The sequence below is a fragment of the Podarcis tiliguerta genome, assembly GCF_965153285.1.
Source record: "Podarcis tiliguerta genome assembly, chromosome: 3".
Classification (NCBI taxonomy): Eukaryota; Metazoa; Chordata; class Lepidosauria; order Squamata; family Lacertidae; genus Podarcis; species Podarcis tiliguerta.
The window spans coordinates 92,867,229-92,989,124 of record NC_139536.1 but is presented as its reverse complement, the minus strand read 5'-3'; the positions used below and the strand labels follow the sequence as shown (position 1 = coordinate 92,989,124).

The following is a 121,896-nucleotide window of genomic DNA, read 5'->3' as shown; positions in this document are numbered from 1 at the left end:
CCTCACCCTGAGATTTCTAGCAACTGGTATTCAGAAGCATTACTGCCTTCCAACTGTGGAGGCAGAGCAAAGCCATCGTGGTTAGTAGCCACTTGATAGCCTTAACGTCAGGAATTGGTCTAGTCCTCTTTTTTATATATATATAAAATATTTATTAAGATTTTCAGAACATTACAAAGAGGGGAAAAAAGAAAAAAAAATAAAAATACAAAAATAAAAGACAATTAAAAACAATTCAATCACTCATAACTTATCTTGCATTTGCTTGTTTCCCGAACCTCCTCTCACATTATGAAGGAATATGTAAAAACGGATTGTTAACAGGAGAAAATTTAAAGTTACAATATATTAAGATCAAAGATAAGGATAAAAGTAAAGAGGGAAAGGATTTGCTGAATAAATAAATTGAACTGGAATACAAAAAAGGGAGGTCTAGTCCTCTTTTAAAGCCGTTTTGAGTTTGTGGCCGCCGCTGCCTCCTGTGGGAATGAGTTTCACAATTTTGACTGTGCAGTGGTACCTCAGGTTACAGACGCTACAGGTTACAGACTGCTAACCCAGAAGTAGTATCTCAGGCTAAGAACTTTACCTCAGGATGAGAACAGAAATCGTGCGGCGGCGGCAATGGGAGGCCCCATTAGCTAAAGTGGTGCTTCAGGTTAAGAACAGTTTCAGGTTAAGAACAGACCTCCAGAACGAATTAAGTTCTTAACCTGAGGTACCACTGTACTTCCTTTTATCTGTCCTGAGCATTCCAAAATTCAGGCAGACAAGACACATTCATGGCACCATATTGGTTCCAGGGCCTGTACCCAATACATAAGGCTTGTAACCTCATGTCAGTACTCTTCTCCACTGTGTTGGAGGAAGGGACTGATTAGGACAGTGGCTTTCATCTCGGGAGGTGAAAAGGCTTTGACTGGCCTTGGAAAACGCAGCTACAAGTGGTGTGTTTGCATGTGGCACAGAACTAACAGCTATTCCCACAGGAAGTGCCTTCTCTTAGCAGCCAAGACAAGCTTCAGTGGTGATATGATTATTGCACTTGATTAGGTTTTATCCTTGCTACTGCCTTGTCTTAGCTGTTGTTGGGAGAAGGCAGTCTGAATACAGTTCCAATGTGCTGCAAGCAACATGGGAAACAGCAACTGCCAAGTTTCTGTGGCCAGGTAGAAGTGGTGCTGGTCAAGAGTTGCAGATGAAATACAGCCTTCCCTACAATTCCGTTATCTCCAGTTTCTACACTATAGGGCCTTTTGAACACCCCTACCTATGGTCTGAAGTGGTACAGTCCATAATTCCACTACCTCGCTGTGTTTAATGTGCAGAATGTCTCTAAGCCACGTGCCAGGATTTGATGAGAACCATGGCCGCCATGCATTTCTAAATAGCCCGTCCGAAAACTAAAGAGAGACAGCAGAAGCTTTGCTCTAGCTGGATCCTGTTTACATTCCTGCAACTGGCCAGACCTAAATGGTTAACCAAGGATTTCTCTTCATGGGAAGGAGAGTTGTGAACGGCGAGGCATTCCGCATTCCCCAAAAAAAGCGCATTGCCAAAAGAAGCAGCTTACATCATGGGTCGCTGTAGCGTTCCCACACATTTTGCTCCTAATTACTGTCCTGCTGGACAGCTGAGCTGTTTCAAACAGGAAGCTGTTTATAGATAACGCTTGCAACTGTTGGGTCTGATTTGCTGGATGTCGAAGAGCAGGAGACGAGTTCGCTTCAAATTAAAAACTATCAGGCTTTTGTAAATAGTAGCAATGAGGTTCATCTGCGCAGTGTCCCTCCAGGCAGAGGTTGTGCGACGGTGCCTGTTTTCTCAGCAACTGTAAGGTAGGTGATGCTTTGAAAGCCTGAGATAAGAAGATAGACTGCGGGGCCACATACACTTGCTCAGTGGAGTGGGTGGTAAACTTAAGGCTGGATTAACAGTGGTGTAGCATTTATTTTTTTATTTTTTAATGGAAGCTAAGCTAAAGAGAGAGCATATTATGTTCAGTAGAGGAGTATAGTTTCTGGCTTTAGTTTTTAACAGTTTTTGAAAAGCACGCATGCTGCAGTGTCTTTTTTTACAGATGGCGTAGTAGTCACTTGAATATTTACTGCAGTCTGTAGAGAGTGTAAAGTAAGCTCATAGGGTGGAGTTTGTGTTGAGGGGTAGCAGACTAAAAATGAGCTGTCTTCACAGCAGCTAACTAATAAATCTAAGGGGAAAATAGCACAGATAAATGCTAAGCAAAACCTTTCCCAACTCGTAATATGTCCTTCTAGCGTTGCAAAAGGATGGCAGCAATGTTCTCCACATTGCTGAGCCCCAAAAATAATACTGTTTGATTTTCTTTTTTTCTCTAAAAAAAGAGTAAGGCATATTGAAAATGCTCGGCTTAATTTTTTGCCTGCCACGCTGCTGTTAAAGACAGCTAAGTCTTGCCAGGAAAAAAAGGTGGCAGTAATTAAACGGTATTGGCCAACATCTTAGAGGAAGGCGTGGTGTGATCTGCATGGGTGCAAAAAACATTGGAAACTTTTGGAACCGGTGAGGTTTTCTAAGAGTTAGATTGGAGGGAGAGCGAGAGATGGAAACGGAGAGGGAAAATGCTCTTTCCCATTGGTGAGTTCTGGTGGGTTCCCTTCCTGACCTGGCCTCTACACACCATCTTCCAGGCAGTACTTAATTAAAAAGTGACAGGCTTCAAAATTATAGCTTCTGACTGGGAAATAATTCCAAGAGTGGTTGCTGGCTGTGAAGAACTATCTAGGAGTGAGGGAGAAACTCTCACAGTCATCCTGCTCATTTTCCAGAATGGAGTCCAATGCTTGAAAGGAGCTCTGGAGGTGGTTCTAGGAAGCCCTGACTTGAATTAAGCTCTGCTTCTGAGAAATACCTATGGAAACAAAAAAGGGGGGATGAAAGGCCTAATAGAAACCACCACCCCAAAACAAGATTTAAAAAAGAGTTAAAGAGGAAGGATGCTGGGTGAGTAGGGTTGGTGGTGGTGTCAAGTCAAAGAAGAATAGAAAATAATAATGGCCACGGCAGCGGGGTGGTTAGTTGTGGAGAACTGAAAAGTGGAAGGAGAGGAGGGCAAATGTATGTGGGAAGAGGAAAAAAGACAAACAAAGATCCCTTAAATGGTCTCTGAGGTGTGTGAGAGATGCTGCGATGGCACTGCAAGTATTTCTGAGGCACCCAAGTCACCTCAGAATAATCTCTCAGTTCTGGGCGCCGTCTAGTAGCCATTGCTGATGGGAGTGACCTGGACTAGGAAGACTATAAAGGAAAGGAGGTAGGATCCAGGGCTCTGAGGCTCCTAGCAATCTTCTCCTCATCTCATGTTTGCAGAAAGCAAGCATGATATGTTAAGCTGCTCTGGAATCATAGAATAGAATCATAGAATCATAGAGTTGGAAGAGACCACAAGGGCCATCGAGTCCAACCCCCTGCCAAGCAGGAAGTGCAGTGGGGCCGAGGGAACTAACAGACCCGGGGGAAGAAATGAAGTTGGGATTAATCCATCTTCCCGCCAGCCTGGTGCTCTGCAGATGTTTGGCTTGCATTTCTCTTCAGCCCCAGGCAGTGCATCAATACTTGCTGGAGTTGGTTGGAGTTGTAGTCCAAAACATCTGGAAGGCACCAGGTTGGGAAAGGATGTGTTTAAAGAAGGCAGTGGTCAGCTCCTACAAAAGCAAGGAGGAGAAGTAAGTTGCTTCTTGCTCTTCCCAGCCATCTCATGGCCAGGCCTAATATTAGGTACCAGTGGTTATTGGACACTTTGAGCCCTGCAGCCATGATGCTGAGTCAGTAGCCCCATTATTCAACCACCTGCGCCATCTATATTTTTGTGGACAATCTTAACCATCCTGGATGGGCAGCAGTGCGGTTCCCCATATGTACTCCTCACATAATATTTCAGCTGCGTGCAAACAATATTTTAAGCCACTATTCTTCAACCTTGGGTCTCCAAATGTTGTTTTTCAACTCCCATCACCCCCAGCCAATGCTAAAGGATGACAGGAGTTGTAGTTCAATAACATCTGTTGACAGGCTGAAGAACAATGGTTAAAGCAATGTAGGAGGTTTAGGAGGAGGCAGAGTTTAGTCATGAAGCCTGTTTCAGTGTCAGGGTTCAGACCTTAAAGAAACTGTCACAGTAGTGAGTAACGGCACTGAGCCCTCTGCAGATCTCGGATTAGCGAGCTGGGCCTCTCTAGAAGAGATAGCAGTCCTCAGGAATATACACTACCTAAATGCACACCAGGTTTGACAGGTGGAGGCAGAACAGAGAGTTCCAGTCCTTTCCCCCAAACCCTACTCCATCTTCATTCCCTGCCATTAGTGATGCCAGTGCCTCTTTTATCTCATAGAATTCAGTGGAGGCCACCTAGAACCAAGACAGCCCCAATCCATTTTCCCATGCTAATTCAGGAAGAAACTGACGTTTGTTCTTCCTCTTGAGCTTGCAAACAAGAAAAGCAGTGGAAAACAAAACAATTTAAGGCAGTTTTTCATTAGGTTCATCTCGCCCAATGTATTTGTACTTGGGATCTGTTCCTAAGCAGCTTTCATTTCCCTCAGTTGAACTCTCATAGCGGTTTTGAAAATGCAGTTCAGGCCTCCCTAAGGGAACCGTGAGCTGACCTCTCCCACCGTATGCATTGATTGGACTTGGAGACTGGTTGACAGCCTTTTCCTCCCAATCAGTGCAGTATAGGACTCTGTGACTGCCTGCTGTGTTGTCTGTAGTGTGCGAGTCCCCCTCTCTCTTCGCCCTCCTTCCCTGGGGAACCTTAAAACCTCTTCAGCCTTGCGTTTCCATTTCTTTTGATCTGTTAGTCTGAACTTTTTTCCTGGGCTGAGGACAAGAGTGAGCTTTGGCTTGGCAAAGGCCCCTTTTCTCAGTTGCACTTGGGAGGTTTCGAATATTTCTTTGCTTTGCAAAGACTCTCTGACCAAGTCTGAGAACCCCCGATATAGCTTTCCTGCACAGTTAAGCAAATGACGTCCGGTGGAACTTTACTCTATATACCGCATAACACAAGGTACATGATAAGCTGCTTATATGCTGCAAAGGTAGGAGGCACTGGACTGTAGAACACTGCAAACACAGCCTGGAACTACTGGAAGTTTTTGGAATTCCTTTTAACTGTTTATTCATTCTTTCCTTTTAGGAGTAAGGGACAAGCTCATTATGAAGAGTGATCTGGTTTTCTTTGTCTCTGTAATTAGCCTTGCCTTCCTGTCTCTGCCAACATCTGGATATGCTCAGCATATTGCAGAAGAATCCTGCTCTGTTCAGATTCTGGTTCCAGGCCTAAAAGGTAACGGGTGTATCTATTTTCATGACCAATGAAGTTCCCCCGATCCCACCCAGTCATATTTTTGTTTGCTGAGGCTGCTTTCGGGATTGTTAGGTGTTTTCCATTGGCTAAATAGGAAATGGGTTGTACCTCACAGCGGTTGGCTAGAATGCGTTTACCAGGAGTTTCACAAACTTGATCAGAGAGTGTTAAACTGAATCCTGAAAGTGGGAGATAATATTTTAGAGAACACATCAAGTACTAGGGACAATAACTTCATTGGTGTACAGGAAACTGGGTCAGTATTACAGGAACTTGCTAATGGGCAGGAAAAACCGATAAGGAAGCAGCTGGAGGAAATGATTTATGGTTTTAGTTGTCTTTATACTAATGCACAGAACATGGGGAATAAAAAAGTTGAACTTGAGCTCAGAAGGTGGTAGACTCTCCTTCACTGGAGGTTTATTATTATTATTATTAAAAAAAACTAGATCGTCATCTGTCAGGGATTCTTTAAGCTGTTATTCCTTCATTGTATGGCGTTGGATTAGATGACCCTGGGGGTCATTTCTGACTCAACAATTCTGTGATTCTATGAAATTACATGTGCATATTTGTTTTTCTAAGGCTTCGCCTCTGTAGGGGAAGGAGCTTTTAGTCTTATGGTAGGGAGGTAAAGAAATCAACCACTGGAATTTTAGGCAAGACCTGGGAGAGTTTTTAATGGTGGTGGTGATTAAACATCACTGCACACCCACACCCTTAGTTCTCTGTCAAACCAGGGCTGAGAAAGCTGTAGGTCTCAAGATGTTGCTGGACTCCAACTCCCATCAGCACCAACCAGCATGACCACTGGTCAGGAACGATGGGAACTGTAGTCCAGTGGCATCTGGCTTCAGGCATCCCATGCTTGCTGTAACCTGCCTGATACTGGTACCGTCATACTTTTTATTCATCCCACAATCCTAGTACCTATCAAAATTCAAATCCCCCCCCCCCCACCAAGGATTGTAATGTGAAAAGTGTTGTGAAATTTGGAAGATTTCCTGATGGCAGAATTTCAAGGGGACCTGCACAAAGGTGTGCCTCCCTATTTCCATATAGGCTGGCATGTAGCCTGTTCTGGAATTCTGCATACTGGTGCTAAATCCAATTTGTTGTTGCATTTCCAGATCACTTGTTAAGAATGCTGTAGAATTTTCTTTTAGGCCTGCATTATATATTTGAAAAAGGGATGCGGGTGGCTCTGTGGGTTAAACCATAGAGCCTTGGGCTTGCTGATCAGAAGGTTGGCGGTTCAAATCCCCACAACAGGGTGAGCTCCTGTTGCTCGGTCCCTGCTCCTGCCAACCGAGCAGTTCGAAAGCACATAAAAGTGCAAGTAGATAAATAGGTACCACTCCGGCGGGAAGGTAAATGGCATTTCCCTGCGCTGCTCTGGTTCGCTGGCCACATGACCCGGAAGCTGTATGCTGGCTCTCTCGGCCAATAAAGTGAGATGAGCACCGCAACTCCAGAGTCATCCGCGACTGGACCTATTGGTCAGGGGTCCCTTTACCTTTATATATTTGAAGTGAATTTGTCACTTAGATCACTGCTGATCAGCTGATGCATTCTTTAATTCCACCGGATCCTGGACTGCATCTCTGGGGATTTAGATTTGCCCACCGACTAGGAAAAAATAGATGCCTCCTACATGGCTGTTTCAGTGCATTTAACAATGGCCTGATATGCATAGATCAGTAGATGAAGCTACATGGAAACAAGCACCATCCTCTAAAGTTTGTGCGCTGAGCTGCTGTTAAAGACACAGCTGCAGTCACCTGTAGAAAAAAATGACAACCTATTATGATGGTGCAACGCAAGGAATTCGAGTCTCTCTGAAGCATCCTTTTGGATCAACAGTTGTAGTGCTTGCGGAACATGTTTTTCAGAGAAACTACTTGGCATGTCTCTTGACTTCATTCTCCCTAGGGTTAGTTAGTATGGCCTACCAACCCTCCTTCTGCCCTCCTTTTAACATTTCCAAAACATTTTCTGGGAACTGTCGTGCCTGAACATTCTGCCTCTGACCTTAAGGCCGCTACACTTAAAAAAGAGGGAAAGTAAATAAAGGGCCAGTTGGAATAAACTGGAATTATTTAAGAAATGTGATGCCAGATCCCATGCTTTAAGCATTATGGCTGAGTGCTTTTTTTTTACCCAGCCAGATGGGTGGGGTATAAATAATAAAAAATATTATTATTTATTATTACTACTACTACAAGAAGTAAACACACCTAGCTAGCGTTGCAGCAGTTGTTAAATATTCATGCTTTGGTATTTTAGCAAATGAAGGAAATTTACATTTTGGTTGCTTAATGTCTTCAACATTTCATTCTCAAAGTATAAGGACGTCATTTTTTTGCATTGCTATTCTCGCCAATTGCCACCTAGTTTAATTTGTTGTCCCAGTGTACTTAAGCACTAATGCCTTCTCATGCAAATGATAAAACAAATTCAAGCCAATAAAAAGGCAGCACACAAAAAGGCAGCTTACATCTACGGTGTGTACCCCTTGGGCATATATGTGCCGTAAGCTTATATCGCTGTTATGCCATCGTTATGGATTTGCCACAAGGGATCTTTGGAATGCAGTTTGAGGCAGAGTTTTGCTCGAGTTACCGTACTCCTTACAGATCTACAGTTCAAGAGGGAAGGATTATTCAACTAAATCTAAGCCAGTAGTATACAGTTATGCCACGTGTACAGTACGCCTGCAGAAATAGACCCTAGTTAATGCGTAGCATTACAAGGGACACGGGTGGTGCTGTGGGTTAAACCACAGAGCCTAGGACTTCTGATCAGAAGGTCGGCGGTTCGAATCCCAGCGACAGGGTGAGCTCCCGTTGCTCGGTTCCAGCTCCTGCCAACCTAGCAGTTTGAAAGCATGTCAAAGTGCAAGTAGATAAATAGATGCCGCTCCAGCGGGAAGGTAAATGGTGTTTCTGTGCGCTGCTCTGGTTTGCCAGAAGCGGCTTAGTCATGCTGGCCACATGACCCGGAAGCTGTACGCCGGCTCCCTCGGCCAATAAAGCGAGATGAGCACCGCAACCCCAGAGTCGGCCACGGCTGGACCTAATGGTCAGGGGTCCCTTTACCTTTACCTAATGTGTAGCATGTGGTTGTTGGCATAATGGCACATGCATTATATAGGTATGAGAAAGGCCCGTAAAACACTATGCAGTGGAAGACAAATGTCTTTTGCAGTGAAGACAGGGAAAGGTAGAGCTGAGTATAATGTGGCTGCTCCTTCTGCAGGAGGAAAAGGTGGCAATGCTCTGTCCCTGCCTACTGTGCATAAACTGGGCTGGGGTATGAGTCACTCTTGTGAAGGAAGAATGGTATATACTGAAATTGTGTGTGTGCGGGGGGGGGGGTGGTGGTGACAAAGAGACAGAGACCTTGCCCATTCTGCCTTTATATTTCAGAATGCCATTGCCCAAGCCAAAATCCTGATTTCAACACCTTGGGGATGAAACTATCTAAATGCAATGTCTGAATTTAGTAGGATGCTTTTATTCAAACAGGTAGCACAGCACCCTAGAGAAAATGAAGAGCAGTGTTAAATTGGGACTGGTGGTCTCTTAACTAGATTTAATACAGTGCATATTTATAGAAAGGAATAGTCTATTCTGCAGAGCACAGACTAGGTAGATGGGGGCATTAATCTTGATCTACTGATGCCTTCTTTGACCTTGGAAGAGCATCTTAACTACTCTATCTTAGTTTCCCTGTTTGTAAAGTCAAAGCATTACCACTAGATAAAACTACAAAATCACACAGAGTATGAACAGTTAGCTTATGTTTCAGGGGAAAACCCTTCTATATATTGTTGCACAAATGCTAAAAATGATGGTTGTTAGCATGCACAGGTCTGACTGTTTAATGAGTTCCAACAATCTCATCTTCATCGAATGATCAGAAAACACTGAACTATCTGTCTATCTCTGCCTGAGAAAGAAAGGGAGATGGGTCCCAAATCTGCTCATGGTTCCACATATCCTACCTAATTAGAAGCTATAATCATAATAGTGAAGGAGATTGATGAAGAAATTCAGTGAAGCACAAAATGGCCTGCGAAGGCCACAGCTAATATAAAATCTCTAAAAAGCCATCAGTGCCTGATCTAAACTGTCAGGGGGGTAGCTGGCTAGCTTAGAGGAGTGCTAATGAGATGTGGAGCCTTTCATCTGTTGGCTGAAATCCAGCTCATGCCCTCAGCTTCTCTGCAGCCTTCAGTCTTAGTACTTTGGAGCAATCATATTTCTTTTTCTGGAGGATGTCGGTGAGGTGCCTTTGATGCTACAGCAAAGTTCAAAAAAGTACCCACTTCACATCTGGAATGGCCCTGTGGCAGAGGCTGCATTCAGACAAAGGCAAAAGGTGTCAGGTAACCTTGTTGGAGCCGTGGCTAAGGGCATGGCTAGTTTTTCGAAGGGCATGTACTGTATACACAGCAGTACATTATCCACATTTTCCTTCACAAGAAGGGCTATTGATCAATGAAGACATTTGAGAACATCCCAGAGTTTCCACTGCTACATTTTCTAGTGACCCTATGGTGCCATTTAAATGTTGCATTTGTCTAATGGCTAGTGCTTTATATTAGTTTGTTTGTGTGTGTCCGAATGTCTTATCATGTATTGTTGCTGTTGTTTTTAAGTTGATAATGGAATGGAAACCATGACTAAATGCAGAGGCTCTGTCCGAAGTTTACTAACTGCATTCCCATTGCATGGGTAACATGAATGTTCTGTGACCATGCTGTTCTTGTTTTCTGAAACTGAACTTTCTGCATCTTTTTTTCTATTCTCTTTTGCCATTCTCAAGACCTCACTAGGTTCTGAGAAGCCAGTTCTTTTCCTCTTGCATTTGTACTCTCTCTTTTACCTTTGGCCTTTTCCCATTGACCAGGCTTGAAAGTAATTACCTTAGGGAAGAGACCTATGCTTCATTATATCTTTTTAACTTTTATCTGGAAAATCCCTCTGAAAACTTAAAAAATGGTGGAGTTCAAAAGCCGAGGTTGCTGAGCAAACACAACCAACCAGACCCTTAACACCAGGTTCTTCTTCCTATATCTAGACATACATGCACACACTGACACCCAAATGACGTTGAGTGATCTCATACTCAGTTATGCTCAGAGTGGGTCCTTTGGTATCAATTGCAAAATTATTTCAGTGGATCTGCACTGAGTTTGAATGCCGTCCACTCCTATTATTTATTGTAATTTTCACTACAAATCAAGAGGCTTGTTCATATTGAGAATTCAATCATGTTGTTGTTGTTATTGTATCTCCTTTTTAACTACAAAACAGGGGATGCTGGAGAAAAGGGGGAGAAAGGTGCCCCAGGCCGCCCAGGAAGAGTTGGACCTCCAGGAGAAAAAGGTCAGTATTTTTTAAAGAGGGAGGTGATGGAGGTTACTCTTCACAAAACTGTTTATTTCCTAGAGCTGAGTAGAGGGTAATCATGTATATCAGGCTTTCTGGCAGTATTGTTGGGTCTGGTGTTCTCAGAAGAGAAGAAAAGGCTTATAGCATCAGGAAATGGAAGAACTGAGAGCCAGGAACCTAACATTTCTTTTGCCTTAAGTTTTCCTGGCATCATAATTCCATCTTCTGTGATGCAATCAAGACCAAGGGAATTCCTGCCCTGTCCTCCATCACTAGAGGGAGCACTGCTAGATAAAGCCGCTTATACCTGTAGAAGCTATAAAATATGTGGAAATGATGCTGCTTTCCCTTGGAGCAAATATTTCTTTGTTTGAATACGGTTTCTACCTACATTTTTCCTGGAGCATATGGGAATTATGGATGTTCATCATGAATCCTGAACATCTGTGATGAGAGCTTGTTCAGAGATGGTGGTCTGAATACCAGTCGTGGAGAACAAACCACCTGCTCAGTGGCGTAGCTTGGCGGGGAGCCACAGGGGAGGTTGCCCCAGGCGCAAAATTGATAGAGGCACAAAATTTCAACACCCAGTGCTGCCTCAATACAGCTGTCGCTAGGCTCCATTGCAAACTGCTTCTCCATGCGAACCAGGAAGTGATCTCTCCAGAATGACTCTTTTCTTATTTCTGCGGCTGCAATCTCCTGGGCGACACGGATGCCATTAGGTAGTTGAACGCACATGCATACTCCATCTTGTTTCCCTGCCTCCGCATGGCCCTGCGTGCTGGCAACCCCTGCTATGCCACTGCCCTGCTTGTTAGCTTCCTGGATGCACCTGGCTTGCCACTGTTGGAATCAGGATACTGGGCTAAGTCAAAAGTGGGAAACCTCTGGTCCAACGACCAATTTGGCATGGCAGGCTGTTGCTTAAAAAACACACCCCACTGGATGTCAGCTGAGTGACATGAGTGGTCCCACCCACTTATCAAAGTTGACCTATAGGTGTGGTGGGAGATAGTGATCAAGCAGAATTGAACTTCCAGTGGATCTGTGTGCATCAACTGATTGAGCAGGTACAGTGGTACCTCAGGTTAAGTACTTAATTCGTTCCGGAGGTCCGTACTTAACCTGAAACTGTTCTTAACCTGAACCACCACTTTAGCTAATGGGGCCTCCTGCTGCTGCCGCGCCGCCGGAGCCCGATTTCTGTTCTTATCCTGAAGCAAAGTTCTTAACCTGAAGCACTATTTCTGGGTTAGTGGAGTCTGTAACCTGAAGTGTATGTAACCTGAAGCGTATGTAACCTGAGGTACCACTGTACTTCAGTTCTGCTTTTTGCAGAGTTCTGGCATGAGAGAGGGTTCTCAAAACCAAAATCCAGCAGGACCCTGCTTTCTTGTAATACCAGACTTAGCTAAGGAAAGGTATTTTTCACATTCAGGAAGCAGCCAGAGTGAACAGACTGTATTGCGGGGGGCCAGTAATGCCTGGAGCAAGGGGAGGGGTGTGTGAAAGTAATTCCTTGGCCGATCTGGCAATGGTTTATGTTTATAATGATGCTTTGGGACTTGCACAAGCATTTCTGTAATTCCATTTGTGCCAGGCCTGTAACTTCTAAAATACTTAGGCTCTTTGTGAGTATTATTAAAAAGACATAAGAGGCTATTTTCATTGCAAAGAAATCTTATGAGAGAACAATTGCACACCAGAAACCAATTTATCTGACCCCTTTTATTTGACCTTTCTTCTGGACTTAGAGCGCTGGGAGCTCTTTGAGAGAGACCTGGAAGGAGTAGTTAGAAAATAAATACAAAAACTAAATGTGGCATTTGGCTTTAGAGAAGGTATAAAGTTTCTGCCCCCACAAACACACACACACACACAAGCTCACCATAACAACGGTAAATAGCTTTGCAAGAAACGAAAGAAATAGTTAAGAACCTCTGAATACCAGTTAATGTTATACTTGCCAATTTTGTTGCATTATGATTTTTTTTTTTAAGAATACACATACAATAATTGTTCCATTTTTAAAAAGAAATTGGATAAAACAGTAAACAGCAATCTTAAAACACAGGGCATCTGATTTCATCACCATCAATAATAATGATATTGATTATTATTCTTATTTATTTTTAATTGCAAATTTAACACCTACTGTTGGGTACTACTCCTAAGAAGAGTGAAGGCTGCTTCTGCATAGAGTTCCAATGTAGAGAATGTTAGGTGACCCTCTGACAGGTCTAAGAATGGGGGAATCTTCCTGCCTTCCTTCTTTTGAATTTCCATTGCACATTTCAGCTTGACAGAAGAGCTGCCTAGGCTTAAATCAATAAGTGATATGAGTTTTAAGTGCTTTATGTTGAGACCCAAAGACGTGAGTGAACCACAAGGATCAGAAAACACAGGACTACTGAAAAACAAGTCCTTTATTAAGATCAATCACAGTTCAGAATGCATGATGCAAACTCTCAGGTTGGACAAACAAGGCAAGATATTTTTGTTTGTTTAAAGAGGGGGATGTTTCTAAGCCAGAGATCCATGAAGGATCATGTTAATATATTGTTCTATTGTCTAATGCAGAGGTTTTCAACCTTTTTGAGCCCACAGCTCCCTTGACCAACTACAGTGGTACCTCGGGTTAAGTACTTAATTTGTTCTGGAGGTCCGTTCTTAACCTGAAACTGTTCTTAACCTGAAGCACCACTTTAGCTAATGGGGCCTCCTGCTGCTGCTGCGCCGCTGCTGCACGATTTCTGTTCTCATCCTGAAGCAAAGTTCTTAACCCAAGGTACTATTTCTTGGTTAGCGGAGTCTGTAACCTGAAGTGTATGTAACCCAAGGTACCACTGTACATTTTTTCTGCAGCACCCCTGTGGGGCTCAGGAGCCGAGTTATTTCATCTCTTGTCTGCAGAGATGGCAGCTTCTCAACCTTTTTCAAACATCCTCCCTTGTGGAGTGTTCTCTCAGCCTCCCCTCCCCTCTCCTTGGGAGTCCTCTGGGCAGCCGCTGCTGCCGCCCCTGGTCTCTGAGCTGCCCCATGCCTGCCCCAACGAGAGGTGCTTCCTCATACTGCCCCACAGGGGCCTGGGACTTGTCTGTCTAATCTAATCTCAACAGCAAGGGCTGGCAGACTGGCTGGCTAGGCTCTCTCGCCCGCTTGCTTGCTCACTCTGAGGCAACCTCAGCTCTTGGCAACGAGCACTCCCTGACCAGCCCCAGAAGCAGCAGTTGCCTGGGGAACTTGTAGCCAAGGCTGCTGCAACAAACAGCTGTGCGAGGCAGAGATGCGAGAAGGCATCCGAGGAGAGAGGGAAGGAAAGAGAGACAGAGGCCAGTGTTGCCAGTGGCACCCCTCAACATCATTCAAGGCACCCCAAGGTGCTATGGCGCACTGGTTGGAAACCACTGGTCTAAGGCACTGAACCCTTTCACACAACTCAATTTTGTATTGAATATAGGGATTATTTGGTTGTATCCATCATAAGGGGACACGGGTGGCGCTGTGGGTTAAAGCCTCAGCACCTAGGGCTTGCCAATCGAAAGGTTGGCGGTTCAAATCCCCGTGGCGGGGTGCGCTCCCGTTGTTCGGTCCCAGCGCCTGCCAACCTAGCAGTTCGAAAGCACTCTCGGGTGCAAGTAGATAAATAGGGACCGCTTACTAGCGGGAAGGTAAACGGCATTTCCGTGTGCGGCTCTGGCTCGCCAGAGCAGCGATGTCACGCTGGCCACGTGACCCGGAAGTGTCTTTGGACAGCGCTGGCCCCCGGCCTCTTTGAGTGAGATGGGCGCACAACCCTAGAGTCTGTCAAGACTGGCCCGTACGGGCAGGGGTACCTTTACCTTTACCTTTATCTGTCATAAGAGCTTCCATTTTCCTACATACAACTCACCCTGTCATAAGTACACAAGCGTCCTATATAATCACTCTAATTTTTCCACGCATGGATGAGAGCCTCAAGCTGGGTTCCAAAATGTTGGCTGACGAGACTGCTGCTTCTGTTATCTAGTCACAGAAGACTGTTGTGAATTTTTCCTGCGTTCATGATGAGCATTATAGCAGCCTCAAATATGCCCACCAGAAGATGCCACAAAATTAGTATTGGTATCTCACAGCAGGAACCGAGATGGTTTTTCAGTTTTAATGGCAATGCTGTACAGCATTTTTACAGCAGAGTTGTGACAAAACAAGCCTCTTAAAAAATTGGCTGTCTCAGCTATTTGTCATGAATAAGGGACATACGCACAATAAGGCACAAACTGGATACAAATATTGCTAGCAATGCTTAAGTATTTGTTTTGTGTCCTTTTCACCATTTTTTCCAGGTTGACTCGGGGCCTGAGGTTGCACCCTATACATGCTTACTTGGCAATGAACCCCATACTTCTGAGTAGACGTGTGCAGGATTGTATTATAAAATAATTCGAGACTGAGGAGGGAAGCATCCGTGCACCCAGAAGCCTCCAGATTACTGTAGTAGCTACTGGTCAAGTGGAAAAAAACCATTCAGGCTCTCTGTTTGCACGTTCCGCTTGTTCACTTACAATCTGCCACTACAGGTCTTCTCCCTGCAGCACCAAATAAGAAACAAGATGGTTGTAATGGGTGCGTTCTTGGAATAAAGCTCACCAGAATCCATGGTTGCTATAGCCTGCTGGGAGCTTCTGAGCAGGCGGAGGTTATTCTTAGGCAACTTGTGTAAACTGGCTACCTCTATACTAGTGTGTGCTCTTCTTGGAATGAGATCTACACAAAACAATCCATGTTTTTTCATTCTTCCACTCACTTTTTGGGTGCTATTGAACAATGTTGTTGTTTAGTTGTTTAGTCGTGTTCGACTCTTCGTGACCCCATGGACCAGAGCATGCCAGGCACTCCTGTCTTCCACTGCCTCCCGCAGTTTGGTCAAACTCATGCTGGTAGCTTCGAGAACACTGTCCAACCATCTCGTCCTCTGTCATCCCCTTCTCCTTGTGCCCTCCATCTTTCCCAACATCAGGGTCTTTTCCCGGGAGTCTTCTCTTCTCGTGAGGTAGCAAAAGTATTAGAGCCTCAGCTTCAGGATCTGTCCTTCCAGTGAGCACTCGGGGCTGATTTCCTTAAGAATGGAGAGGTTTGATCTTCTTGCAGTCCATGGGACTCTCAAGAGTCTCCTCCAGCACCATAAAAATCAATTTTTTGGTGATCAGCCTTCTATATGGTCCAATAACATACATTAAAGGTGCACACACACACACACAAAGTGAATCTAAGCTCCTGCAACCATTTCTGTGGCATGCATAATAGAAAACCTGGGCAAATAATGAAAAAGATGGCCAGATACTGAAGTGTTGTTGACAATATTTATATCTGATTTGTGCTGCAATGTGCATATTTATCTCTTATTCATTAGAATTTGCTGAGGCAGCCAATTTTTTAAGAGGCTCGTTTTGCCACAGCTCCATTGTAAAATCCTGTATAATGCTGCCATTAAAACTGCAAAACCTTCTTGTTTCCCGCTGTGAGGCTCCAGATAGTTATTTTGTGGTATCTTCCTGAGGCTGCTGTGTACTCGTCCTTAATAAAGACTTTGAATGCATACAGGGAAAAGATCAGCCGTGTAGTCTGCTTAGCATAGATGAAATGAAAGGGCTGTAATCTCAGACCTGTGGTTGTGAGGGCACGATCTATTCATTCCAGTGCGGCTTCAACTAATTTTAGTCTCTGGCAACTCTGACTGAGGACTACATGATGCTTTCGGGTATTTTTTGATACATCAGTGAGGCCAAGAGGGGGGTATTGTTTTCTGGGTAGACCCCATACATACTGCCCAGGCTTGTGCCTCAGGGAGATCACTTTTGTGTTGCTAACACAGCAGTTTGATTTCACCCCTCGAGGCACACTCCATTGTCTCTTAAGACTCTCTGACTACTGAGGGTATATGTAAAAATTTACATTTAACTTGTCTTTTGTTTTGTTTTCCCCCCTCTAGGAGAAACAGGGGACAAAGGACAGAAGGGGAGCATAGGGAGACATGGAAAAATTGGCCCCATTGGCTCAAAAGGTATGTTTCCTTTCAATATTTGTTAGGTGGTTATTTCCGAAAAGTTGTTTAAATTATTTTGAGGTTTTTTTCTGCAAGGAACAAGAGATGATTGACCATGATTACGACAAAGCCATATGCAATGATCATGGCAAATAAATGAGGTTGAGTTTCCTTCACATAGGTCAGCATTGGGAAGGCTTAAAAAACCCCATACAACTAGTGTTGTGGTGTCAGTGTATAAGATAAAGGCTATTGTTTCTACTTGAAGCTAACTGCTGAGAAGCTTAACTTTATTTCCCCTTTCTTAGGAGAAAAAGGAGATAATGGGGATGCTGGCCCACCTGGTCCTAATGGAGATCCAGGTAAACCAACCAGATCAGCACTGGTTTTAATGTATTAACATCCAATTTAAGGTCCTAATTAATAAATGTGAAATTATGTATAGTTTGTATAAGCTTGTATAATACGGTTTTTTTAAGATAGAATATTTCAGCAGCCATAATATTAGATTAACCACTGAACTCGAGTGATGTGCATACAGATGTGAATTAGCTCTTAGCAGTCCAATTCATCTTTTTTGTACCGATGTGTACTAAACTCTCCCAAATTCAGTTCATGTCTATGAACCAGTCACTCCCCCACCCCAGCATAATTCCTACTTTGTATGGGATGAAGAAGAGAAGAGTTTGGATTTGATACCCCGCCTTTCACTCCCTTTAAGGAGTCTCGAAGCGGCTCACATTCTCCTTTCCCTTCCTCCCCCACAACAAACACTCTGTGAGGTGAGTGGGGCTGAGAGACTTCAAAGAAGTGTGACTGGCCCAAGGTCACCCAGCAGCTGCATGTGGAGGAGTGGAGACGCGAACCCGGTTCACCAGATTATGAGACTACCGCTCTTAACCACTACACCACACTGGATGACATGACAGAATCTTAGTTTGAACGCAATTGTGAATGGATTTGAATTTCAACAGCCATTTCTATGATTATCTTAAATAGTTGCAGGAAACTGTGGGCTCTGTTTGAGCGCAGCCAAGATTTTATTGGCTTACTACACGTGGTTGCTCAGGATAAAAAAATGATGGTTTGCATATAATGCTAAGAGCAGGCCTTGTGGTTTATATTGCTTGGCTGCAAAGTGGGAGCAACTGAGCAACATCTACCAGTAAGGTGTTCGTTCATAGTCTGCCATGGTTTATTCCATACTATGCTTTACTGTGACGTACAGACCATCTGATCCCTTTGTGTTGGGATGGACCATGCTGAACACAAACAACCGCCTTGTATGTATGTACCAGCAGCCAGTCTGGGGGGTTCAATACCTGCAATGCAGCGTTACTGGTATTCTCCAGAGCAGGGGTCGGCAAGGCTTACCAGGCATGGGCCGGATCACTCCCACAGAGATCCTCCGTGGGCCGCACCAACGCAGCACAGCGCTGGAAATCACATCTGAGCATGCCCGAAACTTGCGCCTGCGCAGAAGCGATTTTCGGCGACTGGGCATGCGCAGAAGCAATTTCTGGAGCAGCAGAAGAGAGTTCCCGCGCCATGCTGCACCACTTTAGAGCAGCGCCTCCCTGTGTGGGTGGCTCGGTTCAGGAGTGGCTCGTGGGTTGGCTAAACGGCCTCCGTAGGCTGATTCCGGCTCATGGGCCTATCCCTACTCCAGAGGGTTGGAGTAAGAGGATAGTAAGTTAATGGATAAAAGCTGTGAAATATGCACTATTTTGGGACTTGGGTGGTGCTGTGGGTTAAACCACATAGCCTAGGACTTCTGATCAGAAGGTCGGCGGTTCGAATCCCTGCGACGGGATGAGCTCCCGTTTCTCGGTTCCTGCTCCTGCCTACCTAGCAGTTCGAAAGCCCGTCAAAGTGCAAGTAGATAAATAGATACCACTCTGTCGGGAAGGTAAATGGCGTTTCCGTGCGCTGCTCTGGTTCACCAGAAGCGGCTTAGTCATGCTGGCCACATGACCCGGAAGCTGTACGCCGGCTCCCTTGGCCAATAAAGCGAGATGAGCGCTGCAACCCCAGAGTCGGTCATGACTGGACCCAATGGTCAGGGGTCCCTTTACCTTTATGCACCATTTTGGGTGGCCAGCAAACAGTGCGAGACGTTTTGAGCAAATGCCCGTATGTAACTTGCTCACGGATTTTTCTGCAGGCATTCCTTGTGAATGTGGCCAGCTACGAACAGCAATTGGTAAAATGGATAATCAAGTGACCTTGCTGACAACCGAGTTGAAGTTCATTAAAAAAGGTAAGTGTCCAGATGAACATTTTCCCCTTCCTTGCATGTGGGGCAATCTTGCTTGCTTAATCACTGGTTGATTGTGCTATGCATTAAGTTGGTTTATAGAAATGCGAGTGCTCACTTTTCAGCACTGCCCTCCCCCGCAGCTGTTGCTGGTGTGCGTGAGACAGATAATAAGACTTACTTGCTGGTGAAAGAAGAGAAGAGGTACATGGACGCCCAGCTCTACTGCCAAGGAAGGGGAGGAACGCTGAGCATGCCCAAGGATGAAAATACCAATAGCCTAATTGCTGCTTACATCAATCAAGCTGGCCTCAGCCGAGTTTTCATTGGCATTAACGACCTAGAGAAAGAGGGCCATTTTGTTTACTCCGACCGGTCCCCAATGCAGACCTTCAACAAATGGAGCAACGGAGAGCCAAATAATGCTTATGATGAGGAGGACTGTGTAGAAATGATAGCCTCTGGGGGATGGAATGATGTCGCCTGTCATATTACAATGAATTTTGTTTGTGAATTCGACAAAGAAAATGTGTAGAAATATGATTCCTGCCCCCCCACTCCCAGCTCAATTTTTGAATCAAGCTTTATGTGCAGGTTAGGCTGTGTGTCCGCACTATCGTTTTTTTTATAAGCTGGTGCAGTCCACAAATCCTGAACTGCTATCTGTTTATGGGTGTGTTTTGTGTGTGTGTGTTTGCACATAACACTAAGCTATGGTTGGTTTTAACCATGATTTATTTAATAAGCCATGGGTTGTCTCAGTTTCTTTTGTTTCTCCAAAGCTTGGCTTGTTTCCCAGCCATTCCTGCCTTGTGATTGAGCATTTGGGGTGGGGTGCCCAAGCAAGCCATGCTTAAGCAAGGCTTTCACATAAAGCAAACCATAGTTAAAATGAGTCATGGGTTCACAAGCATATCATGTTTGCTGGCAGAAAATAAACCAGGGTTTGTTTGCTGGGTTGGGTTCACCCGTTCAAACAAATTTATATAGGCTAAACAAATCATGGTTTAGCAGTATGTTCAAATCAGCCTTTTATTTGAAAGTTAGTACCTTGTTGATGAGGTGCTAATCTTTCAACAAGCTTCATATTAGTCTGGACAAATATCCCAGAACACCTCACCTCTGCCAGTGTTACAAAGTTCTTCTATCACCAAAAAAAAAAAAAAAAAAAGCAACACGACATTTTTATGTGTTTAGTTCAGGTTATGTGGATCTCCATCCTGCAAAAAATCCTCATATCTGATCTGTGTGTGTGTGTGTGAGCGCGAGAGAGTGAGTGAGTGAGAGATCAGATATGAGGATTTTTTTGCAGGATGGATATCCACATAACCTGAACTAAACACATAAAAATCTCTCTGTGTGTGTGAGAGAGAGAGAGAGTGAGAGAGTGAGTGAGAGAGAAAGAGATGCATACACATTCCAATACATATTAAGCTATGGCATATGTCAAGCTTCCCATTCCATTTGTGTGTGTGTGTGTGTGTGTGTGTGTGTATTCTTAGCAAGGGTTTTCTTCACTCATATTCAGCACATCTTTTTCATTCTTTCTTTTTCTTTTAAGCCCTGTTTCATGTATTATATTTGCAGTGCTCCCTCCCTTCTGTCATGCAGGTGACCTCATGTATGAAGTGGAAATTCACAGCACATGCTTCCTTTTCTTCCACAAAAAAAGAATTCCAATACAGTTTGCTTGTTTTAGCCATAAGGATAGCTACCTTGTGGAAGGAATAGGGACATGCCCACTGCTATTCCATGCAACGAAGAATGCCTCCAAGCACAACCTTTCACTGAAATGATGAGACTCATTCATTTTAACAGGACTGGCACAGGAAATCTTCCTAACAGATTAAAGAACAGCACATCATCCTGGAGAGTAGTAGGCACATGTGAACATGTTAAGAATAGGACACAGGAATTAATGAAGGACAAACTTCAACATTAAGATGTATAACACAGGGTGCTGGTGTCAATCAACTCCAAGACCTATCCTAGTTACTTTTGTTGATAAAGTATTATAGTGGTATTTTTTAGAAGTATATTATATTAGTATTGTACAGCTGTAAATATAATCTAGGTATTTCAAATATCAATATTCACCCTTCAGAAGGGAAGAGCAGAGTTAACAGAGACATGGTTTAAAGAACTATGGCTGTAATCCAACACAGAATTAAGTATAGGTAAACCGCTTGAAATCGTTGGGCTTAAACTCAGTTCTGCGCAAGATCTCTAGGCAGAAAATATCCATCAAATCGCTTGCTGAGATTAATGGAGATCTACAACGAAAGTGGAAGGTATAAATGCAGATTTTAGGAAGCTATTTTTGAAGACCTATAGCCACCATTTCTATCTTTTAAAAAGCCTACCCTTCTATTGCTCCTGCGCTGGTTCATAATGATAAAATGTAAACGTTATCTTTTATCACTTTCTGAATCCTAATGAACTAGTTCCTTAGCTCTTCCATTACACAGTTGCTAAAGTGGGAATACAACACTGATGTAAGCCAGTTCAACTCTTTAGGCAGTATTTTAATAGATTATAAATTGAGTATTGCAAATTTTTTTACAGAAAACACGAATATTACATTTTCCTTATGTACCCTTTGGCACAGCTGAGCATTGTGGCTTGATGGCCAGCACAATTTAGCAAAGTTAATCAAGTCCCAGCCTGTTGCAGTTTAAAGCAATCTCAGTAGCCACAATCCTACTCTGAATTACACATGAATCAGGTTGTTCCATTAAATCAGGAGTACATTTTGCACAGAACTGCAACCTAGATAGCTGCCATGATTGTGTTTAGATATTTGCATGCTATTACTGTTTTCTTAAAAATAATAATAATTATCCAAGCAGGTCTTTGTAAGTTGTCACGCAACTCACGAGAACTTTTAAGTTATTCATATTCTGAAAGATGCTTTAAAATTCATTTGCCCATCCTTCCGTTTGTCACTGTAGGCACACAGCTAAATGAATGCTAAGATTTTGTGGGAGTAAGTTGACTCTACAGACTTAATGAATGTTATCCATTTACAACAGAGGATGCAGCTGGTTGCACCTGACGTTTGGCCCTTCATGAAGTTCTATAGTTTTAATTATTATTACTGAGGCCTTAATCCCATGATAGAGTCAATCCAATTGAATTTCTTCTAGCCTGGTTGCAAATCAAGGGAGGTAGCACATGAAACAGTTGAAGTTAAAATTAAATTTGCATTTTATTTCCCAGTTCATCTGCACAAACAAATCCACCTGAAGCCAGATACAAATCCCAGCACTCAAGCAGTGGGTATTAATTCAGCTGGCTTCTCAAGATTGCTGGCGTTGGAATTAAACTGAGAAGTTCATTAATAATGGGTGAACTACAAGACTGAGTCCAGCACATGAACAAGAGTTAAAATTGGTTCACCATCTCTTTTTAACTTTAGGAACAAGATTTATGCTGTTGTTCCCCACAGAGATAGTCATTGGTTTAAAACAGGCACCACCAACCTTTGGCACTCCAGATGTTTTGGACTACAATTCCTATCACCCCCGACCACTGGTCCTGTTGGCTAGGGATCATGGGAATTGTAGGCCAAAACATCTGGAGGGCCACAGGTTGGGGATGACTGGTTTAAAACTTTACAGAAGCATAGGACAGCAGTTCACTTAACAAATCTATATTTCCAATCCTGCCTATGCATAAACTGCATTCACTTATTTAATAGATATAAAAACATGGCTATTTGTTATGACTAGTTCACTTCTGCATTAGGCTTGCATTGCTATGTTGGTAGAGTGCTTTCTAAATCTGTTCCTCCTTGTTGGGATGTTGTAACTTCTGTGCAGCACAGAGCTATTCCAGAATTCGCTAGCAGACCATCCATCACTAAGTCACTTATGATTCAAGCCCTTTCCCCTTTCTCATTGAGGTTTGTAGAATTTCAGGTAGGGGTAAATACCGTATTTTTTGCTCTATAAGACTCACTTTTTCCCTCCTAAAAAGTAAGGGGAAATGTGTGGGCGTCTCATGGAGCGAATGCAGGCTGCGCAGCTATCCCAGAAGCCAGAAGATCAAGAGGGATTGTTGCTTTCACTTCGCAGCGATCCCTCTTGCTGTTCTGGCTTCTGAGATTCAGAATATTTTTTTTCTTGTTTTCCTCCTCCAAAAACTAGGTGCGTCTTGTGGTCTGGTGCGTCTTATAGAGCGAAAAATACGGTAACCTTTCCCCATCCAGACACTGTTGGATTCCACTCCCATCACTCCCAGCCAGCAGGAATGATGGGACTTGCAGCCCAACACCATTTTGGAGGGCGACAAGTTCCCCATCCCTGGTTTAAAGCTCTCTGCTGCTTTGCTCATTAGAAAGAACTTGGATACAAAAATGAATGTGGGGGCATGCATAAAATAGTGAATACTGGCCCATGTGATAACTTGGAATAACTGCAGTCTTATGCATAGTCGGTAGTGTATTCTGCTGAAGAAAGCAGGGGTTCCTTCTAAGGCAATACACAGGGGATCAAACTGCAAATCTAATCTTGCCAATGTTGATTCAATGGGATTTCTATGTAAGCAAAAACAACAGGGTTGGCTGTATAATAGGTTTCCTGATGCTGTAACATCCCAGAGACTATGACAAAAACAAGAGTGGATTATCTGTAACTTGATACTGACCCACTGATTTACGGTAGTTCCCAACATTTAAAGCTTTGAGGGTATACGTTTCCTGTTGTGTTCTTCAATATTTATGTTTAATCTAACGATAAGCTTCCTGGTAGCACACAAATGCAAGTACGTAACTAATTTATAGCTACTGGATTGATAAAGGATTTTTTTGTTTGTAGCAATTTTGCTCTCAAAAATAAAAGTATGGCAAGCATTTGAAATCATTGTGTATCGTTTTGCGTTTAAGGGAAATAAATAAATAAATTTTATCCCAACTTTTGTTTCCTCTGAGCTTAATTTCTTTTCCCTTGTTTCTACCAGCTTCCCCAAAGAGGTGGAATCCCTACAGTTTAATTACAACTCTAGAATTTTAAAAGACTTTAAGGGGGGGGGGACGTAATATGTTTGACTCTACGTAGGGTATTTTTCTCCGTTAGGATGTAAATTGGCTGCAGATATACAGGTACCATGCCTTGGAACCTCAGATAAAGTTAAGCTGAATAAATTAATGGGAGGAAGTTCTCCCTGCTTCCAGGAAGTTATCTGTGGACTCCCCCACCCTGCCAATTTTGGGTGTTTCTTTACTCCCCCAGAAACACCCCTGTGTTGCACCCCCACCCTCTAGAGAGGTGCAGTTTTCACCACTGTGCATAGGTTGCCATGTCTGAAATGTGTTTGTTTAGTAGACCAGCGGTTCTCAAACCTTTTTTCTGTGGGCCACACTTTCAGAATAAACATTTGCTCGTGCCACACCAAGTTTTTAATTGCTAAGAAGCACATTGGAAAACAAAAAGGAACAACTCCTAGCATTCATATTAGGTCTCAGGTCTTCATAAACACAATGAAGCCTTTCTTTTTCTGATCTGTCAGGAAAGATATTTTGAAAAGATATCTATCCATTTTCCTGCAAATAAATAAAAAATATTTTGATACTACACTACACTAAAATGTTTACCGTATTTTTCGCTCTATAAGATGCACTTCCCCCCTCCTATCCTAAAAAGTAAATGGAAATTTGTGTGCGTCTTATGAAGTGAATGCAGGCTTTGCGGGCTATCCCAGAAGCCAGAACAGCGAGAGGGAGCACTGTGCAGCGCTCCCTCTTGCTGGTCTAGCTTCTGGCTTAGCTGCATGAAGCCTCCGCGGCTCTCTCACTTCCCCCACCTCCCGTAAAAGCCCCCAAGAGCCACGCTCCCTTTAAAGAGCCGCATGGAGTGTGTGTGTGGCTCCTCGGGGAAAAGCCTGCAAGTGCCGCACATACACTCCACGCGGCTTGTGAAAGGGAGCGCTGAGCAGAGCCTGGAATGCATACAGGCTCTGCTCTGCGCTCCCTTTAAATATATTTTTTTCCTTGCATTCCCCCTCTAAAAATTAGGTGCGCCTTATGGTCAGGTACGTCTTATGGAGCGAAAAATACGGGTAAATGTTTATTTGATTGCCCCATAACGTTTGCCACCCTCTCCTGCCACACCAGTGGTCTAGAAAAGCTTTGATAACATTCCAAGAGATAATGCACTACTGAAAAAAAGTCCCTTTAGAAGTTATATGGCAGAGGGTTTTCTAGCAATGCCTGTGCAATGCACACCACCGTGTTTCAAAGTGAGATGTGGATACATGGTGGTGGACACGCACCACGTCTCAGTAGCCAATTGCGTCTTCCCAGCACACTAGTACTATGTGTCCCTGTGTGTTGGCAGGTAACTGCTCCCGCCCCCATAGAGACTATAATGTTGTCACGACACATCTGTCTTATATGCTACAAACATGTCAGCAGTGCCAGCCCTGACTTAATCATCTTTGTCCAGCATGCAGTTTAATCATCTCTGCGCTACCATGCTGCCCTCTAGTGCCGTATTGGAAGCAGTTTTTTGAGTTTGCTATATTGCAGGCAAGGCAGCCAGAACACTGATTTGAAATGTGGTGTTAGCCTTGTGTCACTGTTTTTCCTCGTTGCAAGTGCCACTTGGACTGGCTACTAATGCATTATGCTGTCTCTCTGGCCAGTATATGTTTGTGTGTGTGTGTGTTGGGGAGGAAAACACTAGTCTGTTTCAAATGCAGAAACGCACACATTATTTGGAAAGCTAAATTATTCGTTCTAAGCAAATGGCAAGATTTCGACTGCCTGGGTTAATAAGTGTCCTAACTGTTCTCTGCTCTCCTGCAAATGTGTACACACATATACCCCTACCCTTTCGAACCTGCTACAGTCGCAGGTATGTGGTGCAACTAAGCAGCAACTTTCAAAAGGAAAGTAAGTAAGATGGTATACTTAAATAACTAACACAACAACAATAACGGCACAGGCAGACACATTTATGTCTGAATCCAGAAACAGACATGGTACTATTATAATCCAAGCTCTAAATGGCAGAAGAAACCTTCAAGTTACGAGTTAGGGCCAGTTAATGCCTACTGTTGTCAAGCAAGCATTTCTAGCGGCAATATAAGTATGCTTTGAAACTCTTAACTCAGCAGTAGTTTCTGGTCCTCAGGAACCTGCAAGGCAATGGATCATCTAGAACAGGGGTTCCCCACTGATAGTCATCGTAACCCACCCAGGGGGTCCGTGGCACCATTCACATAGCAAAGACTACCAAAGAGATCATTTTTTAAAAAAACTAGGGGGTCCATGGCTCGGCTTTTGAAAAACAGGGGGTTTGCAGCACTTAGCTAATTGGGAACCACTGGTCTAGAGGTCTGCATACCAGTCCCTCTCCTCAAAACAATATTTCTCTCTTCAGCCCCAACTGATTTTGGACCTGAAACAGGCCTTTCTTCACATCCTAGCCTCTGCATTGTTTTGTAGGGGCCATCTTTACCAGGAGTGAAGAATTGGATGAGGCAGGCAGACTGCATCCTTATTTCTCCCAGCCACCGTAGGCCAGGTTTGACCGGTGAGGGAGGCCCACCCCTCCTGACGTCACAGCGATGTCACGTGATCTGTTTGCATGGTGCTTTGCAAGCTCCAAAGATTACTAGATTTAAATGAGTGAGGGAGCCTCTAAAATGCAGGCTGAGGCACATAATGTTCAGGAGGGGAAGCAGCAAAAATTCTGATTTCCTTCCCAATGTTACTGTAAGGGTGAAGAGCTCTTTTAAAATTAATTATGCAACAACATTTCTTAAACACTGTTTTTTTTATATATATGTAAAATGGGTGCCCAATAAAAATCAGCTGTCATTCACATCAATCCAAAGAAACCAATGAATTACTCAAGCTGCCAGAGTAAATAAAAAATGTCTGCTGTTTGCTCCAGGAGACACAGCACAAAATTGATGGCAGAGACAGAACTGGTGGTAGGTAGAAGAAACCAAATTCAGGTAACGGGCTTGGATCCTGAGATATCCTGTGTCGGCATAAAAACACTTCCACTTGCGCAAGCCTGGTCTCTCTGAATTCGTTCAGCATAGGGCCCTGCTCCACCTCATTCCACACCATTCAAGTGGCAGTGGATATAATGGGCAAAGGGAGTCAGGAAAGCCCTTTTTCGTGAGAACTTATTCGTCTCTGGATTCGCCACACTGACTCCTTTGCAAGATATCGCCCTAAAACAGTTCTGGAAGACCTTTGGCAGGTTTAAAGAACTGAAGTAAAGCCAAGAGTCACCTCCAAAAAAACCATAGTTAACACTAAACTAATATTTGGAAATTAGTTTTAATATAATATAAAATAGATTTAGGAGCCCATTTGTACCCGTTACAGCAGTTCAGGAGATCTGTTGGCGCACGATAGAGAGTACCTATGCATGGCTTATTACAGAGGAGGATGCCATAAAAATAAGGATGAATTAAAGGCAAACACTCAGCAGGAAGGAGCAGAATTAAATAAGCCCATTATTATGCATAGGTGTTGCCTTGAAAAGAGGAATGAAAAAGAAATGCAATACGATAAGCTGTTTAGTTTAGCCATTTTTCATTTAAAACAGGCAGTGGAGGATATAATTGACTTAATATTTCGTATTTCATCAAGTGGTTGGATTTTGCCTTTAATGGCTCTTAGCTAGCTTCTGATGGAATTTTGTTTGTGTTAAATTTTTCATTTTATTTATTTCTGGATTTTTTTAAACATGCAATTAAATTTTATAGGCACATGTGAATAGAGAAAAGAAAATAGAAGCATGAAGGCTTCTCTTTTCATAGCTCCTGGACAATTTTTGGTTTTATGTCAGTAAAACATACCGTATTTTTCGCTCTATAAGACGCACCAGACCACAAGACACACCTAGTTTTTAGAGGAGGAAAACAAGAAAAAAAATATTTTGAATCTCAGAAGCCAAAACAGCAAGAGGGATCGCTGCACAGTGAAAGCAGCAATCCCTCTTGCTGTTCTGGCTTCTGGGATAGCTGCGCAGCCTGCATTCGCTGCATAAGACGAACACACATTTCCCCTTACTTTTTAGGAGGGAAAAAGTGAGTCTTATAGGGCAAAAAATACGGTAAGTCTCTCCCTGCCTGCCCCAGCCTTTTTTTAAAAAAAGCTGTCTGCTTTAGAGGCAAACTCTAAAAAATATATAATATAACATTAATAAATTCAAAGAACCTTGGACAAATCTTGGAAATCAAGAGGGATTGCTCGTTGCAAACAGAATGGGAGCATGCAGGGAACCATTTGCCGTGCTGAGGGTCTTAGGGCCCTGGCAACTGACCAGCTTCTGATGCTGTCAATTTGCTATTAGGAGAAAAACTACCCATGCCTCCTGTTTCAGAAGATGGGATATGTTGTGCATATATACACTCACACATTATTACTACAGGCTTTCTGCCAAGGTAAGTCCACGCTACATGAGAATGATCATCCTCTGGCTGTTGTGCTGCTAATACTGCAAAGGAGACTTTCTATTCGAGGCATGGTCCCAGGAGCAAAGTTTGTGAAGGCCAGGATCGTGGTAGAAAATATGAGTTTAAAATGTGTCACAAACACCATGCTTCGTGCAATTTGCGAGGTTAATTTAAAATACGCCGCTTAAGAAAAATATATATTTTAGATTCATAAAGAGACTGCACATTCTTTTTGTATGTTTGTTTGAGGAAGGGGGTGGGCGTTTACATTAGATCCCTTACAGAATCAATAAAGTCTAATGATTGTCTACCGGTTGTGTAACCTGCTTATCGGGGATTGTCCACCAATCCTTTTGAAACACTAGTAGTCTCTTCACAGTGCAGATTATTTACGGCTGTCGTGGACCAAAACTACTAATAGAGTAAGACTAATTGATTTCTATTCATTTCTCTTGAGATGTTATGGCAAAGATATTTTAGACTGAATTATTTAAAATTATCCACAGGAATATCCATATTTCATGTTTTCCAGTGAACTGTGAAAAGTTTCAATTCAGTATAATTTAACTATTTTGTTCCCATTTTTGCTGGTGTGCCAAGACGACACAACTTGGCTATTTTGCCTGTAATTGATTAGCATATAGTTATTAGAATATATAGCACTAGCTTTTACAACTGAAATGCCATTGCTCTGCTTTGAAGTAATTATGGTAGCGCAATTAATCACATCTTATTTGCAACCTTGTAATTAAAAACAAAAATCAGCATGGTTTTATATTAATAACTGAAGAAAAGTAATCTTTTAACGGTTTTTACAAAAAAGAAATTGCAACCTTTCAGCAGTTCCACTTGGTCAGGAGGACGTCCAAGTATATAAACATAATATGCTTGGACCTCGAAAAAAGATACTGACAAAAGACTCGTGAGTAACTCTGCAGCAGTAATAATATCTTCTCAGAAGTAAGTCCTATTGGATTCTGAGGCGCTTACTCCCAGGTAAGTGGGGTTGGGTTGCAGGCTAAACCTAGCAAACGTGGTAAATAGAGCTGGATCTTTTTAGTTCAGTAACTGGCTAAACATAAAGCAGATGGAAGGAATAAACTTGTTTCAAAATGGAGGCAAGTAGGCAATGAACTGTACAAGGATCTGTGTTGTGGATGTGGACCAGTGTTTTTATTTAACACCTATAAATGAGCTGGGGTTAAAGAGTGAACAGTGAGGTAGCCAATTTGCAAATGACACTTGATTATTCAGGTGAATACTCAAGGAAAGAGCTCCAACATAATTTCTCCAAACTGAATAACTGGGCAACAAAATGGCAAACAAGATTCAGTGCAAGTAAGTATGTAACCCTCATTAGGGGGAACGATTACCAACTTCATATATACACTGATGGGATGTAAGAAAGCTGTGAAAAAGGGAAATTCCATACTTGGGATCATTAGGAAAGGGATTAGAAATATAACTGCCAGGATCGGAAGACATTTATATATATAATCTATTGAGTTGCCAAATTGTGGAATGCTGGGCACGCATAAATTAAATATAATTGAGCTGGAAGCAGAAAAGGGCAAACCCAATGAGCAAATGTTAGAATTTCTTTCATAGGAGGAAAGCCTAAGGTGCTTGGGGCACCTTAAAAGGCAACAAATAGATGATCGTGAATAAAGTCTTAGAACATTAGGCACGGTTTTGATGAGGTAGGTAGAAAAAATACTGTTCTCCCTCTCTTCTAAACCTAGAAAGTGGGGGGGGGGGGGCACTCTGTTAAACCAGTTCACCATAAATTCAGAACTGCTGTTAAATTACAATAAATGTACAGAATTTGCTGCCACAAGATATGGCGACACAGCCCACTGGCTGAAATGGGTTTCAAAGAGGATTTAAATCCATGAGGTGAAATGATACTTCGGTTCTAATGGCCACAGCTAAAAGGGAACTGCAGAAGGCCAGCCACATGGGGCCATTCTGCATTTACCATTTATAGTGGTGTAGTTGCTGTTTGATCCAGCGTTTGTCTGCTCCTTTTGGTCACATATCGCTGTTATTAGTGAGTGAGTATGCTGCTTTCCTTTCCCCACAAATTGTGGGTTGTGCCTGTACTGAGAAAATATCCATACCTGTAGTAGCCTTGTGTTCCTCCAACCATTAAATTCTGGAGTTATTTATTTGATCACTATTATTTATTTAATCAAATTACAAGTTTGCTTTTAAGAAAGGGGGAGCTTAATGTGATAAGATGGGGATTTTTGATTTACTTTATTTCTCTTTCCTTTTAGAAGAGTAATATCTTTTAAACAAAATTCAGTGTGATCTTTTGAAGAAAGATGACCGTTCATCTCTCAGAAAAGAAGGGCAATGTTTTACCTGACTTTCTGCATCTGAATGACTTGGGATGTGAATCTGTGGGAGGGAAGGTAAATTCAAAGAAATTCACCGAAACAACAGAGGTTCATAAAAGTAGATGATGTTTAGCTTTTGTGCAGGGATTTTGAATTTATTTATTTTATAAAATCTAACTTCTAGAGATATAAAGTCATTATCCTAATTATTTATGATACCAAGACATGTTTGTCTGTTTGAAAATATTTTGGTAATAGAAACAATAGATTTCCATAATTTATTTTGATAGCATTTTAAAATAAAAGTGCTGCATAAAATATTAATTCAAAAGCAGCTCCTTCCTGCAGGGCTACAGACACAACTGCACACTTTCAAGTGTAATGTTGATGTTCTTGTGCAAATGATATCACAGGTGCACAAGTTTAAGTGTTATTGAGTGCAATAATAATAGCAGTTGAACTAGGATTTGTGTAGCCTGTTTCTCACATGCAAGGCACCCTTTGGATTTTCCTTTTGTGTTATGTGGCGTGAGCAAGCTGGTGCAATTGGATATCATCCTACAGCACCTTAAGCAATTTAAAACCATATCAAATATAGAACACGATAAGTATAATAGCAATAATAATAATAATGATAATAATAATTCGTCTGTAGCATTTGATTCATTTCAAGATATCCAATGTATCCAGCAAGCCAGTCTGGTAAAGATTAAAAAACGGAATTCACTACTCATTGAACCCCCCCCCCCGCACTAAAAGTCATTTTGAACAAATGCAGTTTTAGAGCTCACGTAAAAAACCAAGGTGAGGGCTGATAGTATGTCTCAGGGGAAGGAATTCCATAACTTGGAGGGCCATCACTGAGAAGGCCCTGTCCCTCATACCAGCCTGCCTAAACTCGAAGAGAGATTTCCAATGTCGCATGTAAAATAAAATTAGTAGTTACATGTAAATTGTAGCTGTAATTCATGCTTCTTTTTTATTTTGTAAAGGTTTTATTTGCAACGGATGACTTTTTTGCTCCTGCAGAAAATCTCTTAAAGGTAGGTATGTAGTATCTATATTGCTCTTCTTTGGATTGCGGATGTATTCTGGTGATAAAGGCCACTGCGATCCTCTGATGAAGGGTGGTGTATAAATTTAATAGATAAATAAAGGCCAATTAACTGTCTAATGCTTAAGGTAAAGGTAAAGGGACCCCTGACCATTAGGTGCAGTCGTGACCGACTCTGGGGTTGCGGCGCTCATCTCACTTTATTGGCCGAGGGAGCCGGCGTACAGTTTCCGGGTCATGTGGCCAGCATGACTAAGCCACTTCTGGCAAACCAGAGCAGCACACGGAAATGCCGTTTACCTTCCTGCCGGAGCGGTACCTATTTATCTACTTGCGCTTTGATGTGCTTTCGAACTGCTAGGTTGGCAGGAGCAGGGACCAAGCAATGGGTGCTCACCCCATCGCCGGGATTCGAACCGCCGACCTTCTGATCGGCAAAGTCCTAGGCTCTGTGGTTTAACCCACAGCGCCACCCACGTCCCTCAATGCTTAAGGTATTGCTGCACAACTGCCTTTTCCAAGCTGTGAAAAGTCTGGAGGGGGCATACACTACAGAGTTTTGTTTCCTTTGTATAAGAATAAGAATTTGGCCAATTGTGGTAGTGATAATATACAGTAGTTAGGTATTTTCAGACTCTGGCCTTGATGGCTGTACATGGAAGAGTGTCTCTTTAGGTGGTAATGGTGTGCAATGTCACCTATTTCAAATGGCCTTACATTACATGGGCTCCCCTTATAAACTAGCTCTGCTTCATTTGGGGTTGTAGCCCACTGGATTTCTGAACTGAATTCCATCCTCAATGGCACCACTATATGGTAGATGCTGTTCAAGTGCTAGGCCTTTTTCAGACTGACACCAATCTCAAGGGAATGGCCATAGGCGGCTAGCCAGCCCACTAGCCCTCCCCTTGCCCAGTTCACTTTTAATTGGGTTCATTTCACATAACAAACACAAAACCCCGAATCAAGGCATTCTGAAGCACCTACAGTGGTACCTCGGGTTACATACGCTTCAGGTTACATACGCTTCAGGTTACAGACTCCACTAACCCAGAAATATTACCTCAGGTTAATAACTTTGCTTCAGGATGAGAACAGAAATCGCGCAGCAGCAGTGCAGGAGGCCCCATTAGCTAAAGTTAAGAACAGACCTTCAGAACGAATTAAGTTCTTAACACGAGGTACTACTGTACTATAAACATATAGGTTTGTACTTCTGTCAGCTTTAAACCTTATTATAATGAAGGGCATAACGCAAGCACTACCTTGATCTTTTTTATATTTGTTTGCTTAGAAACAAAGACCAGCATATCATGCAGACCTATTCACCGAGTTTGGAAAGTGGAGGGATGGATGGGAAACCAGGAGGAAGCGCATTCCAGGTAAAACAGCTGAACCAACATTTACCGTATTTTTTGCTCTATAAGACTCACTTTTTCCCTCCTAAAAAGTAAGGGGAAATGTGTGTGCTATCCCAGAAGCCAGAACAGCAAGAGGGATCACTGCTTTCACTGCGTAGCAATCCCTCTTGCTGTTCTGGCTTCTGAGATTCAGAATATATTTTTTCTGGCTTTCCTCCTCCAAAAACTGGTGCGTCTTGTGGTCTGGTGCGTCTTATAGAGCAAAAAATACGGTATTTATTTTTAGAAGACTTTTCTTTTCTGAGAGAATTTCTGAGATTATGGCGAAAGGTGGGTAAGGAATCTTATAAATAAATAGGATGGAAAAATTCCTAAATCTACATATATTAACTTTGGTTGGGTGTTGCATTTTAAAGGTTCTTCCTTTGCCTCTTAGGTCATGATTGGTGCCTCATTCAACTGGGGGTGCCAGGTACGATTTATGGGTTTGAGGCAGACACATCTTACTTTGCTGGAAACTGCGCTCCTCAGATATCAATCCAAGCTGCTTGCTTGAAGCCAGGTAACTTAAGATCTCAAGAACTTTGTAGAGGTTCTGATGATGCTGTATTAAAACATGGAAAGGTGACAGGAAAGGGATCCTAGCGGGAGCAACACCAGGAGAACAGTCACGTTGCCTGAAACCCAGTGGGAGATGAGCATCATTGAGAGATACCATACTTTTCTTCAAGGCCTAGGGCCATAGTTGTCAACTTTCAGATTTGAAAATAAGGGATCAGCAGCCTCACCTGTCCCGGGGACAGTATACAGGAAATCTAACAATCCAGGATAGCAGCGGGAAGCAGTGGAAAACGGCGCTGGAATAAGGGAATTTCCCGCAAAAAAGGGGAAGGTTGATAGCTATGCCTAGGGCTAGAGCAGGCATAGGTAAACTCGGCCCTCCAGATGTTTTGGGACTACAACTCCCATGATCCCTAGCTGACAGGACCAGTGGTCAGGGATGATGGGAATTGTAGTCCCAAAACATCTGGAGGGCCGAGTTTGCCTATGCTTGGGCTAGAGGTTACGAAAAGTCATGGAGGGGGCAAGGAAAGCCAAACATGGACCCTCAGCAGGAGGGATTGGCTATTGGGAAAGTGTGAAGGAGACTTTTTCAGGTTTAGCTGCCAGGCACAGGATATCTAGGGGCTAATACAGGCACTGGAGATCAAAAAGCCATAGTAATGTTTCACCATTCATGACTGCTTGTTTCTAATCTTCTATGTGGATGGTTACTGGCACAGAGCTATGCAGACTATAAATGAACAGCAAGGGTACCCAGATACCTCAGTTGGTAGAGCATGAGATTCTTAATCTCAGAGTTGTGGGTTCGAGCACCACGTTGGTCAAAAAGATTTCTGCATTGCAGGGGGTTGGACTGGATGGTCTCTTCCCACCGTACAATTCTACGATTCAATGTCTGAAATGGCACATATGTGATTAGGATTGTGTGTACTGATTATGACGCATTCATCCCACATGCTGCTACACTGTGCTAATCCCAACCTCATCTGTATCACAGGGACATCCTGACAGAAGCTTTCTTTATCCCAACAGTATCAATGTAGTAAACGGCAGTGGTCGTGTTGGCAATGATGGAAGCGGGTCTTGTCTCTCACAATATCAGCAGCTTTTCATTTTTTATGTTTCTGCACGTGGTTTCAAAGTCATGTTTAGTCTGCTCTTTAGACTTCCCAAAGGACCCCCTCCCCCTTAGCCCTACTGTAGATATCCTTTTGCTAATATAATATTTTACGAGAAAAATAGTGAATCTAAACAATTAGCTTTTCGGAAGTGGATGTGGAAGAGGTTTTGATTATGCCCATATTATCTACTTAAATTTCTGTTGGGCATATTGTCTTTGCAGAGGAGGTACCAGCGCTGCCAGCAAGAGGGAACAGAATAGGCACAGCTGCTTCGGATGAAGAGCTGAGGATTGTCAAGGAGGTAACTGGGATGCCTGTGTAGGAAAAGCACCAGATAACACTGAGTTATTGCGCTGAAATTGCTGTGTTTTATCAAAATGTTAAGGCACATTGTTTTAGACTACCTTCACCACCTATTAGTGTAGAGCGGTACCTATTTATCTACTTGCACTGGCGTGCTTTCGAACAGCTAGGTTGGCAGGAGCAGGGACCGAGCAACGGGAGCTTACCCTGTCACAGGAATTCGAACCGCTGACCTTCTGATCGGCAAGCCCTATGCTCAGTGGTTTAGACCACAGCGCCACCTGCGTCCCAATGAAATTGCCTCTTGACATCTGCAAAATATGAAGGTGGGGAAAGGGGATAGGCTGCACGATGTAGGTGCCACATATAGGGAGTGACTAGCAGCAACCAATGGGGATAAAGGCCTATTATGCTTCTGAACTCTATACTATCTTCTGCTTCTCTGAACCATCTCGCAAATATCCCCTCTTTCTCAATTTATTTACCCACAGCTGTCTCTGCAGCCCCAATCTCTAAAGCCTACTTTACAAATAATGATAAGGAATGAGTTGTTAAACCACAAGTTAACTATGAGTTATCCCAGACCACCAAACAAGCCATGGCTTGTTTCTCCAAAGAGAGCCAGCGTGGTGTAGTGGTTAAGAGTGGTAGACTCATAATCCGGTGAACTGGGTTCGCGTCTCTGCTCCTCCACATGCAGCTGCTGGGTGACCTTGGGCAAGTCACACTTTTCTGAAGTCTCTCAGCCCCACTCACCTCACAGAGTGTTTGTTGTGGGGGAGGAAGAGAAATGAGAATGTTAGCCGCTTTGAGACTCCTTCGGGTAGTGATAAAGCAGGATATCAAATCCAAAATCCTCCTCCTCCTCCTCCTCTTCTTCTTCATGGCTTGTTTCTCCAAAGTTTGGGTTGTTTTCTAGCTGCTCTTGCCTCATGCCTCATGGCTTTTATAATTCAGTGAGCGCCTGGGGTGCCAAACAAGCCAAGGTTAAGGAAGGGTGATGGGTTCATACATATCACCAAACCATAGTTAAAACAAACCAAAGTTAGTAAGCTACCAACAAACCATAGATTCAGAATGTGCTTTGTTGGCAGTAAACAAACCATTGTTAAAGTTGCTGGCCTGGGTTCATACATAACACTATGCCATTTTTTAAATTAATGCAACATTTGTAAAGAAGAATATACAAGAGTTTGTGATAGGGTATAAGCCTATGTGCATACAATTGTTGTATGTGCAAAGGCTCTTCTTCAGTCTGTGGATATCAGGGGTGGGGCTAACAGAGAGAGCAATGCAGGGGAGTCCAGGAACATTTCTCACTATGCACAGAATAAATACATAAAACAGAGCATGTAAATTGTGATGAAAACATTCTCCTATTACCACTCCTGCTTTTGATGCACTTAGGTAGACCTTAGATATTTCTATACTTGAGAAAGGGCTATAAACAACGGGTATTTGGAATTTCCCTGGAGTAAACAAGTAAACAGGATGGGGAGAAGTGGCCTACGAGGCTGTGCTATGAATGGCTGGTTTACCAGATCACACCTATCTACAAGTTTGTTACATTAGTCACTCACTAAGCTTGCTCGAAAGCACATCAAAGTGCAAGTAGATAAATAGGTACTGCTCCAGCGGGAAGGTAAACGGTGTTTCCGTGCGCTGCTCTGGTTCGCCAGAAGTGGCTTAGTCATGCTGGCCACATGACCCAGAAGCTGTATGCCGGCTCCCTCGGCCAGTAAAGTGAGATGAGCACCGCAACCCCAGAGTCAGCCACGACTGGACCTAATGGTCAGGGGTCCCTTTACCTTTAAGCTTGCATTAAAGACGCCAATTTTAGTGGCACTGTACATTTCAAAAGTTTTACATCTGAGTTACGTAAGCACCCTAAATATTTTAAAGGTAGTCTTGTTATGGGCGTGGGGCCACCTCTATACCAGCTCAGGTGTATTAAAAAGAAATCTAAGTAAAGTTATCATTTCCTTGAAAGTTAACCAGCTAATGAATATTTATTTTTAGATGAGGTCAGATGAATGGACTTCCTTAGTTCCCATCTCAAAGATAAAATCAGGAAACCTTGAGGCTGCCCGCAACTATTTTGTGGCAACTTCGAAGCAAAAATGGACACACTTAAGACTCAACATATATCCAGGTAAGATCCCTATCAGAGCAAATGAACCTGTAATAATAATAATAATAATAATAATTTATTATTTATACCCCGCCCATCTGGCTGGGTTTCCCCAGCCACTCTGGGCGGCTTCCAAAAGAATAATAAAATACTGTGATACATCAAACATTAAAAGCTTCCCTAAACAGGGCTGCCTTCAGATGTCTTCTAAAAGTCTGGTAGTTGTTGTTCTCTTTGACATCTCATGGGAGGGTGTTCCACAGGGCGGGTGCCACTACCGAGAAGGCCCTCTGCCTGGTTCCCTGTAACTTGGCTTCTCGCAGTGAGGGAACCGCCAGAAGGCTCTCGGTGCTGGACCTCAGTGTTCGGGTAGAGCGATGGGGGTGGAGACGCTCCTTCAGGTATACTGGACCGAGGCCTGTGACCCTCCAGATGTTGCTGTCAGTTATCCCTGACTATTAGCCATGCTGGCTGGTACTGGTGGGTGTTGGAAGACAATGAACATCTGGAGAACCACAGCGATGAAGCTGTACCACAGCTGTATATGTAACACCATTTGCTCACATTCTTTCCTTGTTATTTCTGCCTCTCCCTTAACAATAATCATAGCATATATTAAGTTATATCCGCCGTATATTATTGTAAAATGTAACTACTAAAAAATATAGAAATGTGCATATGCATTATTTTCTCTAATCAAAATATGTGCATCCTTTTCTTCTGGCATGAAACCAGAATTAAAACACTTTCCCCCTCCCAGATGGTGGAATTGCACGTTTAAAAGTGTACGGTACAATGCAGAGAGAATGGCCACTCTCTGGCCTGAACCAATTGAGTGATTTGGTGGCAATGGTGAACGGAGGTGTCTGTGTTGGATACAGTGATGCTCAGTTAGGCCATCCTGGGAATATTTTAGGTAAGAATCACACCAGGCTTTGTTTATAGCCATTGATTTGGTTTCATGTAATGCAGTCTGAACGTGATGTTTTCGTGAAATTAAGCTGTCAACTTTTTAGCGAACCGCTAAACAATCCCTCACAATTGTTGTTTATGGGAATAATCCATGCAATACTATGCCGATTAATGGCACTTATGCTCAGTAAACCCAAGTGAAATAAACAGGCACGGTGCAAGCAGTAGGGTTTGGTGAATTCCATTCTGTTTTAGCTGAGAGTCCAATGACAGTGGTTAAGCATGATATTTTGCCCAGCTGAAAGTAGTTTCTCCAGTTTATAGGTACAGTAGATGAATGGGCAGAGCAAGGCAGAGAATTTTGGATATAATTTTTCAGATATATTTTTTCACACTCCTCATTTCCTCTAGCATCAGGAAATTGCAGTGGGTTGTGGTTCACACATTCAGCTTCCTTCTGAGGAGAATGTAATTTGTGGTATTTCTTTTTTCCAAGACTTATTACAAAGCAGGGGAACAGAGAACCACTAGTCTTTAACACAGTACAGTGGTACCTTGGGTTACATATGCTTCAGGTTACATACGCTTCAGGTTACAGACTCCGCTAACCCAGAAATAGTGCTTCAGGTTAAGAACGTTGCTTCAGGATGAGAACAGAAATCGTGCTGCGGTGGCGCGGCAGCAGCAGGAGGCCCCATTAGCTAAAGCGGTGCTTCAGGTTAAGAACAGTTTCAGGTTAAGAACGGACCTCCGGAAGGAATTAAGTACTTAACCCGAGGTACCACTGTATTGGTTCCCCTAAACAGCCTGTTCTTGGATTCCTCTTGTTTCCCACGACTGCTTTTTGCCTGGCAGTTATAAATCTTCAGACTCCTTTGCTATTTATAGTAGAATTCCAAACACATGGTCATAGAAAATGAAGGGAAAAAATATATATATATAAAGGAACAGAGTAAAAATCATGTCTAGATGAAGGATTTGTATTAGAAAGACCCAGCTAAATAAGGTATTTATATCTATCTGCAATATGGATGAAAATCAAATGTGATCTGCCACGAACACTAAATTCTGGGTTGCAATATTTAGTTATTGAATTAGTTTGATTAATTAATTGAAAATGGTTTTGTCAGCTACAAACATCCCTCTTATTAATTAGGGAACCCATAAGTACAGGAATGTGCTTAGTGAAAATTTTGACATCCTTGTATTTGAACAGCAGGTCGATATGCCATATCAGAAACTCATTTTGAAACGTCACTCGAATTAATGTTTAATATACACAAGTCCAAATCCCTATTGGGTATGCAGAACTAATTGTGTGGTTCTTTGGAACCTGGCTAAAACATTTTCCCCCTTGGAAACTGTTGTTTTATTGTGAAAGATATTTAATTAAAAAATCATCATTAAGTGACCAATTACAATATTTACAGTTAATTAGCTGAGGTTTATCTCATCAATAGATAGCCCTACTAAGTTCAGAAAAAAAGCACTTTAGAACATATAAAACTAAGGAATAAGGTGATTCATAGTTAAGACTTTTGAGTTATTCTCTCTATATAGTGTCTCTATTCTTTTGTTTTGGTGACGGGTTAGGACCCGGAAGAGCAAAGTCCATGAAAGATGGATGGGAAACAAGCAGAAATCTGCAAAGGCCACCCATTTTAAAGGTAAGAAACAAATTATTTATAACAACTCCTATCCAATTCCTAAACATAATTCATACACAGAAGAACACTGATCTTTAGAAGCTGCAATGAATGTAAGATTTTCAGTATTCTTCAGCTATTTCCTGTCATTAAAGTGTTTTATTGATCTTTATGATGCTTCCCATAACAACGAACACACACAACAGTATATTGAAACAATACGTTTCCAGACAAAATGCAGTTTTTTGAGCGAAGGAGATAACATTGAAACTGCTGCGTATTGGGATCCCCCACAAATGGATATTAATATACGAGTGGATCACGAGGGGGAATCAACCACTTGAAAAAAAAAGTCTTCCTTTTAATTCCAGCTTGGTGACAAAGGAATCTTATTTGTACCAGGAAGTGAATGGGCAGTCTTTCGATTGGGACATTCAGGTGTTATAACGCACATAGAAATAGACACCAGTCACTTTAAAGGTACAAATTTCTTGTTATGTTAGTCTTATGTCAAACCCTCTTTACCTAGATAACTCTGTGAAAAGTTTACTACTCTTCAATGTGTTTCCAAAGATTTTGGTCCAAATAGATAGATAGATATGGAAGATTTTGTTAAAATTCAGCAGATTTTGTTATATTAAATCGAGCATAATGAATGTTTTAAAAATTTGTCCCTCCTTTCAAGCTGTAACAATTAGGCAGATGTTTTAAGAAGCAGACTGTGGTGGGTAATATTCATATTTCACCTTTGAAAATGCCACAGGGTATTACTATATAATCTGTGCAGTATGATCCTCAGCATGTTTATTTGGGGGAGGGGGGACCCTCTTATCACTGAATTCAGTGGAGTTTTACCTCAGCAAGTGTGCAAAGGGTTCCAACCTTAAAATGCAACCATATATCTCTTTACTCAGAAGTAATACTTACTGAGTTGAATGGGACTTCTTCCTGGGTAAGTGTATATAAGATTGCAGCCCTAATTTATTTGGAAGGAACTATTAGTATATCACATTCAATTATTTTATTATATTTTACTATTAGGAAACTTTCCAGATACATTTAAACTTGAGGCCTGCATTCTGAGTACAGAAGAAGAAAATGAATATAATGCACAGAAGTGGACTTTGAAGCAAGGTCCAAAATGGAACACGCTGGTACCTGCAACAAAGGTCAGCTATGAATCTCTAGATAATAATAATATAATAATAATAATTTATTATTTGTACCCCGCCCATCTGGCTGGGCCTCCCCAGCCACTCTGGGCGGCTTCCATAGAAACAAAAATACAGTAAAATATCACAGATTAAAAACTTCCCTGAACAGGGCTGCCTTAAGATGTCTTCTAAATGTCAGGTAGTTGTTTATCGCTTTGGCATCTGATAGGAGGGTGTTCCACAGGGCGGGCGCCACTACCGAGAAGGCCCTCTGCCTGGTTCCCTGTAGCTTTGCTTCTCGCAATGAGGGAACTGCCAGAAGGCCCTCGGCACTGGACCTCAGCGTCTGGGCAGAACGATGGGGGGTGGAGACGCTCCTTCAGGTATACTAGATCAACTGAATATGAATATATCTGTATTATGGGTGGGAAGCACTTTACAAAAAGCAATACGAGTTCCAGAAAAACAAAAACCACAAACATACAACACCCACAAAGCGTGTTCTCCTTCATGGAGAGCACGTATTGCAGTTGGGTCTAACAGGGACCTCTTGGTTGCTGGGCGGACCACCATTTGGATGGCAATGACTGTGATTGGGCCAATTTGGGTTGTTGGGGGGATTTTGATGCTACCATTTAGAGGGTTGGCCCGAAGGTTATGTGTTCTTGGCATGTAGCCTTTTTCAGTCTCTTTTGCTGCGTGCATCGCCCGCCCACCCTCCCTAATTTAGGGTTGTTGCGTTTGACATTGCTATGCCTGTCATGGGGTCGTCTGCTTTTGGGGCAGGGGCCCGGTAGGAATTTTGTCCATTTGGCAGACTGGCTGGTGCTATTTGGTCTTTGCCTACTGCGTAGCAAATCGTCACAACTCGTAAGGTTGCGGTTAGGAATTGGTTAATTTTTGGTTGGTGGAGGGGATGTGGTTGGCAGTGCCTGCCCCTCCAATGCTGCTGCTGCAAGGGAATTCCGTTAAAGGAATCGAGGGGATTGCCATGCTTTCATCCAAATCCCTAGTCTGGGGTTTGGGCCGCCCAAGCCCCTGAGAGCATGAGGGGAGAGGTGAGGGTCTGGTGCCCGGCTCCATTTTCTCCCCAATATTGTTTTCTCTTACTGGCCTTCTCTGGAATCTGGAAGTCAGTTCTGTCCCTGGACGGGGACAGATAGTCGGAACCAATGCCTACACAACCACTCACATTTATGTATTTTAATAAAGTTGTGGCCAAAATTATGCCAAAAAACCTTAAACAAAAATTTTGTGTGAATTGTGATTTATTAAGGGGGTGGCTTGGGGACCTCGACACACAAGTAGACAAAAAGTATAAGATTGGAATGAGAATCTTTTCTGCAACTACTATTGCCAAATTTATTGTGTTCTTTCTCCCCCAGCTTAAACCTCATACGAGACATTTTTTTGATGGTACTGCCATAAAGATGCTGGATGTGTTTACTCATGTGAAACTTACTTTTGCTCCTGATGGAGGTGTAAGTAGGATGCGTCTCTGGGGATTTCCACGGGCCTTGCCAGACACGAGGAAGTAAAAACATTCTCAGGAAAAAAGGCTCTGCAGAATTTCACTCATGGTTAATACAAGCCTGAATACAATTCATCTATCTGCATTCACTGAATTATACAGTTTTCCACATCATTGGTTCAAATGCAACAATTTGTTACGGTTGTACAATAACATCATTTCTCTAGCTGAATGAATAATTTACATATATATTTGCTAACAGGTTATCGGATTTGGAGAATGGTATTATTTATTAAACAATGTTAAGAGGCAATGAATGCAGCTCTCGAACAGATAGAGCACATAAGGTAGAAAGGTTTTGTTTTTGTTTTTTAAAGCGCAGTTACATATCGAGCCGGTTATATTGTTTAGAGTGTTGGACTAGGATTTGTGAGACCCGGATTCGAATCTCCACACAGCCATGAAACCTACAGGTTGACCCTGGGCCAGTCAAATACTCTTAGTTTCTTGCCTCGCAGGGTTGTTGTGAGGATAAAACAGGGAAGCTGCAGAACTGCATTTGCCACTTTGAGCTCCTTAGGTGAAAGGTGGGATATTAATGTAATAATAAATAACCAGGACTGACCCAAGGCAGTCTGCTGCCTGATGTGTGGCACTGCAAAAGGCATCCCCTGCCCTGTCAATGTCAATAGTACGCAAAGCAGAAAATCGCACTTCTCCCCTCCCTGGCAGTAAGAATGAAATTTAAAAAACTAAGAATTTAATGGCACCCAAAATCAGCTACCTGAGGTTTCCCCCTCATTCTGCCTTGTGTGAGGACCAGCCCTATTCATTAAAAATAAAATAAAATCCTATGTGTAATCTAATTTTCAGTTTTGCTTACATTAGTCCGGAATATCCAAAATATGTCCTCATATATGATGCCATTTATCACAGCCTTATTCTGTGTTAACTTGGAAGTCATTCCTGCTTGATTTGATTGAAGAATTTGAGCAAGTGTGCTTAGGATTGCAACGTTAAGTGATGCTGATCACAAATAGCTGTGAGATTCTGGAACTATTAATTATCAAAACAGAAAGCAAAACTGTATTGAACATCTGTGCAAGAATATGCTTCAGTATGTTTGAAGATTGTGTGCTAAGAATCAATCTTGCATTATTATTATTTTTTTGCTTAGATAGCTGTGCCTATCTTTTCCTTTTGCCATCTAAAATTGAATTATGTTATAATAAAAGAATACTTACCCTTCCTGGTTCGTACATTGTATACTTTATATTCTGTGCTTCCATCTTTTTCTATTGACCCAAATTTATTTAACTTTTGTTGGTACTTCTGGTTGTTTGTTTGTTTTGTTTTGGAGAGAGTGTGCTTTTCAGGTGTTGGGAAACACCACCAAGCTAGCAGATCTCCTACTCAATCATCTTTCTTTGTGGTTAACTTTGCCCCAGACATGGGTAGGCAAACTAAGGCCTGGGAGCCAGACCCGGCCCAATCACCTTCTAAATCCAGCCTGCGGATGGTCCGGGAATCAGCGTGTTTTTACATGAGTAGAATGTGTCCTTTTATTTAAAATGCATCTCTGGGTTATTTGTGGGGCATATGAATTTGTTCACCCCCCCATATAGTCCGGCCCCCCACAAGGTCTGAGGGACAGTGGACCGGCCCCTGCTGAAAAAGTTTGCTGACCCGAGCTAAAACAACGGCGGCAGTTGGGAAAAAGGATGTATAACACCCCTGCCCCATTTCTAGTAAGAATAAATGAAAAGATTTGATGAAATAGGCCTGCTTCTCTGAGTGAATGGGAGAATAACGCCCCTTTTTAGAGCCAAGTCACATGTAATAATAAAATTAATATATTAAAAAAAACATGGTTAGATACTCAGGGTGGTATTGAACTGGGTTTGATTTAAGAGTAGACCCAATGAAATTAATAAATAGGACTAAGCTTGGCCCACTCTGGGTAAAACAGAGTTGAATCCCACCCACGGTGAAATCCTATGCACGTTTACACAGAAGCATATCTCCATTGGGGCTTCCTCCCAGAGTTATTGGAAGATGCAGTCAGGGCTGGATTTAGGTTTGATAAGCTACTGAAGCTGATGGGGCCCTTTATATGTCCAGCTGTCTTTTGCCAACAACAAATTGTCGCTGTTTTTTGTGTTGAATATATGCTATATGGTAATTTATGGACCTAATAGGTATCTAAAGCCATTTGCCACTGTTGCTGTATGTAGGTTTTATTTTATTTGTTTTTTATCTTATATTTTGGAAATGTACATCCAGATTTTTTTTCCCTTTAATTTTTTTGGGGGTCCCCCAAGAGAGTGGGGCCCTAAACTATAGCTTGTTTAGCTATACATTTAGCTCATGCGGCTATCGAAACAAACAAACAAAAAATTATTCCAGTAGCACCTTAGAGACCAACTAAGTTTCTTATTGGTATGAGCTTTCATGTGCATGCACACTTCTTCAGATACGGCTATGCTCGTTTACCTAGGAGTCAGCCTCAATGAACACGATTTGGCATTGAAATGGGAGGCTTAAAAAAGTATCCCTCTCTCACACGCCCTGAGCCGGCCTCCCCTTCCAATATCTTGCTTTCCAAACGATCAGGTCCCAGCTGATGCTTGCAAAAGAAAAAAAAGGGCGGAAGATCTGTTTCCTCCTTATTTTGAAATGCGCTCCCTTTCCCACAAGTGCATTTGCGTTGCTTTGAGAGATCTGCTGAAGGCTGTGAAGATTTAGCAGGGCTGGCTCGTCGGTTCTTTTCTCGGTTCTATCAACGAAGGCGGGAAACAGACAACCTGGGTTTTGTTTTGTTTGCATCAAGGAGAGGGCATAGCAATCAGCCTAGGCGGGGCGCCAGGCGGCAATTGATCTGTGTTGTGTGGGGAAAAGAATCAGGAGAAGGAGAGGGGATAACTTTGCACCCCCAGAAGAGGAGGGGTGCGTAGTTGCAACTCTCCGAGGAGACAGCAATGAGGAGGAAGAGGAAGGCGCTGCGGGGGTTTTCACCCTTTTATTTTAAACTGGATATGAAGCGCGCGGTGAGTGAGGACTTCTAGATAATGGAGAAACTCCCGAGGAACGGGAGAGTCCTTGGTTTGAGGGAAGCTGGTCGTTGCTGCTGCATGTGGCCATTTTCCTTGACCCATAATAAGTGGGGCAGGCGGGTCACTCGGTTGGCTCCAAAGGAAAGCCGCCGTGCCAGGAGGCGCGCGCCCGCACAAGTCTCGCGCTTCCCGCCTTCCAAGGCTTCGGGATCGCGCGCAGCCCTCAGGGCGCGCCTGGGAATCCCTTTGCAGCCTGAGCCACCTCCCTCTCCCAATGCGTTTCCAGGGAAACCCTTGTGGAGACCTATTTTGTTGGCTGAGGGCTGCAGTCACAATCCTGCCACACACATGGCGTGATGTCAGGCTTTTATGTATTGGGGGTGTGAGGCTCAGGTGGGAGAGAGAGACACACACAAAGTTGCCCCCTGGAAGACTTTGGGGTGGGGCTAGGGTGGGGTGGGGGTGTCCCCACTTTGGTGCCACTATGAAGTAGTTGGTTAGAGGTCTGAACAGGAGCAGACACCTCCTCTTCTCTGCCTCTGCTTTGGGGTGTATGGGAGGGGTCCTGGATTTGTTTTTTGGGGGTTTCCTTTCTTTTTTAAATGCACTGCTGTATATTTTATGTCCTTCCCCAAACGCCACTCCTCCCCAGCCCTCACTGTCTGTCTGAACTGGTGACTTCAGTATGGTGGGAGCGACTCGAACTCGAGCCGTCTATAGCTTGACAGACGCCACCCCTGCCCGGACGATTTGGGTGTACCGTAATGGCGACCCCTTCTATTTGGGAAGGAAGTTTGTGATCAACCACCGCTATGTGCCTAACTTCGAAGCCTTCATGATACAACTCAACGAAGGCGTGGCCACACCCTTTGGGGTGAGGAACATATACACACCCCGCCAAGGGCATTCGGTTCTGGACCTGACTGACATTGAGCAAGGAGGCAGATACGTGGTTGCCGGCAGGGAAAGGTTTAGGAAACTGAAGTAAGTATGAAGAGGTTTGAACGGAGGCTATCAGGAACAATTTGGGTGATGCAGATCCTGTAGTCTAGTGTATCAAAATGCGCAGGAACTTGAGATTTCTCTTCAATTGGAAACCGGAGTGGCTTTCCAAGACATGCATATTGTAGAGAATTTTCAGATGTTAGTCTTGCATATGAAAGGATTGTCCCTGTATTTCCTAAGAAGATAGAATTGTAGAGCCTGGAAGGGATCCAAAGGGTCATTCCTGTGCAATGCAGGAATCACAGCTAAGGAATCTCTGAGATTAACAGCCCAGCCACATTCCATTACCTAGGCTTGACACCTGAGTGTACTACACCAGAAAAAAGTGCCTATGTTGCAAAAGGTTTTGTGTCCCCCTTTCATCATGTGGACTTTGCCACCTTGATTTGATTTTGCAATTCTGGCCTTTCAGATAGCTTACACTCTTTACAGAGACTGAATGCATCCAAACCATACCTGTGTAAAGGTAAAGGGACCCCTGACCATTAGGTCCAGTCGTGACCGACTCTGGGGTTGCGGCGCTCATCTCGCTTTATCGGCCGAGGGAGCCGGCGTACAGCTTCTGAGTCATGTGGCCAGCATGACTAAGCCGCTTCTGGCGAACCAGAGCAGCACACGGAAATGCCGTTTACCTTCCCGCTGGAGCGGTACCTATTTATCTACTTGCACTTTGACATGCTTTTGAACTGCTAGGTTTGCAGGAGCTGGGACCGAGCAAGGGGAGCTCACCCCGTCGTGGGGACTCAAACCGCTGACCTTCTTATCGACAAGTCCTAGGCTCTGTGGTTTAACCCACAGCGCCACCCGAGTCCCTGTGTAGACATACCCAAATAAGGACTTGCCTCTTAATACAGGACTGAGGAACCTGTGGCGCTTCAGATGTTGCAGGACTGCTGCTTCCTTTACTCCTGATTGTTTGCCGGGCTAGGGCTGATCAGGGTTGAATGTAGTCCAAGAACATGACTCCCTGTTCATTACTCTTAATGCAAACAACTTCTTTTCCTGCTTTGTGTCTTCTCCCTTTCCAGTTCTCTTTGATGGTGTTCACTATTATGCTCCACGTTGCCAATCCTCTATCCTTCCCTCCTTCATTCCCTTGGTTACGAGCCCAAAACAAGTCTGCAGACTCTTATGATTACTTACTATTTCACTAAAGGGTGATTGAGTAAAAACATCTAAGATTTCCAACTTAAATGTGAATCTCCTGTCTGGAATACAACAGTAAAAAGCATTATACCAACGTGTTCCTGACATTGTTCTTGCTTGGTGAATTTAATGGAGGCAGAAATTGGAATCACTCACAGATAACAATTCTTTGAATACTGAAATGCAGCTTTCAAGGCCATTTATTTTAATTCTGAGCAGCGGTTTTGAGTAGGCTGTGTTTACATTCCCCTCTGTGTTGTAAGTGCAAACCCGTTTGATCAGATTTTTGTTTGAACCTACTTATGCCCTCACAAATGCAGGATGACTGCTGTTTGCATTTGTTTATTAGTGTTTCAGGGCAGAGGAAATAAAATCCATTTCCTTGCTCTTCTCAGAGTTCAATACATTCGGAGTAAACATGGAATGCAGAGGTTTCACTGTAGGTTACAAGTCTGTAAAGTGCCTATAAATTTGTGAATTTGGATGCCTGTGAAGTGACTCTTCTTATAAAGTTGAAGAATTGAAAATGACACCACACCACAGTAGATTTAGAATAAACTGAAAGATCCCAAGCATGTTCTGTTTATGGGTATGATAAAGTACAGTAACTTTACAGCATCATTTTTCATTTTTTTATGCTTAAGCATTTTCTATGAGGCAGTCATTTGTGGAAAACTTGAATGTTTCTAAAACAACAGTCTTGTAGAACCTTAAAGAGTAACAAGTTTATTATTTACTTTACTTTATTTATTTATTGAATTTATATACCACCCTATACCCCCAAGTCTCAGGGCAGTTCACAGAATAAAATCAGAATATAAACACCACAAAATACATAATCAAAATAAAAACAAAACCACCCAGGAACCCTCCCCCTCAACACATTTTAAAAGGGCATAAGATGTCAAAGGAATGTTTTTGCCTGGCGCCTAAAGGTGTATAATAAAGGCGCCAGGCAAACTTCCCTGGGGAGAGCATTCCGCAGACGAGGAGCCACTGCAGAAAAGGCCCAGTCTCGTGTTGCCACCCTCTGGACCTCTCGTGGAGGAGGCACACGAAGAGGGGCCTCAGAAGATTATCTCAGGGTCTGGGATCCCTACTTCATCTCAGTCAGTCAAAGCTTATACCATTTCTCTCCTGCTCTGAGACTTCAAAACGAGTTGCTCTTTCAAAGTCAGATGCCTGTATCTGGTGGTACAGCAGCCTCTTTTTCTGGTATTACATTTGGACTAAGAAGATTCAGATAAATCAAGGTCCTGTATTCCGTGCGGCCAAAATGTTTAACTAAATTTGTAAGCTGTTGAATAACATTTTGTTTATTCTGATTATATTTTTCCTTTTAAGTTATTTCAGTATAGGGGCAAAGAAACCTCAAAGAAAGAAGAGGGATGAGGTGGTGAGTATTTGATCAGTGGCGTTTTCATTTATTTGGCAGCAGGAAACGTTTGCTCAGTCTTCCTAGCACCAGCTCATTTAAAAAGACAAGTTCAAGGCACCTTTGAAATTATGCTAAAGTCATGCTCAACTTCCCTAAGCCCCAGCCAGCATTGCCCCAATGACCAGTGATTTTTAAATCCCTGGAGGACTGCAGGTCCCCCACCCTTCCTTTAGACCAGGGGTAGTCAACCTTTTTCATGGGTGGCACTGTGGGTTAAACCACAGAGCCTAGGACTTGCTGATCAGAAGGTCGGCGGTTTGAATCCCCGCGATGGGGTGAGCTCCTGTTGCTCAGTCCCTGCTCTTGCCAACCTAGCAGTTTGTAAGCACGTCAAAATGCAAGTAGATAAATAGGTACTGCTCCGGCGGGAAGGTAAACGGCGTTTCCGTGCACTGCTCTGGTTCGCCAGAAGTGGCTTAGTCATTCTGGCCACATGACCTGGAATCGGCTCCCTCGGCCAATAAAGCGAGATGAGTGCCGCAACCCCAGAGTCGTCTGCAACTGGACCTAATGGTCAGGGGTCCCTTTACCTTTACTTTTAGTCAACCTTTTTATACTTACCACCCACTAATGCATTTTTCTTGATGGTAAAATTTCCTTACCGCCCACCAGTGGTGCAGTAACATGTGGTATAGAACCCGCTACCGCCCACCTGGAATCCTGAAACGCCCACTAGTGGGCGCTAGGGACCAGGTTGACTACTCCTGGTTTAGGCTAACCATGATTTCTTCGAGTTTATGCAAAACTGCAAACAGCGGGTAGTTTAAAAGTGAAAGCAAAGAACCCCCACTCCCTTTCAATGCTAGTGTTTGCCCATAGAGAGACCTGTAAGTTTTGCCATGGAGTAAACAGATAGCTGTTTTAGGGAGATTTTAATCAGGAAGACAGCATTGGGGTGGAAAGGCTAACCTCTCTCCTCCCGCATACCTGCGGTCCCAATCCAGATAGTTCACAGGCATGGAACATCTGTTTTGCCTTCAAGGGAAGGAACTTCCTCATTCTGCCTGATAGTGACTCTCTTGCTGTGCCAAACAGCAACTTCAAAGGTTGCTGAAAAGGCAGTGGTTGTGACACAGCGTCAAGTGCAAATCATATATAAATTGGGACTTTAGGATCCTGGTGGATTTCTCCAACTTCTGAGCAAGTGTAGCAGTTTAAATTATATCATTTTATTTATATATACTGCCTGCTTTAATTATAAAATTTTAGAAACATGTTGCATCATACAATTTGAGTTTCACTGTTTCTGCAGATTCGACCCGTGGTCCACAGTAATATAAAAGTACCTTCCAAATGGCAATCAAACTATAATAAGCCACTAAATATTAGGTAAGTATATGGTGGTTGTTGTTGTTATTTAAAAATAGTGCATATATTATTAACAAATCCTCAGATGTTATCAATGTTCTTCTGAAATAAAAAATAACTATAAAGATGGCTAAAGTGTTTGACTAGGATCTGTGTTCAAATCCTTAGTTAGGCATGAAGTTAACCAGGTGACCTTAGGCTAGTCATTGCCTATGTCCGAAACATCACCGCTAGGCACGTCCAAAGTCCGCTTCAGGGGCTTAATTCAGCCAGCCGGTTGGTTTAATCTGGCCCCTGTGGCAGTTTATTTCCTGGGGTAAAATCCTAAGAAAACCTCAACAACTTTCGCCCTTCACTTTCATCAAATCTGGCCCTCTTTGAAAAAAGTTAGGACACCACTGCGTGGCACAAACCATGGCTTGCCATGCACAAAGACTGGGGACAAATAAACAACAATCCCCAGCTTAATGTTACCTATGAACAGGTGCAGGTAATCTTGGGCCATCTAGATGTCTCTGAGCAATTCCCATCATCCTTGGCTGTTGACCATGTGCATTGGTCTTATGGGAGTTGTAGTTCAGTAACATCCGAGGGCTGGACGTTTCCCACACTTGTCTCAGAACAAGGACTGCAAACGGGCACGACAGTCATTGCTCCCTATGTGTGCTACTGGGAAGGAGCAAAACTATTGGGGCACATTCATGGTAAACGGTTAACTGTGGTTTACCATGGTATGCACACGGGGCTGCTACCTCTCAGCCTAGCCTAGGATTGCTGTGGACAGTGCTTTTTCTCTAGAAACCTAACTCACCATGATGCTACAGTAAGTGCTACTCTTTTTAACAACAACAAAAAAGAGGTTCCAGTACTGCGTACCCTTGAGTGCCCCTTGGGGGAAAAAGCACTGGTTGTGGGGAGGGAATCATGTATGCCGTCCTGGGCTCCTTGGAGAATGGGTGGGATAAAAATACACAGAATAAATTACAGAACTTAAGTTTGTCTCCATATGAGAGAAGTTTTGCAGAGCAAGCTGCTGTCTTTAGTTCTTTTGTAGGACAAGGGAAGTAAGCAAAGTACCAAACTTTCACAGTGTTTCAGTATTCACAGCAACTAGTATTTGAACAATTTGTATTATCTGGATTGACGAGGAACATGTAAAGACGATCTAATTTTCACTTTTTCAGTCAGACGTCTGAGTTATGTCAAGAAAAAGGGCAGGGATGGGTGTGTTTAAAAGTACTTGAAAATGGGTTCGGATATCCTTGACCAGAAGGACTGACAAATACCTTCTTAAGACTATTCATATTTATTATTGGCACAATATATTTGTAAATTCATTTTAATTTAGTGTTCATGGTTTGTATCTATGCCCTGAGAATTCCACTAGATGGCCCCAAATATCCTCTGATAGCAACCTCTGTGGCTTTTAGAATTTTTGTTTTAAATATAAGCTGCCAAATATAAATATTTGACTTGAGAGTTAATCTGAAATCAAGCTGGATTTGAGTTTGTTGGTGTCTCTGGTAACGTCTCGCTCTTACATAATAGATGGTGGTTCATATTTATGGATGGGTGTTCTGTATTATTTTGTTAATACTATTGCTACAAGTCTGTCATTGCCTTTTGCTTGAACAATAAACCTATTTGTTTTGAGACCAGAATTGTATATCAGATCATGGAGTTTTGTACCTTGCAGTCTTGGGTACATAGCTGTACTAGGGATGATATTTGAATATTTATAAGATAAAAATACACACACAATAACAGTTCTTGTAATGTGAATTAAATAGCTGTTGAGGTCCTGTTACTTGTGACATTTAGGAACTGTATTCAACTAAGTTGTTACCTTTAATCAGAGTAGACTCATTGAAATTAATGAACTTAAGTCTGTGCACACATTAGTGGCTTAAAACATATTGAGGTTGCTTTCTGTGTGTGTTTTTCATACCTCTTGCTGTGCAGATTAGCATGGCTTGATGTGTATTGAAGCCATGTGCTGTATGCCCACACCAGTAAGTGGAAACTGGGTAGTGATGTCTTCACCTTATGGAATTGCCAGACTGTTTCCCCACACGGTTTCCACCCCTGGAAATTCACAAGGAAAGTTCAAATACACAGACCCAGGTTTCAATGTGACCATGTTCAAGTTGTCTTGAAGGTGGCTTGGGAGAAAGAACACCAATACGCAGTATTTCATTAGAAACTACAGGATAATTCTGGGCAAATTTATGTGTACACAGATTCAAAAATGAGTGGTGGTGGCAAAAAAGAACCAGAGTAAAATCATCATGTCTGTTAACTTCAGTGGATTTAGTAAATAGGATAAAATGGGAGAGGCAGGGGCGTTTATGCTGTCTTAATTTCTTTAGAGGAAAAGGTGGAATATAACTGCGATAAATTATTAGCTTAGAAAATCATGCAGTGCTATTCTTTGATGTAATAGGGAAGCACGTTGGAATGAAGCAGAGAGCTATAATATCAAATCCTCAAATATACTGCTAACTAGCCGGATTGTGATCTTTGCTGCCCCAGAATGAACCTTCTCATTTTCTGTCTTATCTCTCTGCAGCCTTTAGGCCAGGAGGTAACAGGTTAGAAGCAACTATGAAGTACCCTATTAGAAGCCAAATTAACCAGCTGAATGGTTAGCAGCATCTTAAAAGCTTGAGCTTTGCAGCTCTCTTAGTTTCTGTCAAGAAAAGCTAGTTTATGCATAAAAGACTTCTGGAGCAGGGTCGGCTGTAATGGGAATACTGTAGATTGGAAAGAACACCTCTGAGTCAGTCTCTCACCCCAAAAGTAATGAACCATAGCACTTGACAGACTTAAAGAGGAGCTTCATCCAGGTGATGATCAACACTGTGTTTGTAAATATACAATTAAAACCCAGGCAGCATCTAGCACAACATGTTACTATTGCTACAACAGCATATAATTAAGCGGTCCACCAAGACCCTCAGCAATTCAGAAGTGATCTGTGGGGAAAATTTTGAGAACCACTGCCATGATGTAGTTTTATTGATACACTCTGTGACGCTAAAGCAGGATGTGAAAGTAGGTTGGGGTCAAGTATACAGAGCTGGATCTTTAGCACTGCTTATATTATTGTATAGTTAAAGCCATGGTTTTCCCAGTAGTGATGTATGGAAGTGAGAGCTGGACCATAAAGAAGGCTGATCGCCGAAGAATTGATGCTTTTGAATTAAGGTGCTGGAGGAGACTCTTGAGAGTCCCATGGAGTGCAAGAAGACCAAACCTATCCATTCTTAAGGAAATCAGCCCTGAGTGCTCATTGGAAGGACAGATCCTGAAGCTGAGGTTCCAGTACTTTGGCCACCTCATGAGAAGAGAAGACTCCCTGGAAAAGACCCTGATGTTGGGAAAGATGGAGGGCACAAGGAGAAGGGACGACAGAGGACGAGATGGTTGGACAGTGTTCTCGAAGCTACAAACATGAGTTTGACCAGACTGCAGGAGGCAGTGGAAGACAGGAGTGCCTGGCATGCTCTGGTCCATGGTGTCATGAAGAGTCGGACACGACTAAACGACTAAACAACAACAACAACATACTATTGTAGTCATAGTTAACCCAGCCTTATATATCAGATGTGTTGTTTAGCTTTTCATATGAGAGAGTAGAACTACTACCCCTTTCGTAGTAACGTGCTTTAAGGAAGTTAAGAGCGGTGTTAAAAAAAATCCTTTCAGCAAATCTTGTTGCTGTATTGTGTGTGTTGGCTCTTCGTTTGATTACACTATTACTGTAGGAGGAATGATGCCCCACTACAGAGACACATTTTAAGCAGGAGAAAATAGAGGAGTGGAGATTTGGAATAGCCATTCTCCAAAAATATATAGGTACTTCAACTGGCTTAGTGTCTGTCTGTGATTTATCCAAACTTTTGCTTCTTTTCAAAGCTTTTGCAGCCCAGTTCCTAATCATATTTACTCAGAAGTAAGTCCCATTGATTTCATTTATACTTAACTTCCAGGTCAGTATACTTAAGATTACAGCTTTAGTCTCAAAGTGGTTCCATGGATCTTTGCAGGTAGAGGAAGAGCCATTTTCTAATGTGAGCTTCACTGAAGAAATCAATTGATTCTATTATCTCTTTAAAAGGATTGTGGTTTATTTCCTCTGGGGATTGTTGAGGACATCTTTTGTCGGTATAGGAGAAAGTAATTGAATTTTCAAAGGCTGTATCTTCCTTGGGTTCTCCAACTGAACGTATTTCACTTTTGTTTCCCCTATCATGTCAGATGGAAATGGGTGAAAATATACAATACTATCTGATGAGTTAAAATGTTTTCTCGGAGAGGTCGAGATTTGAAGCTTGTCCCTGAAATGTAACTAGCTGGATTCCTAATGAAACATATTCTTATCAAAGTAATTTTCTAAATACAATATTTTTTTCCAGAAGTTTCCTTACTTAAAATAGCTTGTTCACATGTCTTTTTGATAGTGTTTTCACAAACGGAGACATGTTGATACCGCCTGTGAAAATTCTCCTCCCCAAGTTCACGCTGAAAAGTTGGAACGGTGTCCTTGGACTGATAAATGAAAAAGTATCTTCTCGCTCTGGAGGTATCCATAGGTAATAATAATAATAATAATAATAATAATAATAATAATAATAATATCTTTATTGTCATTGCCCCCTTCGGGGACAACGAAATTACTTGACTGCTCCATAAAAACACTAATTAAACAATACAATATAATACAGCAAGGGAGATTAGATGACTTTCAAAGTCCGGGCTTCCCATTCAGGGCCGAGATCGCTCTGGAGAAGAAGCTGTTCTTGAGACGGCTCGTTCTTGTCTTCATCGTCCTGTATCTCCGTCCCAACGGCAAGAGCTCAAAGAGACAGTGACCAGGATGCGATGGATCTTTTACTATGTCCAGTGCCTTCCTATGGCACCTTGTGGCATAAATCTGCTCTAAGGTGGAGAGTGGGCAGCCAACAATGCTCTCTGCTGCCTTAACAACCCTGCACAACCCCATCCTGTCCTGGGTAGTACAGCTTCCGTACCACAACTTCTAAAGACAGCGGTGGGAGTACACCAGATGCAGAGTAGACGGGATTGTATACACAGCCTTAGATTACCTTAAAAGCAGCTGAGTCACATTCATAGTGACTACTAGCTATTGAAGCAAGACAGCAAGTATCTGAAGGCCAACTCCTGAGGAGCAACAGCAAGAGAGGTATATTGCCCACATGCCCTACTTGTGGGCTTTCTATAGTTATTTGGGTGGCCAGCATTGTGTCTGCCCTGGGCAAGTGTAGTCTTCATGGGTGTAGCCAAGATTTTTTTTGGGGGGGGGAGCCTTTTGTTAGGCAGAGGGCCTTCTCGGTGGTGGCGCCTGCCCTGTAGAACGCCCTCCCATCAGATATCAAGGAAATAAACAACTATCTTGACTTTTAGAAGACATCTGAAGGCAACCCTGTTTAGGGAATTTTTTAATGTTTATTCTGTTTTTAATCAGTTGGGAGCTGATTATTGAGGGCAAGACTCTTGTTTGGGACGGGGCAGAACCTCAGTTATGTATTTTTATTTATTTGTATTGATTTAGGAGGGGTAGCTGCCTTTCCTTGCCTCCCCCTTGGCTACGCCCTGGTAGCCTTTGAAAATTGCTTCAGAAAAATGGGACCAATTTTCTTGGTTTTTCCAAAGTTATAATTAAACAAGCTGCTAGTAGAGCTGATAATTATGCACACTGGAGGGACTGTGTTCTGTTGATAGGTATAATATACTTACTTTTTCAATATGCATTTCTTACAGGCTGTTTACATTAAATGGCCAGTCTGTACATGGATCTGATGAGCTAGAACATAACCATTTTTACGTTGCATGCGGCAAAGAAAAATTTCAGCCTTTGCCGTACTGGCAGCATCCTAGAGTTCCAGAAGATATTCAGCGGTGAGCACAATATTAATGATATAACTTAATTGATGTTACATTGCTGGGATATTAAAAACTGACATTATACCTCCTGTCACCCCCCCAACTCCCCCCCCCCCACTTTGCTTGGGTTGGTATAAGTATTTTGCTAATATGGATTTCAGCCCTTTTAGCGGAAGTTAGTGTTGCTAAATTGTTGCTAAATTGTTCCAAATTCTATTGAAATCTGTATACATTAAGCACCTGAGTCCTGTTAAACCGTCTTAGAATGTTGCTTTCTTTATTGTAGGGAGTTTTTAGAGACAGGACGAACCCTTGTTTTCTTAGGCATTCGATAGATTGACTTTCATATTCATGTCACTTGGGATTTAAGTGCTAAGCATTTTTTGGGGGGGTTCTTTTAATGGGAAAGGGCAAACGCAATAGGACAAGTGACTTCATAATAGTTGAGATGCACAGGAAATATGAAATGGTTTGGAAAGGTTTACATATATTGAAAGCAGCAGCTTGAGCCCACAGCAATCCCATTGCCTCAAATGATTGGTTCATAGCACTTCTATTTTACACCTGTGGCATTTATTTATTTATTTATTTATATTTTTATTAATTTTCCTTTTCATAACATTTAAATACATCCTTGTTATTCACATATGTTTTTGCTTATATGAGCTAATCGACTTCCCTCCCTCCCGTCTAATGGTTTCCCTAATTCCCTAAGTGTTGTTAACTGTTTACAAATTTCCTTCAAATATTGTACAAATTTATTCCAATCTTTTTGGAAGGCTTGATCGCGCTGGTTTTGGATTTTCCCGGTCAGTTTCGCCAGTTCTGCATATTCCACCATCTTCATCTGCCACTCTTCTATTGTTGGTCATTCCTGCTGCTTCCATTTTTGGGCTAAAAGAATCCTTGCGGCCATTGTTGCATACATAAATAATTTCTGATCTTTTTTCAGGATTTCTTCACCTACTATACCCAATAAAAATGCTTCTGGTTGTTTTTTTTAAAAAATGTACTTTTGTACATTTTCTTTAACTCATTATATATCATTTCCCAGTAAGTATTACTTTACTTCATGTCCACCACATATGATAGAAATTTCCATCCTTTTCTTTACATTTCCTTATTTCTAGTCTTATACATTTTAGCACATTTAGTTGGTGTTATATACCTTCTATACATCATTATCATAACCTTTTGTTTTAAAGCACCACAGGCAGTAAATTGAATTCCTTTGTTCCATAACTTTCCCCATAACTCTTAAGTGAATATTATAACCAAAATCCTTAGCCCATTTTGGATATGTTTACATTTCATGCTAAACCATGTCTTAGCACTGCACACACTGGTTGGGCTTCCACCCCACCCCTGCCTTTCCTGCCCTCCTTGAATCCACCTGTAAAAAACATAGACACACAAATCCAGCCACTGTAGTCTGTTAAGGATTTCTGGGAATTGTAACTCTGTGAAGAGTAAACTACAATGCCCAGAATTCTTTGAGAGAGAGAGAGAGAGAGAGAGAGAGAGAGAGAGAATGTGCTTTAAAGGCATAGTGTGTACACACTCCTAGTAGGAGCACTTTGGCAGCTCTGGCTGCCAATTTCATTTAAATTTAGTCATTGCATTCAAACCCAGGATCGTGGTTTTATCACTAACCTCTGTGGTTTACCACTAACCTCTGTGGTTCTGAAGCTGGCTTGTTCTTACAGAGACCTTACATTTTAGTATTTATATCAGGCTTCCTCAACCTCGGCCCTCCAGATGTTTTGAGACTGCAATTCCCATCATCCCTGACCACTGGTCCTGCTAGCTAGGGATCATGGGAGTTGTAGGCCAAAAACATCTGGAGGGCCGAGGCTGAGGAAGCCTGATTTATATCATAGAGGTGATAGATCCTGCATGGTAGTAAAATCGATGAGGAGCAAATTATAGATCTACTTCAGTGCAAATCTTCAATGAATAAAGTGCATCATGGTTTGATTCCTCCCCCTTTTTATTTTTGCGGGAAGAAGTTTTTAAACTGTTAAAAGTTTTTAAACTGAGCATAGTTAGTGGAAACCACTAACTACCATCAAAGTAACAGGGCAGGGGGTGCAAAACAAACCCAGAAAACCATAGGGAACTTGATCTTGCAGACAGCGCAGCACAAGAGATACTACTTTGTGAAAGAATTGAAGAATGTTGGATTCATTTCAATGGATCTGTCTACTAGCCAGCAGCTATTAGGATCTCTTCTTCACTGTTTTTTTTTCCAGACCTCCTTTTTTCCCCTTTGTGGAAGAATCAAGCAGTGAGTCTGAGCTATTACAGCTGCTCCCCCCCCCTTTCAGAGCTCTTGCTCTGACTGGACACAGGAAGAGAGCTGGATGTGTTGAAAGCATAGCGCAACTCTTGTGTTCACTGCTCTGGCCTGGCTGCCTCTCTGAGTGAACTTGCTTGAGGAACATAGGATTCACAGAACAGTTGGAAAGGGGATCCCAAGGGTCGTTGAGTCCAACTTGCTGCAGTGCAGTAATCTCAACTAAAGCATCCATAACAGATGACCATTCAGCCTCTGCTTATGAAAGTACCACCTAAGTCAGGCATCCCCAAACTTGGCCCTCCAGATGTTTTGGGACTACAATCCCCATCATCCCTGACCATTGGTCCTGTTAGCTAGGGATGGTGGGAGTTGTAGTCCCAAAACAGCTGGAGGGCCACGTGTGGGAATGCCTGACCTAAGTCAACAGAAATGTGGATGTGATGGCCTGGGAATCGGATTCAGAGGCTGAACCTGAGGAATCCCAGCCTGCACAGGAGTCCCTGCCTCTGGGACCAGCTGAGCCGGGGCTGGGGCTTGAACCTGAAGGGCCCTCACCTGTGCCGAATCCTCTGGAGCAGACACCAGCTGAATCTGCTCTGGCTCCGGAAGTGATCGAGGACCCATTGCCTGCAGGTGCTCCACTCTCAGCCCCGTCAGGGGAAGGTGAGGTTGCCTCTGGGTCCGGTAACCCTCCAGCCTCTCCTGAGCTGCAGAGGCTCAGGGCAGAGAGGCGGAGGGAACTAAGTTCTCGCAGGAGTAGTGCTCGCCTCCAGGCCAGGAGAGGCGAGTCACCTGTGGACTGGACCGCTCTATGCCTGGGGGCAGATAAAAGCCAGCCAGCTCAGTCCCAGCTTGCGGGAGCAACATTGTTGGTAACCTGTTCTTGCCGGCACCCTGTCCTGCTCTTCTGCCAGAGTTCCTGACCACACCTGACTCCTTGCCTTGGACCCCGCTTCAGCCTTGACGGACAGCCTCCATACCACACCCTCGACCTCGGCCTGGACTCGGACCATGCCACACGGTAACCCTCCGGGACCAGCACAGTGGAAGAGATTTGTAGGCTTGTTTCAACCTGGCCAGCATCCTTTGCAGGCACACTGAAGGCATGTTCTAGAAGCCTCTATGCCATAGTGTCTATAGCGTTGCGCCCTGCAGAGCCAGAGGGCTCACAGGAGTTTGGGTTTTGCAGAAGAACCAAGGAAAAAGTCTAAAACGCCAGAGTGACCACTTCCAGTGTTTTTATTGAAGAGCACCTGTGGGACGGACTCCACAGCAAGGAGATGGCTTAGTCCAGTGAGGGACTGTCCGCACCCAAGCTAAGATGCATACATTCATTATACAATGGAATAGCATTTGTCAAACGGGAAAACAGGTGGCAAATGCCCAAACACTGCCAATGTTTCTCCTCTTTGTGCCCAACCTCCCAGGCCCACAGATAAGGGTACCATCCAAGCTGGCCAATTAGTGGAGATCATAGCAAGCTATGTATGAGCTCCATGCTACAGCTTACTACCAATTAAGGATGGGGTCATCTTGAGTACCAGAATGGCGTAAGCAGAGCACCTGGAACAGTCCACCATGGAGCTGGCACCTGGTGGGATCTCTTCTTTGCTCTTTTGCCCCTCAGCAACTGTTATCTAGCCATATTGACTTGAATTAGTTCAGATGGCCAAGTATTTTCCCATTGTTTTTATTCCATCCCACAGTAATGTTTGTTATCTCACCACAGTTTACTTTCTGTGTCTGAAGCTGGTTTTGAAGTGATTAGACATCCTTTCATCATACGTCAATAACTCTCTCACAATGTTGGGAGAGTTTTCTTGGTCTGTGATTCAGGTTTTGTTTCCACCTTTCATACTGATCCAATTAGGCTTGTGTAAAATAAAACAGATATTCTTAGTGTTTGTTCCCCAACCTAAATGCCTTCATCTCTTTGCTTATGAGGTTATGGTTGAGGGCAGCTCATTTTCAGGAAACACTTGTCATAGAGCATTCTTTAATGTATTTCCATTTGCTCTGATTTAGCTCAAGAGTTAAATCCTGAAGGTCCATTCCTGAAGGTCAGTCAGACCATCTTGTTAGAATGCTTCTCTTTTTTTGCCCCAGTCACTCTCTATCAGATTCCTTTAGCTGAGAGACATCAGGTGACTGACTTCTTGGAGCTCTGCCCACACTTTCATTAAGCCTCCTTATCTTGATATAGGCCTTGACTTAGATCCTTCTTTGTAAAAGTTATTCACATTCTCTCGCTCTCTACTTAAATGCAGTCATACCTCAGGTTACAGACGCTTCAGGTTGCATTTTTTCGGGTTTCGGATGCGCCAAAACCCGTAGTACTGGAATGGGTTACTTCCAGGTTTCGGTGGTTGCGCATGCACAGAAGCGCTAAATCATGCTTTGCGCATGAGCGCCGAATCACAACCTGTGCATGCGCAGATGCACCGCTGCGGGTTGCGAATGCTGCGGGTTGTGAACGTGCATCCCGCACGGATCACGTTCTCAACCCGAGCGTCCACTGTAATGGTTATTCATTCGTTTTGTACTCGGGGTTATGCCCAGTGTGTTTTTGTTTTGTTTCTTGTTTTATGTGTGTGTGTGTGTGGGCGCAACTTTTGTGCATAAGCTCTGGACTTTGTAGAAAGCTACAAAGGGGCTGAGTTGCACAGTTGTGCTAACTACAGCCTTACTATTTTCAGCCATGGTTATAAATAGAAAGGCAGTCTGTCCCACCAATTAAGCTTATTGCTTCAGCTGAGTGTAAACTCTTCCTAGAAACTGCAGTCGTGAGCGACAGTACATGATCCAGGCAGGCAGTGGCCTTGTTTCTGTAAATATAATAAGAGCTGCATTTTTATTTTTATTTTGTTTAAAACTCATGGCAGAATTATTGACAGCAGATTTGATTCACTTGGCAAATGCTTCTGACATAGAGGTCAACAGCTTTCTCTTTCTCTTATAAAATAGGGCAGTATTCCTTCTTTACATCCACAGGTTTGCTGCATTAGACAGAAAGTGTGGTCTGTGATGTATTCCAATATCCTGAGTAAATTAGTTTTCATGTTTAAAAATATATAGTATGCATAGTTTATAGAGAAGCTTTTGAATATGTCTTCCTTCAGTCTTCCTTTTTCCTGTTTCTCCAGTTTCCGCGCCCCATGTTTTTTTATTTAAAAAAAAAAGAATCATGGATATAAAATCAATTATGTCTCATCAATAGATGTTATGAAATATTCTTAATTTGCACAGTTTATTCCAACTGCAGAATCTGGGGTCCTTTCTCGCAGAATTTACAAAATTTGAGGCACAGAATACATAGGCTGACTGTGTGTAGTCACTCCCTGCTTTTGGCACTGCATAGGATAAATAAATTGTAATTCTGTACCTATCTGTGCAGACAGTTTTTTTTTTTGAAAATAATATTTATTACTTTTCCAACATTTTAAACACTACAGCACAAAAAAACACAAAAAAACATCAATACAATACAATACAAAAGCACTACATATCACTAACACATTAAACTAACAAAACCAAACAAGAACAGTTTAAAACACCTCAAACAATTTCAATATCTTATCTTTCATTCACTTATTTCACCGACCTCCTCACACCTCCCTTTTTGTATTCTACTTCTATCAATTGTTTCAGCAATTCCTTTCCATCTCCCTCTGTTTTCTATCCTATAATTATCTTAACACATTCTAGCCTTATTTTTTCCTTTAATATTCTGTTAATCTATTTATACTTAAATCCTTATAACATTTCTACCAAAGCCATATAACTTCATTCCAACATTCTTCTAACATTCATTAATTTTACAGTATTTCTGTAAGTAGTCTTTAAACTTTTTCCAGTCTTCTTCCACTGACTCTTCTCCCTGGTCTCGGATTCTGCCAGTCATTTCCGCAAGTTCCATATAGTCCATCAACTTCATCTGCTATTCTTCCTGGGTGGGTAGATCTTGTGTCTTCCAATACTTCGCGATAAGTATTCTTGCTGCCTGTCTGTGCAGACATTTGTCTCACTGAAGCCAGAAACTATGGTTGCCTGCCCTAAATTATTGTAGCCCTACTTTTGTGTTCAGTTTCAAGAAAAAGTTAGAAGATCGTTTTGTTCTTTGTTTTTTCAATTGCTGCTGCCTAAGAACTGTCTAAACATTACCTGGCACAGTCTCTAGTAATCACTCCCTTCAGAAGCAAAATGTTTGCACCCTTAAAAAAGTAGTATACATCCATTGAGAATTCAGTGACATTTGTAACTTCAAGAAGCCAACTGGATTTTGGTGCCTCTTAGAAGAATAAATGACGGTGGAAGCATTTACATGCTTCCAGATATCGATAAACGGTTTTCTAAGCAGAAAGAACATGCCTAGGGGAAGTTGTAGGAAGGAGGCTTCTACCCATAGCTACTCATCACATTGTTTGTGGACTATCTAAGTTAAGCACCAAGCACCAAAGGATTTGAACCAGGAGTGTTAGAGACTGTGCAATAGTTCCTTAGTTGTTATCACTAAGAGTGAGTGAGCTGCAGGTGCTTACAGCCTGCAGAGTTTTGAGTTCACTTGATTCCTGAGTCTTTAGGGGCAGCCCACCTTATTGGTCCACCATCCTGGACCAATACAGAGAACTACCGGCATATTGACTGTTTTCAGAACAGTGCAAAACATCAAACCAAGCAATATGTCCTGGTTTGTCTGTGGGCAATTGGTTATTGCCTGAGATAGACCTGTCATTATCACGTAGACTAGGGATGGCTAACCTGCGATTCTTTGGATGCTGTTGATCTACAGCTCCCGTCATCCCTGACCATTGGTCATGCTGGCTAGGGCTGATGAGAGTCAGAATCCATATGGGCAATACTTAAGTTTGTACTACCTTTCAGGATAACGGCATTTTAAAACAAGGTGGTTGTACTAACAATATTGGGCTTTACACTTATAAATATTCACATTAAGTAAATTACACTTTATATTTTTAGGTATTATTCTAACACACCTGGACCTCTAGAAAGACCCCCTCCGAAGAAGGTAAGATTATCTATAATGGCTTTTAAACATTCTTATATTCTCTCCTCTCCTCGCATTTAAAAACGCTGCATCAACAGCTGCTCACTGTCGAACGGACAAGTTTCGGATGAATTCAAGTTGGGCACATCCAAATGGATTTCAATCTCTGGCCCAACTTCAAGGATTTGCAAGGCTCTGCAGTCTACATGGAGCTCTGCGTGGACAAAGTGTGTGAATTACGATACAGTGGTACCTCTGGTTACGAACTTAATTCATTCCAGAGGTCCATTCTTAACCTGAAACCGTTCTTAACCTGAGGTACCACTTTAGCTAATGGGGCCACCACACGATTTCTGTTCTCATCCTGAGGTAAAGTTCTTAACCCAAGGTACTGCTTCCGGGTTAGCAGAATCTGTAACCCAAAGTGTTTGTAACCCAAGGTGTTTGTAACCTGAGGTACCACTGTAGTTGGGATCCAATGAACTGCATGGCTCAGTCTGTGCTGTGAAGGAGATATTGCCTGCTGGCTCCCCGGCCACAGTTCCAACTGCGTTCATTACTGAGATAGCTTTGAACAGCAGATTGTGATATGCCAGAGATCTCATCTTCAAAGGTGTGTGTGTGTGTGTGTGTGTGTGTGTGTATACGTGGAACCAAAAATCCTAGGGCATGCTTAAACTGTTAAGTGTGGTTAAAGTACCATCCTTTTCCGTGTATAAGACTATGCTTTTTTAAATGTTCAAAATCTGGGCTCGTCTTATACACGGATAGTATCTTCCCCCCATTTTTTTAATCAGAGTCCCCAAAAATAGAGGGTGTCTTATGCATGGGGGCGTCGTATAGATGGAAAAATACGTTACCTCTTTGAATCCTACCCATTGCCATTAGCAAGAAAGGCAATGACCATTTCACGGTCGTCCAGTATGTGTGCAACCATTCAAATGCACATCACCACAACCTGGAAGTGGCCAGAAAAGGCGTGGGACAGGGGCAGAGCTGGCTTATGCATACTCTACTGGCACGTGGTGGGGTGTGTGTCTGTCTTCCCACCTTCTTGTTTCATTTTCCTTGTAATGTGTGATTTGCAATACATTTATCACAGTCTGTTTCCCTGCAAAATTTCTTTGCACTACAATAATACTTTATTTCAAAATTGTCTCCTTTTAATAGCTAATACACAAATAAGAAGGAAAAAAATCTATTTAAAATACCTTCGATTGTGTTTGAACACTATAGTCTTGTTCTTTATATTATTATAGGCTTTAGGCCATTTTTTTTTCATGTGGGTGAATCTTATAGTTATCAGAATTACCTGAGTTTGGAATTATCTGTAATAAGAAGAAGTAAATCATGAAGAAGAAATGTTCTTAATGTGAGACGGCAAACAGTAAAAAGAAGCAACTTTTATTAAAGAATGTGAGTTGCCTAAAGCCGCTAAGTTTTGGGTTGAACTGAGTTTGCACGAGGTATTTTTTCTCAGTCCTAATCATGCTCAGCCACTAGACTAGGGGGTCACCAACTTTTTGGACCAGCGAGCACATTCTGAGTTTTGAGAGACTGCTGTGGGCTCCAGTCACAAAATGGCGGCGGGGGGGGGGGGAATAACTCAGTATGGCTGCTGGTGGGAGGCATGGTGTCTCACACAAAATTAGAGAGGGGACAGTCATGGTAAAGCTTTCCCCTAATTGCATTTCAATACCAGAAGAGGCTTAACCTGTTGAGTTTCTGCCTGCCTGTACAGCTGTTAAAGGCAAATATGCTTTTCTCCAGTGCCAACCTTGAACAATAGTCCAGACTGTCACTTAAATGGGAGAGATCCCCGTAAAAGAACTTACTTCTGAGTAGACCTGGATACCATTGGACTGTAACTTAACTGTACAGTGAATACTTAATGAGTGCTTGGTCTTTAGCTGCCTAAAGCTCTCTGCAAAGTGAATCACATTTGCCTTTTGTGGAGATTCGTATTGCCTGACGTTCAAAAGCCTCACTTTTAAAGTGCCTTTGGAGTGATGAGGGTATTTGGTTCTAGTGATGTCATAAAGGCACTAGCCAGCAGTCAGCCCTTAGCAGTCAATCATACACCTGTAGTCTTCTATTTGGGATATGTTTTCACAGCCACCAAAGCAAAAACACCCACCTCATTCTGAAAATGCTATGACTAAACAGTCGGTAGTTGCAATCCTGTATCCACATACCTTGGATCAAGCCCTGCTAACTTCAGTGGGGCTTATTTTTGACTTGATATATAGGTTTGCTTGCTTCGTTGGGTCAGACTTGCATGTGAAACCTTATTTGTCCTATAAAAGACATCCTTATCAATATTGCTTTTTATTGACTGAAAGGAAGGCGAGTTATAGGTCTTCTCACCCAATATTTCCTTGTTTGCACATTTTGTTTTAAACTTTGTATACTGCTTTTCACCAAAAAGCAACATTTAACTAAAATAGCAACATAATGTAGTAATATAACACTTTGTCATTTTCTTGGAAAGGAAGTAAAGAGTTACAACTTGTTTGCTTGTTTGTGTGTTCAGATATATAGCCCTCTTATCATATGGGCTTAAGATGGATAGTAATGTATTAGGTTTTAAAAGTTATATAATTAAATTCAGAGCAGCAGTGGGGAACTTCTGGCCTGCAGGCCTAATCCAGCCAGCCACATCCTTCAAGCTGCTCTGCCAGGCCTGTCCCAGAGCCTCACCCACCTATTAATCATCCCATGTGATTTTATGGCTTTTTTTTGGGGGGGGTGTCGTTTTATGGCTTTTACCATTAGTCATCTTGCCATGACTAATGGATCATTTGGTGCATCTACCATGTTTTAATCATTAGATTGAAAACAAGCCCTTAAAGAGCTGGCAAAGTAATAATGTTATCTTTGATCTTAGCACTAAGCACCACAGCACAGCACTAAGATAAGAGAGATAAGCGCTAGAATGAGAGCGGAGGGAACATAGTGCTAAGATCGGGAGAGAAAATTCCTCTGGCAGAGGGATCTTTGTAGCCACCTGCAGACATGTGCTATAGTGGAGAAAGAGCTGGAAATGTGCTCTGTGCGTGTGCATTTTTCTTTTTTTAAGGATTCATTTTGTTTCGCCCTGCTCACCATTGGAATGTGGCCCACATTGTCACAGATCGTGAAAATGATAGAGATCTTCATCAGGTTTTGCAATGGATAAAGCAGGCTGTAGCTCATGTTGCAGAATATATCGGTCGTAGTTCATGCCACAATAAATGTGCTAAGGTTGTGTGTGTGTGTGTTTTTAATGCAAAAGATCTCTTACAAGTAAATTTATCTTCTGCCTTGAAGTTGAGTCATGAGAAGAATTTCCAAACTATGTAATAAAGATGGTGGTGATTTATATTGTGTATCAGGGGGCCCTTTAATTTTCTCTCTCCGCATGGTGTGATGTATCATGTGCCACAGCACTGATACTACTGTACCCTCCCTCATGCCAGTGCAGGTAGCCAAGCCTAAGCAAATCCCAGGCATATGTAAGAGACAGATATCATTCAGCTCACAGGCAGTGAATCTGTTATAGACTCAATTGGCAACTCCTGGCTTTGGACTGTAATGTGTTGGTAGTTGCATAAAGTGGTACTGGGCTCTCATGCATTCTTCGAATTGTATGCCTGTGAGATTGAGAAGAGGGTAACATAAATGCAGCACGTTGTCTTTGCGAATTGAAATCTAATTTGTTTACCTGCTTATTTCAGTTTTGTATTAGGTATTAGAGTCATGAAAAGTAATAAAACGGTAGTTGAAAAAAAGGCTTTAGGAAACAGCAACAGGGAGTAATTTGTTTACATGTCTTTTGATGCTGCAAAATGTCCCTGTTAATATTAAAACCTGTAATAAAAATGCAAATAGTGGTGTTTGCATATATTTTAACACTTTTGTTGATTTATTGAATGCATGTGTTTTTACATTAAATACTAGACCTAATTTGAACATTTGCCTGCCTGCCTGCCTGCCTCTCTCAGTATAAGTATATGTGTGTGTTTGTATACAAACACATACATACATACATACATAACATAAGTACTAAAGAGAAACTGTAGCAGGTGAAAAAAATAACATTAAGGGAAGAGAGCTATATCATAGGAACTTAACCAATAAAACCCAGCAGTTTAATGCATTATGCCAGATACGTAAAGTCCAGAGAAGAATGTTTGCTTCAGAGCTGACATTTCAGATTAGAATTCCAGGGACAGGGTTGTATCTCACAATAAATGTGAAACATTCCCTGTCATCAGTCAAGATCATGAAGAGGCTGCGCTAGAGTTCAAATGTTAGCCAGTCTTCCATTTTAATAAATGCTCAGATTAAATGTGTGCTGTATGATGAAGTATGTAGGCTCCCACTCAAATGATGAGATTCACTTGGGAAAACAGCCAAATGTCTTCTGGTTTGCCTTCCACTTTGTTATGGTGAGAGAGAGAGATTGATTTTTAGAATAGGCTGACACTTTCCTTCATGTAGGTTTGCTGAATACCCCAGTCACTTGGCCCTTGAAAAGCTACTTTTTTTTGCTATCTCGTACAACTTCGGTATCTCATACAACCTTTGTGTACTTTTTGATGTTTTGAATTGTTTATGGCTACTTTTGTTATGCTTGTCATTATGCATTTGATAAATGTGTTGTAAGCCGCCTTGAGAATAGTCTTAACTTTGGATAGGCAGCATACAAATAAAATGGTTGATTGACTGATTGATAATTTTAAAATGTATTGAGATTATTGCAGTACAGTGGTACCTTGGGTTAAGAACTTAATTGATATACCTCTGGTTACGAACTTAATTCATTCCGGAGGTCCATTCTTAACCTGAAACTGTTCTTAACCTGAAGCACCACTTTAGCTAATGGGGCCTTCTGCTGCCGCCGTGCCGCTACCACATGATTTCTGTTCTCATCCTGAGGTAAAGTTCTTAACCCGAGGTACTATTTCTGGGTTAGCGGAGTCTGTAACCTGAAGCATCTGTAACCCAAGGTACCACTGTAGGTCTGTATAACAACTGTGCTTTGTTTGAAGCAGTATTAGAAACTGAGATATGCCAGACTTAAAACTTTATTATGAAGCAGCAGCTTTCTGCTGGTTGAAGGAATGGCTACTTCTTGAAAATACAGATATATTGGACCTAGAAGGATTTAATAATGTGTTTGGTTGGCATGCATATCTAGGGTATGATAAAGTGAAAGTGCACAGAATGTTTAAAATTCACATTGTCAGGAAAGCATTGTTTAATGTATGGACTAGATATAAAGACCTACTTGAAAATAAGACGCCAAGGTGGTTGTCTCCAATGGAAGCAAAAGCTTTAAAAAGACCCAACATGGAGGCCAATTGGCCAAAATATTGGGAGATTCTAGAACAAGATGGAGACAAATTGAAACTGCAGAGCTTTGATAAATTAAAAAGCAGAGTCCGTGATTGGCTACATTACCATCAGATAATGGAGGCTTATAAATTGGACAGAAAAATTGGCTTCCAGGTGGAAAAATCAAAATTGGAAACAGAACTGTTAGAATCCAAAACTAAGACCTTGTCAAGAATGTTTAACTTGCTGTTGAAATGGAATACACAGGATGAGGAAGTGAAATCAGCAATGATTAAGTGGGCACAAGATGTCGGTCATCATATAATGCTAGCTGACTGGGAACGGTTATGGACCACTGGTATGAAATTTACGGCATGTAATGCCTTAAGAGAGAATATTATGAAAATGATATCCAGATGGTACATGACACCAGTCAAGCTAGCAAAAATTTATCATATGCCCGATAATAAATGCTGGAAATGTAAAGAAACTGAAGGTACATTCTTTCACCTTTGGTGGACGTGCCCAAGGATTAAGACCTTCTGGGAGATGATCTATAATGAACTGAAAAAAGTGTTTAAATACACCTTCCCGAAGAAACCAGAGGCCTTTCTCCTGGGCATGGTCAGCCAACAGGTGCATAAGAAGGATAGGACTTTTTTTATGTATGCTACAACAGCAGCAAGAATACTTATCGCACAGTATTGGAAGACACAGGAGCTACCCACGCTGGAAGAATGGCAGATGAAAGTTATGGACTATATGGAACTGGCAGAGATGACTGGCAGAATCAGAGACCAGGGAGAAGAGACGGTGAAGGAAGATTGGAAGAAGTTCAAGGACTATCTACAGAAACACTATAAGATAATGAATGTTTGATGACATCAGATTGAATGTAAAAGGTTATTAGTAAAAAATGTAAAGATTAAAAAAAAGATCCAATATTTCAAGATATAAAGAAATATAGCTATATTAAGATATTAAAATTAGATAAAATTAAATTAAGACAGAGGGAAGGAATTTGCTGATAGAATATAAGATCTGGAATACAGGGAAGGAAGGTCTGGGGAAGTCGGTGAAATAAGTTAATGCCAAGAATATAATGAGGATAAATTTTTTTATTATTTTTTTATTTGTATTTTTTGCTGTTTTGTGTTTGTGTGTTGTTGTATTTTTTTTTTTTTGCTTTTGTTGTGCTGTGGTTTATTTTTTCTTGTTTTTGTTGCCTTATATTTATTGTAAAACCTAATAAAAATGTTTTTTTAAAAAAATAGAAACTGAGATATGAAAGCTAGGAGCTAAATGGCACCTTAAACCTAGGTTATGGGCGAAACTCCTTGTCGCAAAATGTGCCTAGAACAATGGGAGTTTCAAACACTGAAGTACAATGTCTCTGTCAACTATAAAGCTATGAATTTTCACATAGCAGCTTCTGGATCAGTCCATTGTTCCATAAAATGTTAGTTTATAAGAGAAAGAAAAACTGTACCAGGCAACTCACTAAGGACTTGTGTTTGGTAGGTTCCAGGAGCTATGCCAGACATAGGCAACCTTCGGCCCTCCAGCTGTTTTGGGACTACAACTCCCATGATCCCTAGCTAACAGGACCAGTGGTCGGGGATGATGGGAATTGTAGTCCAAAACATCTGGAGGGCCGAAGGTTGCTTATGCCTGATCTATGCAGTGTTGCTGAAAGCCGAGTACTTATTGAAACAAGCCCCCGACCCAAAAGGAAAACAGAGTGTTGGGGAAAGGGCATTTGCCTTCTGGAATAGCTTAGCTGCAGCTTGAGATATTTTGCTGCCCATGAATACTGAACTGTATTAGTTTCTGAATCTTTTAACAATGTTGTTAGAGTAGTCGTTTGCTGCAGATCTAAAGGAATAGATGTTCTTTGGATGTTTAATGAGTGGGTTACCTTCAGCCTCCTACAGAACGAGCAAAACGGGGAGCCGGCATGCAGTCTGCCATACCACCATCCAAACGAGGAGCAGGAGATAGGTCTTCAGTTTATTACGCAGAACCCAAGAAGGCAAGTCGTGACGCTGAGGCTAATAAGCACCTGACATCCGATGATGGTAACACAAAATACTGTATCTGGTACCTAAGACCCCATAGTTAAATGCAGGCAGATTTGGTATCGATGTCCTGGTTTACATATTATGCTTATCTTTCTCCACTTGTAAAATGTACATAGCCGCTTAAGCCAAAATACTTGTATTCAGTGTAACATGTGCACCAGAGCAACTAAGCCTTAAAAAAAGAAGCTTATTAAGAATCAAATACAAACCAATGCATATTTGCAGACATTACAGGTCTTTTTCAATGTTCTCACTGAAAAAGTTTTTAAATTTACAATTACAGCATAATTTCCATATTCTTTTACTAGATAAAAGCTCAATATTTAGTAACTGTTAATGTCTCTCTTATTTATAACATGACTCTTGCAACTTTGCATCATATCATCTTCTGCCTCCTTTTTATTATTACTTAATACAGAAGTAAAACATTTCAAAATGATGAAATTTATCAGACTGCTGTTATTCAAAAAAATTTATTGTATACAAACATTGCCCTTAAAGAAGTAATTGCTTTTTAGCTACGCCTAAATATTGTTATAATTTATTTATGCTGGTAGTTTTCACAGTGTGGGGTAGATAGTGATTAATACAGATATATTTTAATCCTGTTTATTTTCAGGACGTGGGGTCTATAAAGCTCGTACACCCCCAGAAGAAATTAAAGAGGCTCAGCAAATACAAGAAGATAAAAATGTGCAAGTGGAAGTACCTGTTGACCAGGTAGATTTAAAGTACATTTCTTCTTTCTGAATGAATTGATTATAACACTTCTCTCTCTCTTTCATCTGCTTGTGCATAGAAACAAATATTGGGCATGATTGACTGGCCGCAATGCAGCAAATTTCAGTGCATTTAAATCCCATTGACTAGGATGGATGGAGGTCTGCCCTGTGTAAGGGCAGAAAGCAGTTCTACATACACAAAAGGATGGTGACTGCAATTTTACCTTCTGGCTGCTTCCCCATCTACTATGTTGAATTCATCTCTCAGGGGTCCTCCAGCATCTAGTGTTGGGTTTTGGGTAGAGCAAGGGGCCGCAATGGGAAGGAAGAAGAATAGAATAGGCCTGGTGATATGCAGAAGTGCCCTTTAAAGGTAAAGGGACCCCTGACCATTAGGTCCAGTCGTGGCCGACTCTGGGGTTGCGGCGCTCATCTCACTTTATTGGCCGAGGGAGCCGGTGTACAGCTTCCGGGTCATGTGGCCAGCATGACTAAAGTGCTTCTGGCGAACCAGAGCAGCACACAGAAACGCCGTTTACCTTCCCGCCGGAGCGGTACCTATTTATCTACTTGCACTTTGACATGCTTTCAAACTGCTAGGTTGGCAGGAGCAAGGACCGAGCAACGGGAGCTCACCCCGTCACGGGGATTCGAACCACCGACCTTCTGATCGGCAAGTGCTAGGCTCTGTGGTTTAATCCACAGCGCCACCTGCGTCCCCTTTAGAAGTGCCCTTTAGATTTCAGCTATTAGATTTCAGCTGTTAATTTCAATGGAAATCTTACGTGTATACTTAAAGCTTATTGCAATTGGTATGACAGAATTGCTCAAATCTGGCTAGATTGTAGTTCTGGATATTTTAATGTGTGTTTTTGTTTTCTGCCAAAAGTAGACCACTATTTCCTGTTCTGTTAAACCATTTGTTTTCAGTCTTTCCAGATTTTGGATGCACTTTTAGCCACAACCTGAAACATTGGTGTTTTAATTTTAAAATAAATAAATGTTTGTGTCCCTTTTTTTCTCTTTCTGTATTTCCCCCTTCACCCACTGTCTTTCTCAGAACAGATCTGCACTGTGGATATACTGGTTTTAAAGTCAGTAAGGGACGTGGGTGGTGCTGTGGTCTAAACAACTGAACCTCTTGGGCTTGCCAATCAGAAGGTTGGCGGTTCAAATCTGAAGAGCGGGGTGAGCTCCCATTGCTCTGTCCCAGCTTCTGCCAACCTAGCAGTTCGAAAGCATACCTGTGCAAGTAGATAAATAGGTACTGCTGCAGCAGGAAGGTAGACAGTGTTTCCATGAGCTCTTGTTTCCGTCACGGTGCCCCGCTGCACCAGAAGCAGTTTAGTCATGCTCACCACATGACCTGGAAAGCTGTCTGTGGGCAAACGCTGCCTCCCTCAGCCTGAAAAGTGAGATGAACACTGCACCCTATAGTCGCCTTTGTCTGGACTTAACCATATAGGGGTCATTTACCTTTTACCTTTACCTTAAAAGTCATTCCTTTTAACAAAACTGGGGAATGGCACTTGTTACTTGTGTGTGCATCAAGAGGGAAGGAAGTAGAATTCCCTTCCAAAGATGTTTAACATCCCTGCTGTATAAATGTATACTTACCCCCCAACCCAGTCCTTCTACTCTTTTTCTAAAAGGAAAAGCAGATTTTATGATGCCACGGATGAAGCACTCCTTATGACCCACTTGTTGAAAGCCAATGTACCATTAGAGAGCAGGTGATGGAAGATGCCTTTGTGGTGCCACCGTCTCATTCAAAGCCCTGCTGACTTACTGTGTCCAGGGCAGAAGAAGCATTCAGTTGTGAACTCTCACCTGTACTCTGAAGTGAAGCAGTCCTGTTAGAAATTTACCACCTCATTTACCATTTGCAAAAACGGGACCTTAGGTTCATTTTGGGACGTGGGTGGCGCTGTGGGTAAAACCTCAGTGCCTAGGACTTGCCGATCGCATGGTCGGCGGTTCGAATCCCCACGGCGGGGTGCGCTCCCGTCATTCAGTCCCAGCGCCTGCCAACCTAGCAGTTCGAAAGCACCCCCGGTGCAAGTAGATAAATAGGGACCACTTACCAGCGGGAAGGTAAACGGCGTTCCGTGTGCTGCGCTGGCTCACCAGATGCAGCTTGTCACGCTGGCCAAGTGACCCGGAAGTGTCTGCGGACAGCGCTGGCCCCCGGCCTCTTTGAGTGAGATGAGTGCACAACCCTAGAGTCTGTCAAGACTGGCCCGTACGGGCAGGGGTACCTTTACCTTTACCTTTAGGTTCATTTTACTGTTTGAGAGGACTTTACTCATTTCCAGGCTGTCACATTAAAATAAAGGTAAAGGACCCCTGACAGTTAAGTCCAGTCGCAGACGACACTGAGCGCTTTACAGCTTGAGGGAGCCAGCGTTAATATTGTTACGCCAGTTTAGGATGGCAAGCTTTCAGTAAGGCATAACTAGTTTGTTTTCAAGAGTGGGGACAAGGGAAACAAGTCGATTGCTTGATTTTTTTTTCTGATTTGTGATAAAATTACATAAGAGCATTTTTCTTTTCTTGTAAATCTTTATTGGAATGCATCATACTCAAGGCTCCTGCTGAGGTTGTCCACGATGAAGACATTTATGCAAATTGCAGTACAGAAGAAGAGGTTAGTTTTGTTTTTGCAGTATTTGAGAACTTTTTTATACAGTTAAAATGGAATCTTGATCCTGGGCTGTTCCTTGCCGATTTTTACATCAGTCAAACAAATTAACTTCTTAACACCCAAAGCCATTCATATTGTGGCATTTGAGATGGGTTAGTATAGCTCCGGAAACGGCATTAGTTCAGACCTGCTAAGATCAATACTTTTACTTAGAGGTGTAGTTGTATTATTTAACGTAGATAATAAAAACATTTGTAACTACTAAGTATGCTTTCATGTCAGGGAATGAAATAAGGGAATTCTCCTTTATGCAACTTTAATAATCAGATGAAACTTCTCCACCCCTAAGTACATATATAGCTGGAATGGCTGAGCTCCTGTCGCTGTCACTCAGAATTGTGTAAAGTTCCTAAGATATAATGTCCATTCTCATTATGACAGGCTGCAATTACATTTAGGTTTTGTTGGAGTCCTTTACTACCTGTTTGTAATATGTTTGTAAACACAATGTGTAAACACAAATATTAAGCCTTTGCTTAATTTTAAGTAACTGCCAGGCCATGATGTCCCGGCCATAAGCATTGCTAGCATATCATTCAGATGGTTAGAGGGCAAATAGGGTAAGAGCCCCATTTTGTTATAGTGCACTTTACAGTTAATTTGAAACTGAATTTGAGATGGTAAGAGACCTGCTGGATTTTTTTGGGTGGCGGGGCACAATCTAGTGCTCTCCTCTGTTTTAAATGTGGCCATGCCTCTAAGAAAGCTTACTTATATCTAGAGATTTCTGGATATAACCTTCCGGAAACAAACCTCCTCTTTCACTATTATGGAGGTTCCATTTTAAGCATATGCATAACTTACTTTTTGAGAATTTTGCTTCATTCTCCATTACCTTTCGATTATTAAAGTACTTTTAAAAGTAGTACTTTAATAGTAGTACTTTCCAGATGTAGCTAAGAAGCTTGTTCATAAAAAGAACCTGTATTAAAATAAAAATTTGTACTCACACAGTTTGTGTGTGTGTGTGTGTGTATTTATTTTGACAAACTAATAATCATAAATAGTAAAGGTAAAGGGACCCCTGACCATTAGGTCCAGTCGTGACCGACTCTGGGGTTGCGGTGCTCATCTCGCTTTATTGGCTGAGGGAGCTGGCATAAATAAATAAGAATAAAAATGTGCACCCCACAACCAAGACCATTCCATTGTAACTATCCATCCTCCCAAAATTTCAACACCTCCTGCGATGGTTTGACCCCTTTCTGTTTTAACAGTACAGATTCTACAAACACCCTCCATATCTCCTCAGAATCATTTCTCCTGCATATTCCCTGCCTTACCTTAATGTCACATGTTAATTTATCATTAATAGCTACACCCCCCACCTCTTTATACCATTCTTCCCTTTTTATAATCTGGTATATATTGTATAGTTTAGCAAAATTGTACATTTTAGTTGTATGTTTAGATAACAGTAGAATGAGGGATTAATGATTGCTTGTGATTGGTATCATTGTAGGCTGAAGAATATTATCAAGACGTGAAACCTGAGAAAAAGGTCTGTTTTAAATACCCAAATATTTCAGTGTATAAAAATTATGAAACAGCAAGAGCTGAAGTACTGAGTAGGGGAAATTAGGGTGCCCCCTTTCTTCACAACAAGCATTTGCCCAAGTGAATTAGTTTATCAATTCAGGAGGTACAAGACCATCTTTCATGTCTCCCCTACTATACAGAAATGACGGAGCCCTTTATATAAAATATATATTTCTCCCATCTATTCAGGCTCAGATAATAACAAAATAGGAAAGTGCTTATAGTGTGGTCTGGTCATTTGTAATACTTATGTGGACTTAGGGGAAGCACTTGGGATAGAAATTGCTTAGGAGCACAGCTTCCTTACACTGATCTGAACTGAGCTCAGTATTCCCATTTATCTAAGCCACTGACTTTCTCTGTATTATATTTTGGACTTGGCTTGGGGCCTGACAGGGGTGCCAACTTGAATAAAATATCATGGGGGGCCCAGGTAAGCCCGCCCCACATAACTGGTCACATGATGCAATGCATCCATACCATTTCAATGGGAATACCCATCAACTTTGTGGGGGCACGACCCCCTCAAATATTTTATTGTGGGGGCTGAAGCCCCCACGGCCCTTAGAAGTTGGCTCCTATGGGGCCTGAGTTGTCCTTCAATTTCCCATTTCTCTTGTGGCCTCCCATATCATCTCTCACGCTGTTTTTCCAACCCTCCTGAACAAGAGTTTCTTGGGGCTGCAGGGGGAAGAAAAGTTTGGTGAAAATTGCCTCCTCCAGTGGCAGCATCCCTGAACAGAGTTCCGATCATGGGAACATGGGATCCAGTTCATTTATTTCTACCTTGGTCATGTGAGACAACACTAGTTAGTATACTAAGAGATGAGAAGGGATGGGAAATACTGGTTCATGCTGCTGAAATGGAATCACTTCAACATATCGGTGTAGTTAAGTACGCCACATTAATATCAGACTTAGAAGTTTAAGCACATTGTTAAAGTTGAAAAATCATGAATTCTTGGCTGAAAGACAGTGAAGATGTTGATAAAATAGTGAGCAATGTTGGTAAAATATGTTACAGATTTGCTCTGGAAGCAGTTGCGAAGTATAAACTGCTAACATTAGATTAAACAAGCTGTGGGTTTTAATATATGCAAAAATTTATAGTAATAATTTAGTGCTATTGATTTCTTTAGCAATCAACTACCAGCAAAAGAGTTTTCTTTAATTAATAATGCCCGAACTGCCAATAAAGTGTATATTAAGTATTTTCTCCGCCAGTGAAATTTTGTAAAATCAAATACGCATTGATTTTATAATTGGCTTTCTTATGCATTGCTCACAAAATATATTTAAGTTAATATCTCTTCTTACTTTCTTGATACTGTTTTGTGGCTATGGTTGAAGTATTTTAGAACTTCGCTTGAAAATAGGATTGATATTGACCAAACCAGAATGCTGTCGAACAGGAATGCATTTGGGAGAATCCTCAGTGTTAAGATTTTTGGTCCAGGGCTGCAACTTTGCAAACAGTGGGATTTATAGTAGAATCCTATGCTTATCTACTCAGAAATAAGCTCTGTTCAACGGAGCTTGTTTCCAGTGCCTAAGTAGATGTGTATAGCAGGCAGAGGCAAATTCGGCCCTCCAGATGTCTTGGGACTACAACTCCCATCATCCCTGACCACGGGTTCTGTTAGCTAGGGATGATGGGAGTTGTAGTCCCAAAACATCTGAAGGGCTGAGATTGCCTATGCCTGGTGTATAGCATAGAAGCCTTAGTAGTGTAAGTATGCAGAGAAAAAAAATTGGAATTTAGCCAGTGTGTAGCAGGACTGCAGCCTAGGGCTTTATCTGAATACTTTGCTTTATAACCATGGAAAATGATTAGAACTGTATTTATTATATCTGATGACTTTACGTCAGGAAAGGTTGATAAAAGGTGGATAAATGTGTTTTTACTCTGAAATGCAGTGTGTCCAGATACATCTGCTCCCAAATATTTTAGGGTAGGAGTTCTGGCACACATGACCAAAGGATTACTGGATTTATCCCCCATGTTAGCTCAAAACATGTCATTAATTTTAAAAGTTACTAGTTTGTCTGGAATTCAGGATGCCTCACACAATATTTTAAATGCTACTATGTTCAAAAAAAGTCAGTTCTCTCACGCAGCCAAAGCTAAACCAGTCTCTTGCACCCCTGTTCAACAAATCTTCACTTCCTTTTATCAGTCCATTCATTGGGCTTTGAAGAACGGAGTCTTAACTATTACATAACAAGCATACATTAGCAATTTGTCATTTTCTAGCAGAGAATGCCTCAGTGCTGTAATAAATCTTACCAGTTTTTAACTGCAGGTGCACCTTGTTTAAGACATTACAAAAGTGGATTTATTACGGCAATTATTATGCTGGTGTCTATGAAATATACTAAAACTTCATAGGGATTTGAATTGCTAGATTGTTCTACCCTGTGGTGCAGTCTGTCACCTTTTATCACATTTAAATAAGTTGGACTTAAAATCTGTATCCTATGAATGACTGCTAGCTCATATCTATCTGTCTGTCTATCTATCATCTATCTATCATCTATCTATCTATCTATCTATATCTATCTATCTATCTATCTATCTATCTATCTATCTATCTATCATCTATCTATTATCTCTAACTATCTATGCATCCATGCCCCTCCTATTCTCATGCTGTGCAGGTTCCATCACAGCTGATATACATAATACTATGGTATATAGAGAGAGAACAGCTACTGTTGCTTTACTCTGTCACGTGATAACGATTGTCATGGCTTGAGCTGTGTGGAATTCTAAAGAAATTCCATACAAAGTGCAGACTATGTTCCGCTTCCTCACCAAAACATCCTCAGATGATTGAATTAATTGGTTACAGATGTCAGATGGTTTGATGTAGACGTTGAGTGTGTATCCTGAAATCAGCCGCTTGACTGCTGCTTAGTGGTTGAATGGGGTTGACCAGGCTTAAGGTTGTTCTTCAACGCACATCACATCTGAGTGGCCCACAAGATCACTGGGAAGGAGTGCTAAGGACCGTCAGCCCCCGAGTTTGGCATCTGGACATGAAGCACCCCACAGGCCGCCTTAAGGGAATATCTCATGACAGCAAAGCGGGAGGTTGGGGGCAGCCAATGACTTTTCTATTCCAATGCCTTCTCTGCCAACTAGTTGTGGTGATTGTGATGAAGTAGTAGGCAAAACCTGCAGAGGTTAGTCTGCAAGGAGAATTCCTCCCTGGCCTCTTAATACAGTGACCAGTGTAATCTATAGCAAGGTCCAGCAACAGCTTTAGGCAGCTCGTAAACCACAAAAATGGTAACCCTGGCAGTTGGCAGAGCCACAGAAAAACTCCTGCGCCTCTTTGCTGTATCTCTGGAACTGGTAGTCAAAAAGTTTAGCTCTGAGCCTGACGGAACAAGTCTTGTGGTGAAGAAGCCAACCCAGAGCTGCCCGTTCATTGTCCATTTCTTCGTCTCACAGTTTGGCTCGCAGCTGTGGTTCATAAAAGGAGAGCAGTTTCCTTTCTGGGTGGCATCTATTACCTCATCATTTTTTGAATGACATGAAATAATAATGGATATTCTTGCCTCGGGGATACTCCCTCACCCGGGCTTTGAACTCTTTGCCATTGAGCACTTCACCAGAGTATTCTTGTACAAAGGTGTTGGAGGGTAGGTCTTTTGCTGCTCTCAACAACGCCCCCTCTGCCTTTCTTTTCTGTCAGAATGACTTCAACATCTGCGAGTTGTTTCTTCTGAAACCATTGGTTGGAGCAGTACTCCCTATTGGGGCATCTTGAGGAACATTCTATCATGAGTAGATGATTAAGACAGTCTTTTCCACACGCCACCTCTCCTTGAGAAATGTGGGAGGAGAATAGGAAATCCAGGCTGGCTGCCGAAACCATGGCACTGCTGGCCTTATCAGGGAGTGGACCAGAAGGAAGAGGTTCTCCCACCCCAGCCCTTCGCAGTGGCGTCCGCAGCCCCCACAGGCACGTCCCCAGCAGTCAGTGCAACAAGAGGAGACAGAAGCGCCCTCTCCAGCCAACAGCTGGGCCCACAGCAGTTGCTTCCAGCAGGAATGAGCCTTTCTGCACACACACACACACATATATAATTAATATTACTATTCCATACTGATGATTATACTGTATTGATGATCTAGAGTATTTTAGAACCTTAACTGATGTTGATTTTTGTTTCAGGAAAGAAAGAGCGTTTTCAAAAAAATGTTTGGATTCTTCATCAGATCAAAGAAGAAAGGTATGTCATAAATTTATTTACAATACAAATAAGAAATAGCAAATATACTCCATGGCTAACCTATTCTACGGTACCATTATGTTGGGATTGCAGTATTTCTTTTGTGTGTGTGTTTTTGAAAACCAACAATGTAAGAATTACCATGCTTGGCTAGATCTAATTCTGCCGAGCTCAGCATTCTTTCTGCTGACATTGGACAACCAGATATATGCTAAGCATAATTCTTCAAGCAAGACGTAGTTCCGCTAGACCCCCTTTCTTGGTTACTCCCCATCATCTACAGAATTTGACTATTTCTTAATATGAAAATTATGCTTGTGGTTCTTAACATGAAACTGTTCTTAACCTGAGATACCACTTTAGCTAGTGGGGCCTCCCGCTGCCACACAATTTCTGTTCTCATCCTGAAGCAAAGTTCTTAACCAGAGGTACTTTTTTGGATTAGCGGAGTCTGTAACCTGAATCATCTGTAACCTGAAGTGTCTGTAACCCGAGGTACCACTGTACTAATGATTGTCACGACATTCTTTGGTAGTAGGCTCCACAAGTGAATATGTGTGTATGTGTGTGTAAAAACTAACCAACCCAAACCACCCTCCATTGTTTGCCCTAGATTCACTGCCTGTCAGTTTCATCAGAAATGTTTTGAAAGCGAATACTTTTATACTCTGCACATCATTCATGATTTATTAACCTCTGTCCTTAGGGCAGTTTTTGATGCCTCATAAAGGCAAACCCAGATCTGCCATTGAATTGCATGCTCAGCACAGCTACAGCCATTCATGATTTCCTGATAAGCATACATGCATTTGTCACTTTAACTCTTTTATTGTTTGCGTGGGTATTTCAAAACAGAGGTGCATCTAAAAGTGAATTGTGTGGTGTGGCCCTAAGTTGTCTTTTTCAAGTCAGACCAGCTGTTGAAACTAGTGATACTCAGCATGTTTAGCTGCTGAGGCTAGAAACCTCAAAACAACACTCTCACTGTCATTGATCAGGAAGGAGACTTAAAATTTGGCCTCTGAATTTTCATGCACAACTATTTGCAGCTGGTGTTTGGAGCTTGAAAATATGGTTCCCTTTGTGCTGAATTAGCACTAGCAAGGCTTCCACCAAATCATACAACCCCGTAGCTGGTGGATCTTGGCTGTGGGCTTGTGCCTTAAATCTCACTGTTATTTTCTTTTCCTTTCCTTTCCTCTCTTCATTTTTTGGCTGATAAATCAACATGCCTAGAATATACAGGCAACCCCCCTTTTACACGCATTTGATATGTGCACAATCGTGTATACGTGTATCGCGCCAAACCGGAAGTGACCCAGAAACATCATAACGATACCAATGAGACATCACTAAAAGCTGGGCAGAGGTGGGATGGGATGTTTGCTCAATTTTTCACTTATACACGATTCCGCCAATGCATGCGGTACCTTGGAATGTACCGTATTTTTCGCCCCATAGGATGCACCAGCCCATAGGGCGCACCTAATTTTTTGGGGGGGAAATAAAGAAAAAAAAATTTTATTCCCCCCCTCCCCAGCGTGGGGCTGAGGCGGGGGAAGCCCCAGAACAGGCTGCTATCTGCACGACTTCACGCAGCTCTCCCACCGCTTGCGGAGAGCTGCGCAAAGCCCGAAGCCTGGGGGGTGCTGAGCTCAGCGCCCCCCAGGCTTCTGGGTCCAGGCAGCTCTCCGCAAGTGGTGGGAGAGCTGCGCGACTTCGCACAGCTCTCCCACAGCTTACGGAGAGCTTCCTGAAGCCTGGAGAGCGAGAGGGGTCGGTGCGCACCTACCCCTCTCGCTCTCCAGGCTTCAGCGAAAGCCTGCATTCACCCCATAGGACGCACACACATTTCCCCTTCATTTTTGGAGGGGAAAAAGTGTGTCCTATAGGGCGAAAAATACGGTAACCTTCATGTACACAGGGGGCTGCCTGCATCTCATATTGTAATTTATATTTGTATATTGGCATCTGTTTCAAGAGATAATGGAGTGCGCTTCTGGGGGTGAAAGCAAGCTGCTGTGTTAGCAAGCAGTGTGTAGCAGTCCTGGACTGCCCAGACCACAAAACCTCCTTGCCCCCTGGTCTTGCAGATGTGGTCCAAAGGAAAGGAAAGCAATACGTTTGGCACCAGCTTGGCTGCAGAAGTTGCCGGAAGGAGGCGTGCAATATGCCATCCAACTGTCTTGGGACTCCATGCCGGATTTGTGTAGGGCAGGGGTCAGCAAACTTTTTCATCAGGGGGCCGGCCCACTGTCCCTCAGACCTTGTGGGGGGCCGGACTATATTTTGAAAAAAAAAGAAGAACGAATTCCTATGACCCACAAATAACCCAGAGATGCATTTTAAATAAAAGCACACATTCTACTCATGTAAAAACACGCTGATTCCCAGACCGTCCAAAGGATGGATTTAGAAGGCGATTAGGCCGGCCCCGGCCCCCAGGCCTTAGCTTGCCTACCCATGGTGTAGGGCTTACTCCTGAGCCTTTTCTTCTCCTGAAGATAGGCTGTGGAGGTTTAGGATCAGGGTTTTCCTTCTCCTAAATAGGCTACCTTCCCAGGTTGACAAGCCCTATCTGCCCCTCACTTTGCTTTCCAGCACGTTCAGAAACCATTGACCATTGGACCCACTACTGGTCTTGTCCACTCAATCTGCTGAATTTCGCCTTTGCATTCATCCCTTACTCACTGAGGGTTTGGGACCCATCAGCTACTCTCACCTGGTTTCGCCTGCCAGTCAAAAAGCTTTGCCAGTCAAAAAGCTTTGTTACGTTACATATGTTTCCTTTCCCCCTTTAACAATTTATTCTTTGTAAAATACATTTTATAACAAATAAAGTACAAATACTAACAGGAGGGAGGCAGGCTTTAATTGCTCTGGCCAGCTGTGTGTGGATCTTTGCCATGCTTATCTACAGCAAGTTAAAACTAAAAATTGGAAGTGGTAGCTCATAGCATGTGCATGGCACCGTGAAATGTCATGCGTGGAGGTGGGGGCTGCTTCAGATAGGTCTATGGGCCCTTTATACAACACAAAACTATAGGTTTGTAATGCTTACCAGTACAGGACTTGCTCGCATTCCGCCTAAAGTTTTGATAAAGGAAAAGTCAGTAACTAACATTAAATAACCAGATAATTTAGGTAAACTCCCGAGAGAGTGCTTCTCATATTTGCAACAGTGAGCCAGGAAAATACTTACAGCCTCTTGATTTAAACAAGCTGTCTCAGCAGTTCCTCTTTACAGCTTAAAAGAAAGAAAGAAAGAAAGATTTGCACTTGTGAGTGAATCCATATTCTGACAGCATTAAATGCTGATTGTTTCTTCCGAAATATTTTCCAGCAAAGTATGGTAACCTATTCAACATGAGTCTTAACGCCAGCCAATTCATTCATTCTTGAGAACTATTATCTTTGTCCTGTCATAGACTCGTTTTGTCAGCTGGGAAGCTACAGAGTTATGCATTTTCTTCTTACACATGAATGCTGTCTTTTTTGGTGAAGTTATATTCATTAACTGGCTTTTCATTGAAAAGCTGCTGTAGCTTCTGAACTACAAAAGCCTGAGAAATTCATTTGGGTAATGCTAGATGGCTAGAAGTCTACATTTTCGCAAAGTTTCTTTCCCCTTTGCGTGAGGTACCTTTGGTGTCTTTTTTGTGTGAGACAAAGCTGTCATATATACTTGCAGGGGGAAACACATATATAAGAAGTCAGGCTGAATAATAATGCAGTTCACTGAAAGCAAATGGCTGAAAGGAAACTTAAAAACCCAAGGCTTAGTCTATCCTGGCAATGCATTCCCTTGATAGTAGCCACTGGAGACTCAGCCAGACCTCTGGCATTCCTTTTGTATTTTGTTACCTTGCTTCTGCCCTCCCTGAACAGTGGGGACAGAGGGAAGCACGAAGCCTTGGCCTGCAAGCACACAGCCATGGCACAGAGTACCACCACTGTAGAAGTTGAGTCACAGAAATTTGCTCACTGTCTCTATGTCCCGTCTTTGACATGTGGTGATATTTCTTTGATTACCAAATTGCCTGGGTAAGAAGCAATGTTGTATATCCATTGTCATATTCAGCTCCCGATGAGCTAGCGCATCAAATATGAAAGATGCATAGGTAAGATGTCAGGATTCCCATGACAAAGCATTGCGACTGTAAATGCTCGGTGGTTTTTAACCAGTGATTTGCTTCACCATCAGTCACGAATATACAACATGGTATCAACATGCATTGCATAGTGGTGAGCTCACAACCAGCAGCACATTGCTCAGCCAGCATTCTCCCTGCAAAAAGCTGTGCCAAACCAACAATAGTTATTGATGCATTAGGGCAGTGATGGCCAAACTTGGCCCTCCTGAAGTGAAGGACATGAGGCAGGAGTTGATAATGCAGGTGAGCTGCGCACAGGTGAGCTGCAAGCAAGCTGCCGGCCAGCTCTGTGGAGGCTCCTTTTATTGACACAATATGCGAACCCAGGCAAATACATTTGGGGCTTTACACATCTTCCAGTCCCAAGATCGTGGGCTAGTACAAAGCTATTCTGGCACCTGTTTCCACCGCAGACCACTGAAACCGCAAAAGGTTAGACAGAGGGCAAGATGTTCAGACAGCTGCGGCTTTATCTGTGAGTGGGAGTGTGCCCCATACCCCAAGGTCACGCGTGCAGGCAGCTGAGGCTGCCTGCAGGCGGGGAGTGTGCTCTGCACCCAGCGATCATTCCTACACCCTCCAGCTGTTTTGGGACTACAGTTCCCATCATCCCTGACCACTGATCCTGTTAGCTAGGGATGATGGGAGTTGTAGTCCTAAAACAGCTGGAGGACCAAGTTTGGCCATCATTGCATTAGGGCATCACCTCAGAGGGAGACTGTATTCTCACATCCCAGATATAAGTGGTTTAGAATTGGTTGATGCTGATGATGAAGTCAAGATGTGCCAGGACTTGTAATGCTACAATGCAGTGAGAAGACAATGTCAAAACTAACTGACTAGATAAATATAAAAAATAGATAAACTGAAGTGTGAAACATGGGCAATGTTATTGCTGATTGGACAAATATACTCAAGGACTTCACTGACATCCTTTATTCAACAGCAGAGGGAAGCTGAGTCCATGTTACAACATTGTGTAATTCAGAACGTGCGACACTTGGCAATTTGAAGCTATGGGTCTAGTACCTGCACTACTGCAGAGATTACATCCTTGTGGAAAATATAGCATGTGTGATACATTTCTTATTATGGGACACTGTGGAGTGGATCAGCCGATATAGTTATCTCCTTACCATTCAAATGAACACATCTCAGAGCAGCAGTGGATTAGCTGTCGGATGCAACTACACCACCTGATGATGGATGATTTTGGAATGGATGTTATTCATCCATGTGCCAGTTTAGAAAATAGTCATGTGGTCTTTCAGGGGTGGTCTCTGACCTACGCTTGTGCCGTCTCAACACGCTCGATCACACTTCTCTGTGCCATTACAACTTTGCAAACCTTCATGCATGAAAGTTGCTTGTCTTACTGAATGCCTGGACTTGAAACTGCTGAAGATGAAGAGCATACGGCTGTTGGATTTCAGTGCCAGCAAGCAGCCATTGTGTCTCCTGGTCTTCCGAACTATAAATATGCCCAAGAGGTGGTATATCCTGTCTTAGCAAAAGAAACAAAAACCAGCAGAAGTTCTCCACTTGAGGCATTGCTATCCAGCCCATCCATTAGTTTCATACCAAAAAGAGTACCACGCTTAGAGAAATCCAAAGAGCTCAAACTATGCTCTGTTTGAGAGCAGTGGCACACTGGATAATTAGTTACCTATTTGTCATTTTTTCCTGGATGAATCTGGGCACCATTGCATAGTAGGGGCACTTGGAACTGGCTCAAGAAAGCTTTGTTTGATTCATCTAGAATTCCTAGAAAACCTCAATATTACAGGAGGATCAAGAACATCAGAAAGACTAATAGACCTTGCAGAACTGGTGGAACTAACAGCAAAAAATAGGAAACCAACATGACGGACTATTCATGGAAGGATGAATATCTGAAAAAGATAGCACACATGGATGAAATGGCTAGCAGAATTTGCAATACGAGCAGTGGAAGAAAAATGATAACATATGAAATAGAAGATACGTCTTAGGAGAAACTTGTATTAGAATGCAGTATGCAAATAGGATGGGAATAAGAACAGCATGCAGGGAAAGGTGGGAAGTCAAAGTTTAAAGAGAAATGTATAACAAATTTGAAATCTGGAATTTATATGTTAAAGATTTTAAAGTTTAATAAAAATTTGGCACACACATAAAGAACATCAGTAGGGCTGCTGGGTAACATCAGTCCTTGATCATCATGACCTAGTGAGATGAGGGTTCCAGAACCTTGCATCACTGCACCACTTAGCTCTTACTTCCTCATTACCTGGACTCCATTTCATTTACAGTTACATTTTTTGTTCACAGGTGAGGAGACTTTATTAGCTGGAAGTGCTGAGTCTGTGGTAGGAACTGATAGCCACACAAGTAATGTCCGTGGCACCAATCAACCACCCCCTGTAGCTGAAGTGCCACAGAGTCCCTCTACCAGAATGGACAGTAAAGAAAATGAGGGAGATACAGACAGCATTGGTTCCCCAGAAATGGAGGGACAAGACGCACCAGCACAACTTGTACCTGAGAGGGAGATGCAGGAAGAAGACGAACCACCACACCTTGTACCCAATGAGAAGACAGGACATAGTGATCAGCCAGAGGACCAAGCGGACTCTGTCAACATGCCAGAACAACAGCTGATGCAGAATGATGCAACTGGAGATGTAAAAGCCATCAGCCAGGATGGTGAGTTGCCACATACAGGGAGAATGCGCTGTGCTGTCTGCCAGAGCAGAAATGGGATGCCGCTATGCATATGCTACAACCTTGGTCCCACCCAACTCTGCAACTCTATGATTCAGTGATTCTAACTGTTATTGATAACTTTCAAGTGAAGACTGTGCTCATTGGGGAAGTTGCTTTGTTCTCTCTCTCATGGGTTTTGTTTCAGCCGAAACTTGCTGGAAACTCAGTTCCAGCACCTCTCAGGTGGGCGCCATTGCCATTATAAGAGAACAAGGGAAGGTGTTCATGGTAGTTCTGGCACCTCTTTTCCTAGAAAAAAATGACACTGCTCTCACAGATGGCCAAATCAAACTACGGGAGTTGGCAAATCTGGTTCGGAGTTAGGAATTAGCATTCATTTGGAACTCTTGTCCCTTCCAGATACTTTGCCTCCTGTTAATGAGGATAGCTAGTTTACACCAGACTTGCTTTCTCTGTACGGCTTTGCACAGCCACCTGTAGAGCAAACTTGAAGGAGCTTTAAGAGTATGCTTGGGGTGCCAGCCAGATTGGGCACCTAGCTAGCACTCTGGACTTCTGACTAATAATGGTACGCAACAGCTTCTCCCCTCTTATTTCGTTTTTTGCTTCTAGTGTGTCGAATTGAATACGGGTATAATAAATAGATCAGCTCAGAATATATTGTAGTGCATAATGTTTACTTTTCTGAGTAGAAGTCTCTATTTTCTTCCTCCTGCTCCCTACCCCAAAAATTCATTGCATTTCTTGAAATATCTCTAGTGTTGGTAATCGGCACGTTTGGTCTGCTGGCTTAGGCAGAGATGCTAAAATACCCTAAAGTTAATTTTGTAATTCACGAAGCCTCACTATGTTAGAATCCGTGTAATAATGACAACAGGCTATTTACTCTTCCTCTCACACATAGTTTTCATTTCTTGGTTGATTAACTTTAGGTAGATAACTGAGTATTATGAATGTAATGAGAAGAAGAAAAAATCCATTGTGCTTTCAATTACTTCCAATAGTGAAAAGGTATAATTATAGAAGCTAGGAGGGTAAGTCCTCTGTATTATTTTGTTTATATTGCAGATGAAGCTGCAGCACTGTGCTTTCCATTAGAGCGGCCTAACGCTTTCCATCAGAACATCCTATTTTCATTTCCATCACCATGTTGTAGAAACATTTCAGGTCTGCCTCAGGCTGCAAACTTCAGCAATGATGATTATGTCATTTCCAGGAATGTGATTATGCGTAAAAAACCCTCAAACCTTCCTCCTGATAGGCATATGCCTTCTTTCACTGAGCTCTCATGCTTCCACCCATTGGATCATGGATTTATTATTTATTTCATCTCACTTTCTAGCTTCTGTCATCCCCAGGCCTTGGGGCAAATCGCAGCTAAATAAAAAGAAAAGAAAGCTTTGCCACACCCAGGGTGTTGTGCGCAGATGTTTCCAAGGCTGCATTCTGTGTGTACTTCAAAGTCCACTTAAAAGGCATGGGGCTTAACTACAAATTACATATACTTATACACTAGCATGCAAGTTTGCTAATTTTTAAGCATAGATGGGAGAGGGTATCGACCGTTCTTGCTTATGTGTGCTGCTATAATGATTTTGATTATGGGATTACATTTCCCCCTCTAAGGGATCACAGAGATGTTCTGCAAAAAAGGTATTAACAATAATCTGGGAATGAATTAGCATTTTATAATGAATGAGCCGTCAGTTGCAGGATTCTGCCTCATTTGTTGAACATGCTGGAAGGTGTGTAGCAAATGAAATAGGAGACCGCATAGGCCGGCGGGTAGTGGCTGTTTGTAGGTTAGAGATGTGAACGGAATAATGTAGTACTGTATTAAAATCCCCAGTCCCATTGGCAACCAACCTACAGAGACCTAGGTTGTTCAGTCATGAATTTCTAGGTAGAAGCAGACTTCTTTAAAAAAACAACAACTGAAAATCACTGCCCTGCTAATGGCATGTAACACAACTTATCCCATGTCTTGATATTGTTATGCTGTTTTTCTCTGCCAAAAAATGGCCAGTGATTGGAATCAAGGAAATCCACTGTATTGTCAGGGCGTAGGGTAATTTTTACTAGGCATTGCATGAAGCTGACATCACACTGTAGACACACTGTTAACAGGATCATTAATTCTCTTGTCTCTGGTGATCTTGAGTCAGCAGCTGTCTCCCAACCAAAATTATCCTCACAACAATCCTAAGAGTTAAAATTGATTAACACACCATCTACACCACCATTAGGTTGTCTGGAGCAAAGGCAGAATATAAAGGAATAAATCAATAACTCAATTTCTAATTTTAACTGATATTTATTTGCATTGTATTGAGTTCCTTGAACACCACTTAGAGACGACTATAATTAAGTAGTATATAAATTGTTTAAATAATAAAAGAATTAAAAATATTGCTAAGCTTGAGTACAACAGGGAAATTTATTTAATTCAGCTTTTCCTTGTCTCTTCCTCACGTCCTCCTGGATGCCTAGATATAATGCGGGACTTTCCCCCCCTGAAGTTTTGTTTACAACTAGACATGTAAAGTCGGGGGAAGGAGGTATTTTTTGTCCGCCATTTTTCAAAATATTCATCCAAAATATTTTCTCACGGAATGAGTGAAATGATTCGTAACGTAAGACTCTACCCATTCCAAATCTATAGTATTAAAGGATGAGAATTGCTGTGTAGATATATACAATAGTTAAATCCAAATGCTTTTGTCTACCCAGAGGGTTATTTTTATGAGAGGAGCATATAGGGCAGCGGTTCTCGATCTGTGAGTCCCCAGATGCTGTTGGACTACAACTCCCATCATCCCTGAGCTCTGGCCTTGCTAGCTAGGGGTGATGGGAGTTGTAGTTCAACAACATCTGGGGACCCACAGGTTGAGAAAGGTGGAAATAGGGCCTTCGTTTTCTTGTGAATTACTACTTTCCTTCTTCTGGTGGCCTTTGATCTACTTTGTAAGTACTGTCTTGCATTTCTTGCCCTTTTGATCTGTCCCCTCTTCTTGGGATGGTAACCCAAGCAAGGGAAGGTCAGAGGTTCCTTGGAGATGAATGTGTGTCAGTTCAGGACCACAGACAGTGCTCTTAACAGCTGAGGCCACATTGCATCAGCAAGGCCTTGAAGTAACTGGCTGAGTTTTACAGCAGGGCTAGGTAGATACTGACCGGAGCCCTTCCCCTTCTCCTGGCCAGTTAGATGGGCTGATGTCTTCTGCAGCCATTAGCTACTTCAAGGTAATGGGGTTTTAACCTCTGTGGAAGTCTCATCAGGGCTCCCTTGATCCTTCAAGGAGTCTGTGGGTGTTTAATTGTTTAGTCGTGTCCAACTCTTTGTGACCCCATGGACCAGAGCTGCCAGGCACTCCTGTCTTCCACTGCCTCCTGCAGTTTGGTCAAACTCATGCTGGTAGCTTCGAGAACACTATCCAGCCATCTTGTCCTCTGTTGTCCCCTTCTCCTTGTGCCCTCCATCTTTCCCAACATCAGGGTCTTTTCCAGGGAGTCTTCTCTTCTCATGAGGTGGCCAAAGTATTGGAGCCTCAGCTTCAGGATCTGTCCTACCAGTGATGTCAAACTCTGCACTGTAAAGCTTCCTAGCCAACCAGCAGTACATGGACGAAGAGGGGTGGGAGCATGCAGGACTGGGCAAAAGCAGCTGGCTCCCAGTGCTCTCACCACAGCCACATGGAGAAAGAAGGTGTCCAGTGGGAGAAAAAGAGGAGTTTAGAGTGAGGTACTAGTTGGGAGTTTGGGAATGGAGGTATAGCAGTAATAGGAATGCTGTACAAGAGTGGTCAGGAGAGTCTGGGACAACAGTTCTAACATTAGAGGAAAGATGGGTAAGAAAGGTCGGGAAGACAGGCTAAGGAATCCTAACACCAATGTGGCATTTATGCTGTACAGTGATGATGAGGGTCTCAAGTCTCAAGTCAGTGGTAGGAACTAACTGGCACTACTCTGAAGCAAGGGTGTGGCTTGGAGTCTGAGAACTTTCCATTCATGTAAGGCTGTTTGTGCCCCCCACCTTGCCCAGTTGTACTTACAAGCTACATACATAAAGTGGATATTGGCTGCAAAAAGTTTCCAAAGAAACTCGCAAAGTCTGGTGCTGTTCTCATAGAAAAAATATAGTTTTGGATGGTAGCAAGTAAGGCTCCTATTGCCTGAAACCAACTGAAGGCGTATGCAACTTTTACTTATAGAGGTACTTGTGTTGTGAAATAATCTTCATGTTAATTTATTGCATTTACAGTTATCGAGAAACACAGTTTAGTCAATACTCGGAAGCACCGAGTTCAGAGGAGAGACACTGTTAACTGCAAGACCAATGTGAAGCTGGCTTTCATATTTGAATAAACACTTATCTAATTTTTAGATCAAAATGAAGAAGCAAACGAAGATTCGAGAAAATTAGATAGAAAAAAATCGTATTACGATAAGAAAAACGAAGATTTTGATGCATATGATTACAACTGAGGGGGCTATTTTGAACACCTTGCCATCTCTTACAAAGGTACAGTATATACTCATTGTGTCTCGCACACAATTTGTAGAAATTTCCTACATTCCAGTTACTAAATCTAACTTTTAACTATAGATACAGATATTGCTTAATTATTGTTAGTGATTTAGTATAAAGATGTAGGGATAGGCCCATAGAACTGATTTTCATAAGTGTTTTCTTATTCTTAAAACAATTATGGGTGTATTTTAAGACGGCACTAGTCTAGCCCTAGTCACTGAAACATTGTCATTTGTATTTTAAGTACTGAGGGTGCACTGTATGGCAGTTAAATCTATGAAATATGACAGTAAAATATGAATTAGTAGCGGTGTTTTGTGTAATGCCATTTTTTTCCTTTTTTAAAGGATTTTAATGTTGGAGCTCATGAAACATCTTGTTTATCACTGGAGGTACCATCACTATCATTTAAATATATTTAAAGAGTGGCATCTTTCCAGCACAAATAGAAATGTAAACTTTAATTATGGGTTATGTTTTCCTTATTTGTTGGTGAATATATACTGCTCCCCATTAAGGTATGGTGAGAACGAAGGTCTTAAAATATTTAGCAAAACTGCAGCATGCAGTGATTTTCACTATCCAAGTTGTTGACGATTAATTCTTTTTATAATTTCCTGATGAATTATTTTTTTCTGTCTGCCTAATCAGCTGCCCTGCTGTGAAATATAATTGCACTTGCACGAAAATTACCATCTCATGAGATGAACGAGTTTGATGATTAAATTTGGTAGAATGAAGTAATAACATTCAAACACTAAAGTAGAATGGCATGCTGATCCCTTTGCCACAGTTTGATGGCATTTCTAAAAGAACAGAATATGTTTTAGGAACAATTCAGTTTGACACAACTCACAACAGAGCAGAGAAATTTTAAAGTAAGCCACAATCTCTTGGAAAACGAAAGAACTTCACCTCTGTTAAATAAAAAAATACCAGCCTTGATTTGTGGTCATCTGAATAGAGCTCACCAAGGGTGTTTTTTTCTAAAAAAACCCAAAACCAAAATCTCTCAAGTCTGATAACAAAACATATTTGCTGGTATATGCAATTACTAAACTGCATCTGAAGTACAGTAGCAGCCTGGTATTCGTATCAGTAGGAGACAGACTTCTGTTCAAATAATGTGAATTATCTGTTGTTTTATCCACAGAGAGCAGATACAGTTTTCTACCCATATTTTCCCGAATGATAAGCCCTAGTGTTTTTCCTCCTTGTCATTTTTTAACGAAGTTCATTATTTTTGAACTTGTAGCTCTCTCTCCTCCCCCTCCACAAATGAAATGCAAATATTTGATGCAGAGCTAGCCAAATCCTAGATGAGAAACAACAGGCTCAAGACTACAGATGTGAACAGCTTTTGAAACTATTTATTTCTCAAGCTTGTCTGTCAAAATGTCCTTGGTATCTACAGAATAAAGCGAGTGGCCACCATGTTTCATTAGATAATGCCTAGGAGACAGAGCCAGACTCAATACTTCACACAGTCTAGCTCTTTCTTGCTGATTATTCCCCCCTGAAAGGAGAATATCTAAGAGCAGTGCCAGAAGGAAGGAGGGTGAGACAAGCTAGTAGCTGCCCTTTTTACTTGGAGGGCATCATTTTCACATAAAAATTGTGACTGAATCAGGAATAAGACTGCTGCGGTCCCAAGATGCTGCTTGCATTTGTAGTTAACTCCATCAGAATCGAGTAGACTTCAGGGAAAACGTGTGGGTGGGTGGTTTGCATACCCAGGAGATGGGTTACTTAGGAGTGCCTCTTGACAGCTTTGGGTGTAGGACAACCAGAGCCATTCCTATGCCGAGATAGCTTGGCTGTTTTGGGCCCTAGCATTAGTAACTCCAAGTTTGAAACCAGTTACCAGCAAAATTTAGACAGGCGCCTAACATAGTGTTGTTTAGGTACCTACGAAACACACTTTTGTTTCAGAAGGCATTTTTTGTGAGTTGTGGCCCAGTCGTGTTTTGGACGTCTGTAGAAATGGCCTTGTTATTTTTAGAAGTTGGTTTTGTGTGTGTTTTATCTCATTTTTATCTTGTATACCACTTTTATGGCTTCAGATCATAGAAGCCAACTCCTTGGAGCTGAGATCCCCTCGCATCCCCCCAATAAAATATCTGAGGCACCCCCCCCCCCCCGCAAAAGTTAATGGACATTACCATTCAAAGGGTGTGCACGCACCACATGTTGTTATCGATTAGGAGAGGTGGGACATACTTGGGTCGTCCCCCCAATATTTTATTCAAGTTGGCACCCCTGCTTCAGATTATGAATGTGAAAATATATAAGTATACTACCTTGGCTCTTACAGAAATCTAATGTTTGGGACAAAGCTTCTCTATCTCCAAAACACACTTTCCACTTCTGGACCTGCCTTCACAATATTGTTTTCTGTATTGAACAATGTTTTCAGGCTTTCTCAGACTGCTTTTGTGTATGAGGGCCAATGTCAGGGTTAGCTTGGCAGTAAAATATGAATCAGTGAAAGCTTGTGTCAGGGAGTAAGCCAGGAGATGAAAAACATTGCCTTACTGACCAAGCAAAATGATGCTTTTGGTATAACACATGCTGATTGGCACCTTCTGTTTTGTTTCCTCATTTGTAAATAAAACATATTATTATTTTATTTTATATTTCTACACTTTGCAGTCTCGGGGGAGAACACAGACCAGATCAATAGCCAGCTTAGCTCATTGTGTGATATATAAAAATAAAAACAATATAAATTTAGAAGAAATTGGCAAGTCATACCTTACTTGTAGAACTTAAGCTGTTCCGGGAGTCCATTCGACTTCCGAAACAATTCGAAAAGCAAGGCACGGCCTCCAGTTGGCTGCGGGAGCTTCTTGCACGCATTCAGAAGCCGGGTCGGACATTCAGCTTCCAAAAAACGTTTGCAACCCGGAACACTCACTTCCGGGTTTGCGGCGTTCTGGAGCCAAAACATCTGAGTACCAAGGCTTTTGACAACCAAGGTACGACTATATAGCAAGGACTTCTCCCCCGCCCCCCGCCACCTTAATTTTTGACTTTGTAAATTCCCTTTGAAATAGAATGCAATTTTGCATTTACTTTTGCAGACATTTGTAACTGTAATTTTGCAGATGTTCTATTTAATTCCAGACTTTTAAACATTTTGTAAAATGATTGTAACTATTGGTGTTGTTTTTCATAAAGGAATTAAAAATCAATATAAAGCATAATTAAAACCTACAAGTTAAAAGCTAGTCTGATAACAGTTACAACAGTAGGCCTGTAGAAGCACTTATATTTTTATTTTCCACCCTTCAGACAAGTTTGAACTTCTCGAATCAAACACATACACACACTCATGAGAAATAGATAATGTAGCAGGGTCTCTAATTTATAAGGTCGTCTCACACTTAGTGACGTGTTTATTAAAACTATAAAAAAGTCTTACAATAATTAAACATTAATGAAGTGAAAACGCTTCCATGCTGTAAGAAGGATACCCTTTTGTGTGCATTCTGGATATCCTTTAACAGCACGTATGAAAAAGCTAAGCATGCAGCTGCTGTTTTCAAATATCAATTTATTGGCAAAGTAAATGTGGGAAAGCTATTGACATATCAGTGGAGCAGTCCTTGCAGCTAGAGAATGCTGTTGGGAGTCAGTGTAGGTGAAGAAGGACTTTCTGACAAGGTAGCAGAGATAAACAGGATTATGAATTATCTATAGAGCTCAGTTGGCTCAAAAGCAGGCTCACCTGACATTAGCATCTACATTCTGGGATGGAATCTGAATGGGAAAACTGAAGTGGAATGCAAGGACTATATATATACAGTGGTACCCCGCAAGACGAATGCCTCGGAAGACGAAAAACCCGCTAGACGAAAGGGTTTTTCGTTTTCTGAGGTGCTTCGCAAGACGGATTTTCCAAAGGGCTTGCTTCGCTAGACGAAACAGCCCTGCCTCTCGTGTCATGGCAACGGTCACTGCATGCACGCACGCTCGCTCGCTTCCCCGCTCCTCTGGCTCCCTCCCACCTTCTGGCCGACCTTCCAGCCTTCCGGCTGCCTCGCGCCGCTGCCCACCGCCCTCGCGCGCTCCCCTCAGGAGCCGTTGCCGCCAGCAGCCAGCGTTGCAGCCGGAGTCGCGCTCCTGAGCCCCGCCGCCCTCCAGCAGCCGAGTTGCGCGGTGTCCACAAGGCGCGGGTGAGTCCAAGGACCGGCTGCGGCAGCTGCCCTGCTTCTCCCCTCCCCTCCCCGCCGTGGTGCTTCGCAAGACGAAAAAACTCGCTCTACGAAAAAACTCGCGGAACGAATTAATTTCGTCTTGCGAGGCACCACTGTATATTATCACTGATTGACCTTGGTGTGTTTGAGGCTAAAAACTGGGCCTGAGCATATGAAGGTGATTAATTTGGCAAAAATAGTTTAGAGTTGCACATAATGAGCAACCTGTAGCAACATTTCCTTACCTCTGGTGTTCCATGTCCTGCATCTGTTTCTTTGTCAGTCAGCAGTCACCTGTTTGTTTTATTATCTGATATATTTATTTTCAGTACAGTGGTACCTTGGTTTAAGAACAGTCCAGTTTAAGAACAATTTGGTTTACAAACTCCGCAAAACCGGAAATAGTGTCCCGGTTTGAGAACTTTACCTCGGTCTAAGAACGGAATCCGAACAGTGGAAGGGCACCAGTGGTGGGAGACCTCATTAGGGAAAGTGCACCTCGGTTTCAGAACGGTTTAGGTTTAAGAACGGACTTCCGGAACGGATTAAGTTTGTAAACTGAGGTACCACTGTATTTGTATCCTTCCCTTCAGCACAAGGTCACAGGGTGGGTTACAGCTTAACACAAAGTATACAATAGGAAATACCAACTTCCCAACTTGACGAAACTTAAAATCAACCATTTCAAAATACCTTGAGAGTGTCTTGAAGCACTGGCATCATCTTGGCAAGACTAAAATGTTTCTACCTCCTGCTGGAACCCACTCAAAAGTAGGAGCTTGCCTGATCTCGTGCTAGTGGTCCCTGCTTTACCCAAACCTTTTTGCTTGCCACCTGCTGCCAAAATTAGTGTACTGATTGGTTCACAATAAAAGAGGCCAGTTGACCTTGCTGTGCTGGAGTTTAAATTCCCTGTGGACATGCCCCCCCTTCGGCGCTGAATGGTTGGAGAAGCTCGGTTGGAGAATGTTGGAGAAGCTCCAACAGTACAGGGAGGCAACGGCAGGAAGCCTGCCAGTCTCCTTCCCTTGGCCGGATGACGCAGGACCCAGGGCCTGGCTGCAACGCCACCCACCAAATAAGGTAACCGGACACATCAAACTAACACCTTTATACAGATGTACAGAATTCTTTTCAGGAGTTGGGGTTGGCTCAGTTCAAATGATTTAAGTGTGGTGGTGATTAAGCCTTGGTGATATTTCGTTATGGAAACATTTTGCATCTGATGAGCTCTTAATAAAACTTAACTTCCATGTGCTCTCAGGAAAATGAGTTTCCAGCAAAGCAGTCCTATTCTGGGGTGCCAAGCATTCTCACTGACACGTTCAGATAAATTACAAAGGGTTTACCAGCTTGCCTTGTGTCATAATGTGCCTTAAGAAGTACAGTCTGGCTAGCTCCTCCTAGGTCAGCGGGTCTCAACCTGTGGGTCCCCAGATGTTGGACTACAACTCCCATCATCCCCGAGCTCTGGCATTGCTAGCTATGGATGATGGGAGTTGTAGTCCAACAGCATCTAGGGATCCACAGGTTGAGAATTGCTGTCCTAGGTGATTGGTTGGCGTATCTGTGGTGCTGGCAGTGTTACAGGTGCCACGCAAGTCTTGTTCTGCAGTTGTAAGAAATTTAACTTTGAGTATGGCAGCAAAGGTGCCAACCTGATGTCGATAGGGAATTCCACTGGCTGGCAACACTGCTGTCCTCACTGTACCTGCTTGAAGCATTTTTGTTAGGTACCGTATTTTTCGCTCTATAAGATGCACTAGACCATAAGACGCACCTAGTTTTTGGAGGAGGAAAACATGAAAAAAAATAATTCTGAATCCCAGAAGCCAGAACAGCAAGAGGGATCGCTGGGCAGCGAAAGCAGCGATCCCTCTTGCTGTTCTGGCTTCTGGGATAGCTGCACAGCCTGCATTTGCTCCATAAGACGCACACACATTTCCCCTTACTTTTTAGGAGGGAAAAAGTGAGTCCTATAGAGCAAAAAATACGGTAAGTCCATTAAGACACATGCTGATGTGCTTTAATATATTTCAATGTTAATTTTAATTATTTCAAAATGCTTTTATTGGGCAGCAGTTTTTATTGCTGACTTTAATATTTATTGTAAACCAGTTGGAGAATTTATTACAGTCACGTGGTATGTAAATTTTCTTAAATATATGAAATATGTCGCCATGTCATCTGAAATTCCTTTTAGCAATTCATTGAGAAGACAAATACTTCTGGTGAAGCATTAATGCTCACTACCTTTCTCCAGTAATTACTACAGATCTAGGGAAACAGGACAAGAAGTTTTGGTTCCCAGGAGAAATAATTTATCAGAACAGCTCCCAGTGATTTCTGAAATTGATTTTGAAAAGAGGGCTCACAGTGGCATATTAAACTGTTTTGAAGCATTGTTAGCTGTGAAACTGAGTTCCAGCGGGAAGTTCGGAATGCCTCCCCCCACCCCCAAGTAATGCAATGGTATATATTCTTCCGCCTTCACCCAAAAAGGAAAGCAGTGTACAACCTGGTGGTAACAGAATAAATGATGCAAGGAGGGAGCTGCAGCCCACGATAGGAAAAGAGGTGGCAAGGGAACACCTAGCTATGTTAAATGAATTAACATCTCCAGGGCCTGATGAGCTGCACTTTAGGGTATTTAATGAGCTTGTGTATTTAATCTATAGACAGATTACATCTTTAAGGGGGGGGGGGGAGAAGACCTAGATAACTACCAACCGGTCAGCTCGACATTAATACCAGGAAAGGTCCCAGAACAGATAATTAGATAGTGTGATGCCATAATTACTAAGATCCAGTGTGCCCTCTTGGAAGCTTACAGCGCCTGCTGTGGCCGCAGAGACTGATACAGGAGAGAATGTTTTGTTGCAGCTGGGGCAGATGAAGGTGTCTGGTTGAGCTGCTGCAGATGCACCGTGGCTTTTCTTCTCTCTGCGCTCCTCCCAGTGGTCATTTCTCCTCTGGTCATTGCTATGGATGATGAACCTGACTGTCTCCACGCACTGCGGTCATATGCAAGGGATTCTCACATGGTGGAGTTGAGGTTGCCAGCCTTCATGCCATGTTTGCAGAAATATTTGTAATGCAGAGGTGGTCTGGTGCCTGAAGCCAGCTCCCTGCAAAGCACATCCTGGGGGCGTGGGGCGTGGATCCTGCTATCTTCCATTGTGTGGATGTGACCTGAGACAAGATTGTGAACATACTGTGAATGTGGGCTTGGGAGAGCACATCTTTGAGAGACTGTCCTGCCACGTGATGCCCAAAATCTTTCCCCATGGGGATTTACAGCTATCCCACATGGTACAAGAACACCATTCCAAGATGCAAACTTTGAATAATATGCTGCAAACTGTTTTGATAGCCTCTGGAACTTCTCTAGAGATTGTGTGTGAAAAAATAACATTCTTCATATTCATTATGTAGGTCACATTCTGATAATATTAAATTAGTGTGTGTGTGTGTGTGGGGGGGAGGAATAAACATATGAGTCACCAATTAGCCAGTTAGATTAAAGACCCCTTACTGGTGTGGGTATAAAAGGAAATGAGGATATATTTTCATTTTTTATAGTCCCTCCAGTGAACGGTCAATTAATCTTGATGATGATAAAACTGCTAAAGTGTAACGGCATAAGAGTCCTTGCTCAGTGATGTATGCATTTCACTCCAACCTAGTTCAAACATAGGCTGTCTACTGACTGATAACCGTCAGTTTTGTGATCAGAGCCAGATACATCACCACGTCGTTAATGACGAAATATCTAGCTCAGTCGCAGACAAAACAAATCTTTTAGATTAGTTTAAACAAGAATCCTATCCAAAAAAATAAACACAAGGAAGCTATAAGCTATTTAAAAATAAAATCCTGAGAATTTTGGAAAAGAGCTATCCAGTTGTGTCCTGTTTATTGCACGATTCACTGGGGGCCCCTCCAGATAAATTATCGTAAATGACATTTATTTTCTAGAGTTATAGAAAATGTGCTGCCATCAACTTGGGAAGGTAGCCCATCTAGGAGAAGGAAAACTCTGACCTTAAACCTTGTGGGATATCTTCGGGAGAAGAAAAGGCTAAGGGGTAGTAAATCCTACACAAATCCAGAGTGGAGTCGCTAAGATGGTTGGATGGCGCCTTGGACGCCTCCTTCTGGCAAGTCCTACAGCCAAGCTGGTGCCAAATGCATTGCTCTGCTTTCCTTTGGACCACACTTGGGAGGGAGGGGGAGATCTTGTCATCTGGGCAGCCCAGGACCTCCATACACACTGACCAGGCTTACACTCTGGTGGGTAAGTCACTTTGGGGCTTTGGTTTGACTTCACCCCCCCAAAAAAAGGCGCACTCCACTGTCCCTTGAGACTGACGGATGCCAACAAGCTGTCATGTATAACTGTGCTAAATAGGTTGCACCCTTCTTTAGAAATGGGGGTGGGTGGGTCCATAAATACATTTCCTGCACATAGAAATCTGGCACACCAGGCTCTTCTCTCTGATATGCTAACTTTCCATGGGCAGGGTATTTCTAGTATGTGAGGAGCTTGAAGCATAGAAACCTCCGCTTGCATTAAGATATGGTGCAGTCCGATGGGGAGCCTAGCTTCAGGTATTTTTTAGGATGTCCTGCTCTGAGACTTGCCCACATTGTTTGTGCAGCTTTCACAAACATAGAAGGCAATTTGTGCATAGTTTTGGGGAAGAGTAGGTTGGGTTGTGTGTGTGCATGCGTGTACATATCTCTGCCAATTATTCTGATGAAATTGCTGTGTTAATTCAGCTTTAGTCTCTCATCTGCAATGAGCTGCATTTGTTTTCGCTCTTGATGCTGTTGTTTGATCATGCTTTCACACACTGTTTAAATATGAAGCAAAATCAGCATGCACAGACTCTGACAGACAATCTCTTGCATCCAGAAACAAGTAAGCTGGAACAGAGAGGAGATATATTCTGCCATACAGAACTAGATTTGAACAGCACTAGTTGCTGTTTGGTTAATAGATTCGTATCAGGCATTTTATTCACCGAGTAGCTAGTTTTTACATGCTGCATTCTAAGATAAAGAAGGAAGAATGGTGTAACAGCTACCAGCAGTCAGTTTCCAAAATCCCAGCCTGAACCAAATATTGCTAAAGATGAGCATGTGGATTCTGGTGCCAGGAAAATAATAATAATGACTTTGGGATTCTTAAGCTGCCAGGTAGCTCTTTTGGTTATGATCTGAACATTTTCCTGAAAATGTACCCTAGAGGGGACCACAATCTCACTCAGTCCCTAGGTCAGAAAGCAAGATTCTACCAAGATAAAGAGAAAAAGTAATGAGATGCCACCTGCCTTTGAAAAAACATTTTAGCATTTTAGAGTTCATCCTCTACCAGGTGGATCTGAGAAGAAAAGCTTACCTTCAGAAATCCAGAGGAAATGCAATATGAGATGAGATGGCCTATTACCATTTCTTAGATATTAATAGAATTAAATATGAGCAAAATTGGGAAAGCAATATATTTCTCTCATATAGTAGCTTAGGGCAAAACGGACCTAATGGAACTAAGTGTTTGCTCTCTTTTTTTGGATTGGGTGCTTGTTCAACCAGAGGAGGAAGAGCTCGTTTTTCTAAGGGTCGTTTCTGAAGTTAACTGGTTTTCTTTCCCACAGCTTACCTCCACAATGCACACAAATACTTTCACATTATTTTGTTTCACTGAGAAATGACAGATGCTCATTAACATGCTATTCGGTCCCACAGTTTCCCAGGGATCATTTTCTCTTCATTTCCCCCTTCCGCAAAGAGCTTTATAATCCACGAGGTACTTACTCCAGGACAGACTTACTGTAGTCAGTAGGCCTCCCCCTGCATAAGAAATAGGAGGTTTTCTGTTTTCTCTAGTGTATCTCTGCACCCTTTCACATCCATGCCAAGCACACAGAAACTGTGGAATTGTGAAATCCGATCAGTTGCCCAACATACATTCAGCTTACCTTTGAGAAGTATGGTCAGATCATGTTGCAGGAAGAGGCTAATTGGTTACCTCACTGGTGTGTGTGACTGTAAAAGGAGTAAGGTCAGGCAATTAGATTATGTTATGAGTCACAATTTCTGCGCTGGCTTCAGCATTTTTAGAATGTGCAATCATCCATTTCAGCATCTGCGAATTGAACATTATAGGACCAGAGTTCCCAAACTGGTCAGCTGTGTGTCTGTGAAACTAGAGTGGAAAATATACAACATCTAACACTTGGGGGGGGGGGGGGATTTGGGAACCAGTGTCACAGTATATAGAAGTGTTTCCCAAACTTGGGTCTCCAACTGTTTTTGGAGTACAGCACCCATCATCCCTAGAGAGCAGTACCAGTGATCAGGGATGATGGGAACTGCAGTTCAAAAACCGCTGGAGACCCAAGTTTGGGAAACACTGGTTATATATAATCGAATCCACTCGACGGTGGTGAGCTCCTGTTGCTCTGTCCCAGGTTCTGCCAACCTAGCAGTTCAAAAGCACACCAGTGCAAGTAGATAAATAGGTACCACTGCGGCAGGAAGGTAAATGGCGTTTCCATGTGCTCTGGCACTAGTCATGGTGTCTTGTGCCAGAAGCAGTTTAGTCATGCTGACCACATGACTCGGAAAGGCTGTCTGCAGGCAAACACTGGCTCTCTCACCCTGAAGTGAGGTGAGCACAGCACCCCATAGTTGCCTTTGACTGGACTTAACCATCCAGGGGTTTACCTTATATGATCAGTGTATTTAAAGTATGCCTTTAAAGGCTTATTTTACCATGGGGTAGGCACCCACTATTTTATCACACATTTTCCTTACATGTAAGTAGAGTAGCTCAAGGCATCTGTGCTTTACCTATCTGTTCTACTAAATAAGATGCAGGTTGCAATGAATTCCTTGTTATCTTGAACAATCAAACATGAGAACCAGTCGGGTCCACTGGGCATAGCATGTGACCTGGGTCCACATTCCTGTCCCTTCCCATCCTTCTCTTCTGCCAGTCTTGCTCAAATCTCTCTGCCACTGTTTACCAGTGCCTGGTTGTATTATTATTATCATTAGTGATAAATCTCCAACTAGTTTGGAAATCATACTTGGATTGTGAGGGCATTCTTCCCCATAACAACAAGTGGGGAAACCGTTTCAGCCCAAGGGTTACATTTGATCATTTGCTACTATGCTGCTGACATTCCTGAGTTCTGCAGATACCTTTGCTAATGCTCTAATAGTCTCCCTTTGCTCTTACCCAAACTGCATAACCCAGAGTTTCTTTCTAAATAAGATGGAAGCTGTGATTCAGCAATATCCATATGGCCTGCAGGTTGCTCACCCCTGCTCCAGGCTGCCAGATGCGACTCCCTACCCTGGGGACACCAGCACAAGATGGAGAAACTGGCACTGAAGTGTTGCCAGGGTTGTTCACTACAGCCAAGAGAACTGAAACCCTGATGTGACCATCAATCTCTCATGTCTTTTAAATGCTCAGCAAGAGCTGTTTTTCAGCGTTTAGGGCATGGGTAGGCAAACTAAGGCCTGGGGGCAAACAAAGGCCCAATTGCCTTCTAAATCCGGCCCGCGGAAGGTCCGGGAATGTTTTTACATGAGTAGAATGTGTCCTTTTATTTAAAATGCATCTCTGGGTTATTTGTGGGGCCTGCCTAGTGTTTTTACATGAGTAGAATGTGTGCTTTTATTTAAAATGCACTCTCAGTTATTTGTGGGGCATAGGAATTCGTTCATTTCCCCCCTTCAAAATATAGCCCGCCCCACCACAAGGTCTGAGGGACAGTGGACCAGCCCGCTGCTGAAAAAGTTTGCTGACCCCTGATGTAGGGTTAAGCTAATAATGGGTGCTTATATATTATTATTATTTTATAGAAAGCACTACTGATGAATTTTCTGCATTTCAGATTTGGATTCTGTTTGAAAGAATTTCTACGTGCCTCAAGCCCTCTTTGAAGTACTAGCAACCTCCATTAAAAATCTTATTTAACACAAAGAAAACCCGTACTTTAATATTTGCTGAGAGTGCAGTTGAAATTTCCAATAGTTATTAATCATGGTGTGTGTGTGTGTGTGTGTTTTTAAATATAACAGTAGCCTTTGAGCATGTACACTGTGCTCACTTTATCTTCAAGGTGCCTCTGCAATACTAATTAATCCTCACATGCTTGAGATTTTGTGCTGGCTAAGTGCCAATCACCACCAATCCCAATAGGATGCCTCTTCCAAAAGCTTGTTTGGAGAAGAAAAGGCAGCATTCTGTGTGCAGAGCTGCATCTGAAGTGAAGACTGTACTGGTGGCTGAAAGCTTATCTAAAAAGCACCATTATTTGCACCGTCCTTATGGAGAGAACTTGTATTCTGTGGCATATTCACTAGGTGGTGCTCAACTTCGTTGTTTTTTAGACCGCTCTGCTTTGTTCTGTATTAAGTATGCTGAAATTGGACATTTTCATTAGAATGCTTAAGAAGATCAGGAGCAACCTTTGAAACTTGAAAACGCAATACTGAATGGATGAATAAAATCCAGCAAGGCACTCGTTATCATAAATACGCCATTTTTAAAATTATTAATAGGAAAAGAAAGTCCAGAATTTGTACTTAAATGAAGAGGTGAAGCCAACAAGCTAAATTAACATTTGGGAGACTTGTATACCTGAAGGAGCGTCTCCACCCCCATCGTTCAGCCCAGACACTGAGATCCAGCATCAAGGACCTTCTGGTGGTTCCCTCACTGCAAGAAGCCAAGTTACAGGGAACCAGGCAGAGGGCCTTCTCAGTAGTGGCACCCTCCCTGTGGAACGCCCTCCCACCAGATGTCAAAGAGAACAATAACTACCAGACTTTTAGAAGACATCTGAAGGCAGCCCTGTTTAGGGAAGCTTTTAATGTTTGATGTATTACAGTATATTAATATTTTTTTGGAAGCTGCCCAGAGTGGCTGGGGAAGCCCAGCCAGATGGGCGGGGTATAAATAATAAATTATTATTATTATATATACAACAGTGATTTCCAAAGCACACAAGACATCTGTGCACACTTCCAGCAAGGCACCTGTACACCCTTTGTAAGTATTTCCAGGAGAAGTCAGTGTTAAATGTTAATAACAAGCTAGCCTCGGGGAACTGAAAGAATCTGTATAATTTGCTCTGACATTTTTACAAGTGCCTACATAATATGCAGGAGTTGCGTGCTTGTTTGATGCAGGCAGGTATTTAGGGAAGGCAATGGCTTAATATAAAGGAATCAGAAATGAATGTCACTTGTGTTTTCATAATGGCAAACATACATACAAAATTAACTGGCTTAGAGAAAGATTGGCTTTTCCCTCACCCACCTGCCTCATCCCGCTTAAAGCTGACCATGATCCATTTTGAAACATCAGAGAACATTTTTTTTTTTTTTACATTGTCAAGCAAAATCCTAATGGTTTTTGAGATATGGGAAGCAAATGAGTTACCTATAAATATGCTTCAGTGTTTCCATGCAGCCTGCATAATGTTGCACCATGAAACTATGTCCTGATGCAAAAATATTGTCTGCTCTGCAGAAAACAAATACTTTGGTGTGGGGCTCAGGGACCATTCTGCCAAGAGAGCATTAAAAGTCCAAATACAGCTCCTGAAACTGCAAAAACTTTACTTATCGATTACGGGCAAATAAATGGGACAGCTAGGTGTGGGGTTTGGATTGCAACATTCTTGTTCCATGCCGTGGTGGTGGGATGCATTTTGTGATATCCTTTATTGATTTGCAAGTTTAGGTACACTGATGGCTGATACAGGTTTACAGAAAGTTACGCAAGCAGCATTTGCCATTTAAAACATCTCCCAGAGGCTGCTTATTTTCCAGTGTAGCAGTTTGGCAATTTGAGCAATGAGGCTCACATTTCTTTCTCTTTCTCTTTCCAGATGGAGCAAGCTGTGTTTCAGTTTGCTCTTGTTTCTGTAGCAAGGGCCATGATATTTCTTCTCTACTACATGTCTCTGTGCTCATGTGCATATCTTCGGGGAGTTCTACTGAGCTACTGACATCCTAATTTTTAAAACACTTGAAGCATGGTGAGATTTTCTTTTTAGAGGATCTCTGGAGCTTTTCCATTACACTGCTCATAGATCCACCCCTATGCCCTTTAAAAAAAAGGGGGGGTAGCTTATTTCCCTTAGGAATGCTACATGTCTGGATACATTACTTTCGATAGTTAGGGCAACTTTCCTAGAAACCTATCCTGTTTTCGAGGATAGCATCAATCTTGTCTCCCCTCCCCCACAGCATACCAGTTTAGAGTAGAATGTACAAAACATCTTAGTTTTGACAAAAAATATATCCTGAAGATTACTAGGCCTTGGGATCCTGGGGTGAGAGGATAAGAGAGGAAGGAAGATACTGAAAAGAAAGAAGTAGTAATGAACGTTATGGCTATAGAACATAGTGGAGCCTCCGGATACGACCTTAATTCCTTCTGGGGGTCCGTTCACACCCTGAAAATTATGTAAATAGAGGCATGCTTCTGCGCATGCGCGAGGCACGATTGAGCGCTTCTGCACATGCGCGTGCGGTGAAACCCAGAAGTATACACTTCCAGGTTTGCCATGGCCATAACCCGAATATTCCATATCCAGAGGGATACGTAAGTAGCCATACGACTGTACTTCTCCCATAGGCTTAGAAACACTACCTTGTTTGCCACAGCATATACGAACAGATTTCTAGTAGATCTACCATCCAATCCTAACGAAGGCTGCAGTCCTGTGGACATTTAACTGGAAATAAGTTGCCAGGAAAAATAGGCGCCATGACCATATTATTTTCCTAGGACACCTAGGAAGCCAGGTGCCCTGGGAAAATTGCATTTCCCTTGGCTCCCGATGCTGGGAATGCTGCCGCAGGTATTTCATAGCTTGTTCATGGCATGCAGGGAACCATGTACCCTATATATTTGATGGGACAATTGGCATGTGAATGTGCCCTTTGCCACAAGCAGCATGTTATGTATGCATTTCACTCATATTTCTGAGAAGGACTGCAGGGCATATATAGTACATATATTTCAGTTACAGTATATGAGAGAAGCTGCAGATATGTTTGCATGATGTACTAGCCAACAAAACTATCCAATAAATTCACTAACATGATAGACATTAAGAACTTTCTGACATTCATTCCCATCATAGTTATTTGCCGTAACTGTTCCTAACAACAGTTATTCCCTTCTACACACAATAGATTACTGTGTCAAAAGATCTTTTCGGTGAGCTGAAGATGAACTTAGATTTTTGACAAATAATTTGCCTGGAGTTATCCTCTTGGAGTCTTGGCACTTGAGTACATTCCTTCATTATCCTCATTGATTGCTGATTTCCCATGCACAGCTCTGGTTTCTCTCTCTCCAGTCTGCTTGAGTTGAATGGTACTTGACAGTGTTGCACATTATTTGTATTTAACTTCAGGCAGGCATTGCTGCCTTGGAGACACTTATGGTTTATTCAAGGTTGAGATGATTTAAGAGAAGAACCCTCTTGCCACAGACAATCCTGCTATAAGTTGTTTAGAAGTATCACATTGTGCAGCAACTCTTGGACATTCTTCATCAGATCACTGTTGTGTCAGTGAACTTAGTGGATGGTTGTGTGGCATTGATTTTGGGAAGTATGTGTGTTGGGATAGTTCATAGCTACAGAAGACTCTCGAAGATCAGAAATGTTTGATTTTTGCATGGGTGGAATATAGCCTACTGTACTAAGGTAAGAGGGACGCGGGCGGCGCTGTGGGTTAAACCACAGAGCCTAGGGCTTGTTGATCAGAAGGTCGGCGGTTCGAATCCCTGTGACGGGGTGAGCTCCCGTTGCTCGGTCCCAGTTCCTGCCCACCTAGCAGTTCGAAAGCACGTCAAAGTGCAAGTAGATAAATAGGTACCGCTCCGGCGGGAAGGTAAACGGCGTTTCTGTGTGCTGCTCTGGTTCGCCAGAAGCGGCTTAGTCATGCTGGCCACATGACCCAGAAGCTGTATGCCGGCTCCCTCAGCCAATAAAGCGAGATGAGCACTGCAACCCCAGAGTCAGCCATGACAGGACCTAATGGTCAGGGGTCCCTTTACCTTTACTAAGGTAAGACTCTCATCTTGCAGGGTTGCCTTAACTCCATGTGTGCCCACCTTCAGAACAGGCACAGTTTTCAGTGCCACATTATGCTTATTCCACAGTTGTAAGGGATCAATTTTTCACTTTGGCAGCATCAACACTTTTGGAAACTCGCTGCCTACTGACATCACATGGACACCTCCATTGTAATTTTTTCAATACCTGCCTAAATCTTAAAACTACTTTATTTTGTTTTAGCAAGCCTGTCCAGACGGGTGGTTGTTGATGTGTTTCAATATTAGTTAAGAGATTAATGTAATCTCTTAATTTTAATTATCTTTAAATGTTTTAATTTGTTTTTGCTTTTCTTGGGAATTTTAATATTTCTTGTAAAGCGCTTGGAGGTTTTACTACAATCAGATGCTACATTAAAAAAGAAATGCGTAAAACAAAATTTGTTTCTCAACCCACTTTTACCTCTGGCACTGCCCACCATGGGCATCTGAAAGGTTGCCCAGAAGGGAGTGAACCCCTTGGGCTGATAAGGATCCCCATGTGAACATTCAGAATGTCTACATAGGAGAGGAAGGGGCAGTGTAGGAGAGGGTTACTAACAATTGAGATTCCCTCCTTTTCCAGAAATTAGAAGGTGGCTGAAACAACACCCAGCTCAGCCTTGTTGTTGTTGTTTAGTCGTTTAGTCGTTTAGTCGTGTCCGACTCTTCGTGACCCCATGGACCAGAGCACGCCAGGCACTCCTGTCTTCCACTGCCTCCCACAGTTCGGTCAAACTCATGCTGGTAGCTTCGAGAACACTGTCCAACCATCTCTTCCTCTGTCATCCCCTTCTCCTTGTGCCCTCCATCTTTCCCAACATCAGGGTCTTTTCCAGGGAGTCTTCTCTTCTCATGAGGTGGCCAAAGTATTGGAGCCTCAGCTTCAGGATCTGTCCTTCCAGTGAGCACGCAAGGCTGATTTCCTTCAGAATGGATAGGTTTGATCTTCTTGCAGTCCATGGGACTCTCAAGAGTCTCCTCCAGCACCATACTTCAAGAGCATCAATTCTTTGGCAATCAGCCTTCTTTATGGTCCAGCTCTCACTTCCATACATCACTACTAGGAAAACTATGGCTTTAACTATACGGACCTTTGTTGGCAAGGTGATGTCTCTAGCTCATCCTTAAATGATCCACTAACTATCCTGGGATACAGTTGCAGTTTAAAAGGATCAGGTTATAGCCAGTGATAAGGAAGGACCTCTGCCTCGTTTCCTGGGGACCCGTTACAAGCCAGAGGACTCAATACTGAGCTTTCCTGGACCAACACTCTGACCTGGTACCAGTGGTTGAACATGCACAAGATGAATCTATGAATCTTTTCTTTATATGGTGTTTTCATTGTGGAAATCATGGAAGGTGACCAGATGGCCTGTTGCCAAGTTTCACACAGCAGCACTCAAACGGCAGCTGGTTCTACAAAATTCAGCTCACGTCGCCAGAAGCTTTCTCTGTTTCTCAGCACTTCGTGTGCTGCTCAGGTGAGATCACAAAGACTATTTGAAGGGCTCGCAGGTTGGAGCCATGGAAATTCTCCACTCAACGTGTTGAAAGCAGACACATGAATGCTTTTGATTAAATATGGAAAAGCTACATGGAAGCACTGGAGGCATTTATTTTGTTTTCAAAGTGTAACCCAGGGAAGGCAGAAGTCAGTACCTGGGACAACTGATAGCAAGGATGAAAAGGCTATTAGGCCACACAGGAACATGCTCTTTTCCCTACTATGTTTGAACACATTGAGCTCCTGAATTCGGAATATGACACATCTGTAAAATCATTGGGTGGTAGCCAATGTTCCTGTTCCACTAGTGCAAGAGGCTTTCACTTGTGGAATGGAACTTTCCTCCCCCTGCAGCACACCTGCACACCCTCAAAGTCAGCCCCAGGGGGTTGGGGGACCCTCCAAAGGAGATTTTGTAGGTACATGGAAGGAAGAAGAAGGGGAAGTCCTCTTGCATGAGTGGAGTTTGGCTTGCAGATCTCAGAGCATTTGTTTTGTGTGATATTGCAAACTAGATGTTTCTCATTTGTCATAGAATTACAGGTTGAATATTATAGCAAACAAGCGGGAACTGCAGCAGAATATGGCAATACAGAGTGCTTCTGTCCAGGAAGCCAGGAAGCCATGTCCCCTCTCCTGGGATACTCCAGCCAGTTCTGCTCACACGTGCACTCCGTGTTTGCTGATTATCCAGTAAACTGATTACATTGCCTGCAAAGCCCAAATCTGGGCAACAAAATGTGAATCTTGGTGGGTGGTGATCAAGTGTCTCTTTTTGGCAGCTACCGGACAGCCAAATTTCGTGGTGAAACTTGAATTAAAACGTAGTGGTTTCATGGATGCAGTTTTTAGCAAACTTTTGCATTGCAACATCCAAGCTCATGATGCAGAAACTGAGGCTACAGAAAGACAACCATATGCCTCCCTGGAGAGCTTCAGGTAGTTCGAAGGAAATGGCACTATTTGTGTATGGCATCATTGCAGATTTTTGTAAGCTCTTTCCCAGCAGGTCTTTTGCCCCAGGAACTCTTACACCAATCACATGAAGGGGTAGGGTGGGTGACTATATGTATGCCTCTACCCTTTTGTATGCAATGCTGGAAAACAGGGAGCGCCATTCCGTTCCACATTTCCCCCTCTGATCTGATAGCGTGCAAAGCTAAATTCTGTCTGTGCTCCCCGTGAATTATCCAAGTGATAACCCTGGATTGTTTCACGCTGCTTCACCATTTGGATTAAGCATATACCTCATTCACTTTTACATTTATATTGATTTTATGCCACTTTAACCGTCATAGCGTCCCCCAAAGAATCCTGAGGCCAGTAGTTCGTTAAGGACATATCCCCCCCACAGAACTACAATTCCCAGAGTTTCTTGGGCAGAGGGACTGGTTGTTAAACTACAGTGGTGCCCCACAAGACGAATGCCTCATAAGACGGAAAACCTGCTAGACGAAAGGGTTTTCCGTTTTTCAATGCGCTTCGCAGGACGAATTTCTCTATGGGCTTGCTTCGCAAGATGAAAATGTCTTGCGATTCTTGCGATTTTTTCCCGCTCCCCACCCCCTTTTTCTAAGGCACTAAACTGCTAATAGCCTTTTAGCAGCTAATCCGCTAATCCCTTAAGCCTTTAATAGCCGCTAATAGCCGCTAAACTGCTAATAGCGCTAATCTGCTAATAGGGTTGCTTCGCAAGACGAAAAAACCGCTAGACAAAGAGACTCGCGGAATGGATTCTTTTCGTCTTGCGAGGCACCGCTGTAGTCTGCAGTGTAGATTTGTCCTAGTGTGAATTGACTTGTATTTGAGTACAAAATCTTTTGTAACAATCTCATTGAAGTTAATGGGTTTATTTATGAGGAAAGGTATATTAAAGAGGCATCTGGCATATTCTTGGGGGCCGGTAATTCAGTGATATGTTCCTAACCCCCTTATTTGTCTTTCTTTTACTAGCAAGGCAAGCCACCCCTGACTTATAATGTGGAGTAAAGTTTCAGGAGCCTTCCCTCCGGACATTCTCTCCAGCTCAAATGCACACAACACAATAAACACTGTGTCATATATAAGTTCAGAATTGGCCTCTGGGAACTCGGCACCCAACCTGACAGAGGAGGATACGCACACTTTTGCCTTCAGTGCAATTACTTTTTTTCTTTCTCATTTTGTCCTGCTAGAGTAATAAGGTTCTTCATTTCCTCAGTGTTGCAGATAGTAGCCGCAGGTATCGATGTGATCCATATTGCATCCCGTCCTCTTGCACCTGCTGTATATCAATCCTAATTAATATTGACTTAGTCTGCCAGGAGCTCACCATACAACTCTGAGAATTTATTCATCCACAGATGCACAATTTTAAACGCGTCGGTTTTTTAGCAAACCAAAGCAAAGGCCTAAGCCCTCTCTGTGGGTGCTGGATTCCTCAGCCCGCCACCTCCTTCTGTTGAACCGTCATGCTATGATCAGCAGTTAAAAGTTTAAGCGGCTCCCTACTTTCAGGGGCACAGAGACCCTTGAAATGAAGGAGGCAAAAATGATATACTAACATACAACTCCATAGGGCTGACACCAATCTTGAGGGGCTGGGCCTCATGGTGACAGACCTCGCTGGGACCTCCATGGCAGCAGGCCTTGCTTTACTGAACACAACATTTATAATTTTTGAGGGCTTAAGTCCTGCCTAAGGTAAAGGTAAAGGGACCCCTGACCATTAGGTCCAGTCATGGCCGACTCTGGGGTTGCGACACTCATCTTGCTTTATTGGCTGAGGGAACCAGCGTACAGCTTCTGGGTCATGTGGCCAGCATGACTAAGCTGCTTCTGGCGAACCAGAGCAGCACACGGAAACACCGTTTACCTTCCCGCTGGAGCGGTACCTATTTATCTACTTGCACTTCATACTTTCGAACTGCTAGGTTGGCAGGAGCAGGGGATTCCAACCGCCGACCTTCTGATCGGCAAGTCCTAGGCCCTGTGGTTTAACCCACAGCGCCACCCACGTCCTGCCTAGCACCTGTTAATTGGGTGGCGGTGTGTGGGTGGGTGTAAAGGCGGGAAATGTAGGGACTGTGGAAATCCTAGAGCTTGCTACCTCAGGAGTAACTCCCAGTAATCTCAGTGGGTTTGGGCTGCCTGGTAGATGGACTTGAGGCAGCCACTGCAATTTGGAATGTTATAGCAAGGTATATAAATGTGTGCTGTTGTTGTTTTGAAAATAAATAAACAACATCCATGAACTTCATATATCGGAGCTCTCCGAGGGATGAGGGGTTATGTGAACCCTGTCAGAATGCTGAAGGCAAAACTCTGTGAGGGAGAGAAGAAGAAGAAGAAGAGTTTGGATTTGATATCCCGCCTTTCACTCCCTTTAAGGAGTCTCAAAGCGGCTAACAATCTCCTTTTCCCTTCCTCCCCCACAACAAACACTCTGTGAGGTGAGTGGGGCTGAGAGACTTCAAAGAAGTGTGACTGGCCCAAGGTCACCCAGCAGCTGCATGTGGAGGAGCGGAGACGCGAACCCGGTTCCCCAGATTACGAGACTACCGCTCTTAACCACTACACCACACTGGATTTGTTGCTCCCCCCTTCCTTCCTTATTTCCTTCCTTCCTTCCTTCCTGCCTGCCTGCATTTTTCAGTCTTCCGACAGGCAGAAATTCAGCAGGTGGGGAGGATGGGATTCATTCAAATCAATGCACATTACTAACGTAGATCCATGCATTTCTTTGGCTCTGCTGTATGAGCATGGCCAATGCAGGGAACAACCCAGTGCAGTGGATCGCTTTGACGTCATTTCCAGCAGCAAGTGAAGAAAAAAGTTTGTTCCCCACCCCAACTCCCCTCACTGGTCCTGTCCTGTATTTCACCAGAACAAAGGTGGCAACTCTATGCTTAAAATGCAAAGTTTTACATTGCAGTCAACGGGGCCTGCAGTGTGGTCTTTTCAGTACTGATTGCTGTGACCTTACAGAAGAAACAGGGCAACTCTTGATATTGTTTGGGGTTCCCTAGGAGGCTGAGGCAGGCAAGGGCCCACAGCCCAGCTCCCTAGCTGGCCAGGTGAGGCTCGCTAGCTCTGGGAGGAAGGTGTATGATTCCTCAGCTGGAGAAGGTTTGGAACAGGTCAGGGTCACCTGCCTCATCAAGCCCAGATGCTGCAGTCAACAGTATGAAAGGGAAGCAGACCTGAGATGGTGGGTCTACTTAACTGCCCATGTTGATGGACCTCAGCTTGGATACTCCAGGATCTCTGTGGGACTGTGCTTGTGTGGGACTGACCTCCAGGTCCCCTGACCCCTGGATCGGCTGCAGAGACGGGAACCTGGCCTGACAGCACTTGGGACTTGGTGGCCTGCCAGAATATGCACTAGCATCTGCTATGGGATTTGTGCAGTCCTGTGAGACTTGCCACCAGGTACCCTGTGGTTTGGGACATATCCTTATATACTTTGTGTACATATTGTCTGTCATTTAAGCACCTTTAAAACACATTCATGCAATGTGTCTAGTTCCCCTCCCCGACCCCCCCCCCCCAGTGGCACATTATTAGCTTTCCAACTGCATATTTTTTTTCTTAAAAAAAATAATTGCACATTTTATGTCCAGCTGCATTTCTTTCTTTAAAGAACCCTGCTACTTGGAGGTGTCACGTCAGCCTAGCTGTATGTCAATTTTAGATCGTGAACACCTGCTGCATGAAAGTTCTTCCTTGGAAGCAGAAAAAGTGGAGGGGCAGGCAGGCAGGTTGTTCATCCATTTATTGCTGCTCTCAGGGTTGTTTTGATCAGAAGTCCAATTTTCTCATAAGAAAACACACTAGCCCTTTTTCTGGAAAAGCAAAACAAAAATAAATTTCAGGAAATGAGTGGTACTTGAGATGAACTTATGTAGTGGAGACTATGCCAAACAAACAAACCCTAAACCGCTAACATTTTATTTTGTAATGTTCATTACATTTGCATTCCATTCTTCCTTCTGGGGGTCTGGGGGATTGTCAGGTTCAGGCCTGCTTAGCTTCAGAGATGGAATGCAAGGTAGATATCACTCCCAGTTCCATATTAAAAATGTCTGTGGGAATTCCCAGGGGAGAACCATTATTTTATTAGCACCGCTACTGAAACTCTTCATCTCCTCCTTTTGCAGTTGTCTGAAATAAACCAGCGGTACTGTGAGTGACAGCACATTGCAATATACAGCAGACTGCAATTTGAACTTGAGATCTCCCAATGTACCAAGCTTCCCCTAAGGTAAGAGTTCAGAATATGCTGGCTCTGGAATTCTGCTTCAGATCAATGTGCATTTGAAACCTCAACAAAAAAACCCCATGTGTTACATCATGTGACTTTTCAAAATATGAGTAACTCGGGGCATTGCTATGGAATTTACACCATACCAGGCATTAAATGCAAAGAGAGAGAGAGAGCTTTGTAAAGGATAATTTTTTGTTCTGATGTCATCTTACTGGGTCAGAAAGTCCCCTCTGTTTCTGCAATGTTGATCTTGAGTTTTCTATCCATTTTCCCTGGAGCATCAGGTACTGCCACAGTGAGAGACAGAATGCTAGGTGATGCGGAGCTTATGTCCCAGTATCATCTGTTTGGGAAATAAAGGTTGTACTTGGAGACACAGACCATGTTAAATGTGGGATCAAATTGTTGTATGTATGCATTACTGTTGTTATAGGATTATTAAAATAACAGCTGCAAGGGGACCCAGTCTGGATCTGGACTATAGCACTGGTGGGATTTTAACCCTTTCCCCTTGCACTATTCTTACTATGAAAATTATCTCTTCCCCTCCCTGAAGCTGCTATTTGAGCTTGAAAGGGAAGGGCTATGGGCACCAATAGCAATTTAACATGACAGCTTTGGCAGGCGTTGCCTTTATTTTATTTATTTATTTTTTTAAGAAAAGGTTTTTATTAAATATTTTCTTGGATTACAAGAAACAAACTTAGTTGGTCTCTAAGGTGCTACTGGACATTTAAAAAAAATGTTAAATATATTTCGACTGCGTCACACCAACACGGAATCTAAAAGTACATACAGCACCTCTGCTTTCAGTTCATTGGGTCCTTTATACAGATCAGTTATAGTCGATGTGACACTCTAATGTTACAGACAGTATAAGGTTGGGGAAGAAGAGGGGGGGGGGTGTTGGAAGAGAGGGGAGGTAGGAAACTTTTATTCTTTTGCATAGTGCATTTGCAAGGTATTTGTGTCAGCTTCACGTGGGTAGATTTCTATTCATTTATTAGTTTTTGTTGGTGGTGAGAAATATTGGGGGTGCAGAGCATGGTTGGTTGCCTTCAGTTGACTGCGGTGCAGTTTTTTGTGTGTATGTGAGAGAGCGAGGGAGCGGGTTGTTAGGTCAAGTTAGCGATATTGATTCGTATGCTGTCGGTGGGTTCTTGTTGTCTTTTTGGGCTGTGTGTGTAATAAAGGGGAGCCACGCTGGGATGAAGGCGTCCTCTTTTGTTCCCCCCCGTGCCAGTTTCAGTTAGTTGCTTAGCTTTTCTAGTAGGGCTGTTTCCCATACAATATGGTACCAGTGGTCCATGTTCACTCCTGGCAGGCCCCTCCAGTTATGATGCTCCTGGCTGCTGAGGTTGGATCTACACACATCAAAAAAAAAATTCATGAAAATGCATTGTAAACCTCATAATGGGAAATCACTTTGCCGAAAGACGGAACTCCACAGCGCCATCTGGTGTCTCAGTGTTATAACAATTTTTTTTTTTTTACTAATGTAGCTGAGTCCTGAGAGTAGGTGGCTTAAGAGTTCTTTGTAGTGTGCGTGTGTGTTATTGTCTTGGAAGATATTCCAATACCTGCTTCTAATACCTGCTTTGTTATTTTGCATATTTCTTGTAAGACAGATGTCCAAACGGGTTGGGTTTGGGGGCAATCCCACCACTTGTGGAATTATTTTATTTTATAGGCTGCCTTTCTGGGCAGTGCTCACCCAGGCTGTTTTAGAACAATATAAAACAAACAAAAAGAGGAAAATGGTAATAGAAAAGTATAAACCATCTAATGCTTTCAGCTGCCCAAAGATAAGAACCAATATGAGCCAACAAAACATTAAGATTTTAAACAACAGCTGCAACCACAGCCCACCCAATAATGTGTTTTTTTTGTCGTCGGAAATGTGCTGCTTACCTTTCTCCCAGCGGTCACATAGCCACTATTAAATAGAAAAGGACGTGCAGGTGTGATTAAGCATTTAAGATATTGCACTGTTTACTGAGGTCTGCTTGATGGATGTATTTGGGGTTAAAATGTATTTTACTGCAAATCAGATTGTGTCATAATCAAAGTCTCTTTCCTGTATCCAGACCATATCCTGAAGCATAAGGTTTTGCCGTTTTTGCCCAGAATTCTTTGAAGGAAATGATGTGCTTCAGTTGTACCATGCTTTGAAGGTGTTGCGTGTACCGTTTTCTAGAAGTATTAATTTTCCTTCATTTCATGTTGCCCGATAACTAAGCCTAACAGGCCTTGTTATTGTAACACAGACAGACAGTAGGCCTCAGAATGTGTCCCAGAATCTTTTGCAATGTATCACATGCATGAATTGCTATGGAACTGGTTACCTGAGACAACAAATTTGATTTCCCCCCTGACCTAGATGAAGGTTTACATCCTTCTATGAATTGCTGAGGCCTCGTGTACCTCGTGTACCAGGGACGCGAGTGGCGCTGTGGGTTAAACCACAGAGCCTAGGACTTGCCATCAGAAGGTCGGCGGTTCGAATCCCCGCAACGGGGTGAGCTCCCGTTGTTCAGTCCCAGCTCCTGCCAACCTAGCAGTTCGAAAGCACACCAGTGCAAGTAAATAAATAGGTACCGCTCTGGCGGGAAGGTAAACGGCATTTCCGTGCACTGCTCTGGTTCGCCAGAAGCGGCTTAGTCATGCTGGCCTCATGACCCGGAAGCTGTAAGCCGGCTCCCTCGGCCAATAAAGCGAGATGAGCGCCGCAACCCCAGAGTCGGTCATGACTGGACCTAATGGTCCCTTTACCTTTACGTGTATCTAAATTTTACAAGTCCCCTTCATCCATCACTTTTAATTAACTACTCTGCTTCATGTTCCTGTCTTTACACAGTCATGAGCTGGTAAGAGAAAGAAAGGAATAGTATAAGAATACAGCCCAACAGGGAAGCATCTCTACAATTTTCCCTCTAGGATGTGGTTTTGTTTTCTGGAGAGTTGGGGTCTCTCGCATGCTTGATATTTTAAATAGCCAACGGGGAGGGGGTGGAGGGGTGCTGTACCTGTTATGGTCACAAGGTGTCAGTGTTTCTCCACATACACATCAGCCTTTGGCTAGCCTACTTTACTTCATACAGTAAATCTGTAGATTTATGTCAAAACATGTCTTACAATCATTTAATTAGGAAGTGAAGTCTCAGTGTGGATCAGAATGGTGCCCTTCTTAAAGTCAGAATTGTTTTAAGAGGTTGGCATACATGAACAGTATTTATTTTTGTATTAGAAAAACTCTTTTTCAGCGAAAAACAATCCAACCAATGAAGCTAATTTGCCACGATGTGTAGCACATCTTTTAAAAACAACAAACAAACAAACAAACCTAAACCGAGGATGAAAAAGAACAGAGGTAATATGCATTTTTACAGTCTAACATAATGCATATATTGGGGAGTTAAAAATATATATATAAATTGAACAAGGGCTACAGCCTCAAATGTCAACCTTTTCTGTCGAAAGTTAACTCAGATTTCCTACGACGTCCCATGACAATTGTGGCTATAACTCAATGAAGAAATTTACTGTGACAGCCTATAGATTGTTAACTTTCTTCCAAACTTGTGTCTAAAGTTTCTGTGGTTAATGGGGAAAACATTAGGACTAGTAGGTTCAACCAGTGAAAGAAATTCTCTCCCCATGATTTCCCAAAGGGTTATGGTTACTGACTCCTAAAGTTTGATTAATTCAGCAAATGTGCATTACCGAGCGAAAGACAGGCTCGCAGCCGCTCACCCAGTGCTTACTTACAGTACTCTGATTTTTGTGCAGCGCACTTCAGTGGAAGTGAGGAGCTTTTGGCAACAAGGATAAATGGGAATGTTACAGTGGTGGAAAAGGCAGAATGCAAGGGTCAAATTATAATGCGGCACTAAATGCATCCTCTTTGAATCCTGTGGTTGGGATCTTCCCCTTCTCTCTTTTTCACCTACAATAGCCATGGGGGAGCCACTAGGGACTGCAGTATATAGAAGCAGGGGGTTAACACCCCCTGTGCCATTTTCCCACTGGAAATGGCCCTCTGTCAGCCCCTGACAAAAGCAAATTCAGGTGCAAATACATTGGTACCTCGGGTTAAGTATTTAATTCGTTCCGGAGGTCCGTTCTTAACCTGAAACTGTTCTTAACCTGAGGTACCACTTTAGCTAATGGGGCCTCCTGCTGCCACTCTGCTGCCGCTGCACGATTTCTGTTCTTATCCTGAAGCAAAGTTCTTAACCCGAGGTCCTATTTCTGGGTTAGCGGAGTCTGTAACCTGAAGCGTCTTTAACCTGAGGTACCACTGTAGAATTTTAGGGTAGGGAACTCCCCCTCCCCCGCAGTTATTTTGATATTTGTTTTATTTTTTAAGTTTTGAGGATAATAAAAAGGCCAAACCCAAGATAATATAATGCTTATTATGCCCATTTTTATCAGGTTTACAGTGGGAAAAGACAAGCTCAGATGTTGTTTCTATAGGTTGTGGACGGAATCAAAGATGTGTTTATTGTCGTGTGACCTCAAATCATTCGGCCTGAGCAGGGTGTTTCAGACTCGACTATTTATTATGAAGCAAATAAATTTCAGTATAGCTTTTTGCCCTAGCCTATCCCTGCTATGTTAGGAGCCAATGAATAGCACTGTTCACGATGTCGTAGCTCTGCACAATGTCTGGATAGGAAAGGGCAAGTGAACGGCTTGGTTTCAGGATACAAACATAAACCATAATAGGTGACTTGCAACAAAGTCCGTATCCAACTATGTGAGCTATGTGAGCGTTCCATCGGCATAAGGACTCCCCCTTTCATCTCTCCGCATACCCCCTAAATCTGCTCCAGAGGCTCTCCAAAATCTGTTATGGGGCTCTAGGGGATGGCGTAGGGGGTGTGCAAACAGGGGGAATGGGGCTGTGGGGGCGGAAGTCTTGGTCCTTGCACTGGTGGGATGTGTTATTGCCCAGATCCTCTATGATGTTGTGGTGGCCTGGGGCTCGGACTCAGAGCCAGAGGAGTCTCAGTCTGCACCAGATCCTTTGCCTCAGGCATCATCTGAACCAAGCCTGGGGCCTGATCCTGAAGAGTCCCAGTCTGCACAGGTTTCCCTGCAACTAACACCAGCTGAGCCGAGTCAGGGGCCTGAGCCTGCCCTGGCTCCAGATGCGAGGATTACCTTGTTGCCTTCAGCTGGGCCATCACTTACAGCTGCTCCACTACCGGTTGGGTCAGGGGAGGCTGAGGCAGCCCCTGGGTCTAGTAACCCACTGACGTCTCCCGGGCTGCAGAGACTGAGGTCTGAGAGAAGGAGAGACCCGAGTACTCGCAGGAGGAGTGCTCGCCTTAGGGCAAAACAGGGAGGTGGGTCGCCGGGGGATCAGGACCGGCGCTGCGGACCCTGCCCCAGGTTGCGGGAGCAACATTGCTGTATGCCAGACCCTGCCTGAGATCCTGTACCTGTCCTTGCCTGGTTTTCTGCCTCGTGACCCTTGACCCTGTTGGACTGACTCCTAGAGGAACCTCCAGATTCTGGTCCGGTCCTGGACCGCTTTTCATGGGTTACCCCCGGGCCCAGCACAGATGTGTCTGTCTGGGGAATAGTCATTTGGAAAGGAAGGTGATTTTCAGTGGAGAAACTGTGATGGGGCTTGCTTAACTCTTCACCCTGTTGCTTCTCTCTTGGAATCCCCATAGCTTGCTTACCCTTAGCCAAGAGCTTTCTGCAGGCTTACGTTATCATAAGGCTTGCCCAATCAGTATGCGTCTCTGGAATGTGGTCCAGGGCTTAGAGCAGTAGTGAGCAACTTACCGGTATTTCTTCTGAGGACATCATTTCCACATGTGCAATCTCTTAGCAGCCCCATGCCACCAGTGAAAGAGAGGCTGGAACCAAAAGTGGACGAGACCCATTTCCTTTTTCTTCCTCTCTCTGCCACCCCCATTTCCCCCTCCTTGCTACCCGCATGAAATTAGGCAGCAGTTTGTCGAGCCCCGGCATAAAATTTGGCCCTTAGATCTGGGGAGATCACGAGGTCATGCCTTTCCTTAGTTATAAGCTCATTATGAGGCTGAGGGGAATTTTGCCATCCGAACTCTTTAGCTTGCGATCTGTGAAATGGGAATAATAGTGACTTACCTCGCCAATTTGCTATGGTAATAAATGAAAGGAAAGCTGGAAAACACATTTAAAAGTACTGTATAAATTATTATGCAGAGCAGATGCTTCGGAGTTTTACTACCCCACAAATTGGAGGAATATCATTGGCATCACGAAATAGCATAAATGTGAGCGAGTGCAGTTTTCAGTGACCTTGCACAAAGGGCAGTTTCATCTTCCACCTTTGATAACATCCTCCCATGCATACAAACCAATACAATGCTTTTTTAATCCATTTACTTCTAGCCTTTTCCTTTCCTTTTCCAGGAACATTGCTGGAGGTAGTAAAGAGAGAGCCCAGCGTTTTACCTTGCTGCTTCTCGCTTGGGCACCTCATTCCAATGAAACGTACCGCTATTTATAGCTCTTCTGTGTTTACTGGCTGTTAATGGGTCTGCCAGCCACTCTAAGATCCATTTCAATCTAATTTAGCCAATATATCCTATGGCTTCCAATATACTACGCTTTGCTGAAATCTAGTCCCAGTTAGCTTATTATGGCCCCTTTGGTCACTTCTTAAAATCAATAAGGCTTTCCTTGTGACTCATGATGCTGCCGTTTTAGAAGGCCCTGGGAGGCAAGCTAACACCCACGGAATCATAGAATTGTAGAGTTGGAAAGGGACCCAAGGGTCATCTAGTCCAACCCCCTGTGATGCAGGAATAAGGGTCAATTGCTCTGCATGGGTGTTGGCATGCCAGTGACAGGATGACTGTCATTTGAAGGTGCTGCTTTGACATCTGTAGTTCAACCCCAGGACCCTACGTATTAGGACAGGCATAGGCAAACTCGGCCCTCCAGATGTTTTGGGACTACAACTCCCATCATCCTTAGCTAACAGGACCAGTGGTCAGGGATGATGGAAGTAGTTGTCAAAAACATCTGGAGGGCTGAGTTTGTCTATGCCTGTATTAGGATGATAGTGATACTACATTGGTACCTCGGGTTACATACACTTCAGGTTACATACGCTTCAGGTTACAGACTCCGTTAAC

General features: G+C 42.7%; 3 protein-coding genes and 1 long non-coding RNA gene across 14 annotated transcripts; 3 read left to right on the top strand and 1 right to left on the bottom strand.

The window, feature by feature from the left end:
* Positions 1 to 1,541: 1,541 nt before the first annotated feature.
* On the top strand, positions 1,542 to 22,956 carry COLEC11 (collectin subfamily member 11). Of its 5 annotated transcripts, none has more exons than XM_083431810.1 (7): positions 1,542 to 1,838; positions 5,175 to 5,324; positions 10,667 to 10,738; positions 16,719 to 16,790; positions 17,081 to 17,134; positions 18,937 to 19,032; positions 19,155 to 22,956. In XM_083431810.1, the coding sequence occupies exons 2-7, from the start codon at positions 5,195 to 5,197 to the stop codon at positions 19,562 to 19,564; spliced, it is 834 nt and encodes a 277-aa protein (XP_083287936.1). In that variant the 5' UTR covers positions 1,542 to 1,838; positions 5,175 to 5,194; the 3' UTR covers positions 19,565 to 22,956. The 5 variants fall into 5 exon arrangements, with proteins under 5 accessions (XP_083287936.1, XP_083287939.1, XP_083287938.1 ...); XM_083431813.1 differs by having other exon boundaries at positions 1,544 to 1,838; positions 19,173 to 22,956; XM_083431812.1 differs by lacking the exon at positions 1,542 to 1,838 and adding an exon at positions 4,626 to 5,045.
* A 5,825-nt stretch (positions 22,957 to 28,781) lies between these two features.
* Positions 28,782 to 43,757, top strand: ALLC (allantoicase). Of its 4 annotated transcripts, none has more exons than XM_083431728.1 (12): positions 28,782 to 28,871; positions 30,729 to 30,866; positions 31,784 to 31,834; positions 33,140 to 33,227; positions 33,643 to 33,768; positions 35,113 to 35,192; positions 37,214 to 37,346; positions 38,086 to 38,241; positions 39,831 to 39,904; positions 40,255 to 40,363; positions 40,925 to 41,052; positions 42,423 to 43,757. In XM_083431728.1, exons 2-12 carry the CDS (start codon positions 30,777 to 30,779, stop codon positions 42,573 to 42,575), a joined length of 1,188 nt encoding a protein of 395 aa, XP_083287854.1. In that variant the 5' UTR covers positions 28,782 to 28,871; positions 30,729 to 30,776; the 3' UTR covers positions 42,576 to 43,757. The 4 variants fall into 4 exon arrangements, with proteins under 4 accessions (XP_083287854.1, XP_083287855.1, XP_083287856.1 ...); XM_083431729.1 differs by lacking the exon at positions 28,782 to 28,871 and adding an exon at positions 29,295 to 29,445; XM_083431730.1 differs by lacking the exon at positions 28,782 to 28,871 and adding an exon at positions 29,499 to 29,787.
* Positions 43,758 to 45,070: 1,313 nt separating this feature from the next.
* On the top strand, positions 45,071 to 104,638 carry DCDC2C (doublecortin domain containing 2C). Of its 4 annotated transcripts, XR_014508958.1 has the most exons (15): positions 45,071 to 46,545; positions 49,057 to 49,108; positions 50,403 to 50,479; positions 54,922 to 55,053; positions 56,243 to 56,380; positions 63,642 to 63,690; positions 70,913 to 71,066; positions 71,689 to 71,789; positions 74,379 to 74,438; positions 75,958 to 75,996; positions 80,219 to 80,276; positions 86,741 to 87,115; positions 91,521 to 91,658; positions 92,015 to 92,059; positions 103,777 to 104,636. XR_014508958.1 is itself a non-coding variant. In XM_083431672.1 (14 exons), exons 1-13 carry the CDS (start codon positions 46,247 to 46,249, stop codon positions 91,619 to 91,621), a joined length of 1,635 nt encoding a protein of 544 aa, XP_083287798.1. In that variant the 5' UTR covers positions 45,071 to 46,246; the 3' UTR covers positions 91,622 to 91,658; positions 103,777 to 104,638. The 4 variants fall into 4 exon arrangements, 3 of the variants coding, with proteins under 3 accessions (XP_083287798.1, XP_083287797.1, XP_083287799.1); XM_083431672.1 differs by lacking the exon at positions 92,015 to 92,059 and having other exon boundaries at positions 103,777 to 104,638; XM_083431671.1 differs by lacking the exon at positions 103,777 to 104,636 and having other exon boundaries at positions 92,015 to 92,131.
* On the bottom strand, positions 61,594 to 65,887 carry LOC310673457. The gene is made up of 3 exons (XR_014509034.1): positions 65,505 to 65,887; positions 64,881 to 64,997; positions 61,594 to 61,660 (listed from the first exon to the last, which is right to left on the bottom strand). It is a non-coding gene; the product is annotated as an uncharacterized lncRNA (long non-coding RNA).
* Positions 104,639 to 121,896: the final 17,258 nt, after the last annotated feature.

What these genes read in the sequence shown, in the direction of transcription:
- ALLC (XM_083431728.1), top strand. Translation starts at nt 30,777, where the DNA reads ATGACCGTTCATCTCTCAGAAAAGAAGGGCAATGTTTTACCTGACTTT. An exon ending in AGCTGCTTGCTTGAAGCCAG is followed by an intron (nt 33,769 to 35,112) that starts GTAACTTAAGAT and finishes TTGTCTTTGCAG; the next exon opens with AGGAGGTACCAGCGCTGCCA. An exon ending in CGCTGGTACCTGCAACAAAG is followed by an intron (nt 41,053 to 42,422) that starts GTCAGCTATGAA and finishes TTTCTCCCCCAG; the next exon opens with CTTAAACCTCATACGAGACA.
- COLEC11 (XM_083431810.1), top strand. Translation starts at nt 5,195, where the DNA reads ATGAAGAGTGATCTGGTTTTCTTTGTCTCTGTAATTAGCCTTGCCTTC. An exon ending in TGGACCTCCAGGAGAAAAAG is followed by an intron (nt 10,739 to 16,718) that starts GTCAGTATTTTT and finishes TCCCCCCTCTAG; the next exon opens with GAGAAACAGGGGACAAAGGA. An exon ending in TGGTCCTAATGGAGATCCAG is followed by an intron (nt 17,135 to 18,936) that starts GTAAACCAACCA and finishes ATTTTTCTGCAG; the next exon opens with GCATTCCTTGTGAATGTGGC.
- DCDC2C (XM_083431672.1), top strand. Translation starts at nt 46,247, where the DNA reads ATGGTGGGAGCGACTCGAACTCGAGCCGTCTATAGCTTGACAGACGCC. An exon ending in GCACCTGACATCCGATGATG is followed by an intron (nt 71,067 to 71,688) that starts GTAACACAAAAT and finishes GTTTATTTTCAG; the next exon opens with GACGTGGGGTCTATAAAGCT. An exon ending in CATCAGATCAAAGAAGAAAG is followed by an intron (nt 80,277 to 86,740) that starts GTATGTCATAAA and finishes TTTTGTTCACAG; the next exon opens with GTGAGGAGACTTTATTAGCT.